Source organism: Ochotona curzoniae, unplaced genomic scaffold, assembly GCF_017591425.1.
Source record: "Ochotona curzoniae isolate NIBS_2020 unplaced genomic scaffold, NIBS_Ocur_1.0 contig_908, whole genome shotgun sequence".
NCBI classification, from domain to species: domain Eukaryota; kingdom Metazoa; phylum Chordata; class Mammalia; order Lagomorpha; family Ochotonidae; genus Ochotona; species Ochotona curzoniae.
The window spans coordinates 36,250,706-36,384,414 of NW_024466607.1; the positions used below are offsets into that span (position 1 = coordinate 36,250,706).

At 50.8% G+C, this 133,709-nt stretch overlaps 4 protein-coding genes across 7 annotated transcripts in view; 2 read left to right on the plus strand and 2 right to left on the minus strand.

The window, feature by feature from the left end:
* The window catches only part of SPIRE1 (spire type actin nucleation factor 1), a 153,055-nt gene extending 142,833 nt beyond the window's left edge, over window positions 1-10,222 (plus strand). Inside the window, exons 14-18 of the mRNA XM_040994839.1 lie at window positions 4,488-4,625; window positions 5,409-5,479; window positions 5,977-6,004; window positions 6,102-6,238; window positions 7,021-10,222. Of these exons, the coding sequence (XP_040850773.1) occupies window positions 4,488-4,625; window positions 5,409-5,479; window positions 5,977-6,004; window positions 6,102-6,238; window positions 7,021-7,279 (633 nt within the window). The 3' untranslated portion in view covers window positions 7,280-10,222. The remainder of the gene's footprint in view (window positions 1-4,487; window positions 4,626-5,408; window positions 5,480-5,976; window positions 6,005-6,101; window positions 6,239-7,020) is intronic.
* A 15,602-nt stretch (window positions 10,223-25,824) lies between these two features.
* PRELID3A (PRELI domain containing 3A) lies at window positions 25,825-37,184 on the minus strand. The gene is made up of 6 exons (XM_040995076.1): window positions 37,139-37,184; window positions 31,564-31,732; window positions 30,947-31,036; window positions 27,692-27,762; window positions 27,471-27,573; window positions 25,825-26,035 (listed from the first exon to the last, which is right to left on the minus strand). The coding sequence occupies exons 1-6, from the start codon at window positions 37,168-37,170 to the stop codon at window positions 25,982-25,984; spliced, it is 519 nt and encodes a 172-aa protein (XP_040851010.1). The 5' UTR covers window positions 37,171-37,184; the 3' UTR covers window positions 25,825-25,981.
* An 11,935-nt stretch (window positions 37,185-49,119) lies between these two features.
* Window positions 49,120-96,746, plus strand: AFG3L2 (AFG3 like matrix AAA peptidase subunit 2). The gene is made up of 17 exons (XM_040994840.1): window positions 49,120-49,251; window positions 51,772-51,871; window positions 53,196-53,273; window positions 55,473-55,585; window positions 55,690-55,842; window positions 60,185-60,259; window positions 63,248-63,372; window positions 66,663-66,936; window positions 73,745-73,882; window positions 78,477-78,630; window positions 81,194-81,301; window positions 81,388-81,513; window positions 86,001-86,111; window positions 87,271-87,386; window positions 89,250-89,450; window positions 91,136-91,330; window positions 95,993-96,746. The coding sequence occupies exons 1-17, from the start codon at window positions 49,135-49,137 to the stop codon at window positions 96,212-96,214; spliced, it is 2,406 nt and encodes an 801-aa protein (XP_040850774.1). The 5' UTR covers window positions 49,120-49,134; the 3' UTR covers window positions 96,215-96,746.
* A 4,483-nt stretch (window positions 96,747-101,229) lies between these two features.
* On the minus strand, window positions 101,230-118,431 carry TUBB6 (tubulin beta 6 class V). 4 transcript variants are annotated; one of them, XM_040994841.1, is made up of 4 exons: window positions 118,324-118,431; window positions 117,888-117,996; window positions 115,968-116,078; window positions 101,230-102,695 (listed from the first exon to the last, which is right to left on the minus strand). In XM_040994841.1, the coding sequence occupies exons 1-4, from the start codon at window positions 118,378-118,380 to the stop codon at window positions 101,635-101,637; spliced, it is 1,338 nt and encodes a 445-aa protein (XP_040850775.1). In that variant the 5' UTR covers window positions 118,381-118,431; the 3' UTR covers window positions 101,230-101,634. The 4 variants fall into 4 exon arrangements, with proteins under 4 accessions (XP_040850775.1, XP_040850778.1, XP_040850776.1 ...); XM_040994844.1 differs by lacking the exon at window positions 117,888-117,996; XM_040994842.1 differs by lacking the exon at window positions 115,968-116,078 and having other exon boundaries at window positions 118,324-118,415.
* Window positions 118,432-133,709: the final 15,278 nt, after the last annotated feature.

Genomic DNA, 133,709 nt, shown 5'->3' on the forward strand with positions numbered 1-133,709 from the left:
TTCAGCGTTATTTTCTGCTTTTTCGTTTTTTTCCTGCCATTTTCTTTTCTCCCTTATTTATTGTTCAGGTTCCTAGGATAACCAGTGTATGGCCCAGGACGCCTTTCCGACCACTTTTTTCTACCATACAAGCAGCTTCTCTGCTCAGCTCTCATCCTTTTGAAGCAGCCATGTTTGGGGTAGCAGGGGCTATGTATTATCTGTGTGAGAGAGCTTTTACCAGCAGGTGGAAATCCGCAAAGGTTGGCCTCTTTCTGCTGGTTCTGGGGACTACTTGACTCTCTGTACTGTTTCAACAGTGATGCTCTAGCTACTGCACTCTGCGAGAAATTAACAGCTTAGACTGGCACTTTGCTTCTGATCATTGATTCCAATCTTGTGTAGGATGCGTAGATCCCACCACAATTTCAGCTGAGAGAGAAATGACTTTGAAAGGACAACAAACTCTAAATGCAGCATCAGATTGAGATGGCCCCTGGGTGTTTGTCTCAGGGCAGTGCTCCCTTCTAGCTCCATGTGTTGGAAGTACTCTGGGTGCCAGTGGTGCTTTTCTCTGGGTCTCCCCCCACTTTCAGAAGAGCAGTCACTGACTCAGCTGGCAGAGTGGCTCCTGCCATGCAGCCAAGCTCTGAGGGCCAGATGCCCAAAAGACAGCCTCCCGGTGCCAAACATCTGACTGTGTCCAGTACCTTGTGGTAGGGTGTTGCTCCTCTGAAGAGGAAAGTTTTCAGTTTCCTTTCTGTTGATGTGGTTATTTTAAATAATTGTGTGCTTTCTTACCGTTTGTTAAGAATTTTACACTGAATGTTGTATTTTAGTACTAGATTACATTAACCTTCAGGGAAGTGAAATTTAAAACCCTGGAACCATGTCAAGGCCCCCTGCCTCAGTGTAGCACCCTTCAGGGTACCCATCAGAATGACCCAGCACCAACTTCTCTGTTCCTCCTCCTTATTACACATCTTGAGGTAGAAAAGAGACCAGATGGCAAATAAAATTATCTTGAAATATGGGGTCAGTCCCTGTCCTCCTTCTCAGTTAGACCAGCACCTTGGGCAGCATGTGGTTACGTGTAGAGGACAGCATTTTACTCTCACCACTCCTTAATGTAACTCGTCAGGACGGCCTCATCCTGCTGTCCTGTACAGCAAGGCCACACACTACGTCAAATTTTAAACCTTAATTAAACTTGAAAATTGCTGTTTTTGCTTCAATGTGCCTCCCTTTGGCTAACTAGAAACCAGAAACCAGTGGCTGTTACGGGTAATAGTCAACTGTCTGCTACTCATCTATGAAGCTTCAGCTGATGAGGAAGACCACATAAACCATGATTCCCCTGCCGCTGTCTGTCGTGACTCATGAGCACGGTTTTACCACATGCTCCGTAGCCTCTGTGCTGTGCAGTCTCAACCTCTTTGAATGGTCAAATGTAACCAGAATATTCAACAAAAACTCAGCGATTTTAGTAACATGTATACAAATCCATTTAAAGACATGTCTGACTCTACCGTATGTTGTAATCCTTATTAAAAACCAAAGATTTAGCTTCCCCTTCACTAAATCTAGGATTCACATTTGAATACAACAAGAAAAATAGGTTTATGCTGGCACGGTCCTCACCCTTTGTCCCCATCTGCCACTCAGATGGGCTGGGGGCTTGGTAGTGGGATCCCCTGTGTTCCATGTCCTATGTATGAGACCCTCCCCCACCATTTGAACCCTGAGTGCTGTGCACCCCTTAGAACAACATCAGCAGCACAGGAGCAGCTCAAGTTCAGTGTGGCGTTGGGGATGTTGAGTTAATATTTTTGTTAGCTGATGGGAGAAAGCCATTCTACAGCAACTATTTGCTGATTTTTTTTTTCATGTTGCATTCAAGTTTTGTTGTCCTTGGGAAAGCTCCAGAATTAAAACATTAGCATTTGACCTGATGAAAATTATTTTACTAACCAGTAGTGTGCTTGAAATTTTTTAAAAAGAAAATAGCACCCCACAAGTGTTTCACAGTTAAAAAAAAGTTTTTAAAGCCTCAAAACACCGTAAGATTTCATATTTTTAAAGTTTCAGTAGCCTCCTTCATACCCTTAATAAATTTTAATGTGGGAAAAAAAATTAGAAAACAAACAAAAACCTGGGAATTCTTACTGCATCCTCTGCAGCTCTGGATTTGTGTGTCATTCAAAGCAGTAAGTTGGTAAAGTGTGCTTGACTAAGCGTCTCGGTGACTTGAGGCTGAAGAGGGAAGCTCAAGCTGTCAGGTTTATTGTGTCTGAAAAAGAGTCACTGCCCTCCTGAGATACCCAGGTATCTTAGTTGCCAAATCAAGGAAACTGGCACTCTTTGATACTTACTAGCAAGCAGAAGAATAGCTCTGGTTACCTGGTTTTCTGTGAGATGACAAAATCAGTAGTGAATATCTGGTTATTTGCTAGATTCAAACACTGCTTTGTAAGAGCGTAGCAGTTTTGTCACATGCTAATTAAGCTATCAGAAAATGTATCCTACTCATGTTCCTCGCTGTTAAATAAAAATGATCTTAGGAAAATTGTTTCTGAAATATGTGAAGAGTGGGGCTGTCGTTCGGATGTGTTTAGCTGCCACGCCTTACTAAGTTTATATTCAGTTGTGTGGAGTTTTTTGTTTGTTTGTTTTTCCTTTCTTAAGAATTTCTTCATTTGAAAGGCAGGGTTGCAGAGAACAACCTTCCGTTCACTGGTTGAATCTCACAAATGGCCATAATAAAGAGGGCTGAACTAGGCTGAAGCTAGAAACCTGGTATTCTAATCTGGTTTCGAGCATTTGGGCCATCTGCTGCTGCTTCCCCAAGCGCCTTGCAGGGGACTGGATCTGAAGTGGAGCAGCCATTACTCAAACTGTCACTCAGGGGATACTGGCGTCGCATGCAGTGGCGTAACTCACTGCACCACAGTGCCAATCCCAGGGTTTGATTTCAATGGCTTTAACCGTCAGAGAGGCAGTTTGTTGTTCCCACGTGACTCCACTCTTGCTTCCTCAGGCTGAAGCAAACCGAGTAGATTACTGAATGTGCCAATTTAATCCTCTCATTTGTGAAAGTTTTTCTTATTGAAAGAAAAAAAAAAGTGTGATGAGTGATTTTTTTTCTCTTAAATGAGTATTTTGGGCATCTTCGAGTATATGATGTAATCTGTTGGAAGAAACCACCCCCTTCCCTCCAAATAGTAGTATACTCCTATCTTACAAATACAGGGTTTTTTCCCTGGGAACATTTTTTTTAGCTAATTTAAAATCCTTTATGTTAGCATGACGAGTTGATTTTGGATTGATTTTCAATAAAGAGCAGTAGTTCTCCCACCTGCAGTTTTTAATAAATGCTAATGTTTGCCAAGACGCAACCTAAATTTTTTTTTTCTGATTGAAAGACAGAACTGAGTGTTAAAACTCCATAAACTGTCCACATTCATAGTCATGTGCTTTCCCATTTGGCTTGTTTGTGTCCCCAGAAGCCTGTGAGCGATGCTATTGTGTGTTTGGGGGGAGTGAATTGTAATGTGTTTGTGCTGAGAACATTCAGTTTCAGTGTCACTGCACCACAATGGCCCCTTGAAGCCTGGCAGAGCCCGAATGCACAAGACTGTTCTGTCTTTCTCTTAGATCCTCCAATCAAGTGTGGCCGGATGGCGAGCGGATGAGCCTGAGGCTCCCACTCAATGGGATCAGTTACATCAACATCTTTCACAGCTGTTTTTAGGGAAGCCATTAACATAACACTGCCAGGATAAATATTATTAAATTCCTCAGTCTCTCCACAGCCTCCCAGGGCTGATTTGCACAATCAGCAGTTGCTGAAAAGTAATAGCAGGAATTCAGAGAACTGGAGGGGCAGACAGCCAGGAGAGAGTCCCACAGGGCTGCAGGCCTCGCTGTTGGCCTTCCAGTTCCACTTACACTGGGAGGATTCTGTGAAGTGCGTGCTGATGTAACTGACCACTAAATAATGCTTGTCGGTATACATTACTAACCACTTTCTTCTGGCTATTCTGGGTACCACGAACTAGTTTTTAACACAGAGCCACTAGCGTTGTAGATCTGCGGTTTATAACAGAATGTAAAACAAAACACTGAATGTTATGTTTTGGAATAATCACAAAAGAAAACCTGTATAAGTTGGTTTAGAACAAGATTTTTTTGAAGATTTCAAGAATAGATACATAGTTCTGCTTAATGGAATAAAGTTACAAGAGGCATAATATTTAAACACGACAAGTGTAGATTTATTGGAAATTGCAAAGGCTGCAGTTTCACATGGTCCCCTGGAAGTTTGTTGCTTTCTGTGGCCTCAACGTAATTACAAATGATGTGGTCCCCAGAGGGAGCCAGTTCTGTCCCAGTGATCATGGGAAACCTCTTCTTTTCTCTGAATCTACTAACCCAGGTGTCTGAGCTGAAGGGAGGTTCTGCAGTTCTGCAGCAAAGAGAAGTGTCTTACGCGGAGTTTTGAATTTCAGGAGGAATTCTGCTACCCAGTGGAATGCCTTGCTCTCACTGTGGAGGAAGTCATGCATATTCGTCAGGTCCTGGTGAAGGCAGAACTGGAGAAATACCAGCAGTATAAAGATGTCTACACCGCCCTGAAAAAAGGAAAGGTAGAGCCATTTCACACTCATTGAACAGCAGGGCAGGATGGCCAGTCCCGGATGTGAGCTCCTAGCCAGATGGCATAGGCCCTCGAGGGAGCTTAGGAGGCAAGATGTTTGGATTCTCAAAGATAGTTATGCTTGTTCTGCCTCACTCACAAGAGGTTGTTTATTTTTCTTTTGGAGATCAACATCTGTGGAAAAAATACCATAAAAAATGATACTCCTTTGTAAAATGGCACATTTGGTCAACTATTAAAATTCATTTAATTTACTTGAGAGACAAGGAGAGAGCCGTATCATGGTTCAGTCCCGAAATGCCTGTAACAGCCAGACTGGGTCAGGCCAGAACCAGGAGCCAAAAACACTGACTCCAGGCCTCCCACGCAGGTGCTTGAGCCCTCACTGCCTCCAGCCTCTGCACTGGTGGAAAACTACAGACAGGAGCAGAGCAAGCCTGGCCCTTCCGTGTGGGACGTGATCATTGGGGCAGTAGACCAAACGCCGGTCCCAGTCATCATACCTTTAAGAGAGCTATAAAGAAAACTCTATTTGAAAAACAGAGGAAGGATTTTTGCGAAACCTTCTTTGGATTACTTCCACAACAGTGAGATGTTTGAGAGATTGGCCTTTTATCTCCTTTTAAAGTAGTTATTATCATTATACACCAAGCAGCCATCAACAGTTACTCCTGAGTTCCTCCCGCTTACCGCTGTGAAGCCTCCTCAGACGTGGGAGACAGATCAACTCTTAGCCATACTGCTTTTCTCCTTTGAACTTTGTGTCTTTTAGCTCTGCTTTTGTTGCCGAACCAGGAGGTTTTCCTTCTTCACTTGGTCTTACACCTGTCAGTTCTGTAAGAGGTAAGGTGCTTGATAACTTATGAAAACATCACTTTTAAAATCATAAAACAAAACAATACCAATCACCTTCACTATGTCATTATTTTTCTACTCAAAAATAATATTAGAAATTAACTATTCTGTTTTATTACTGTGTGCTACCCTTGCAGTTAGGAATACTGATTCGCTTAAAAATCTGGGCCAAACAGTGATTTAGTGCTGGACCTAGAAAAGATGCCAAGACATATTATGTCTTTTACACAACCGGGAGGATTCTAATAATATGTTTAAACAAAAAATGCTATATGTGATCCCAAGATGGACCCCTAAAAATTTTGAAACAGATATAAACTTGATCCTTATTTACATAAGATTTGACAATCCGCAGTTGTGTCATTTCTTATATTTTAATAAGGATTGGGTTTTTGCCATTTATTGTAAAAATATACAGTCCAGCCGTTCTGCTCCTTAAACATGCTTTGTGTCATACCAAGTAATATTTGTGATTCTGTACACAGGCCCGTGTGCTCACAGTGTTGCAAAAAGGTAAGCTGAACTTAGTTAAACTGTAACTTCTGCTCATTTTAATGACTGCATCTTTTAAGAGTACTTAGCACAAGCTTGGTTTTATTTGGCACGATAGATGCGGCTACCCTCCAAGCCATACTCCACGCTTCCTATCTTTTCATTGGGACCCTCTACCTTGCAAAGAGGAGAAAGCTGCGTGAGGCCAGAAAAGCCCTCCACCGGCCACCACCGGCCACTTCGGAGCATCGCCAGGTGAGTGAGTGTGTGCACCTTCCCGGCCCCTTGCACAAAGGATGCTGCGCCTCCGGACGGACCCAGGTGCAGGCATGCAGATCTCTGAGGCAACCAGAAGTGATTTCCCAGGGATCATGCTATACCAGAAGGATGCTTTATTCATATCGTTTGATTTATTTCTGCTTTACACTTAGCTTCTGTGTTCTATAAACATCTATCCACATTTAAAACTGTTGTTTTCAGTGAAGTTCACTGAACTAAGTCTAATCCTTCTTCCTCTTCCCTAGTTCTGCAGGAAAGTTTCTTTAATGCTGTGTGTACACTGCTTGTCAATAGCTTTGACTTCCTTCACTATCATAAAAGCAGAAACACAGCTTTATACTGAGAGCTGCCAATTTAGCATTCACTGATACTGACACAGGCTCCTTGGATCCCCGGGGTTAGAGCTTGCAAGACCTTCCAAAGCCCCAGTAGTTCATCAACTGATTGTAGTTGCCGAAATTGACAGTCCACATTTGTATGATGATGAGGTGAACACTGTGAACTTCAGAAGTTCTAGAAGGAAAACCATTCTCAATATTGTTTTGAAATCAAATAGGTTTTCTGTTGACTAAAAATTATATGTTTTTTAACCTTGTCTCCAGTTTTTTTAAAAAAAAAAGTATTCTTTGGAAAAACATGACATATGAAAACACTCATTCGTTCCTCGATGATTTGGCAGCAGCTGTTCCTATCTTGTAAGTATTACAAGATTAAGTATTAAGTAACGATGCTAGACACACATGGGGTTCTTCTTCTAGGTTCTCCTCAAAATCCAAGTCTGTGGACAGATCAGATGAAGAGCTGCAGTTTCCCAAGGAGCTCATGGAGGACTGGAGCACCATGGAAGTGTGCGTAGACTGCAAAAAGTTCATTTCGGAAATCATCAGCTCAAGCCGGCGCAGCCTGGTGCTGGCCAACAAAAGAGCCCGGTTGAAAAGGAAAACACAGTCCTTCTACATGTCCTCAGCAGGCCCCTCAGAGTACTGCCCTTCCGAGAGGACTATCAATGAAATCTGAGCCTGTGCCTTGCAGCTGCTTTTGTCTCCAGGTTGGCATTCGTGCGCAAGAACACTGACCCAGACCGGCTCTCCTCCCCGCAGTCTCATTGAACAGGTGTGAAGTTGCATTCGATCTGACTTCTACCGCAATCGCATTGTTACACAGACTGCTGTGTCCATGTCGATTGAATCCGTGTGACAGGTCAGCCAGTTGCTCATTTGCACTGAGAGAGGACGAGAGTTTGAAACTTGCTTCTGTGAATGTGTGGATTTGGAAGCCTGACACTTTTTCCTTGGCTCAGTTCTTTATCCTTCTTCAAACGATTTCTTGACTAAGGCAAAAAGCTTCTCACGTGAGAAATCAGTGTGACAGAGGTGTCGATGTTAGCACAGTTTTAAGCAGTAAGTCATATTGGCATTTCCACATGACAGTGTTCCTACCTTATGTACATAGCAGCCCAGAGCCCTGCCGTACGCCGGGCAGCAGGAGGCGGGCCAGGCTCTTCATCGCCTCACAGCACAAAACCAACAACCACTCAGCTGGTTTCTGAATTATTGTTGCTCTGAGATTAAAAAAAAAAAAATGCCTGTGGGACTTCAAGGCTGCGTCCTAGTGCAGGACATCGCAATAAGTTGTGTGCCCATGAGGACGGCCATTTCCTCTGAGCAGCCAGCGTCCGCCTGGCGCTCTGATCAGGTGTCTCATGAGTGGGTGACACTTTGCTTCCCTGTCATAGACGTACAATAACGGATACTAGGAATTTTATAATGGGAGGTCTGGGAGCTAAGTTTTGTAGGAATTTCAGGACAAGGGAAGGCGACAAACCTGTCAAGCTGTTGAGTGTATTTTGGTTAACTGTGAGAAGAGCTGGAACAGCATAGGGTGCCAGGAGGGAAATGAGCTGGCATCAGGCATTTTCAACATTTTTCACAACTTTATAGTGAGCCATCATGACTAAATTCAGTCACAATTTGGTACCTAAAATCTCAAACTGAAATTTATTTTTATAAATGAATTTTGAAAGAAAAAAAAAATCTAGCTCTTTTGCAATTATTCCCCTAAGAATTAACCTGCTGACAGGCAAAGTTTTTGGCTGCTTTTCGCAACTAGCTTTGCTTACAAATGACTCAAATTAATGAGTTGAGTTTTTGATGATGGTAAATTGAAGGGCAGCTTTGTACACCTGAAATTTCTGTTTCTTTGACCCAAACCATGGACTTTATTATTTTGATTATGCTTGGAAATGAGCAACCAACTCAAATTGCCATGAATGTTGGAAAAATCAGACAGTACACATACACAATGATTTCTTGAAAGGCACAGAACACAAATGCAATCAACACTGTGACAGCACCATTTAACAAAAGGCATGGCAGTCACATTTCATACTGCATCAGAATACAGTGACATTTCCTCTTTAAGTTAACGATAATACCTCGGAACTGCTCCAGTAAGTAATTTTTCACGACTTTAAATTTTAAATTTAGTAAATGGCTTTAAATTACTTAATGAAATAAAATTTAACAGTTGGCTAAAATAATGCATGTTAACAGTCCTTCTATATATGCATGTAAACATGGGCCACCCAAGAACCCTTGTCGGTTACATAAACTCAGTTAAGCTTCCGTTATATTCACAACTGTTGTTTAGGAGCTCTAACAATTATACCAGGGAAATGCCATTTAGAAAATTCTCTAGGAGACGCCCTGAACTTGATACTCCAGCCAGCTAGCCACCTCCCTGCTGGCTGCTTGGTTTGACCTTCTCATGGTTCAGGGAGAAGGTGGTGGCTTGCCTGTGTCTGATGATATGCTACCTGGAGTGAAGTATGCTTTTTAAAGCAATGACTAAACCACCCCAGTGAGAATTTTGTTCACCTTCACAAGAAGAGACTCAGTAAATTTGTCTTCTTGAGCTTTATAATGCGGGGCAAGGTGATTCTAGCATTGTGACCCCCCTCTTCACAGGGCATCAAATGTGAATGCCAACAGTGGTAAGGCGCTTTACCAGGTGCATTAAGGAGATCAAGTATGCGGTGTGTCCATCTGAAACAATTTGCAAAAAGTAGCCAAGGAAAGGCCTAGGCACAGTTAAAATTGTAGAGATTTTAGTTCACATTATTTTGGGTGCCAACACAAAGTCTTGCATTTAATTTAACCCTGTCTCACCCATGACACATACCTGTTCCTCCATACTCTTGAGTTCGCTCTTCTCCCCATGAAATGGGAGTTAACGCAGCTAAATTCTGAAGTCCTTAGCCTCGTCTGACTTCAGGCAGCACTTTCTGTTCTCACTTATAACCTGCCTTCGCAGGGTCCCTCTTCTGTCCTGTTCCCTGCTGTTCTGCTCTTACTTCTGCCGGTACCAGCGCCATGAGTTACCGTGTTGGGAAATCTGTGCTTCCCTTCCTATCAGTGTCAGAGTATGTAGGAATGTTTGTAAATACTGTAACATATGTATTAATATTTGAAAGGCGCTCGTTCAGTGGACAGTGGGAGTTAACTCTCCCAAGGCAAGTGAAAATTAATTTATATGTACATTAACAGTCTTACTAGATTTTGAGTCTTAAGCCTTTTAAGTTAAACTGAGAAGGCTATTAATGTAGGAATTTTTAAAATCATCTTATGTTTGAAATGATTATGTGATTAGCATCATGAATGAGTACCATGAAATTTTTAAAGCTTTTATTTTTCTAACTCTACTAATAAATATAGGACCTAATTTTAGATGTTCATACAGAAAACAGAAAGTTTTAAATTCTGTGCTAAAGCAAACTAGTAGAGTATTGTGTACATGCACTGTTGAAGGACCATGAAGAAGTTTGTCCTACCGACTGGCTTCCTGTGTATGTCAAGCTCAGGCGTTGCTGGCATTCAGGGCCACATGACAGTACTAAAGTGTTTTCCATTAAACTCTTTTATTTTAAAAGAAATTTATTTAGGGAAGAATAAAATGGCTTTCATCAGACTGCCCGTGTTGAGTGCCTCATGTCCAGCGGTGCTGCCCTTGGTGACTGGCTGTCAGGAGTCACACAGGTTGGAAAGGCAAGATGCCATCAGCAGCGGCAGAGGGTCATTTGAGAACCGCTGTCCACAAGGACAGCCCTGGGAAAACAAGCCCGGCACTGCTGTGACCCCCGCCCCTCTTTTTTTAATCTTGGCAGGGTAGAAAATTAAAAATGGTTCTCAGAGTACATAGCGTTTTATTATGAAGTCACATAAATGGAGACTTTTATTATGTGTAGGTAAGGCTTTTATTATGTGCAGACAAATCTTTTTAAAACAGCCTTATGGAGGAATACCTGATGCAACCGAAGCCTGTGGGTATTTAACATGTATGATTTCAAGAACTGGGGATAAACGGGGGGGGGGTTCCCTTTAAAATTTTTATTTATGTATTTGAAAGAGCAGAAGAGGCAGAGCATGAGCTTTCAACTGCTGATCTTTCACCACTGCCCAGATGGCCACAGTGACCAGATCTGTGCCAGGCTAAAGCCTGGAGCGAGGTGCTTCTCCCAGCTCTTCCACTTCGGGCATCTTCTACTGCTTTCCCAGGTGTGTTAGCAGAGAGCTTGATTGGAAGTGGAACAGCAGGGACTTGAACCGTCGACCACATAGGATGGCTGCTTTGTAGGTGGCAACTCTACCTACTACACCACAGCACTGACCTTATATATTCCTTTTTTGCATATAAGCTTGTTTTACTTTTGGTGATATTTAAGTGGTTAAGAAGGAGGTTTAGTCATGTGGGCCTCAGGTGAAGGCAGGAAGAGTTGAGGTATGGGGACACCTTACCAGAAGTGACACCAGACATGAATCCTGTGTGTGCCAGCCAGTGCAGTGTCCAGCCCTGTCACCTACCTGAGTCTGCATTCCCCCTGGTTGTTGCAGTCACCCAGTCGGTTCTGTCCTCAGTCCCATCTCTTAACACAAATCAACAGATGCTGTGGCCCAGCCTCTCTCTACCCACCACACGCTCAGCCCTCACATACAGCAGCAGGAACTGCAGCCTAGCCTCAGTAATACCCACCAAACCTACCCTCAACCCTGGTACCTCTGCAAGTCATTATATGCAGCAGACTGGTCCATTCAGTGGGGGCTGCTGCCCAGTTCAACCAAACCTACCCCACTACCTGGCCCAACTAATGCCTGTGGGTGCTACCACCTGTCCAACCAAGTATGCCACCAGCCCTAGTTCTCATGCTCACTGGTGAGAGCTGCAACCCATCAGAGGGGTGCCCACATTTTTCCTGCTAGGCCCAATCCCAGCCTGCTCCCAGACACAGATCTTGTGTATGCCAGTGGTTGCTGTGACTCAGCCTGGCATAGCCCATCTCCCAGCCTAGCCTTTGCCATTGAATGGTGCAGCCTGACCTGCCCTACCCACTCCCAGTCCCAACACTCATGGTGTTTGCTACAACCTAGCCCTGCCCAGCATACCCCCCATCCCTGGCTTTCACTGTAAGGTAGTAGGTGTGATGGCCTGGACCAACATGGTCCACACCCCATCCTGGCTCCTGTGCATACCAGTGTGCTACAGTTTGGCCCAGCCCTGCCCAGTTTGTCCCCTCTACCCACCCAGAGCCAACACACACACATGCTCACAAATAGAGCAGCTTTGCATGGCCTTACTGATGCCCAACCCAGGCTCATGTGCTCACCAGTGAGAGCTGTGGCCCACCAGGCTCCACATTTCCCCACCAGGCTCACTACCAGACACAGATCTCATGCATGCCAGTGGATGCTAGGCCCTTATCCAGCAAAGTCTGTCCCCCTCACCAGTTTTGGCCTTTGTGTGTTGGTGCATATTGCAGACTGGCCCACCCCACATCCAGTTCTTGTGTGGGCCTGTGGGTGCTGCAGCCTGGACTGGTCTGGCCTGGCCTATTCCTAACCCCAGAACCCATTAGTGTTAGAGAATTTCATGGAATTTTGCCTGTCACCACCCAGTTCTTGAGCAAACCAACAGACAATGCAGTCCTACAAGGGTGAGCCCAAATATCCCCTACAGAATCTGTTCCCAGAGCAGGTTCTCCTGCATGCTGTTTGTGTCATGGCCCAGCCTAATGTGACCCATCTGTTCCAATACTCACTGGCAGGTACTGTGGTCTAGCCCTGTCAGGCCCCCGGGCTCAACTTTCATGTGCATCATGAAACATGAACAAAGGTTGGTGGTGATCGGTATTACCTAGCCCAGCTCAGGTCTCCCACATAGTCAGGTGCATTGGTTTGATCAAAAAAGGTACTCCAGTTTCTCTCAAAACCATTTGGTCTCAGCTCCCATACTTACCTACAATTATGGTGGCCTTGTCTGGGTGCAAGTCTCTCAGAAGTCATTCCTCACCTGCAATGTACCCCCTCAGTAGTCTCCCCTCCTTCACATCCTGTACCCCCTTTCCTGAGCAATCCACAGCTCCTGGGCCCATGACTAGATGGGTTCCACAGCCTGGTCTTCCAGCAGGGTGCATGCTGACCTGGAGTCCTGCTGGCCCATCCGGGACTGAAGCACATACAAGGGTCCCAGACCCAATCCTCTGGCACACATACTGGCCTGGGACCTATCTCCTGCCCACCCACCCACCCACCCAACGTTCATCAGTCCTTAAGCATGGTCCACCAGCACAGCCTGCCAGCATGCCAGCCTAAGGTCCTAAGCCACCCATCAGCCCAGTACCAATCACGTGTGCAAGTTCCCAGGCCAGCTCTGCCAGCCCCCAGCATGAGTCCCCAGGCTCCAGATGCTTCCAGCACCACCACAGCCCCCTATATGTTAAACAGAATTTTCTAAGGACATATTCCTGAAAAGTGAATTCAGGGAATTTCTCATATGAACTGAAACAGAGCACAGCACTGACCCTTACACATTGAAGACCTTTTATGATACTTTCTGTGATACTCATTTACACGAGCCATTCCCTCCATTGCCAGGCTCTCGCTGGCAACTCCCCCCACTGAAGTTTGTAGTATGTCTTCAGCTCATCTCATGGCCCAAGAGTCCAGAGATGAAAAGGAGACTGTGAGGGATTCTGGGAACCCTTAGAAGCCTCAGTTCTCTGATGTCTCTGCAGAGTGCATGATGTTGCAAAACAACACCCCAAATCCAGATCTACTTGCCTCATGTGCAGGTCAACTAACATCAGGGTGGTGGAAGAAAGTGTTGCAAAGCGCAGACAAGGAGCTTGGAAGTCATTGTTTAATTCCCTGGATTCCACAAAGACTTAGGGGTGAAGGTCTTTTCACACTGAAATTGGGTCCAGCACCTTGCAAAAGCAGTGTTTACCCATTGTCTGCAATGCTTGCAAAACATGGGAATTAGTTCAAGTCCTGACTGCTCCACTTCCCATCTGGTTGCCCTGCTAATGCACCTGGGAGAGCAGAAGATGATGATCCCATTACTTCTGCCCCTGCATGCACACGGAAGACCCATTGAGCCATCACACCAGGCCCAAAGCAAATGAAAAAAAATTTAACACAGTATGATGGACCAATGGCTAAATCCTCAGTATGCATGCACTGGGATCCTGTATGGGCACTGGGTCCTGTTCCAGCTGCTCCACTTTCCCATCCAGCTCCCTGCTTGTGGCCTGGGAAAGAAGAGGACAGCCCAAAGCCTTGGAACTTTGCACCCATGTAGGAGACCTGAAAGAAGCTCCTGTTTCCTGACTTCAGCTCAGCTCAGCTCAGCTCCAGCAATTACTGCCATTTGGGAAGTGAATCAGCAGATGGAAGATCTTTCTCTCTGTCTCTCCTCTCCATTAATTTGATCTGCCTTCCCGATAAAAATAAATATTTTTTTAAAACTCTGTCTACAATTAAAATACATGCAGATTGCAGTTACCCAGATTACAACTTGTGCCACTGTCTGGCTCTTAGACTGTATATGAAGCTGTCTAGTTACTTAGACATTTTACTTTGCAAACATTCTTCAGCTGTGCTCCTGGTGCCGCCGGCCAAATCAGAGCCCATATTGTGGGAACGAAGTCAAAGGGTCAAGATGGAGCTCTTGAGATGAGGGCTGGGAAGTAGCAACAGCAGCACTAGAAGTTTGACACATCCATGTGCAGCCATGTCCCCTGGGAGCTGCGCCAACAGCAGTAGCAAGTCTGGATCATCCGTGAGGTGAACAAGGGGGTGCTCTTCCTGGGTGTGGCTGGAGGGAGACAGCCTGAACAAGCACTCACTGGACATGTGCTGCTCTGACATGTACTACCTTGCTTGCTGGTCCCCTGCTGACTCGTCGTCACACCTCCGGGCTTCTTTCCAAGGAACACAGCAAGACAACCTCACATCTCAGCTCCTCCCAGATGCACCTGTGTGCCGGAAAGGAGAAATGCAAAGATGCAGGGGGTTGCACTGCACCAACCTGAGCACCGGGTGAATGCTGTGCAAAGCCAATGTAAGAGCAGGGAGGGAGAGCCAGCGTCTGCCTAGGGGATCCGAAATCACGCAGCATCTTCAGTGTAGATTCTACATGGGTAAATGAGGCAGAGTTAACCCCTCAAAGGGAATGTCAGGTCTAAGAAGCCAGCTTGTGGTGCCTGCAGCACCAAAATCCCTTACGGGCACTGGCATGAGTCCCAGCTCTTCCATTTCTGATCCAGTGGAGGATGGCCCAAGGCCTTGCGCCCCTACACTCACATGCAAGACCAGGAAGAGGCTCCTGCCTTCCTGCTTCAGGCCAGCCCAACTCTGGCCATTGCTGTCATTTAGGGAGTAACCTAGGAGATGAAAGACCTCTGTCTCTCCCTAGCTCTGTTAAGTAAAATAAATCTTTCAGAATAAGTAAAAACAAATCAGCTTATCAACTCACCAAGGGTGCCTTTGGCACCCTGTCATGGCAGGAGACAGGTATGCATACTATATATTTGGATTAACTACCCAAGTGCCCGCAGGGATTCCCTGGCAGGTGCATATGTTAGACGGCTCCCCCATGGAGGAACCAGACCCGTCTGTCTTCCAAAACTGTGCTCACTAGCAGAAAGGCTCTTTTTGGAGCCCAGGACTTTTACTTTGAGAAATGAAAACAACCAAAAAAAAAAAAAAAAAGGAAACCTCAAGTCTCAACTGATTAGCCAAGTCCACTCTTTCCAGCAATACTTGTTCACAGTATGAGAAGTGAATCTAATGACTGCTGTGCCACTTGGCACCCCAACAGCTCTTAGCCCTGAAGTTCCTCAACAGGAGTGTGTGTCTTCAATGTTTAAAGTCAGAGTTTTCACACTGGGTAGTCTATAAGGTCAGTGTCAGATTACTGCACTTCCAGTAGTAATAAAGGCAGCAACAGCGAATGTACTGAAACCTGAGCCAAGGGCCAGTGCTGTGGCATAACAGGTTAAGCTGTCCCCTTGCAGTGCCCGCATCCCACGTAGTTTGAGTCCTGGCTGCCCCACTCCATTTCCATCTCCCTGTTAACAGTTTGCCTGGGAAAGCAACAGGAAATGGTCTAAGTGCTTGAGAGCCTAACACTCGCAAGGGAGACCTAGAGGAAGCTCCTGTTTTCTAGCCTGGCCCACCTTCAGCTATTACAGCCGTTTGGGTGTGAACCAGCAGATGGAAGATGTCTTTTTCTGAAAATGCCTTTCAAATGTTTTTTAAAAGAAACCTGAGCCAAACATCAGTCCAAAAGGGAAAGAAATACTTGTGTAATCTGAACTGGCCTTTTATTATGTGAGGAGTGAAATGGCTGACTGCAGTGTTCTGTGAGTGACGAAGCTAAACATGCGTATTGCGTGAAAGCAAGAAAAATGCAAAGGCCACATTTATTTGCAATTCAAGGCAAAATAAAGCAAATTCATTTGTAATAGCTATAAAGAACCCAAGTCTATCTAAATTTTTTATATTTATATTTATGTTTATTGGAAAGTCAGATTTATAGAGAGGAGGAGAGACAGAGAGAAAGATCTTCCATCCATTGGTTCACTCTCCAAACAGCCACGATGGTCATTGCTGTGCTGATCCAAAGCCAGGAGCCAGAAGTTTTTTCCAGGTCTCCCACGAGGGTGCAGGGTCCCAAGGCTTTGGCCCATCCTCGACTGCTTTCCCAGGCCATAAGCAGGGAGCTGGATGGGAAGTGGAGCAGCTGGGATACAAACTGGCACCCATATTGGATCCCAGGGCATGCAAGGCAAGGATTTTAGCCACCTGGCTACTGCACTGGGCCCTACATTTTTTAAAGGAAAGGGAAGCTCCCAGCATGCTAGCCCAGTGGCTAAATCGTCACCCTGCATCTGCTAGGATCCCATATGGGTGCCACTTCAGGTCCCAGCTCCTCCACTTCCTATCCAGCTCCCTGCTTGTGGCCTTGGGAAAGCAGTAGAGGACCGCCCAAAACCTAAGGACCTTGTACCTGCCTGGGTGACCCAGAAGAAACTCGTGGCTCCTGGGCCGGCTCCTGGCTTCAGACCGGCATAGCATCAGCCGTTGCGCTCACTTGGGAAGTGAATCATCGGACGGAAGATCTTCCTCTCTGTTTCTCCTCTCTGTATATCCGCCTTTCCAATAAAAATAAAATAAATTAAAAAAAAAAAAAAAAAAGAAACTCATGGCTCCTGACTTCAGATTAGCTCTGCTTCAGCCGTTGTGGCCACTTGGGGAGTGAACCAGTGGACAAAAGATCTTTCTCTCTGTGTCTCCTTCTCTCTTTATGTCTGCCTTTCCAATGGAAATAAACCAGGAAAATGAGCAGGCTATGCTACACACACACTCCCTGTGCACCAGCCATCTGGCCTTCCCTAGTCCCTGGAGGTCCATTTCCAGCTTCCAACCCTGTTGCTGCCTTGGCAAGGGCACACCCCTGGCACTTCGTACCTACTGTGAGATGGCTGCCTTGTGTCAGATGCAGAGAGAAGCAAGGCGCTGCAGAGGTAACTCCCTGTGACGACCGTTTGCATTCCGTGGCCTGTATCGGGGCACTCACCGCATCCGGAGTGTGAAGACAGCTCTTGCTATGCAGAGGGGTCAGGGGCAGTGAGCACAACTGCAGGGAGAAGCCCGTCTTCCCACTCCCAAGCTTGATCTCTCATTTGGTTTCAGAGCTGAATGTGATCAAGAGCGGCATCCTGTGTGAACATCTGCAGCCAGTGGCAGGGGTCATCCCCCTCTCAGGGCTGACTGGTGGCCGTGGCTCTGCTCAAACAGGCCAAGGGGGAGGCAGACCTTATTGCTTGGGAAGTCCGTCTTTGAAAAAGTTGGACAGCTAAGAACTGTGCCCTCAGGGAGTTTACTCCCACAGTCTACTTGCTGGTGCTGCCCATGTCCCTCCAAACCCCACTGTCCCATCCAGGTGGCTTCCCTGAGTAGCCTCTGAACCCTCATGCCCACTCTTAAGCTTGCCACTCCTTGTTTGTTTCTTCCATGACAGGTGGCACTTGACAGCCTGCTAAGTGTTCCATAAGGATAAGGATTTTTGTCAGATGTCTTCCTTTTTATATGCCCAGTTTCTGGGGCCGGCGGTGGGGGGAACACTTGGCACGTGACAGGTGCTTGACAAGTGTGGCATGGATAAATCAGTGAACGAGCTGTTTCAATATGGAAATGAAGAGCGAAAATAAAACATGGAAACATCAAGACGACTTCCACACAACAGACTCCTGTGCTCTGCAAAAGGACCAATGCAACTTCCCTTTGAGTCGGCCCTTGGAGGGCAGATCCAAAAACCTGCAGCCCTTAAACGCTGAGTGTAAAGAAAGCTTGAGTAGCCATGCCTGCAGCCAGCACAGCCTCGCCCGCCAGCCTCGCCCGCCAGCCTGGGCTTTCCCACCCCAATTTAGTAAAGGCGTTCTGGGTTCCTTCCACCTCCAGGGCACCTGGCTGCAGGGATTTGTACAGCTGGGTCTCCTCCATCAACAAAGGAACGCCCAGATGAGCAGGGGCCATGGAGACTAGGCATCGAAGCTGCCGCATAAGTAAGAAGGGACTATTTATCAGTCTGAGTTCTCGCTCATTAATTTTTTATTGCCTGCCTCTTTCACAGGAGGGTAGTTAACTCTTAATAGCAGTCACAGTTGGAGAAACATCTGATGCCAGTTATGCCAAAATAAATAGTATTTCAGAATCAAGCTAGGTATTTGCATCTAGAGGGTGAGGCAGCAGTTGGGATACCCACATGAAGTATCGGAGTGCCAGGGTTTGACTCGCAGCTCTGCCCTCCATTCTCGCTTCTTGCTATAAACAGATCCTGCAAGGCAGCAGTGGTGGCTCAAATAGTTGAGTCCCACCCACATAGGTGGTCCAGATGGAACTGGTTTCCACTTGGCCCAGGTACCAGCCATGGCACCTATCTGAGGAGTGAACCAGCAGATGGGAGGCACCCGCGCGCCCCGCCTCTTAAAGGTTTGCTATCTTTTTCTATTTCATACTTGTCTGTTAAGACAGTCTGGCCAGTAAGAAAGGAAACATGAAAGCAAGCTGTGATTCTAATCTACGTGGAATATGTTACTAGTCCTGTCTAATTTTGCATGCGTAGACCCCAACGAGCTCATTGCCAGCCCCTACTAACTACTGCGATTCACAATCCCCCGATTGTAGTTCTCATTAGCTACCTAGAGCTGCGTGAATTTGGCTCTCGCAGAGCTTCAAATATCAACTGGTCAAGTATATATGTGATTAGCTTTAAAAAATTAGCCGAAGGCAGCACATGTCCCCAGGAAGTGAACACAAGCTGTGGGACTGTGGGCTGGTGTCAATGCAGGATGACGCCACCGAGATGTATTTCAGGACGGCTGTGGAAAGGGGGGCCCAGGGTTTCTCCGTGTGCCATCTGGTGCCTATACCTACGTCCGTCATCTCTGATGCAGCTCAACTTGTTTAGGGCTTATTTCAAAACGGAATGCAAACCACCCTCTCTAAGCTATCTACTCAAGCGGTTAGACCAAGAACACTCTGCAGTAACTTGAATACCAAGTGGGACAGCATCAAAGGGAGACCGCTTAGAAGGTGACCTACAGGGCCAGTGGTGAAGCGCAATGGGGTAAGCCACCACCTGCAGTGCCAGCCTCCCCATGTGAAGCCAGTTCTAGTCTGGGTGGCTCCACTTCTTATCCAGTTCCCTGTCAGTGCGTCTGGGAAGGCAGTGGAAGGTGCACATATTAAAGACCTGAATGGCATTCCAGGTTCCGGGCTTTGGTCTGGTCCAGCCCCAGCCACTGTAGCCAGGTAGTGAATGAGCCAGCAGACGGACACCCGTTGCCTGCCTCTTTCTCAGTCCCTCTGTTTAACTGACAGTGTAACTCTGCCTTTAAAGTAAATCAATCCTTTTTTTAAAAAAAAAAAATTATTTGTTTTGTTGGGAAGTCAGATTTACAGAGAGGAGAGACAGAAAGATCTTCCGTCCACTGACTCACTCCTCAAGTGGCCACAACTGCCAGAGCTGAGCCAAACTAAACCCAGGAGCCAGAAGCTTCTGGGTCTCCCACACAGGAGCAAGGTCCCAAGACATTGGGCTGTCGTCCACTGCTTTCCTGGGCCACAGCAGGGAGCTGGATGGGAAGTGAAGCAGCCGGGACTCAAATCAGCATCCATATGGGATTCTGGCGCGTGCATGGTGAGGATTTAGCCACTAGACTGTCACTCTGGGCCCTCAAATAAGTCAATCTTTAAAAAGTTTCATCCTAGTTCCTATGACTGCATTACAGATCATTGCACAACTGTGGTTTGAAGTAAGAAATGTGTATTATCTCATGAGCTTCTGTGAGCTGGGAGTGCAAGAGTGGCTGCAGGTCCAGCAGAGCTGGAGGTGCCCTGAAACAGTGCCATCACATGGCTCTGCCAGGCACTCAGGCCTCCCTGGAGGGCTGCAGTATCCTTGTGAAGTGACAGAATGCACGCCCAAGCTGCAGTGTCTCTTGGCCATACAGCTTCTGGAGTCACGTGCCGTCATGTCTGCCACACTCAAATTCCAGGATTGTGAGTCACAGCAATGTCACAGCCAGAGCGTCCCCCAGGGCCATCGGGGAAGTGGTGACCCCTGGCCCCAAGTAAGCTCCAAAGACCACAGGACAGTGAGAGCTGAAACTGGCTGAACATGTTAGGAGGAATGGTGTACTGCCAAACCTAGAAAAGCTGGAGGAGCAGCACTTTTAAGGAACCAGGTTTTGCTGGGACTCCAGAAAAGGAAAGCAGTTGCACGGGCAGGAATGGACCCTGTTGTGTCCAGTGGGTCCACTTAAAAGCAAGGAAGGGGTCTGGAAGGGACCGAAGGTACAGATGGCAGGCTCTGAGGGCCTCATCGCTCTGGGTCCCTTGTGTTTTAGAAGGGTGACATTTACAACCCTGTAACAGCACACAAATGGGTGGGTGTGATGGTTCAATTGGCTAATCCTCTCCCTTCAAGAACCAGGATCCCATATGGGCACTGGTTCATGTCCCAGCAGCTCCACTTCCCATCCAGCTCCCTGCTTGTGGCCTGGGAGAGCAGTCAAGGACAGCCCAAAACTTTGGGACCCTGCACCTGTGTGGGAGACCTGGAAGAAGTATCTGGCTCCTGACTTCAGACTGGCTCAGCTCCAGCAGTTGCTGCCATTTAGGGAGTGAACCGGAGGATGGAAGAACCTTCTCTCTGTAAATCTGCCTTTCCAGTAAGTGTTTTTATATAATTTTATGTTTGATGATGTTTATATACTTGATCAGGGAGGAAGGGTTGAGGATTAGGGGAAAGTGAATGAGACCATTGTTTCCAAGTTTTCTTCTTCCTGGGTCTGGAGGAAGAGAGGAATCATGGGGAAGCCACACCCAGCCTCCTAACCACCTCATTAACCAGGATTGGGTAATGGCCACCCAGCGTCATCCCAGAGTCACCAGTGTGGAGCATGTTCCGAGGGTTCTGCTCAAGTGGTTTCGATGATTCTGAAATGCTGTCATTCTCACCAATTCCAGGCTAAGGAAATTCTTCCCATGTGTGTTGACTGACACAACCCACCTTAGAGTCCCCATTCACCCAGATATTTGCTGTCAACACTTGGCTAGGGTAGTTGACCGATTTGTTCTTTCTTCCTCTGCTGTGGTACTAGACGTCCTCCGCAGACCCCAGTGGACTGCCATATCCTCCATTTGCACCTGGGCATGCGGTCCACTGCTCCATCTGAGCCACCGAGGAGGCCCAGCTCTGACACATGCACTCCACAGTCAGCCCACAGCTCCTCTGAGTCTCCTCATGGTTGGAGTTCTGAGTCCAACGGTTCAGTTGGGGGGATCCCCATCAAACCTCATCTGAAGTGATCCCAGACCTGACCCTGTGTGTGTTGCCAGTACAGGGTCCAGCTCTGTCCATCACCCATGCATCAGCCTATGTACTGGTAGCTGCAACTTTACTTATAAAAATAAATCTTTAAAACACACACACACATACAAACCACCTAGTGCAGGGTGACCCCAGACAGGTGCAGAATGCAGCGGCCAGCCCTGCCCTGAGTCACCGTTTTGGAACAGGTGACTGGCACAGAGCCAGCACAGCTCGCTAGCAGCCAGCTCTGAGCTCTCACCCACCGCTGCATATGCCAGTTTCACAGCAGTTAACTAGTGCGACAAATTCTTTACCAAAAAAAAAAAAAAAAAAAAAAATCCCTGCACTGAAGAAGCTACTTAACCCGGACTGATTTCCACCCCTAAGAGACCGAGCCACAGGAGCTACCAGCAGCCACAAGCGAGGAGCGCACCAGGGGAGGGTCGCGCCTGCCGCCAGCAGCAGCAGCAGTGTGTGCAGTTGGCTCAGCAGTCCGCAGGATTAGCGGCTGCGCTTACTGGCTGCGGAATGTGTAGCTGGGCTGTTAGGGGAGCTGCCCGGGCCTGCCAGGACATCCCTACAGCAACCGCGGGGCAGCACTCCCCAGCTCATTCCGCCCTCTGAGCTGCAGGACCGCAAGTCTGGGGGTGGGATCACAGCTGACATCCGGAAGTTAACTCCGGGGATCAAAGCAGTTCCTCCCCTTCCTGCAGGGAGGCTAGCGACGCCAGGGAAATTCTCCTTTCCGTAGAAGCCGTGGGCGCCAATCAGACATTGCCTTAATACTTGCTGCTCGTGCTGAGTGGGAGGGCTCGCAGTTCTATCCCTTTTCCACCAGGAAAGGCAGGCTAGTCACGCAGAGTTCCTGGACACTTACTCCCCACATCCGGGCAGTCACACTGGCTCCCAAAACCCAGCTTATGAAAGAAAACCAGGGCTGCACAGGTGGGCAGGTAGTTAAAGGTGTCTACTGGAGTAGCTGGCTTTGAGTCCCAGAGCTGCCTCCTGATCCAGCTCCCCCAAGGTACAGCAGTGAGGGCTCGCGGCCCCAGCACCTGCCCTTGCCTGGATGGAGTTCCCAGCCCCTACTCTAGCTCCTACCCCACTGCGCGGGCCTTTGGGGGCAATCCTATAGGTGGGCACTCTGTGTCTGCATCTCAAATAAATTTTTTTTTAAAAACTGAAAAGGCCAGGTGTCTCTTTGAACACCACACCAGCAGTTTCTGGCTGGTATGAAAAATTAACACAATATTGTACTCAGTTTTACACCATTTCCATCACCACAGGTCTGGGGTTGCTGGTGACTGTCCTCCTCCAGAACTTCTAAAATACAACACCATCTCTCCAAAACCACCCTGAGACCCCCGGGGTCCCCTCACCACCGTATCCCTGCTCCCGCATCACGCATGTCCACATTTTGTCTCCAGGACAGCACCAGCTTTGTGACCTCCTCTACCATCCGACAGGCAAGACACACAGAAAGGTTTTCCCTTTTGCTAAGTCCCTTTCCCCAAATGTCTGCAAGGACCAAGCTGGGTCAGGACAAAGCCAGAAGCTGGAGGTCTCCCCACGTAGGTGGCAGGGCCCCAGTGACTGGAACTATCACTGCTGCTTCCCCAGGTCTGCATCAGCAGGAAGCTGGAGCCAGGAACAGGAACCAAGGAGCTAGATATCAAACCCAGGCATCTTAGCCCTTAGCCCAAGTGTCAGCAATGTGACAGCCTCCAGGACACCACCTCTGTGAGGCCAGAGCTACCTAAACACGAGCAGAAGAGGTGGCCAGCCACCAGAGCCATCTAGAAGACGGTGCCCTGCTCAGAAGGTGGCCTGCGGAGACCCCGCCCAGGCCCACGGCTTCCGAGAGACATGGTACATCCAGCAAACCCGGTGAGCATGGTGCCCTCAGTAAGTGCCATGGGGCCAGACCTCCAGAGAGAACCTTTGAGGTGGAATAATTTATTGGGAGAGAGGCAGACATGAAATGCAATACACAGTACAGTCCTACCCAAATTTAATGAAAGAAGAAATAGAAAAATAAAAAATAAAAAGACCCTGGCTACAGTGGCCCATGCGAAGGGCACGGCTGGAAAGCCCTAGAAACAAACGAGTGGACTGGCAGAAGCGAGGACCCTCACACCTCGACCACCTCCTGGACTTCTGAACCCACAAACAGGTATGGCTTTCTACTGCTTTGTTTCTTTCAAATCAATACTGTCCTTAATGCTTTTTTTTAAAACTTTAAGGTAATGGAAGTGGGGGAGACTTTTGCATTTGTCTTGCAACATGCCCTGAAAGCTATAGAGACAGAACATAAGGAAGAGAAACCCCAGTAATTTAAAAGCATCAGCAACTTGCAAGTGCAGGCGCAGATGGAACACGAAGGCTGCCAGGTAATGATGGCAGAGTGGACACTCCCACCCAAGCCCCGCCTGTCCCAAGTGAGGCAGGGGACAGGCTGGTGGGGTTCCTTCCCCACTTGGAGAAAGGGTAGTTGGGTTCCCAGACAGTGGGCTCCCACCCTTCCCCTGCCCCCAGGGCTCACTCCGTGGGCACGTGGGGTTCCTGTCCCGCCTGGAGAATGGGTAGCTAGCGTCCCAGGCAGTGGCTCCTACCCCCTCCACAGGGCTCACTCCATGGGTACATCCATCTCAGCAGAATCTGAATAAGACCCTTCACGTGGGCCCGGCGTGGTGGCACAAGTGGTTAAGGTCCTCGCCTTGCACGCCCGGGATCCCATATGGGCGCCAGTTCTATCCCGACAGCCCCACTTCCCTTCCTGCTCCCTGCCTGTGGCCCGGGAAAGCAGTCCAGGACGGACCAAAGCTTTGGGACCCTGCACCCGCGTGGGAGACCTGGAAGAGGCTCCTGGCTTGGGATCAGCATAGCATCGGCCGTTGCGCTCACTTGGGGAGTGAATCATTGGACGGAAGATCTTCCTCTCTGTCTCTCCTCTCTGTATATCTGCCTTTCCAATAAAAAAATAATAAAAATAAATCTTTAAAAAAAAAAAAGACCCTTCACGTGCAGGATGCACTGGGATCCCAAGGGGGCAGGGAGGAAGGGAGGAAGCACATGGGTGAGGCAGGGGATGAGCCTATGGCACCAGGGCACACAAGCCTGGCCAAGGGGCAGAGCCGTCCTTCAGCAAGATCCCAAGAGCTGGCAGAGCTGACAAAGGTTCAGGAACAATCTGTCCAGATGGTAGGGCAGGGGCCAGGTCACTGCACAGGCTCAGTGGGTCGGCAGTGCCCTCCTCTGGCGGTGGTACCTGTGCTGGCCTTGCCGTGGGATGCCCTGGAGCCTGGGGGGCCGCCTACGCCCTGCAAGGCTCTTGCCCTGCGATGTCACTATGAGGGCCTCAGTGAGGACCCAGGCCACGGGACAGGTGATGCTGGAAGACAGCCCACTCGCTGTGCTGGCCTGCTTTCTTCTCTCTGTGCTTCCTCCGTCGTCCTCTCCCTTTCTTCTTGGATTGTTGGCGTGAAAGATCTGATTGAAAATGGAGGCCAAGTTGAGCCCTGGATTATAGGCAAACAGAACCTGCGGAGCCCACGAACCACTTCAGGGGATGCCACCACACCCTAGAAGCCCCCAAACCCAGCAAGCTCCCTATGTGGTGGGGGGAGGGTCAGGAGAAAGGAGAGATGGGGTAGCAGGCTGCCTTGGGTTCAAGGCTGACCGTGGAGTTCAAGGTAGAGGAGTCTGGCAAAAGCTCAGCCCCAGATCCCATCGGGGTAGACACCAACAGCAGGGATCCTAAAGATGCCCCAAAGCACATGGCATCTTTGCCAACTGGGGGCTAAAGCAAGCATTCGTGAATGCTGGCACAAACAGAGGGAGTGAAGCAGAGATGGTGGGAGGCACAGCCCAGCAGCCCAACAGGGATGCGCCACCTCAAGGCAGAAAGGGGCTGAAGCTGGAAGCTGGGAAGGTGAGGCTGCCACCACCAAGCCCAACCCCTCACAGACCAATAGCCACCAGTGCCCAAGGAACCCCAGGCCTGGAAAGCTCCAGGAAATGCCAGGAGCGGTTTCTGCCACCAAGAGGATATGGCCCACAGTGACCACGTGACTGAGCTCAGGGTTTGCAGCAAGCAGAGAGGTGGGCACGAAATCTTTGCTAAGAGTATGTACATATTTTATCAAAACCCAGCAGCTCCCCTCATCCCCACCACACTCCTGGCCTCCTGATGGAGCTTCTGGCTGTGCACCAGTGAGGAGGACCATCGGACAACCCAAGGCCCAAGAACAGCCGGCGGCAGCTGCCACACCAATGTGCTCTGACACCAGGATCCCCCCCCCCCCGCCGAAAATGAACCCAGGAAACAGAGGATGCGTCCAGGAGCTTCACCTCACCTGACAGACACCAAGGAGCCAGGGCTGCAGGCTGACATGCAGCTCCCGCACATCCGCCCGGCCCACAGCCCACGCCAGCGACAGAGATCTTGTTACCGTCCTGCCCCGTAGTTACCACAGTGTACCGCACGGGCTGGTGCAGCTGCCGTTAGCTCACAGCACTCTGAGAGTTCTCAATTATCCACTCAATAGCAGCCCACCCCTGCAACAACAACAACACATAGAGATGGCGACATGAGGACACTGTGGACCTTGCCCACCAAGGAGGCCACAGAGGCAGGCAGCTCCTCCACTGAGGGGGTGGTCCTTCTCCTGTGTTAGCAAATCAACCTCCCCAAGCCTGGGGCCGCAGGGCCCAAGAGGGATTGGACTAACACCTGCACCTGCTCCAGCCTTCAGGGCAGCTGTTCCCTGCACAGCCAGAGAGCACTTCCAGCAGCTGAGGACGGAGAGCTCTCCCATCAGCTGGGGACGGAGAACACTCCCATCAGCGGGAACGGAGACGTTCAGTGACTGTCAGCTGAGGACGATGTGAATGGGGCACTTCAGTTTCCAGATGGCTCCTGGACCCCAACATGGAGTAGGACCCAGGGATGCCCTGTTAAGCCCCGGATAATGCTATGTACAAGAAAGCAGATTTGACCTCAGAATTTACTCTGATTTCTTCTCGCAAAATGCCTGTGCTGGTTCTGGTCTCACTGAGCACTCAAGTCTGTGCAGCAGACACTGGGGAGAGGCTGCCTTAGGCTGAGTTCCGCCTCCTCCGAGGGCTGCTATGTGTGGCCTCAGTTTCTCAAATCTGAGTTTTTCCAAGGGCTTGGCTAGACTAGTGACCGTCATCACAGTGCTTCACTAGCTAGTGACTTAGCCTGAGGAAGGGGAACCAAGGGAAGGGCAGCCTCGGGCATCACCCACTGTTGGGAAAACAAAGCTCCACTTCTGCCCAAAAAGCAGACGGGTACAGAGAGGGAGGAATAGACAGGGCATGTGAGCCTGTGTGGCACCAGGCCAAGGCCCTGCTCTGGGAAGCAGCAGCACGGGGGCAGCAGTCCTGCCAAACCCTCAGTCTCCAGCCATCAACCCTGCACTCAAGCTGACCGGCTCTGTCTGCTTCCCAATGATGTGGTGGGCACACCCAGTAAGTGCCACAACCAGCCTCCTATGTGACCCTTCCCCTCTCCTCTCATCTCCACAAAGCTCGCCATCAAACCATGCCAGTGAAGGAGAGGCTCAGATGGCACCTGCCTTCCGGGGCTGGGGGAGTTCAGCCAAAGCCCTTGGATGCCTCTGGAATGAAGGTCAAGCCCTAGTTCTCCCACCTGGACAGTACGAATGGCTCTATTATCTATAGCTATGGGGTTCCCTGGTTTGGCTGCTGGCCAGGCTTATGCTCCAGGCTTACCGCACTTTCCCTGAGAAGTTTAGCAGCAGCCACACTTTCCCCTACAGCCTCAGCCTCTCCCCACAGCTGGTGTGAAATGTAACAGGATTAAGAGTTGCTGTGGCTTTACGAGCTCAGCTGCAGGTACACTGCCCCCCATCCCCCAGGCTCAGAAAGAGTGATGTCAGTCAACGGCTGTGGCAGCTGGCTCCTTCCACCTGGATCATACACAGGGCACTGGGATTGGGACACTCACCTTCTTGGCATTGGATGATATCGTACTGGCCATCAAGCTCTCCAGATAGCTGCCAAGGCTAATACCCTTCACAGTGATGGTGGCTTCCTGAGTGAGCACAGTCCTGCAGAACAGGAAGGGGAGGAGCTGACTGGGCCTGAGCAACCCCCTCACCTGGAGTGGCCCCACCCTGCCCTCCCCCTTGCTGACCCCTGTGACAAGCCCAGGAGGTGATAGCTCACATGTCAGGGTTCTCCGGATGGGGCGTATACACCAGCCTCTCATTAACAGACACCAGATTTGTGAGCGTGATCTTGAAAAACAAACAAACAATGCCTTAAGGTCCTAATTCAAATGTGTATTTTCCCTAATTCACCTGTCCCTATTTTCCCATCCCCAAATGGACACTTCTCAGGGTGAGAGAAAAAGGAACACACCACACTTGGCTCCAGGAAACCCACGGCTGGGAGCCTGGTCATCTGCCCTCTTGCCTCTCCCCAGCCCAGTTGTTGCGGCTACACAGTCACTGCCAAGGACAAACAACATCCACAAAGAGGGGTGGAAAGCTTGTTAAGCCCCATCCCAAGCCAGAACCCAGTGTTGGAGCCTCGTCCCCAGGAGAGGATCGGGCAGGATGGGAGAGGCTCTTGTGTCCTCAGGCATAGCTCCCTATAAACAGCCTCAGGTCTCCTGTGCACTTTCTTTTCTGTCCTAGCCAACTTACACGCTGGAGCTCTAGAACAGCACTGCCTGGTGCAAATTTCTGTATGGCAACTGCCTGCTCCTATGCAGCCAGACATGGCAGCCACATGACACAGGCAGACACACACACAGACAGACAGGCAGGCACACAAATGCATACAGGCAAACACACATGCACATGCATACACATGTGGGCAGACATACACACATGCAGGCAGACACACACAAGCACACAGGCAGACACACATACACACATTACAGTTCACACCTGAGATGCGACAAGTGACACTGCAGAACGGGATGTTTTCTTTTCTTTTTTTTTGAAGATTTATCTTATTTATCTGAAACAGTGAGGGAGAGAAGGAGAGCCAGAAGAAGTCTTCCATCAACTATTTACTCCCCCAAATCAGCTGCAATGGCCAAGGCTGAGTCAGACCAAAACCGAGAGCCTAGAACTGCATCCTGACCTACATGGGCGCAGGGGCCCAAGCATACGGGCCTTCCTCCACTGCGTTCCCAGGTACAGCAGCAGGACGGTACACCAGAAAACAGAGCACCCAGGGCTCAAACTGGGGCTCAAAAGAGGATGACCGTGTCACAGGCAGTGGCTTACAGAAGACAGCCTGTGATGCCAGCCCAGGATGTTCTGTTTGACTTAACCCCCTGGAATCTAAATAGCCACATGAGCTGCAACTATCATGCTGGACAGAGAACACACCACTGTTTGGCCCCACTCATCCTCTTCAAAAGCAAAGACCATTAAAAAAAATTCTAGTGGACAGCAAGCTAGCCTTCCAGCGTGCGCTTTCCAGGTGAAGAGAGGAGAGCTTACGTTCAACTGTCAGGAATGGCAAGGGGGGCTGGCTGAGGGGGGCCTGAGATGGTTTCCTTTCTCCTTGAGACTTCATGCAGTGGGACTGCAGGGTTGAGGGTCCCAACTGTGGAGAAGCAGGTGCAGGGCATATGTTCATGGCACACAGCGCAAGTGCTCTGGCTGCGAGTAGGGCCAGGAGTCCCCTAAGCCTCGCCTTCTGGTCAAGGCCTCCGAGGAGCTCCAGCTCCACGGATGGACGATGCTGCTGAAAGGAGGGAACATCCTAGGGGCTGCCTCACCCATCAGCGCTCACACCCCGGGTCCAAGGTCACTCCCACCCTCAGCTGCCAGGGCACCGGGGCGTCCCTCAAGGACTTTACACTCCCCACAGCCAAACCTCACTGCTCTCTTCTCAAATGTGCTTTGTATAAGCCCGCAACAGTCCCACACCACTCAGCCCGGTGCCAAAAACAGGGAGTCACACTGTGGCCCCTTGCTGCTCCCTCACTGCTCTGAGCTAGCTCTCCACACCCCAAGCCACATTCCACTTTCTCTCACCTGCACTACTCACCTCCCCAGCTCAGCTCAACATCCCCGCACCGCTCCCCATGGAGCTGCGGCAGGATCCTCCCTGCGCATGATCCAATTTCTTCATCTTCCTGTATCTGACATGCGGTGGCCATCACTGCGCATACAGGATCAGTGCCTCTGCCCTCCGCCACTTTGTCCCTGCCCCCTCCAGCCTCCTAGGCCTCCCCGCCATGCGTGTACACACACACACACACACACACACGCACACGCACACACACACCCTTCTTCTTTTTGGTATCTGAGAAACTCAAAGGCTTGAGCCTCTGGGTGGTCCAAGCACCCTGAGGCCCAATGGGCCCCCAGCAAGGCTCTCTGGGAAATTCTGGCGCCTTCAAGCACAGCCTCCTTCTTAGCTCCCCCTGAAGTTCCAAGCGGCAGCTTGGGAACGCTTCTCCTCTCTGAGTAGTTTGCTTCTGCTCGCACCTGTGGGACCCCAACAGAAAGGGCACACATTCTTCCAGCAATGACTTTCCCTCCCCTAGACCATGCCTGATTCTGGATGGACTGACCCTGCAGGTAGAACCAACTGCGGGAACCTACGCCAAGGAGCAAGGACAAAAAGCAGGTGGCCAGATGGGGGAAGCTAGCATGTGAGAAGGAAGCCCAATGGCTCGTTTCTGCTAAAAATAGGGCTACTTTAATAGAATAAACTGTTTTCCCAGCATGCTTTTGGACTGGCAGACGGCCAACACACGTCTTTTTCATTGAAAGAAATAAAAGAGAAGTGAAGAGGGGAAGTGGCTTTGAAAATGACTGCCCTGCTCAGGGGAGAGGCACTTGACATGGCAGTTAAACCACTGCTCATGCATCATGTCAGGGCTCGCACTTCTGATTCCAGCTTCGTGCTAACATAAACCCCGGGAGGCTCAAGGCTTTGGGTCCCTGCCACCCAGTGTTCCAACCTACAATGAGTTCCAGGCTCCTGGTTTCAGCCTGGTCCAGCCCTGGCTACTGGGGGCACTTGCAGAGTGAACCAAGATAGGACTGATTCATTTCTCTCCTATTCTCTCTCTCTCTCTCTCTGCCTTTCAAACAAGTAAAAACAAAATTTAAGTAACTGCCGCTGGACATCAAGACCGTGACTTGGGGGAGTCCGTGACACCTGGGGGAACCAGTCACACACTGGGGTTTGGCTTGCCTGCTGGCCGGGGGTGCAGCTGCTTTGCAAACAGTTCATTAGTGCTCATTTCTAAATGCTTATTACCCTCTGGTGGAAACAGGAAGACCTTACTGCTAAACAAAGTCAGCCTTTTCTATTTAAAAAAAAAACAAAAAACAAAAAAACAAGCAACCACTCAGACGTGCAGGTTGGAATTACAATTAAGTGAAGGCGTTACGCACCATCACCAAGCAATACTAAGCGCCTTTGTCATCCGAGGCCATTGCTTACATTGGTGGAACAAAGTTCCATTTTCTTTGCCACTGGATCCACCACAGAATGCTCTTTGATGTACGTCAAAGTCCTACTGGTTCCCAAGATCTACAAAACAAAGCAAAGCTGGCACAGTGACACCTTCCGAGTCCGTCTCCCACGCTCAGCTGGTACCACTCAGTCGGCTGTGACTGCTACACTGCCCGGAAGACAAGAGACCGACCTCAGGGTGCAGTTCCGGGAGCAGTCAGACTTGGGACAAGCAAAAAATAGCAGGGCGAGAGGCTGGGGAGTCCCCTCTCACCCCCTGCCCCCTGGGCCAGGAAAGGGGCTGCAGGCCAGCAGAGGATGCCTTGAAGCAGGGACCCTGTGCCAAAGTACAGGAACAGGGTCCCAGGAAGCCCCCTGCCCAGGGGCCTGCCAGACATGCAAAAACTGGCACCACTGGGACAGGAATGGGGGCAAATGCATCCGCGGGTTCACGTTTCCAGGAGCTGCCTTGCTGGCAGTGGGGTGCAGAGCTACCAGGGGCTGGACGCGGCCCCCACCTCTACTCCTCTGTACAAGCTCCATCCCCCGCGCCCCCTCCCCCGCAGCACCTCCCAGAGCTACCGAACAAGACGCGCAGGGCTCACCGCTCGCACGAGGCTGGGCAGGCCCCACTCAGTACTGAGCAGGCGCAGGCTGTGCAACCGCCCACGGCTGTCCACGCCGCGATCCAGCACGTCCACGCCCACCACACAGGGATTCATCGGATTCGGGTACTTTCTCATGGCGGCCTTGATCACCGTGTCCCACGGGTGGCTGCAAGGAGAATGCAGTGGAGAACAACGGCAAGGTTTGCATCCGCCTTACAGACAGCGGCAGTGGCTATGCAACGCAACCCGCCCGAGACCACCTCTCCTTGGGGACCACCCTCCACCAGCAGCACGCCAGGCACTGCTCACCCTTGTCTGCCAGGAAGGAGGCATTTTCCTCCTGGCACCTGGGTGCTATCAGATCTTCCCGCACCTCCACCCACCCCGCAGGCCACAGGCAGGCAGACCTCAGGGTGAGTCCGGTTCTCCCACCTGCCCGAACACTTGAGCCTGATTCCATTTTGACAGTTTTCTCGACATTTGTTATTATGTATTTGAAAGGCAGGGAGAGTTCCCATCTGCTGGTTCACTCCCCAGATGCCTGCAGCAGGTGGCACTGGGTCAGGCCAGAGCCAGGAATTCAGTACGGGTTTCCCTTCTGGGTGGTAGGGACAAGGACTTGAGCCATCACGCACTGCCTCCCAGGTGCAGGTGCAGCGACATGGGACACGCGCGTCTCATTAACCACCAGGCCAGATATAACTGACGGACCTGTAACTTACCTTCTCAACTTAAATCTCTTGTCCTAGGAGAGAACGCACTGCCCAGCGACAACTGCGCCTCCCGCCTCCTGGTCCTGTGTTTGTTCTGGGAGGGTCCAACCCTCCCTCACATCACTCAGAAATGCTTCTAAGTTCCATTTTCTGAACTGTGGAGTCACACCCCACAGCTACTGTATCCATGGCGCTAACACAAAAAATGGCTCCGCAGAGATGGGGCCATCCTGCAAAAAAGGCCACTTCCCTGAAAGGGGATCGCCCAGGGGCACAGTCGATTCCAGATCAAGAAGGGAAGGATGGGCCCGGCCGCCTAGCCTAGTGGCTAAAGTCCTCACCTTGAACACCCCGGGATCCTATATGGGTGCTGGTTCTAATCCCAGCAGCTCCACTTCCCATCCAGCTCCCTGCTTGTGGCCTGGAAAAGCAGTTGAGGACGGCCCAGAGCTTTGGGACCCTGCACCCGCGTGGGAGACCCGGAAGAGGTTCCTGGTTCCCAGCTTGGGATCGGCATAGCACCGGCCGTTGCGCTCACTTGGGGAGTGAATCATCGGACGGAAGATTTTCCTCTCTGTCTCTCCTCCTCTCTGTATATCTGACTTTGTAATAAAATAAATAAATCTTAAAAAAAAAAAAAAAAAAAAAGAAGGGAAGGAGAGCCAAAATTCAGAGAAGCAGCAAGGGTCCTGCCCAACCACTGGCCTGGGGACTCCTAGGTTATGGTCTTTGGACCATATGCTTGAAGCACCGCCTTCCGAAATTAAGCTGAAAACTGTGTAACTGTTGAGTACTCCCTGCACTAAGCTTGTCTGGATTGTTTTTTAAAAACTTTTTGTTGTTGATTTTATTTTATCTACTTTATCTGAAAGACTGAGCATCAGAAAGAGAGGGAGACAGAAAAGGAGCCTCATTTGCTGGTTCACTCCCCAAATGGCTGCAAATACCCATGGCTGGGCCAGGCTGAAGCCGGGAGCCAGGAACTCCATCCCCGGGCGTGGCAGGGCATTGGCAAGGTGGAGCTAACCTCATCCAGGGGCCCTGGCCATAGGTGAGCCCACAGGCCGTCACCTCCTGCTTTCCCAGGCACGTTAGCAGGGAGTCGGACCGGAAGCAATGCAGCCAGAACTCAAAAACATCACTCTGACGTGGAATAATAAGAGGACGCTTAACCCACTGCAGCACAATGCCAATGCATCTCCTTCATATAAAAAGCTCTTGCATCTTTCCTGACACGTGAAGTACACCGAGTACAAGCTGCTTACGGGTGAACCTCCATCATGACGAGAGCAAGATAACCACGCACTTTCAGAGAGACATCAACACATGAACGGAAGAGAAGGCTACCCTTAGAGCGACAGGGCCTAACCACGCAAAGTCAGCAGCACACACGTGGGTGACACTCATTTGACTGGCAAATCCTGACACGTCTCACGGCAGAGTGTGAGAGAAGATGTGGGTGGCATCCTTGGGGAGACTAAACAGTCACCAGCAGTCAGGAAGACATTTACTTAGAGGGACAAGAACGGACACCCTGCTCCAGCAGTCAGCGAGAGTCCCCGAGTACCTGGGATTCTGTGAAGTCTCTTTTCAGGAGAGGCAGAGAAATAGATGGATTCCTAGCTCACCCAGGGTCTGAACCTGTCCCCCCCAGGCAGACAACAGGCTTCTCTGCCACCCACCTCAGATGTCTGCCCCCCTTGGCTGCTTCAGCACACAGCCTCGGCACATGGCTGGCGGCAGGGCCTTGGCAAGATGGAGCTAACCTCCTCCAAGGGGCTGTGGCCACAGGTGAGCCCAGGGAGACTGCTGGAGGGTGACCCGGGGGACAGGACCCGCTGCACCATATCCTAGTGCAACCACTTTAGCCCATTTCTAGAACTTGTATAAGAAAAAGAATTTCTGTTTTAAGATGGGGAGCAAAAGGGGCCAAGTTGTGGCTTAGTTGGTAACTGCTTCAGGCAACCTCAGCTTTCCATAAGGGTGCTCCACTTCCGATCCAGCTCCCTGCTATTGTCCTGCGAAAGCAGCAAAAAATGGACCAAGGCCTTGGGGTACTGCACCCACGTGGGAGACCCAGAAGAGACTCCTGGCTCCTGGCTTTGAACTGGCTGGCCATTGCAGCTATCTGGCAAGTGAACCCATAAAGATGGAAGACCTTCTCTCTGTCTCCTCTCTCTCTCTCTTTCTTTCTCTCTCTCTAATTCTCACTTTCAATTTCAATGAACAAATCTTTTTCAAAAATGAAAAATAAAAATAAAATAAAAGATGTGGGGGGAAGAGTCATCACGGCTTAGCGTATAATCACCACAACTTGCCACACAGCTGCCAGCTGTTTTGCCAACTGCTCCACTTCTGATTCAACTCCCCGCTGATGTGCCTAAGAAAGCAGCCGAGGATGGCCCAACAGCTTGGGCCCCTGCACCTGTGTGGAACAAGGCTCTGGGCTTCTGGACTCCCAACTTCGGACTGGCCCGGCTCTGGCCACTGCAGCTCTCTGCAGAGTGGCCCAGCAGATAGGAGAGCTATCTCTCTCTTCTCTCCCTCCTTCTTTGTCTGACATTCTGACACTCAAATAAATAACTATTAAGAAAAGAAAAGAGAAGAAAATGAGCAAGTCTGCACCTGGTGACTGCCCTGGACTGCAAACTTGGTGAACACGCGAGCCAGGTATAGGGCGTCACCACTTCTCACCTGGGCCAGAGACTGGCTCAGATTGCACGGGCCAGGCCAGTGGGCTGTCCAGTGCCACAGCCCATTGCTCACTGGGGCTTCAGAGTCGATCCTGCAGTCAGTCTAGGAGACTGTGGCTGTTCTGTCACAGTGGCAAAGAACGGCCCCAGGAAGAAACTATCAAATCACACACCTCTTCCAATGACTTGGTTGTGTGAGGCTAGCGTCTCTTCAGACTTGAACCAAACCACTAACTGCATTATCGTGCTTGGAACACAGAAACTGACATGAGAATTGAATTATCTCCTGGTACTAATAACTCAGGGGAAATAAGCCTTTTTTTTTTAACCTAAAAAGGACTATGCTATAATAGAAGGCTCACAACGGCAGAGTGAGCTAATCTTCCACCTATGGCACCAGCATCCCCTACGGATGCAGGTTCCAAACGTGGCTACTCTGCTTCCCATCCTGCTCCCTGCTTGTGGCCTGGAAAAGCAGCAGAGAGGATGGCCCAAGTCCTTGGGACCCTGAACACATGTGGGTGACCCAGAAGAAACTCCTGGCTCCTGAAGGTGGAGCCATACTGACGGTGGAGAGGAATATCATCAAAGACGCAGTCAGAAGTGTGCCCGCCAAGTTCATCGGCATCTTGGCTGCCCAGTGGGGAAGGCAGACACTGCCATTCCTCCTCTCCTGGCCAGCTGGCACACCTGACCAAGGTGGCCCGCGACCCTGGGTCAGACCTCACCTGCCAGAATGCAAAGAGATCTGGGTGCCCTAGCGAGCTGCCCCAGTCCCTCACTGGGCACCTGTGAGCTGTGAGGGACACGAATGAATGGGGGAAGGAGTGAGGAGTGTACCTCAAAAAAACTACAGAGTGCACGAAGCAGAAACAAACAAACAAAATCACATTTGGCATAACTGTGATCATCGAAAACATCCAGAAAAAGCATCTTCACAGAGACCTAAAGCACATCAGTGGAGACATCACATGGGAGACGCAGGAGTTCCAGGCTCCCAGCTGTAGCCTGCCCCAGCTCTGGCTGTTGTAGCCACGTGGGGAGTGAACCAACTGAGGGAAGATCTGTCTCTCGGTGCCTCTCCTCTTTAACTCTGCCTTTCAAAGAAAAACAAATGAAATCTTGAAAAACAAACAGATCCGAGCCAGTCTAGCGATTTCACAAGACTTTCCCGGCATCCCTTATCCAAGTCCCTGGGGCAAACCCGTGCTGGTGTACACCCTGGAGGGGAGGCGGCAGTGCCCACTCGGGTCCCCGGGGTTCCTGCCACGCACACGGGAGGTCAGGATTGAGCTCTGAGCCCTGGCTTCCCGCTGGCTTCCCGCCGGCCACGCGCAGGCTGGCTGCAGGTGTCTGGGGAACAAAAAGCAGATGAGAATTCGCTTTACCCCTTATCCTCTCAGAGTTTTGAAACCTGCTGATTCAATTTTAAAAAGATTTATTTCTTTTCATTAGAAAGGCAGAACTACAGAGAGGAGGAGAGAAAGATCTGTGCGATGTCTCACTCCCCAAGTAGCCGCAATGGCCAGAGCTGAGCCGATCCGAATCCAGGGAGACACCCGCGGGTGCAGGGTCCCCAGGCTTTGGGCAGTCCTCCATTGCTTCCCCAGGCCACAAGCAGGGAGCTGGAAGGGAAGTGGAACAGCCATGACAGAAACGGCCATATGGGATCCCGGTTGTGCAGGGGCGAGGACTTCAGCCACTAGGCTATCGCGCCCGGCGGTGCTGATTAAATTTTACAATTCAGCACACAGCGTTGGCCTGGGAATCCAAGGCCAAGGCGCCCCAGATGCTTTCCTCCCAGTCAGTCTCCAGGAACGCAGCAGAAAACGTCCCCAAGGCAGCATCGCGCGAGCTCCACGGACACCAAGCAGCGCCCGGACCCGGCCGGAACCCCCCTAGTCCTGCATGCTCCCACAGGGAACGACCCCCCTACTCCTCCCTGAGAGCCCCGGGCAGCCCCGGCCCTGCCGGTCCTGCCTCCCCGGAGCCCCGCACCCCGCAGCCGCGACGCCCCCGCGCGCAGAACGCCATCCCTCTGAAGGCTGCGGAGGGCGCGGCGCGCGGGGGCCGCTCGGGGTCCACCCGGCGGGGGCTCAGCTCATGTCGGTGCGGCGCCCACCGCAGCCCGCAGCCCGCAGCCCGCGGCCCGCAGCCGGGCCTCACCCGAACACGTGCTCCGAGCTCCACATCTTCATCTCGGCGGCGGCAGGGCACGCTAGGGACCGGGCGCGGGCAGCGAGGAGGGCGTGGGCGGCCTCGGCTGGGCGGAGCGCGCGCGGGTCCCTCCCTCCGGCCCCGGCCCGGTGCCGCTGCAGTTAAAAATAGGGCTGCGGGCAGCCGCTCTGCGGAGCCGGTGCCTGGCACCGCTGCAGCCGGGGGGCGGGGATGGGAGGGCCGGGCTGAGCTCCCCAAAGCCTGGCCCAGCGCGCGGCTGGCTGGCTGTCCTTGGGCAGTGTCATGGGAAAGACGCAAGGAACATGCGAAGGCGGAGGAGCCGCTGCACCCGGGTCTAAGAGACAGAACCCGCTCGGGTCATTGATGATCTTAGAAACCAGGACGCCGTGCGCAGAGAAGGAAGAGGAGGAGGGGGCAGGAGGCAGTCTCCCTGGGAAGATGCAGCCGTTTGAGCGCGGGGGTGGGAGGGGTGTCGACTCCGGAAGGAAGGAAGAGAAGGTTTTTGGTTTGTTGTTGTTGTTGTTGTTGTTTTCCTTTTTGCCCCAGGGAAAGATTTTGGGTGGTTGAGACTCATCCCCCACCCACCCACACACGCCTTGACCTTGGCAGTTACCACGCATACATTACGAGTGAGGGAACCGGAGGGGGGCAGGAGTTCTGAGCTGCTCCCAGTTGCCAGGGGCTAAAGGGCAGAGCCCTGACTACTCTGCTGGATGCCCAGCTGGGCTGGTGGGTGTCCGCTGCATATTTGTGCACTGAGCCAGCGGCGTGGGAAGGGCACGCGGTGTGAGGCAGCAGGCCCAGTAGGATCCGGGCTCGGCCACCTACTCACATGGGCTGTTTATCGCCTTGTGCCTTTAGCCTCGCGATCCCCTGGCCTTTTCCCATTTTTGTGAACAAGCGCTTCGGCTAAGGGCCCCCTTCCCACCGTGCTGCTGTGACTCAGAGTGCCCAGCCGGCCAGCCGTGTGCCCACCAGCTCCTGAGACAAGCCCTCACACAAGCATTGTATTTACAGTAAAAAAAAAAAAAATGCAGGGGGACCAAGCCTGTTCCAGATCACGTGACTTGCAGTTGGCTGTGCCAGAAGTCAGAGCCACGAATGTCTGTCTGATTCCTAAGTTCAGAAAGGGCGGCTAAGCCACCCAGCCAGGCAGGTCCAGAGCTGCGGATAGAAACCAGCAAGACCAGTGCTGTAATGTCCCAAATCCGGTTCTGCCTGTTTGATGGCGCATCGTCTTGCCTAGAGGTTGAGAACTCTATGGTGGCTTGCTGCTCTATCATACCACTGGGCCAAAAACACGTTTGCATGGAGAAGCTGTGCCCTTCTGGTTGGATCTGGAGTCAGAGACAGTTCACACAGGCCGGGGAGAAGAGAAGGACACAGCCTGCAGCCCCCCAGCAGTTCCTGCACGTCCTACCTGAAGTCCACCCCTCCCAGTCCTGTCCCACCTAGCATGGTCCAGTGACAACACGGGTGAGGTAGAGGGAACACTTGGGCCCATCTCTGACACCCCGCCACACACACACACACACACACACACCCCACTTGCTGTCCCTAGGGTGGCCTGAAAGCACCTTGCAGAGAGAGAGAGAGAGAGAGAGAAAGAGAGGCTCATGGAGGCCTGGGGGCACGGGCAGGGTGGGGATTTGGAGGCAGCATCCCGGAGGCCAGAACGCACAGGGCAGGTGGAGAAGGAGGCTTGCATGAGCTGGAAGCTGCGCCATGAAGGGCTTCCCCACTCACTGTGGAGGAGGTTACAGCCAGAGAGTTCAAGAGAGAACAGTGGCAGAAGTTTAGTTGTCCTGGGGTGGGGGCGGGTACTCGGCCTGCAGTGCCTGCAGAACCGGAGAAGCAGTGGGTGACGGCTCAAGGGGCTGACTTCCCCAGTTCCTGCTGCTACTCGGGAACCCCGGATTGAGTTCCAGCTTCCAAAACTTCGGCTGTCCGCATTCTCCCAATCCGGGCGTCTGCGGAGAAAACCAGTGGCTGGCCATGCTCTGTGTCTCTCTGCTACTCTCTCAAATGATAAGTAGTGGTTGGGGGCTTGCATTGTGGCACAGCTTCCACTGTTGGCCTCGCACCTGAAAACTGGCTGAACTCACAGCTTCTGTCCTTCGTGTGCAGCTCCCTGCTAACGCGCCTGAGCAAGCATTGGGTGATGGCCCAAGTGACTTGGGAGCTTCCGGCCCCCTGGCTCAGGCTTAGCTCTGACCGCCGTGGCCATTGGCAAGCGCGCTCTTTTTCTGTCTCCCTATTTCTGTAGCTAAGATTTTCTAATCAATAAAAGAAACATTTAAATAAGCTACTTCCGGAAAGCAGGCTTGGCCAACTGTGGGGTTGACATCAAAGCGAGAGAAGCAGATGTCAGGAAGGCTCCTGGGAAGGCCTCTGGGCGCTGGGCACTGCTCCTCCATGGTGCCCGCACATCAGCCAGATGGGCATCTTGTGGTGGGCACCCTGTGTTCTTCACGGGGGTTTTCCCAACATCTGGAGATGCTGAGAGACTTGACAAGTGCTGGGCCCGTGAGCGACTGCCACCTGCTCCTGCTGAGACGGTCGTGAGTGTCCAAGGACAAGCAAGGGCTGAACCTGCCCCTAGGGACTTTGGTCTCGTCGGGTTGCAGGACCTCAGTGGGTATCAGGACCTTCAGAATCATCCCACCCACCCACCCCAGGTGAGGGCAGTGGGCAGTGAAGACTGGAACAGGGGAGGGCAGAGCCAAGGAGGGGAGACAGACCAACAACCCCTGCATGCCTGCCTGCTCCAGGGCGATGAAGGACAAAGACCTGGGACAAACCTGGGTGCCCAGCAGAAGCTGGGCTACGGAGAAGGTCCCTGGGTCTGTTGCTTCAGCTTCTCCCGAAACCTGATGGTGGGTGGCAGCTTTCTGCCCATGTATCAACTTCATTCTGGGTGGATGAGCTGCCCGGAAGCTGAGGCACCTCACCCTGGGTCTGCCAGCTGCTCCCAGCACCCATGCCCCCATGCCCGGTGTGCTGGCACCCCCGAGTCTCCAGCACATTCCCCCTCTGAGATTCACATACACACACCAGCACGGCACGGAGGGAGCTGGAAGCAATCGGCCCCTCCCAGCCAGCAGGGTCTCTGCACCCAGTGCCCATTCACACCGTGAGTATGATTTTGCCCTAGGAGGCATTGGGGGGAGAGAGGGGTCCCCAAGGATTCCTGTCCTGGCTGCCCTCTGTCATGTTACCCTGCCACATGATACTGTACTCATCTACGACTCAGGAACTCTGCTGGCACCTGCCCTGCCAGGCCTGGGTGGCTGTGGGCATCAGCGCAGTGGGTTCAGTGACCGTTTTCAGACATCCATGCCCCTTACAGAGTGCCTGATTCAGGTCCCGGTTCCTCCACTTCCAACCTAGCATCCTACTGAACCCCTTGCTTCAGCCATTGAGGGAGCCAGGCAGCAGGTGGGAGAGCTGCCTCTGCCTGTTATCTTTCAAAGGAAAATGAAAAGTTTTTTTTTAAAAGTCATAAAAAGTTAAAGAAGGGGCCTGGATGGTGGCTCCTGGCTCAGCTCTGATCGTTGCATCCGGGTGGGGAGTGAGCCAGTGGATGCAAGTTCCTTGTCTGTCCTCTCTATAAATCTGCCTTTGAAATTTTTTTTTAAAAAGCCTTTTTTAAAAAGTCAAAGGAAAAAAGGATATATTTTAAAAGATAGCAAGAGGATAACTGAGCCGCCGCACAGGCCTGGGGGGCCGGGGATGCCGTGCGGTGCGGTGCGGGACAGGGCGCTGCGGTGCCCTGTGTAGTGCATGGCGGGGCGGGGCGGTGCAATGTGGTGCTGTCAAGGCCAGCTCCGGGTTATCCTGGATCGCTTTGCCAGTCTCCTTCCTGGGCTTTGTCCTTCCTGACCTTGGGGGCCGCTGGGACGCGTCCTTGAGGGCTCACGTTCTCGCGGGCGCCCCTGGAGGACGCTCTGCCAGCTCCTCCCGCAGGCTCAGCACATTGTTTAGTGATTGCTGTAATTGTTTGTGTATCTGTCTGTCCCTCCCACGTGCCCACGCTGAGAAAAGAGGCAAAGGTAGGGGTTGCTCCCCTTACCTTTGAAATGGGAGTTTCTGGGGCTGAGCCCCAAGAAACACCACCTCATTAATGAGAAACCTGGGCTATCATCACGCATTCCCAAGGTTGAAAAAGCAACATTGCATGGAGTGGGGTGGGGTGGGGTGAGTTGGGTTGGGTGAGGACCAGGTCTGTTTTGCTCTCGGTGTCCCCAAGGTTCTAAACTAGGTCCTGGCAAACAGGAAGAGTTTGCAAAATGCCCGCTGGATGACTCAACGGTGACTCCAGGGAGCCCAGAGCCAGGGAGGGGCCGGCTAAATAGGCAGGCTGTTCCGACGGAAGAAGCTCGATCCTGGTCCCAGGATGGGAAAGCAGCCTGGCAGGCTCCTTGCCTCCTTGCCACTGTCACCTGCCCCTGTGATCATCCCACACTCTGCAAAAGCCGCAGCCGCCGATGCCACAGGCTGGTGGCCGTAGGGGACCTGTTTGCGCGCACACGGCACCTGCCGCTGCCCTCAGAGCGAGGCCACGGGCAGCTGCTGGAAGCTAGCGGTCCCACCCCACCAGCACATTGTCCTGGGCTCCGTTCGCACAGAGCAATGACTGGAATCCCAGGGGTACGCTCAGAACCCCCTGAGCCCGGAACCAGGATGGACGGTGTCCGTGGGAACACTCACGGGCCCACTTCCCTTTCCCGAACCCCACGCAGAATTCCTGCCATCCCAGAGCACCCGCCGGCCAGGCACAGTGAGTCTCCATCCCACCAACACAGAGGCACACTCCTCAATCCCACGTGCATGCTTCTATGTCATTTCCTGTGCTGTAATACAGTCGCTGATCTCTGCGGGGGGGGGGGGGAATTTCCTACAGCGAACACTGCAATCTGAGAATGAGCCAAAAGGCATTCATACTATTTGAATGTAAAAGCAAAAGAGAGGGCTCAGCATGGTAGCCCAGTGGCTAAAGTCCTTGCCTTGCACACGCTGGGATCCCATATGGGTACCAGTTCCTGTCCTGGCTGCTCCCTGCTTGTGGCCTGGGAAAGCAGTGAAGGACAGTCCAGGGCCTTGGGACCCTGCACCTGCGTGGGAGACCTGGTAGAAGCTCCTGTATCCTGGCTTCGGATTGGCTCAGCACCAGCCGTTGCAGCCGTTTGGGGAGTAAACCATCGGACAGAAGGTCTTCCTCTCTGTCTCCCCTCCTCTCTGTTTATCTTACTTTCCAGTGAAAATAAAGAAATATACAAATAAATATAAATAAATAAATATCTATAATCATACATATTAAATATATATATATGATGCGAGAGTTGTGACATAGCAGTTTCAACTGCTGCCTGTGACACCAGAATCCTATATGGACACTGGTCTGTACCAGCTGCCCCATCACCCTTGGGCCCTTTCCACCCAACTGGACAGTTTTAGGCCCGTAGCGTTGGCTGACGCAGCTCCGGCCATTGGAGCCATCTCGGGAAGTGAACCAGCAGATGGAAGATTCACTCTCTCTCTCATCTCTCTGTAATTCTACTTTCAAATAAATGATACATCTTATTTTTAAGAATCCAGTGGAGAATTTTAATTCATTATTTTCTGAAATCATATTCTATTCCATTTTGACGTGATGGAAATTGTCTTTTACAAATTATCCCGAGAGAGGTGGATACATGTCATCGCCTTAAATCGTTATGAAAGCGAACAGTGTCTCCCAGACACTTGTGAAAATGAGATTCTTTTGTGTGCCCCTCGGTGCTCTGGTTCCATCCCTCAGCTGCTGACGGGGCGGTTCTCCACGCCTCCCCAGCTGCTTCCTTCCTGGCCTGCGGTTCCCCTTACCCACAGCGCCTGCGGGTGCAGCCGGAACAGCCTCAAGACTTCTGTGACTCAAAGTCCCGTGCCCTCAACGGCAAGCAGGCAGCCACACATCTGGGCACTTGGCCATTTGTGTCTGCTGTGGTGGCCGATGTTGGATATTTGCTATCGGGAAAAGTGGTGATAAAGAATGTTTTATATGTCCTGCTGCTGTCATTCGTGCCGCTTGTCTCGTTAGCACCCCTCTGCCAACTTTAAGATTCATTTTTCAAGATTCTGGAACACATTGCTCAGAACCATGACCACCACTGGAAAATGCCATCTCAGCTTTACCTCGGAGAGGACACATCTGCATTGTTTTCAAAATAAAGACACATCAGCCACGTGCCCACATAGTAAGGTTGATTTTGTTGCGTCGCCTCTCGGCCCATTGTCTTAGGCATTCAAAGCACTCTCCTGCCACCTAGTGGAAACAGTTATGAAGTACAGCCCTCGGTCAGGATTCTCAAAGTCCTTGCCTCAGTATATTTGCATTAAAAAAAATGTTTATCAGGCAATCATTCTGCTGGAAAATCATCCTTTGAGTGGATACTGGCACACATATAAACATCAATAAGAATGTCAACATCTGAAATAGGAATAAACTGGAAGCAGTCTAAATGTGTGCTAGTGAGAACACCTCACCCTTTGCAGAGCATATGATAAAACTCAATGAAAGAATGAGGCGGTAGTGTCATCAACATAGAGAATATATTGCTAGCAAAAAATTTAAAGCAAATGAATGAAGGCTTCTTCCACACAACAGTAACTTTTATAGGCTTGCAAATACCCATGTAACATACACACACACACACACCCATGTACACACCGTAGCGTAGGTGACCCCTTTAAGGAGTGAGAATGTGAAATTGAGAGACCATAACTTTTCACTTTAGAACTTTACACTTTGCTTCCTGATGAACAATATTTTGTCAAAATTTTTTTTCAATTTTTTTCCTTGATTTTAAAACTAGTGTGTACTTGGAAATATATACAAGGGAAGAGACTTCTTTTTTTAATATTTATTTTTATTTGCGAGGGAGATTTGCAGAGAGAGAAGCAGAGCTAGAGAGATCCTCCACATGCTGCTTTGCTCCCTAAATGGCCGCAACAACCGGAGCTCAGCCAATCCAAAACCAGGAGCTTCTTTCTGGGTCTCCCATGTGGGTGTAGGGGCCCAAGGTCTTAAGCCGCGCCCCCTCTGCTTTCCCAGACCATAAGCAAGGAGCTGGATCAGAAGTACAGCAGCCAGCACTTGAACCAGTGCCTATATGGGATGCCGGCACTGCAGGCCGAAGATTAGCCTGTTGCCCCACTGCACTGGCCCCAGAAATTTGTATTTACAAGCTGTTTGGGATCTCAGTATTTTGTTAGTCTTAAGTGTCTTTACAGTTCATTTGAATGGATGATACAGCCACGCTGTTCTCACAGGATCGCAGGTAGCCACTGTTGTTCATTTCGGAAACACCCCAGCCACTGTTCCCTGAGATCTTGCTGATCACCAAGCACCTTCCTCTGTCTCCGGGTTTGGGCATTTCACACGATAGAATCATGCAGGGGCAGGAGACGGCACACTGGGCTGACGCCCCTTGAAGTGCTGGGATCCAGCTCCGCTCCACTTCCAATCCAGTTTCCTGTCAACACGCACCCCGGGATGTGGTGGGTGTTGACAACTGCTTGAGTCCTGCCCCCCCCCACCCCATGTGGGAGACCCAGAAACAAGCTCCAGGCTCCTGGCTGCAGCCTGGCTCAGCCATGGCTACTGAGCGCATCCTGGGAGAGAACCGGCAGGTGGAGACAGAACTGACCCAGCATTTGCAACTACCAGGTTATGTGTAGGCAGAAGTGGGTGATAGACAGAGCTGGACCTTGTACTGGCAAGCAAACACAAGAGCCAGGTAGATCTGGGATCACTTCAGACAGGTTTCTTTGGGATTTCCCCCAACTGAGCCACTGGACTCTGCTCCAGCTGTGTGGGAATCGCAGGAGCTGTGGTCTGACCATGGAGTGCATGTGTCAGAACTGGGCCTCCTCAGTGGCTTAGGCAGAGCAGTGGACGGCAGGCCCAGATGCACAGGGAGGATATGGCAGTCCACTGGGGTCTGCAGAGGACAGCAGAGGATGGAGAGCAAGACAAATTGGTCAGCTACCCCAACCAAACATTGACAGCAAACATCTGGCCGAATGGAGACTCTAAGGTGGACCACGTTAGCCGATAGACCTTAGGAAGGATTTTCCTCATCCTTGGAGTGGCAAGATTGACAGCATTTCAGAACTATCGAAACCACTTGAGCAGAACCCTTAGAGCATGCTTCCCATGGAGGACCCTGGGGTTACATCGGGCGGCTGTTCCCCATCCCTGGGTACTGAGGCGGTTGGGAGACTGGGTGTGACTTCTCCCCTAATCTCCCTTCCCCCAGATACAGGAAGAAGAAAAAGAAAATTGGCAAATAAAGTTGTCACCCACTTTTCCCCCAATCTTTGACTTTTCCCAATATAATCAACTACGTAAACATTATCAAAAATAAAATTTAAAAAGTAAGAAATGATAGATTTGTTTGTGGCTGGTGTTGTTGCGATGCACCTGTTAGAGCCACTGCTCGTGATGCTGGCATCCCACAGGAGCGGTGGTTCACATTCCAGCTGCTTCACTTTCATTCCAGCTCCCGAGGAAAGCAGCAGAGGATGGTCCAAGTCCTTGGGTGCCTGGCACCCACAGGAAGATCTAGATGGGGTCCCAGGTTCCTGGTTTGGCCTGGGCAGCCCTAGTTATGGCGAATGAACCACAAGGAGCATGGATCTCTCTCTCTCTCTCTCTATCTCTTTCTCCCTCTCTCTGTCTTTTCCTCTCTCTGTAACTGCCTTGATTTATGTCCCAAATGGTTGCAATGGCCAGGACTGGACGAGGTAGAAGTCCATGAGGGGTCCGGCACTTGGGGCCGTTTTCCAGTGTCGTCCTTGGCCTGTTGGCAGGGAGCTGGCTTTGAAGAGGAGCAGCCCGGACTGGAACCAGTGCCTAGATATGGAAGGCCAGCCTTGCCCAGAGCCAAGCCCTTCCTATCTGTTCCTCTACTCTTCATGTCATTTCCACATCACTTTTTTTTTAAAAAAAGATTTATTTTATTTTTATTACAAAGTCAGATATACAACTATCAAAACCACTTGAGCAAGTATCTCAGAGCATGCCCCACATCTGGGACTTGGGGTGGGTGGGAAGCTGGGTGGGGCTTCTCCCCCTATCCCCCTTTACCTCCGATACATGAAGGAAACAATATGGAAATAATAGTGTTACCCACTTCCCTATAGCCCTTGAGCCTTTTTACCCTAATTAACTATGTAAAGATTGTCAAAAATATAATAATAATTTTTTAAAAAGCAAAGTCAGATATACAGAGAGGAGGAAAGACAGAGGAAGATCTTCCATCCGATGATTCACTGCCCAAGTGGCCGTAATGGCTGGAGGTGAGCCAATCCAAAGCCAGGAGCCCGGACCCTCTTCCAGGTCTCCCATGCAGGTGCAGGAGCCCAAGGCTTTGGGCCGTCCTCGACTGCTTTCCCAGGCCACAAGCAGGGAGCTGGAAGGGAAGTGGAACTGCTGGGATTAGAACAGGCGCCCATATGGGATCCCGGCGTGTTCAAGGCGAGGAGTTTAACTGCCACGCTATCGCGCCGGGTCCTCCACATCACTTTTGATTGCTTGATCCTCACTGTAGCTCTGTCCAGGCTCCTACGTCCATCCCTTCCCAAGTTCCTCCTCTTCCATGCCCTGTGTTGTGAGCCGAGCAAATCCATCCCCAGTGAAATGAGTCGGAGGCAGGCCTTAGAAGCTCAGCAGCCCCGTCACTGGCCAGCGGACTGTCCCATTCCACCGCACATGGAAGAAGAAAGCGGCCCCCAGCTACAGCCATCCAACCAACCAAGAGAGCCCAGGTTCGCTGTTCGCTGGCCTGCACTTTCTTTTCTTCTTTCAAGTCCCTGTTCAGGTGCCACTTGTTCGCTGTCCTGCAGCCATGGACTTGGTGCGCACGTGACTGCTGAGTAATTGCCAAAGTTCATTCATTAACAGCATCAGGTTGTCACACAGGCATCCAGGGAGCGGGGCCGGAACCATTCACATTTCAACAGCATAAGACCGTTCCCTAATACACAATCTGTTTGCCTAGCAGGTTCTAACATCTAAACCTGGGGCTCGGGGAACTTCCTGTCTGTCCATTCCACATTAGCTGCTTCCGGAGGAATAGCATCTAGCTCTGGTTCTGCACGGCGGAAGATTCCCAACGTCCTTCTACAGAACCTGATATAAACCATTCAATCAACTGAGACTACATCAGCACGCAATACAGATGATCCAATCAGCTGTAGTGACGTGGAGCACAGACACCCAATCAATTTCAGCATCATGCATTTAAACTATCCAATCAGTAAGAGCCGTACCCCGCCCAGCAGCAAACAGAACCAGCCAAAAAGGTCCTTCCCATTCCATGTACAGAAACCTACTGGGGCAATCAGCTCACTGCATGAGCTGCAAAAGCAAGCAAGCCCTCATCCCCAATGGGATGTTTTTCTCCTGATAAGCACTCTCACTTCCCCTTTTGGGGCTTTCCAAAAGGTTATGGAAGAGGTCGAGTTACACACGTCCCAGAAATGTTTTGGAGATCTAACCTTTCCTTTTATTGCCTGGGTTGTCACACCCAGTGGCCGGGACACCGTTCCCTGCCGTTAGCCGGGTGTTCCCAGGGCCACCTTGTTAGTCCCCAGCTCCCATTACAAACGTCTTCAACATCTTCAAAATCGTACTTCATGTCATCTGCTTTGTTTGGCTTTTTTCCTGCATGTCTCAAGCCCTCTTACTCCATATTATCCAGAAGCAAAAGATTTTTCTCTTGCAAGAATTGCTAAACAGTTTTGTTTGATGAGGATTTTTCATAGCTTTAACTAGGTTTTTTAGATAAATATTGGGGTAATTTCCAATCATCGCTGCTGGCAAATAATGCTGCAATCACACGAACAACACCAATGGGATTGCACCATTCTGCAAAGCCAGTAATTATTTTCAAGAACTTTTGGCCAACAGACAGTGGGTTGTCAAAATCTTGGACATTTGCCATTCTGAGAGGTCAGACACTCCTTTTAATGTCTGTTCTTCTAGTGTTGCCAGTGTGTGTTCATAAAAACGCGGAACTTCCTTTGTCTTAAAATATTTACTTCTTTATGTGAAAATCAGTTATACAGGCTGAGGTAAACACACAAAGAGAGAGAACTTCCACGCACTGGCTCCCTTCCCAGAGCACCACAAATGGTCCACATTGCCCAAAGTTAGGAGCCAGGGTCTTCCTGTTCTCGCACGTGGGCGCGGGGTCTGGGACATCTGGGTCACCCTCCATTGCTTTCCTAGGCACGTGCACCGGGAGTTGCATGGACAGTGAGGAAGCCGACTCCAACGAGCGCCCATGTGGGATGCGGGTGTCACGAGGGTCGGCTGTACCCGGTGGGTCGCAGCGTTTAAACACACTTCAACTCGCTGATGGAACCTTCTCACGTATCCTTCCCAGTCACCTCGTATGCTTAAGGCGGCACGCAACTTGCACCAGGCCCGCCACTGGCTCACGCCCCGCCTCCATCCCACAGGCCCCGCCCTGCCACTGTGGCCCCGCCCCTGCCTCCGTGGCCCCGCCCCCGCTCGCTCAGTAAGCCCCTTGGTCCTGCTTCTGCAGCTGTGGCCTCGCCTCCATCCATTGGCCCCGCCCTGCCACCGTGACCCCGCCCCTGCCTCCGTGGCCCCGCCTCCATCCCACAGGCCCCGCCCCCGCCATGCCAGTAAGTCCCTCGGCCCCGCCCACCTCTCCGCAGCCCGTCCTGCTTTTGGCCCCGCCTCCCGCGCCATCACTCCTCTCTGGCTCCGCCCCCGGCTCCCTCTCCGCGATCCTCTCCCTCGGCCCCGCCCTCAGCCCACCTCCAGCTCCGGACGCGTAGCCGACGTCATCACGCCGGGGCGGGGCGTGCGGGAGGCGCCGCGCGTGCGTGGAGCGTGAGCTCGGTCCCGAGGCCGCCGGGCGCCGGCGGCGGCGGAAGTTGCGCGTGCGCAGTGGGCCGCTCCGGCGGGCATGGCGCACCGCTGCCTGCTGCTGTGGGGCCGGGGCGGCTGCCGGCCCCGCGGCCTCCCGCCGCTGCTCGTGGCCGGCGTCGCCCTGCGGCTCGGCGAGCGGCCCTGCCTTCGGACGGTGAGTGCCGGGTGGCCGGCGTCCGCCTCCGCCCACGGGCGGCCGTCAAGGTCACCGCCCCGGCGGAGCGGCGGGGAGCGCAGGCCGCACGGCGGGGTCGGGGCCGGGGTAGGGCGCCTGGCCGCCCCGCGTGGTGTCCGCGCTCGTGCGGCTGAGCTGCGGGGAAGGGCCTGGGAGGCTGCGGGGAAGGGCCTGGGAGGCGCTGGTCTGCGCTGGGGCACGGTGGGCGAGCCGGGGCTGCAGAGCCCGCGGCGCCGGCAGCGCTGGGCTTACCTGCCTTGGGGACCCGGGGTGCTGCAGGTGGCCTTCAGGGTCCTAGCTCGCGAGTGGGCTTCCCGCTGCGTGTCTTGGGTCTGCCCCATAGGCGAGACGGGTAGCTCCGAATCCTCGTTGTGGGACACGGCACCCCTCCCACACAGGGCAGGAGCCCCGTGCTTCCTGACATTACAGGGCTTTTGCTCTCATCGGGAGGCAGTTTTCTCTGGGTCATAGCTAAGGAGTCCAGCCCAGGGCCCAGGAAGTGATGCTCCGAGTATACACAGAGGCAGGCAAGGGAACGCGGCGTATCGATTACTTGCTGTTGGCTGATAAAGCGGCAGTGTTTCTGCCTGCCCTTGGTGGAGGGCCTGGGGTCCGTCCTGGGACGCAGGCTTGGCCAATCAGCCCCATTCGCTCCAAAGAGGGGATATCACGCTCCGAAGGTATTCTTGCCAGTTGGCTCAAGATTCACCTCCTGTTACCCAAATTCGAGGATGCTCCTGTCCACTCCGCCTGTAACCGATGCACGACTCTTCATACACTTTTAAGGGTTTATAGAGAAGGACAGATCGGCTTTTCATCTGCTGGTCCACTCCCCAAATGGCCACAACCGTCAGGGGTGGGACTGGTGTGAAGCCAGCACCTTCTTCCAAGAGCTTCCCATGTAGGTGGCAGAGACCCGGATCCGAGGGTGGTCGTCCACTGCCCTCCCAGGAGCGTTAGCAGGGAGCTGGGTCAAAAATAGAGCGGACAGGACACAAACAGGTGCCCGTATGGTATGCTGGCACCACAGGTGGAGGCGTCACTGGCTGTGCCCAGCGTTGGGCCCCTTTCTTTTTTTTTTTTAAAGATTTATTTTTTTATTGGAAAGGCAGATACAGAGAAGAGAGACAGAGAGGAAGATCTTCCATCCGATGATTTATTCCCCAAGTGAGCGCAAGGAGCCTCTTCCGGGTCTCCCAGGCGGGTGCAGGGTCCCAAAGCTTTGGGCCGTCCTCGGCTGCCTTCCCGGGCCACAGGCAGGGAGCTGGAAGGGAAGCGGGGCTGCCGGGATTAGAACCGGCGCCCGTATGGGATCCTGGACGTGCAAGGCGAGGACCTTAACCACTGCGCCACCGTGCCGGGCCTGTTGGGTCCCTTTCATGCCCTTTAAGTCGTGGTCAGCGGATGCTCCTCAAAGGTTAATTTACCAGAAAGAGAGAGAGAAAGTGGGTATCTTTGCTGGTTCACTCCCCAGATGGCCCCTGCGACTTGCCTTGTCTGGGCCAGGCCAATTCTAGGAGCCTGAAACTCCAGCTGGTCTTCCATGGGCGTGGAAGAGGCCCAAGCACTTGGCTCACCATTTACTGCCCTTCTTCAAAGGAGGCAGGCATTGCAAGTGGCCCCTGACCCCTCTGTGCCTCAGTGGCAGCCTCTCTGGAATTTTCTGTCTGGTTAGTTGAATCCTGGAACATGGAGGACTGTGTCTGCCTTCCTCACTGTGCAGTCTTATTGATCCCCGAGTTCTCCTCTTTCCCACCCCCTTGCTGGCCTGGCACTGCACCTGGGCACTGTCTTGCTTTGCTCTGTCCCTGGGACTTGGACTCAGCACTGCAAAGGGCAGGTAGGCAGCACCCTGCGAGTTGTCGTTTTTACGTTGGCCCCCCCCCCCCGGGTGAAGGGCCTTCCTTTGCAGCGTCCCCCTGGCCCTAGGAACCGTTCGTCCTTCTATTGATCTATTTGTTCATCTATCATCAAATTGATTAAAATGTGCAGGCCAGAGAGTTTTACCGTGTGTATAAAGGTTGTTAAGCCGTAGCTGTTCCTGTTGCCAAAGACAGCTTTTAAAAATTTTTTTCGGAAAGGTGGTTACTGAAAGAAGGAGAGACAAAGATCTGCTGATTCACTCCCCAAGTGGCCACAACAGCTGGAGCTGAGTGAATCCAAAGCCAGGAGCCTGGAGCCTCTTCCACCTCTCCCAGTGAAACTGTTGGGCATGTGTAGACAATGGGATGCTGGACTGTCTGACATTGTCTGTACCAACAATGTCGGGGTACATTTAAATAAGAGACTGATAGAATTATGATTCCCTATGAAGGATTACACTATTGTAGTAAAATGTGGAAAATCTGTCGGGGGGGTGGGAATTGAGGGGGGGAGTCCCAGCCTGTACGAGATTGTACCACATAATTCAAAATTCAAAATAATGTATTTTTTTAAAAAAAAGCCGTCTTGTTACCCTGATAACGGCTGTCGTGCTTTTATTTTCTGGTTGTGTTGCAGTTTTCCCGGCATGCTACAGCTCATGCAACAGCCAGCAGAAGCTCCCTTTTGACGGATGTCATTGCTGCTTATCGAAGATTCTGTTCTCGACCACCCAAAGGTAAGGACACAATGTGACTGTAATTGGCGGGGTTTGCTAAGCCAATCAGAAGCGTTAGCTTCACTCTTAACTGCTGTTATCTTCCTGAGAGCATTCCTCACCTCCAGCTCCTGTCTGATTACAGCTGGGAGGCCCCTTCCAGCGCCAGCCCCTCTCATAGGTCATGAGCTTGGCATGCAGAGGAAGCTTTTCTTTTGAACACTTGTGGGTTGAAAGTTATACTAGACTTTCACATACTTTTTTTTAAGATGTATTTAGTTTGAAAGTCAAGGGTAGAGAGGGATGCCTTTCTTCTGATTTACTTCGCATATGGCCACAACAGCCAGCGCTGGTCAGACCCAGGCCAGGAGCTGTATCAGGGGCTCCCACGTGGGTGACAGGGGCCCAGATACACCGGCCTTCTCGCACTGCTTTTCCCAGTCGGTGGGGACCTGGATTGGAAGTGGCGCAGCCGGAACAGGAACCAGCAGCCACATGGGATGCTGGCATTGCAGGCAGCTTTACGGCTTTGCCTGTTACAGTAAGATGTTGGGTCCTCAGCATACTTCTGTTTAAGAAAAGTTTGTTTTTATTTTTTAAAGGTGTTAATTTATTTAACGATCCATTTATTTACTTGGAATTAAGCTATTTGAAGAAATCCATAGAGAAAGAGAGGTTTTCTATGCACTGGTTGATTCCCCAGATGCCTGCAGCTGTCCAGCCTGGCGCAGTTCAAAGCCAGGAGCCAGGAGTTGTGTTCAGGTCTGTCGTGGGCACAGACGCCCGTGGACTTGCACCATCCTCCGCTGCCCACCAGGACATCAGCAGTGCTCTGGATCGTAAGTGAGGCAGCCAAGAGTCAAACTGGCATCTATATGGGGTGCTGGCACCACAGTCCGTGGTTCTAGCCCCCTCAGCTTATGGTTTTGATCATGTGTCAGCTGCCTTAAACAAATGAGGACAGGCCTGATGCGATGGCCTAGTGGCTAACTTCTTGCCTTGCAGTGGCCAGGATTCCCGTATGGGTACCAGTTTGTGTCCCAGCTGTTCCACTTCCCATCCAGCTCCCTGCTTGTGGCCTGGGAAAGCAGTGGAGGATGGACCAAAGCCTTGGGACCTGCACCTGTGTGGGAGACCTGGAGGAAGCTCCTGGCTTTAGATTGGCTCAGCTCTGGCTGTTGTGACCACTTGGGGAGTGGATGGAAGATCTTTTTCTCTGTCCCTCCTTCTCTTTGTAAATCTGCCTTTCCAATAAAAATACATAAATAAGTCTTTTTGAAAAAATGAGCACAGTGCACCTTGGTGAATTTCAGTTGGAAAATGTTTATCTTTTCGTTTGTAACAGGATTTGAAAAATACTTTCCCAATGGGAAAAATGGGAAAAAAGCTAGTGAAACGAAAGAAGCTGTGGGAGAGAAAAAAGGTACATTTTGAAAATATTTACATTTATTGATTTCCTCTGATTTACAATGGTGATTTTTTGCACTGAACAGTTTATTATGAATCAGTTGTGAAACTGGGTTATAAGTACTTTGTTGTGTCTTAAATTTCTGCTTCTTTTCTTGTCAAGTTTCAAGTTGAAGTGGATTTGGTAGGTCTTTCTCATCACCGTGGCGTTACAGAAGGGTCAGACCAGGTGTACTTGGAAGCTGCCTGGCCTGTAATTTAACCCCCTGGGGAACGTCTTGGTTTATGTCATTTACTTGATGTCTGTGATATGAAGCAGTGTATTTTTAAGTCGCCCCTGATAATCTAATCTTACCTTCCCGAAACTCTTCGGACGTGGTTTCATAGAGCAGGGGAGGGGACGGGAGGCTCAGTAAGCTCTCAGCGTCCTGTCACCATTTCATGAGCATGGTGACACTTGGCAGGTGTTGGCGTTCAGCTGGCACCCTACTCTTCTGGCGAGTCCTAAGGAAAAACAGAATTCTTCCTTGTTTGTTTGCTCAAGATTCATTTACCTGAAGGACTTGGTGATAGGAAGGGGGGAGACTTAGACATCTTCATCTGCGGCCAGGCTGGGCCAGGCTGAAGCTAAGAGCCAGGAATTCGGTGTGGGCTTCCCTTCATGGTGGCAAGAGCTCCGGCCTTGATCTATCATCTGCTGCTTCCCGGGGGCGTCAGCAGGAAGCTGGGTTAGAACCTGAGTAGCTGAACTCAAAACTCATTCCACTGTGGGATCTGGGCATTAACAAGCAGTGGTTTAACGTGCTGCACCATAACGCCTGTCCTTCTGTTCTTAAATGAGTTTATCATCTAGTTGGGAAGTTAAATATGCGCTCAAAGAGTGTAAAGAAAACAGGCTAGGAGGTTGGAGGAGAGAGAAACAGAAATACCAGCATGGGCCGATTGTGTCCCTGGGTTCTGGGCTGCAGTCTAAGTGACATGGGTGGCTGGTACAGTTTTTCCCAGGGGGGTCTTGGTTTGAGAGGTCTGTTTTGTAAGTGCATGCTGGGGTATCTTTTGAGTCTAAGGTGCTTTGTCGCACGTGTGCTGCTGATGTGTTTCCCAGCCCTGGGCCTTGGTAGGGGACAGGCCTGCGCACTCTGTGCCCCACGATGACTTGGCTTTGCTGAAGACGAGGGTACGGAAGTTGCATGCGTGCAGCACGGTGTGGGAGGGAGCGTGCAGTAACGCCGCAGTGTTATGCTGAGCGTGACTGGCGGCTCTAGCCTCCCATCCTGACAGTGGTAGTCGGAGACTTGAGGGTGGAACCTAAGTCTTCAAGAGCAGAGAGAAGTGGCAAAAGAAAGGACAGTGTTAGTGACACAGGAGTGTGCTGGGCTGTGTGACAGGTGTGACCGGCTGGGGACACAGAGAAATCCAACAAGAAGGGGCAGCAGCAGGCAGCTCGGGGCTGTGAGGGGGGATCTGTCCCAGGCTCATAGAGCGTCTGCCTGCTAGGTCCCTTCACACCACCTGCTGTGTGTGTGTGTGTGTGTGTGTGTGTGTGTGTGTGTCTGTTTCTACATGTCCTGTTTTTGTAAAAAGAACCAGTTACTGTAGATGAAGGCCCACCCTGAACACCTGTTGGCTTGGTTTTCTCCTGTGAAGATCCTGTCCTTAACTAGGGCCGCCATCAGTGAAGGGGCTTGGGACTGTGGCGCTTGCATTTGGGAGTTGCGAGAGCACAGGTCAACACGTAACTGATTTCAGATAATCACAGACTTGTCTTATGTGGTTCTTTTGCTTTTTGCCTTTGAGCAAACCACCCCAGCCTGTGTGCAGAAGAGGCAGTGCTTTGTGGCCGTGGGAAAGGGGAGCCCTTACTCTGTACCTTGGCGCAGGGACTCTTGTTAGCACCGCATGGGGGATCCCACAGTTCACTCAAGCTGGGCCTCGTTCCTCTGAGATGGGTGTAGTTGCCGCTCTCCGCTCAGTCTGTTGGGTCTTTGTGCACAGTTCGGGGGGTGATGTAGGAGAGCGTTTGGAACCCCTTGAGTGTTACTGTGTCGTGTTTGCATCCTGTCCCAGGGCTTTGTGTGTAGGTTGATAATCATGCAATACGCAGTAAGTCCTTTATTAAGCAGTATAAATGAAAGCGTCAATGCAAAATATAAAACCCTCCTTGAGTCTATGAAAATGAAAATAAGTTTTGGTTGTATGTGCTGTTTGTGAACAGAATCAAAATCGGCGTCTACCTCACGCTCCTCTGGAGGAGGAGGAGGAGGGGGCGGTGGTGGAAAGCGCGGCAGCAAGAAGGACGATTCTCACTGGTGGTCCAGGTTCCAGAAGGTTCGATTTCAAACTTGTTTGGTGACCCCTGGACAGGTTGGGAGGGATTCACGGCTTCGTTGAGAAATTTTGTTCTTCACAGCGGCTGCCTTCCGTTTTGCCAGGGTGACGTCCCATGGGACGACAAGGACTTCAGGATGTACTTTCTCTGGACCGCCCTGTTTTGGGGTGGAATCATGTTTTACTTCCTGTTCAAGAGCTCTGGAAGAGAAATCACTTGGAAGGACTTTGTCAATAACTACCTTTCTAAAGGAGTAGTAAGTACTTTGTGGGATTGGTGGTTACTGTAATTCAAAAGTCAAGATTCAGCAAGGTAGCCAGACTTGTCTGCCACACTGGAGTGTTCTAATACTAAAAAGCGCTACATTTGAGAAACCTATTTGTTTTGACCCACTATCCTTAAATTTTTCAGAATCCTTTCATCTCACCTGGTTTTTTCTCTCTCTCTAAAAGGTTTTATTTAGAAGGCAGAGCTTTTCTGTTTGCTACTTTGTTCCACAAATAACCACAACAGCCAGAGCAGGGCCAGGCCAAAATCGGGAGTCGGGAGTTTTGTCTGGGTCTCTCATGTGGGTGGAGGGAACAGGTGGCTGGGTGCATGCGATGGTAGGAAGCTGCATCTGAAGCAGAGCTGACACCCGTATGGGATGCAGCATTGCAGGCAGCAGCTCAGCTTGAAGCAGCACCAGGTTTTAGAAGTGTGACTGCTGGCAGCGGTCCAGGCAGCCTTCCATCCCGTCATCTCCTCGTGTGCCTCAGCTGCCTCTTCAGTGCGGCTGTGTGCCAGTCAGCCTTCCTCAGCTTTGTCATGTCTTCACTATTTTCAGTATCCTGTGCTAGTCAATCGTGTAGTTAGAGCAGACAAGCTCCCCAGGAAGGCCTCAGGAGAGAGTGCGGACTCTGTTTGGTAGGAGTCTTGGTCACCACCTGCTGGCTCTTCGCCCAGGTGAGATTGTCTTTCAGCATGTTTAAGATGCTGGTGATTATCAGAAACGTGTTCTGTTGCGTGTTACCAACAAAAATTCAATGAGCTATCAGTAAACTATGATGCACTAATTTTTAAATTGGATACGAATTTCTGAGATTTTCAATATGAACAGTGTGCATCTTAGAATCGATGAAATGTCTTGATAACAGGAGAACCAGTACTGGTCCTGTTGTGTCACCTTGGAGCGTTGGCTCACCTCTCAGTGCTTGGTTTTTATCAGTGAAATGGGTAGAAGAAAGAAATGGTATTAAAATTTTAAAATATTTTTTTAAATTCTAAGCTACTCCGAGGTTGCATAAGTGAGTGAGGATGGAAGAAATGGTTATCCAGATGTCTTTCCTTTAGCGTCTTTATTTTCAGAGTACAAGTCCTGATTACATATTTTTTTTTAAGATTTATTTTATTTTTATTGGAAAGGCGGATGTACAGAGAGGAGAGACAGAGAGGAAGATCTTCCATCCGATGATTCACTCCCCAGGTGGCCGCAACGACTGGAGCCGAGCCAATCCGAAGCCAGGAACCTCTTCCGGGTCTCCCACGTGGATGCAGGGTCCCAAAGCTTTGGGCCGTCCTCGACTGCTTTCCCGGGCCACAGGCAGGGAGCTGGATGGGAAGCGGGGCCGCCAGGATTAGAACCGGTGCCCATATGGGATCCCGGGCATGCAAGGCGAGGACCTTAACCACTGCGCCACCGCGCCAGGCCCCAAGTCCTGATTATATATTACCACTCAATAATCCTCATGAGGCTGTGTTAGCTGGGGCCAGTTCTTGGTGGGATAGAGAAAGCCACGGCCTGCCTGCAGCACCAGCGTCCCATGTGAATGCTGGAATGAGTCCTGGCTGCTGCTCTGATCCGGCTCCCTGTGAATGCGCTTGGGCCCCTGCATCCATGTGGGATACCTAGAAGAGGCTCCTGGCTCCTGGCTTTGCACTGACTGAGCTCAGGCCCTTGCAGCCATCCAGGGAGTGAAACAACAGATCTCTCTGACTGTAACACTTTCAAACAGATAAATAAATACTGAAAATAATAAAGACCAAGAAAACAGAGTAAAAAGTAAGTGTTCAGTTGAATGGAGCAAAGGACATAACTTAGTTATAAAGAAGAAATGTGAATGGTAGAGAGAAACAGAATAAAACACGACAGACGTCACTTTCATAAACAAGTATAGATTCAAAGCAAGAAACCAGATTTGCTATGACAGTGCTCAATATTACCATATGAAGGTTCTCTTAACAGTACATTTTTCATGTACTTTGCGTGGCACTATGTATAGACAGGCTTAACCCACGTCAGCAGTTCTTAATCCTAATGTTCTCAGAGTAAACACTCCAGAGTTGGGGGACGGGAGAAACCAAGTGGATGTCCATTATGGGAGAAATACTGAAACAGTCTGCTCGGTGTCTTAGTAAGAAGTCAGACAGAAGAATAGAGGTGCTTGGAAGTCATGCTTTGTTGTTGATTTTAAATGTACTGGCTAGTAGGATTTCATCATTGTGGTAAGAGCCGTGTTCTCCAGTGGGTGCTTTTTTATTGCATTGAGAAAGTAGCCTTAGCTTTAGGAATGAGCATGGAGTTTTTTTCAACTGTGTTGACTATCTGTTGAAATTATGCTTTTCCCCCTTATGTGATATGTTAATGTGATAATCATTTATTTTTAAAAGTAATTTGTATTCACTTGTTTTCATTTATTTGAAGAAATAGAAAGTGAAAGACACCTACTCTTTCACTCCCAAAGTGTGTGAGGTTTTCAGGGTTGGGTCACCTCAAACTCAGGAGCCTGTAACTCCATCAGAGCACCTGCCACCTCCCAGGATACCCAAAGCTGGAAGCCAAATCAGAAGCCCCACAGTCAGGACTTGAACTAGGCGTAGGCGTTCAGGTACACGGTTCGACATCCCAAGTGGTAGTTCAGTGTGCCGTGCTACGGCGCTCGTCCTAGGAGTTCCTTACGTGAGATTGGCATGCAGCGATCTCTTTCGTGCTTGCCATCTCTGCCCGTATTTTTTATTGTGGTAAGATACATAACCTAAAATCTACTATCTTAATTGTTTTTAGGTATATAGTTAGATAGTAAATACATTCTTAAAGTGCACCCTATATCGTCATCTACCTCCTCCTCTGCTTGGGAGCTACAGCTTCTGCTCCCTCAGTTCCTAGCGGCAGGCGTTCTGCTTTCTGTTTCTCTGATTTTAAATGCTCTCTGTCCTCAAATAAGTAAAATCAGAGCTGTCTTGTTATGATGTAGCACACCATCCAGAAGGTTCAGCCGTGCCGTAGCCTGTGTCAGGATGTGACTTGACGGCTGACTGGGATCAGTTGTACGTACGTGCCACGTTTTGCTTAGCTCTTCATCTGCAGCAGACACTGAGGTTACTTACTTGTTTAGCTACTGTGAACATGGGGTGCCGCCCTTGGAGTACCTACTCTGAATTTTTGGGGGGCATTTTTCAAAAGTAGAAATGCTGGATCATAATGGTAAATCTAATGTTAATTTTTTTAAGGCGTCACTACACTGTTCTCCATAGTACTATATGCATTTATATTCCTACCAACAAGAATTGGAATTTCTCCATATCCTCATTAATACTTGCATGTATGTTTATGCTTTAAAAAATGAGTTAATTTCAAAGGTGGAGGGATCCCATCTACTGGTTTACTCCCCAGAATGTGCGCACTAGTCAGGGCTGTGCTAAGCCGAAGGCAGGGCTAAGAGAGTCAGTGAAGGTCTGCTGTGTGGATTGCAGGAGCCCAGTTAATTGAGCCATTGCTACTGCCTCGGGGGTTGACATTAGCAGGAATCAGGAGCGGGTCCTTCAGTAAAGGACTTACTGTGATTTACTTACTTGAAAGGCAGAGTGAGCCAGAGAGAGAGAAAGATAGAAAGAGATCTTCTATCCGCTGGGTCACTGCCTCAAACGGCTGCACCGTTGGGAAATGTCAGCATGGGTGGACCTCATAAATGTAATGACCAGAGGAAGAGCAAATGGGTAGAAGAATGTGTACAAAATGAGACCATATGAAGGTTTAAAAACACCAGATGGGGCTGGTGTGGTGGCATAATGAGTAAAGCTCCAACACTGGCATCTCCTGTGGGCGCTGGGTTGGTGTTCCAGCTCCCTGCCATTGGCCTGGCAAGAGCAGTGAAAGATGGCCCGAATCCTTGGGTCCCTGCACCCATCTCAGAGAACAAGATGAAGCTCCTGGTTTTGGCCTGGCCATTGTAGTTCACTCCATTGATGGGAGTGAACCATCAGCTGAGAGGCTTCTTTCTCTATGTCTCCTTTCTAACTCTGATTTTCAAATATAATATATATATATATATAGAAGAGAAAAACAACAACCCACAGATACAGAATAGAGTGTAGCTGTCACTTGGGTTACATAGGTGTGCAGTCCAAGTGACAGGATATGTTCTGAGTCATTTCAGCCCCTGAAAGAGAATGATAGTTCCTGGGGGGGAGCTGCGGGTGGTTAATCAGATTAATTTCTTTATTTTTTGTATGTCTCAGTTGTCATGTTTCTTATGCGATTTTGTTTCCTGTTATGTGATCTTAGAAAAATAGTCTTCCCTGTAAATTTATGTTGATTATCTAACTTTTTAAAATTCTAGGTAGACAGACTGGAAGTCGTCAACAAACGTTTTGTTCGAGTGACCTTTATACCAGGAAAAACGCCGGTTGATGGGGTAACTGATTTTATTAATTGGTGTGAGTGAGTAGTAAATTAGCTTTTCCGATTTAACGTGAGAAGTCAACATCCTTCGCGTTGTGGTGGAGATGTGTGTTGGATGCGCTTGTGTGAGACCCACTAGCCTAAGTGAACATGTGAGCATTGTATATCGGTGATCTGGTGATTGGGTCAGTGGTTTGTTTTTGGTAGATAATCAGGTGTGCCAGCAATGTGCTGTGACCTAGCCCAGTCTGTCCCATATCCCATCTGGCTGTTGTGCACACCCATGGGCGCTGCAGCTTAGATCAGCCCAATCTGCCCCCGGACCCAGCCCACGTGCATGTCTGTGGGTGCTACTGCCTTGCCCAGCCTCTCCACCGCCATCCCTGGCTCTTGTGCTAACTGGTATGAGCTGCAGCCTGGCAGGGGAGTTCCACACGTTGCTCTACCAGGCCCTGATCTTGCTGTTCTGGCTGCTGCTCTGGCCCAGCAAGATGTGGCCATCCTCCAGTCCTGACACTCACTGGCCTGACTCAGTTGGCCTGCACCAATTGTGGCTTTCACTGGTGGCTGTTGTAGCAGGTTTGAGGAGCTAGAACCTGCTCAAGCCATAGCAGTAAGGTGGTAGGTGTGACAGGTGGATTCAGTCTTCACCGTCCGTGAGAATCCCTGGGTGCTAGGACCACCGTCTGTCCTAGAGGATCTTCTCTGGGTTTTGTCCTGAGAATCCAGATTTGTACCATGCCGTGGGTTGATGCATGTGCTGCTGGCCCTTGGTCTGCACCGATGCCCTGTGCATTTGGCATTTTGGCCAGCTGACATCATGTGTTGCATTAGAGAATGTTATCATTGTTGGACTGTGTTTGTATGTGTTTGGGGGCATGTAACCACATGACGTTTTTTTTTTATCCTTGTCAGTGAAGAGTTTACCAAGAGCTGTTGTTACCTGACTGTAAGCGTACTGTATATTTTCTTAGATAACAGGGAACTTCAAACAGTTCATGAGAAACGAAATGAAGTTTGTTTTGATGTTTCTATGTTTTTTTTATATATATAATATACAGTTTTGTTAACTTCAAGACTTTGTATGGATGGATTTCAGTACGATTTTGTGGGAGGGGGAGACCATTTATTTGTTTATTTATCTGAGTTGCATTTCCAGGGCTTAAATGCTTGTAGTAGTTGAAGTTTGACCAGGGTTGGAAACTCCACCCAGGTCTGTCCCGTGTCGGTAGCAGGAGCCCAGTTTCTTGAGCCATCACCACTAGGAAGCTGAGCTAGGAAGCCAGGCTGGGTACGAGACCCAGGTACGTGATTGTGGGTCGTGGACATTCCACCCGCTGTGCTAGCCGTTTGTCCCTCTTGGACTTGCTCAAGTCCTCTTGTATGTGGAGGGCAATACCCAGAGAGCTGTCCTCTGCTTAGTTCCACTGATTGCTGGTAGGGATATCAATGACCTGTTCTCTGATCTTAAACTTAATGTTTTGATATTTTTTTAATGCCACTATTTAAGATTACTGCAGGTAAAAGGGGGAATAAACTTTTTGAGTTATAAAATGGGACTAATTCTTGCACTGTCCTTGGACAGGGTCTTGTAGCTGTTGAAACTGCGTAAATGTAAGTTGTTACTTTAGTGTCTTCTGGTTGTGCCAGTGGTGCCGCGGTGTGGTACAGCGGTCACTGCACTGGCCCTGGTCCCACACTGTCTGATTCAGGTCCTAGCCTTGTTGTGTAATTGTGGGCAAGTGGAGTCCCCGTGGCTTCCTCATCTGTGGGGATTGGGGCTCGATACTCAGCAGGTAGACACTGGTAGAGTATGGAAGATAATCCTTTACCTCCACGGGTTCATTCAACTTCAGATTTTAAAAATGTGAAAAAAAAGGTGATATTTGTAATGCATGTTATGAACTTCTCTGTTACTCCCTAAACAATAGCGTGTATGTGTGATTTATGTAACACTTACTTTGTAGTAACAGTTAAGAGTCATCTCTGAATGGCTTGAAGTATACAGGAGGATGTGGGTCGGTGATGCACAGGTCCTTTACCATTTTTTTTTTTTTTGAAACATTTGTTTGTTTTTATTGCACAGTCAGATTTACAGAGAGGAGGAGAGACAGAGAGGAAGATCTTCTGTCTGCCAATTTATTCCCCAAGTGGCTGCAGTGACTGGAGCTAAACCCATCTGAAGCCAGGAGCCAGAAGTGTCTTCTAGATCTCCCATGTGGGTACAGGGCCCCAAGGCTTTGGGCTGTGCTCGACTGCTTTCCCATGCCACAAGCAGTGAGCTGGAATGGAAGTGGAGCAGTCGGGATACGAACCAGCAGCCTTAGGGGATCCCAGCACATGCAAGGCGAGGATTTTAGCCACTAGGCTACTGGACCAGGCTCTCTTTACCATTTGGTATACGGGACTTGAGAATCTGCAGATTTTGCTATCTCTGTGGGTCTTCGAAGCCATTTCCTATGCCCATGGATACTCAGGGATGACTGTGCCCCAAGCCCTCAGGGATCCTGGGATCCTGAAGGCCTACTGGAGCCCCAAGCCCCAGGGAATGGGATGGGAACTCCTGGCACAGCCTGGCGCTTGGCTTCAGATTGGACAGTGCTGGCATGTCCAGTTGTTCAGATTGGACATTGTCCTCAGCTAGCGCTTGCCTCCCAGAGTGAGTCAAGGCCTATACAGGGCTTAGCATGGTGCCTGGCACCTAGGGAATGCTCAGGGAGTGTCACTTGTCGATGTATCAGATCGATTTTTCGTTTGGGAAGGAGCAGATGGAAAATGGAAGAAAAGCTTTTCCCATGGGTTTTGTTCCATTGTGTTCATCACTTTGAAGACTGAAAAATCTTTTTAAAGGACCACTACATATTCTCAGTGAACTTGAGTCCTACACCATTGTAATCAGCTTCTTGTTTCTAATTTGTAAATCTAAACAGTTGAACCTTTTCGTGCGGTTAACCTTCGGTTGTACTTCATCCTTACTGTGTTTGTCTCTCTGGTTTTGTAGCAGTACGTCTGGTTTAACATTGGCAGTGTAGACACTTTTGAGCGGAATCTGGAAACTCTACAGCAAGAATTGGGCATAGAAGGGGAAAACCGGGTGCCCGTCGTCTACATTGCGGAAAGTGATGGGTAAGATGTTTTCAAAATGCCCACTGAAGGCTTTGCCGTGCTGTCCTGGCTCCGTGTGCTGTATGTTACCAAGTGGCAGGATTGCATATTAAATGAAGCACACCTTTCTTAGTTGAATCAGATTCTGTTTTGTTTTGTTTTTGTTTTCGTTTTTTTTTTCCATGTGTTGAAAGGCACATCAGCAGAGAAAGAGGGAGAAGGATCTTCAGTCTCGTTCTTTGAATGTGTGCTACGGCTGGGTTGTGAGCCAGGCTGAAGCTAGGACCTGGAACTCCGAATGGGGCCCTGACATGGGAGGCAGGAGCCCAAGCACGTGAGGGTGGATAAGCAGGAAGCTGACCCAGAAGTACAAGTGCCAGAACAGTAAGCCAGCCTACTGGCACAGGATGTAGAGGTCCCAAGGGTGAACCTAACCTGCTGGGTCACTAATTTGACCCCCACAGTTGTTTTTGTTTGTTTACAAACCATTTATAGCTTACTCATTTTATACAAAACTCCCTCATTTTTATATCTGTCTTGCCTAAGTAGTGGTTTGGGATATTAACATGAATGGTATCATCCTTCAGCCAAGTCTTGGCATAATGAGCCCCTTTTTGCCAAAGACTGGTCGTTCTTACCTCCTAATTATTTCAGCTTTTTCCAGTATTTTTAGATAATTCTCTCCTCAGGGTTGCTTTTCCTTTAGAGGTTGTCATTAGTAACCCCACTTAGCAACTTAAGTGGCTGCTGCTTTTATTTTTAGTCTTGGAGGTTATTTGGAGAAAACACACACAACTTTAAGTATTACTGCATGGTGGTATTAGATTTAGAAATTTCTGGAGCCTTGATGAAGGCCTATACTTTACCTGCAGTGTATGAATCGCTGGGGCTGCTGTGATGGTTGACCTGGCCTGTGCTATAAGCCATACTTAACTTTCTAAGTTGTTAGTAAAACATGCAGGTTGAATACCTCTTGTCTAATGCTTGAGACCAGAGTGTTTGGTGTTTCGGAATATTTGCATAGACTTTCCTGATTGAGCATCCCTAATTTAAAAATCTGAGATCTGAAACCGTTGGGACAGTATGCTGCAAGAAATTCAGTTTCACAGATTTTTGATTTTTATTATGTTTGAAGAGATTTATTTATTTGAAGGGCAGCGGTACAGAGAGAGGAAGAGAGAAATCGTGTGTCTGTTGGCTCGTTTCCCAAATGGCCACAGCAGTCAGTACTCTGCTGGGCTGCAGCAGGAGTCCAGACCTCCAGACTGGTCTCCTGCGTGGATGACAGGCACAGGAACTTGGGCCATCTTCTCTCTCAGGAGCCAGATCAGAAGTGGAGCTGCTGGGACTCACAGCGGCACTCATTCTTAGGTGGAATGCTAGCGTTACAGCGGGCTGTTCAAACTTCTGCAGCCTTGAATTTGAGATTTTTAAGTTATGATTGCTCACAATTTGTAAAATTTTTTATGGTACCACTTTTTTATTATTTGAAAGTTGAGTTTACAGAGACAAATCTTCTGTTCATTGGTTTACCCCCCAAACAGCTTGTGCTGTGCTAGTCTGAAGTCAGGAACCTGGACCTTCCAGATCTCCCACATGGGTGCAGGGGCCTGAGGACTTGAGCCATCCCTTGATGCCTTCCAGGGCACACTAGCAAGGAGCTGCATCAGAACCCAAACCAGCCCCCGTAGGAGATGATGGTACCACAGAGGGAGGCTGAACCGACCACATCACAGCACCAGCCCTGTACCATTCCATGCTAAATGAAAATCAGAAAGTGTAGCCAGGCTTTATGGTTTTTTGTTTTGTTTGGATTTTTGCATAAACCATGTACCAAGTTTTGATTCAAGTTTCTTAGTTTATGAGCTAGCATTATGGCCTAATGGGTAAAGGTGCCACCTGCAGTACTGGCAAATCATATGGATGCTGATTTTTGTTCCGGCTGCTGAGTTTTCCATACCACTCCGTGCCAGTGGATGGGGCAGTGGAAGATGGCCCAGGTGCCTGGGTCACTGCTGCCCTCACAGGAACCCTGGAAGACGCTCCTGGAGTAGGCCTGGCAGAAGCCTGGACCTTGTAGCCATCTAGGGAGTGAACCAGTGAATGGAAGATCTCTCTCTTTCCCCGTTTCCCTGTTTCCAAATATACCTTTTTTTTTTTTTAAGGTTTATTTTTATTATTGATTTTTATTGGAAAGGCGGATATACAGAAAGGAGAGACAGAGAGGAAGATCTTCCATCCGATGATTCACTCCCAAAGTGAGCGCAACGGGCCGATACTATGCCAATCCGAAGCCAGGAGCCTCTTCCGGGTCTCCCACGCGGGCGCAGGGTCCCAAAGCCTTGGGCCGTCCTCTGCTGCTTTCCCGGGCCACAGGCAGGGAGCAGGAAGGGAAGCGGGGCTGCCGGGATTAGAACCGGCGCCCATATGGGATCCCGGGCGTGCAAGGCGAGGACCTTTAACCACTTGCGCCACCGCGCCGGGCCCCAAATATATCTTTTAAAAAAATAATTTCTTAGTATGAGTTAAACTGAACTGCATTGTACTAAATACAAGCCTGTATCTGTACCTGTACTGTTGTTGAAATAACTTTATTGAGACAGACAAGACAGAGGACACCTCGGCTGCAGGTCGTCCTGAGCTGCTTCCTCACAGCGGGCAGCAGGTTGGAGTCTGCGCATGTAAAGTGGCTCCTACACGAGGCTGCAGCTGTGGTGTGTTTACTTCTGAAACCCACATGCTGTTCAGTTAGCGAGGATTTGATATTGGGAAGACATGTCTTCAGGTTACATTGATACAGCCCCATAAGGAAACTGGAATTTCTGCCCAGACTAACACTGGGGTCACTGAAAAAATGACATTACATTTCTCTCTTTTATTATTTATTAGAGAAGCATTGTCTGCTGATTCATGTCCTAAATGCCCACGATGGCTGGGACTGGCTTAGGCCAAAGCCAGGAAGCAGGAAGTCGATCCTGGTCTGCTCGGTGTGGATGGCAGGAACCCAGTCCTTGAGCCATTGTCTGCTGCCCCCAAGGTTGTGCATTCGCAGGAAGCTGGAATCAGGAATCAGAACCAGGAATCGGGCCCAGATTACCTGATGTGGGAGACGGACATCTGAAATGCAGGCTAAATGTCCTCCTCCCATGTTAAACTTCTGAAGTGAATAATATGAAATGTCATTGAATTTCAGATGTAATAGTAATCATTTACAATAGTATGTAAATGGCAGCTATTGATAGGAATGAAATTGAATTCCTGTGATTCTGTCTCCGGCGTAAGAGCATTCACACGGTGTGCTGTCCCTGCAGCTCCTTCCTGCTGAGCATGCTGCCCACAGCGCTCATCATTGCCTTCTTGCTGTACACCATCAGAAGAGGCCCTGCTGGCATCGGGCGAGGTGGCCGGGGCATGGGTGGCCTCTTCAGTGTTGGAGAAACCACTGCCAAGGTCTTGAAGGATGAGATAGATGTGAAGTTCAAAGATGTCGCTGGCTGTGAGGAGGCCAAGCTGGAGATCATGGAATTTGTGAATTTCTTGAAAAACCCCAAACAGTATCAAGACCTTGGAGCAAAAATTCCAAAGGTAAAATGAACTTTCAAATGATTAACACAAAAGTGTTTTGGAGTATTCAAAGATCTCTGCAATCATTTTAGAAGTTTGGTTATTTGTCCTTTTATCTTTATTGTTTTTTTCATGATGTTTACGTACTTGAGAAGGATGCGTGTGCATGTGGACCACTGGTTAGGGTGGGAAGGGTCAAGGAACAAGTCACAGTGGATGAGGCCATTGTTTCCAGTTTTCTTCTTCCTGTGTGGGAAAGTAGGGAGAGAAGGGGCGGAGCCACTCCCGCATCCTAACTGCATCCGTACTCAGGAATGGGGATGGCCAGCTGGTGTCATCCCAGGGTCCCTGAAGTGGAGCCTTCTCCGAGGCTTCTGCTCAAGTGGTTTGGATAGTTCTGAAATGCTGTTGATTTCATTGCCCCAAGGATGAGGAAATCCTCCCAACGTTCATTGGCTGACATAGTCCATCTTAGAGTCTCCGTTTGCCCAGATACTTGCTCTCAATGCTTGGCTGCTTGTCCAATTTGTCCTACTCTTCATCTTGTGCTGTGGTACTAGATGTCCTCTGCCAGTCCCAGTAGACTGCCTTATCCCTGTATGTATCTGACATGCCATCCACTGTACCATATTAGCAACAGAGTAGGCCCAGTTCTGACACATGTGCTCTATGGTTAGACAATAGCTTCTGTGAGTCTCCCCTTGATTGTAGTTCTGAGTTCAGAAGTTCAGGAGTGGAGGTGCAGTCCCCAAAGAAACCTCGTCTAAAGTGACTGACCCCAGACCTAACTCTTGTGTGTCCTAGTCAGTATAGGGTCTGGTTCAGTCTGTCACCCACATAATCCTACACACACACTGGTGGTTGCAGTTTGCTGGGTCATTTCTGTCTCCAGCCCCGTGACTTACACAAACCAGTGGATGCTGTGGCCCAACCCGACCCTGCCACACAACTCGGCGCTCATGTATACCAGTGAGAACTGCAGACCAGTCAGAACAACCCCCAATAACCCCCACCAGGCCTCACCTAGCCCTGGTTCCTGTGCATGCTGGTTTGTGCAACAGACTGGTTCAGTCTGTCCCATAACCATTCAGCTTTTGTACATAATAGTGAATGCTGCTGCTTAGCTCAGCTTGACAAACCCCACTGTCCAGCCCACACTAGAGCCAGTGGGTGCTACCACCTGTCCAGCCAGGCCTGTCCCCAGCCCTGGTTCTCACGTGCAACAGTGGGAGCTGCAGCCCATCAGAAGGGTTCCTACAGTTTCCCTACTAGACCCGCTCCCAGCCCCAGACCTTGCACATTCCAGGTGTTGGGTAGTCTAGCTTGACAGGACTTGCTCCCAATCCTGGCACTTGCCAGCTGATGCTGTTTTCAAGCCCGAGCAGCCTGTACTTACTTTGGCTCATGCATGTGCCAGTGAATATAGTCTCCTAGCCCAGTCTGACTCTCCCCATAATCCAGCTCACGTGCAGGCCAATGGGTATTGTAGCCCTGCCTAACCTGATCTGTCCTGAGTCCCAGCTCTCATGCTTACCAATGGCTCAGCAAGGAGGCCTTGCTGCCCCTCTACTGGACTCATCCCCACCCTAGGTCTTGTGTGTATTAGTTCATGCTGTTGCCCAGTCTGGCATGACCTGCCTCACCTCAGCATTTGCCAGCCAGTGTTGCAGCCTAGCCTGTTCTGGTCCACTCCCAATTTGAACTCTTGCTGGTGGGTGCTGCAGCCTAGCCCTGCCCAGTCTGCCCCATCCCTGGCTTTCATGCAAACCAGTAGGTGTGATAACCTAGCCCAGTATTGCCTACGCTCCAGCCTGGCTCCTGCACATGCCAGTCCACCCCCTCCCCAGATCCAGCGCACACATTTGCCATCAAGTAAAGCTGCCTTGCCCAGCTGACCAACACCCATGCCTGAATCACGTGCTCACCAGTGGGAGTTTCCCAAGTTCACTCTCAAGGCCCGCTCCCAGACCCAGATCACACATGTGCTGTGGGGTGCTAGGCCCTTGCCTGGTATAGTCTGTCCCCTCTTTCTTGGCCTTTATGTGAGTCGGTGTGTGTGTTGTGCCACCACCCTATTCTTGGTTATGCCTACAGGTGTTGCAGCTTAGACTAGACTGACCTGTTTCCAACCCCAATATCCATAAATGTTTTGGTGCTCCATGGTTATGCCTGACTTGGCCGATCACTGCCCCCAGCTCTTGAGCAAACCAGTGGACATTGCAGTTTTACAGGGGGCTGAGCCCATAGAATCTACCCCCAGACCTGGTTCTCTCATGTGCTGGTTAGTGTCATGGCCCAACCTAACATTACCGTCCCCTGTTCTGACACCACCAGTGTACTGGGATCTAGCCCTGCCAAGTGTGCCCCAAGCCCTTGTTTTTGTGTGTGCCTGTTAGTGGTGGTCAGAGGTGATCAATGCTAACTAGCCCAGCTCAGGTCTCACGTGGGCAGGTGCATTGGTCTGTCCCGGAAAGGTCCTCCAGCTTCCCTCCTCCACAACACCCGGTCTCGGCCCCCTCACTTACCTGCAAGTACAGTGGCGTTGTCGGTAGAAGTCCTTCCTCACCTGCAGCATACTCCTTCGATGGTCGTCCCTCCGCCACATCCCATACTCGCTTCCCTGAGCAGTCCACAGTCCCTGCGCCTGGGAGTGCATGGGGTCACTTCCCTAGTCCGTTGTTCTGGTGGGGTGGCATGCTGGCCAGCAACCCTGCCTCCCCCTCCTCCCATCCAAGCTTCATAGTTCCCAAAGTCCCCCCCTTCTTTCCCCCCACCCCCCCCCACCCCAGGATCAAGCACATGCAGAAATCGCCATGCTTGCTCTGCCTGCCTGGGCAAGAGCCCCCAGGTGCCCGCACGCCCTGGCTGGCGCCATCCCTCAGGCCCCTAGGAGCCTGCCCCCACTGGAGGAAGCCAGGTGCTTGCACTGGCAGAAACTACTTGTCCTTTTATTTGGAAGTACTTCAGTGGCTCAGGAGTGTTTTGGAGTTGGTTTTCTGGATGTCTCAGTGCATGGCTCATGTGTGTTTCTGAAACTATTGTGTTGTTTCCTCTTGAAGGCTTGATTTGTCTTCCTTTTCCCCATCTCTGAAGCTGCAAGCTTTTAAGGCTCCCTCAGCACACTGCACTCGGCTGTTATTCACAGATGGGTGTGTACAGTCTGCCTGTTTTGGCCTGGAGGCTGGCTCATGGCACAGGACAGTGCGCTGTCCTGTCTTCCAGCAGATGGATCTGTAGTCCCTCCGCTAGTGCCAGGGGCCCCGGCCTTCCTGGGCTTTGTGCCCTGGGCTAGGTATAGGCACAGAACAGCGCTTCCTATTTGGTGAATGAATAGTAGCTTCGTATTAAGCAAATAAGGAAGCAGTGTTTGGGATGGGGTATGGTTGCTTGGTTAATATACTGATTGGGATGTCCACATTTCATATCGTAGCACCTGAACTGAACCTTGAGCTTGCTCCAGGTTCCAGCTGCGTGCTCATGCAGACCTGGGAGGCAGCAGAGGATGGCTCAAGTACTTGGGATGCTGCCAGCTTTGTGGAAACCGGGACTGAGCTGAGTCCTTGACTCCCAGTTTGGGCTCAGTTCAGCCCTGGCTGTTGTGGGCATTGGAGAATGAGCCAGTGGGTGGGAACTTTATGTCTCAGGGTCTATATCTCTGCTTTTTATATATATATATATAAACAAGTACCTAAGTTTACTTTTTAAAATCCAGTATTAAAAGTCTACTTTAAATGATTCCTTTGTATAAGAATTTGTTACTTCTTTAATTTTCATTTCCTACCTATGTGGATAAAAGCTCATGTTGTACAGTTTCACAGCTTTCTGTGCTTTAAGCATGGCATGTGGCTTAGTGCGTAAGGCTGCTGCTGTGTCGGTGGCAGCCCACGTGAGCTCCAGCTTGAGGCCTGACTGCTCTTCCGATCCAGCTCCTTGCTAACGCCCCTGGAGAGCAGTGCAGGAAAGCCCCAGGCCCTGGGCCCTGCCTTCCAGCGCAAGATCCAGACCGAGTTCCAGGCTCCTGCCTTTCCTGGCCGAACCCTGGGTGTGAAGCAGCAGGTGGAAAAGCTGACTCTCCCTCTCTGTGTCTTACTCTGCCTTTCAAGTAAATAAATCTGAATATGTGTATGTATATATGTGTGTGTGTGTGTGTATCTGTATTTAGTGTTTACTCATCATACAAGGCTTCTCTATAATTTAAAATAATTTTTATGCTTTTTAGTTTTGAAGATTTATTTATTCGAAAGCATCGAACCCTAGCCAGTAGACCACCAGGGAGCCAGGAAGATTTATTCATTTGACAGAGTTAGAGAGGGAAGCACTCCCTGGATAGCTGCAGTGCCAGGGCCAGGCCAGTCCCCAGGGTGTACAGCAGGGAGCTGGAGCAGAAGTGGCGCGGCCAGGATGTGAATTGGCACTCGGGTTGCCAGTGTTACAGGCAGTGGCTGTACCTGCTTTGCCACAGTACTGACCTCAGCAGGTGTTTGTTTTTTGGTTTTTTGTTTGTTTGTTTTTTAAGATTTATTTTTATTACAAAGTCAGATATGCAGAGAGGAGGAGAGACAGAGAGGAAGATCTTCTGTCCAATGATTCACTCCCGAAGTGGCAACAACGGCCAATACTGTGCCAGTCTGAAGCCAGGAGCCAGGAACTTCCTCCAGGTCTCCCACGCAGGTGCAGGGTCCCAAGGCTTTGGGCCATCCTCGACTGCTTTCCCAGGTCACAAGCAGGTAACTGGATGGAAAGCGGGACTGTCGGGATTAGAACCAGTGCCCCATATGGGATCCCAGTGCATTCAAGGTGAGGACTTTAGCTGCTAGGCAACTGCTTTGGGCCCACCTCAGCAGGTTTATATGGTTTAAGCAAACATTATTTTTTTTTTTCATCATTGGGGGACAAACGTTGCAAATAAATCAATCTTCAAAAAGAAAATAAGATTCATCATTGATGATTAGATTTTTGCTTTATGTATGAAGCTAGGAAATAGTGCCTTGCAGTTCTGTCACAAAATCTAGCCAGCCTCTGCAGAGGGTAGCAGGACAGTGTATGGGTGAAAAAGCAGGACAGTTTGTAGCTGATCCCGTGATGGAGAACAATTAAACTCAGCACTGTCTTGTACGCGATGGAAGTTAGGGACTGATTTTGCTGTTTTGAGTTCAAAGGCCAGATGTAAACTTAGAATGTGGTTCTCATGTCTCCTTGACTTACGTAACCAAGTTCTAGCTTAACTCAACATTAATCTGAGGGATCTTTACAAATTTTATGGAAGGTGATACTGTGAGAAAATTGTGTACAGATTTCAGAAGTTTTTTTGGATCAAAGTAAATTTGTCTCCCTCCCTCCCTTCCTTTTTTAATGTCTATACTTATCTGAGAGGCAGCTTGAGAGGGCTCGCATCTGCCACTTCATCCTCCAGGTGCCCACAACCACCGGGGCTGGGCCAGGCCTCAGCCAGGAGCCAGGAACCCAGTCCAGGCCCCCCGTGCGGGTGACAGGGACTCAGCCACTTGAACCATTATCTCCTGTCTCCCAGGATGGACTTCACCAGGAGCCCCTAGGCACTGTGATAGGAGATACTGGTGTCTGAGCAGTTGGGCCAAACATGAAAGGTAGAATGGTGGAGATCTTTTCATCTACTGATTCGTGCCCCAAGTGACTGCCGCAGCCCAAATTTGGGCCAGGCTGAAACCAGAAGCCCCAAACTCCATCCTGGAGTACCACGTGGCTGGCAGGGCTGGGTCCTCGGGCCATCATCTTCTGTTTCTCAGGTGCATGAACTGGAAGCTAAATCAGAGACAGTAGTCAGGATTTGAACTATCCAGTGTGAATTATAGGCATCCCGAGCAGCAACTTACGTTGCTACACTCCTACACCTGTCTCTAAACTTATTATTTTTTAAATATTGTTATTGTTGTTGTTTATTTGAAGGATTTGTTATAAAGAAGGGGAAGAAACAGGTCTTCCATCTGCTGGTTCATTCCTCCAGTGGCCATACGGCTGGGGCTATTGCAGGCTGAACCCAGGAGCCTGGAACTTTCTGAGGCTCTACCATGTGTGTAAGGCCTCAAGCTCTTGTGCAGGCTTCCTCTGTTTCCCAGGGACCTAGCAGGAAGCTGTATTGGAAATGGCGCTTCCGGGTCTTGAGCTGCTGTCCATGTGGGCTGCTGACCTCTCAGGCAGAGCTTAACCCCACATAGCACAGTACTGGCCCCTGAGTAGTACCTCTGCTGAAGTAAAGGCCTGAAAAGCAACACTAAAACTTGTAAATGAGAAATACATAAGATTTGACATTCTTACTGATTTTTTTTTTTAAATAAAATTGTTTCTAATTCTTATTTTTTTAAAAGATTTATTTATTTTTATTACAAAGTCGGATATGCAGAGAGGAGAAACAGAAAGATCCTTTGTCTACTGTTTCACTTCCCAAATGGTCACAATGGCCAGAGCTGAGCCAATCCGAAGCCAGGAGCCAAGGGCCTTCTCTAGTCCCCCACGTGGGTACAGGTCCCAAGACTTTGGCCATCCTCAGCTACTTTCTCAAACCGTAAGCAGGGAGCTGGAAGGGAAGTGGAGCACTCGGGGTATGAACAGTCACCCATGTGGGGGATCCCTGGCGCTTATTAGGGGGAGGATCAGTCGATTGAATCATTGTACCAGACCCTCTTTTCTTATTCTTATTACTAACATAAAAATATTCTACCAGAGCTTAAATGTTGAAATTTGTAAATATATATCAATAAGATTTAGAGACAGACCTTGACATTGTATGGATCTATAGTTTATTTTGCTGAAATTTGAATTAATTGTGATTTCTCTTTTTTCATGTCTGAAGGGTGCCATTCTCACTGGTCCTCCGGGTACTGGGAAGACACTGCTAGCTAAGGCCACAGCTGGAGAAGCCAACGTCCCCTTCATCACTGTTAGTGGATCTGAGTTTTTGGAGATGTTTGTCGGTGTGGGTCCAGCTAGGGTAAGCCCTGTGTTCTCCATTATTGTTGTTACTGTTATTATTATTATTGTGTCTTTGTTATTGGAGAGCAGACAGCGGAAGAGAGGGAGGTAGATAGAGTGGTGCCAGGGCATTACCCACGTGTCCTCAGTGACTGGTACTGAGCTCCGTGCTGGTTTCCCGCGTGGTGACAAGAACCTGTTTACTTGTTATCACTGCTGCCTCCCGGGGGCTGCATGAGCAGGAAGCTGGAGTCAGAGGCAAGTGTTGAACACAGGCGCTCTGATATAGTTGTCCCTAACTGCTTGAACCCAGGCCAGATGCCACCCCAAGTACTGTTCTGTTTGCTACAGCAGTGCAGGTTCCTCAGTGTAGACAGCAGTACTCCAGGGTGGGGACTGGGCAGGATGGGCCTGGTCTTGAACCCCCCTCATGACCTCTCATCACTTACTGTTTTGCTGCAACCATGATTACCAGTAGCTTAATACAGCCTTAATACAGCCTTCTGTTTCCAGAAGTGACTTTAGTCTTTTTCGTCTTAGAGTAGTTTTATTCATATATAATGTACCACAAACCTCACCATCTTTAAGTATCAGCTCAGTAAGCTTCTAGTATATTCCTAGATTATAGCAGCCACCACCTCCATCTGTTATGCAACATTTTGATCACCTGAAGAAGAAATGCTAGACCCTTTTTTTTTTAGTTAGCACAGTGTTTTAAAGTTAAATGGTAAAATCCTCGCCTTGCATGCCCCAAGATCCCAAATGGGCACTGGTTCTAATCCCAGCAGCTCCACTTCCCATCCAGCTCCCTGCTTGTGGCCTGGGAAAGCAGTCGAGGATGGCCCAAAGCTGTGGGACCCAGAAGAAGCTCCAGGCTGCTGGCTTCGGATTGGCTCTGCTCCAGCCGTTGTGGCCACTTGGGGAGTGAATTGGCAGATGGAGGATCTTCCTTTCTGTCTCTCCTCCTCTGTATACCTGGCTTTCTAATAAAAATAAATAAAAGCTTAAAAAATAGTTAAATGGTAACTACATTTTACTTTTTGAGGAGTCAAAATTTTCCACAGTTTGTTGACCAGTGTATATTCCCAACAGTGAGGCCTTTAGTTTTCTGCTTTTTTTTTTTTACATTCTTTACATAGTTAATTAGGGTAAAAAGGTTCAAGGGCTACAGGAAAGTGGGTAACACTATTATTTCCATATTGTTTCCTTCATGTGTCTGAGGTAAAGGGGGATAGAGAAGCCCCACCCAGTCTCCCACCCACCCCAAGTCCAGATGTGGGGCATGCTCTGAGATACTTGCTCAAGTGGTTTTGATAGTTCACCGTTTATGAATTGCTACCAATCTCACCACTCCAGGCACGATGAGGCTGTTGAAGAATCCGCTGATTGACACAGTCCCTCATGGAGTCTCCATTTGCCCAGTATTTTGCTGCTGACAAATAGCTGAGGTGGTTGATTGACTTGTTCTGTCTTTTCATGGTTAGGGTTCTGAGTCCAGCATTTCGATTGGGATGATCCCCAAACAGTTTTCTGCTTTTTTGTATTTTTATCACTACCTCCTTTTGTCTGACTTTTATTACTGGCACTCATCCAAGTGATTTGATTTGTATTTGCTTAATGACTGATGACGTTGAGCATCTGTCATCTCATACTGGCCGTCTTCCATGTCCCACTCACGGAAATGTCTGTTTAGACCTTTTGCTGTTTTGGGTTTTTTTTGTTTGTTTTTAAAATTTATTTATTGTTACTGCAGAGACATATATAAAGAGGAGGGGAGACAGAGAGGAACATCTTCCATCTGCTTATTCACTCTCCAAGTGGCTGCTACGGTCAGTGCTATGCCGATCCAAAGCCAGGAGCCCTGAACCTCTTCCACGTCTCCCACACGGGTGCAGGGTCCCAAGGCGTTTGACCGTCCTCAACTGCTTTCCCAGGCCACAAGCAGGGAGCTGGATGGGAAGTGGAACTGCCGGGGTTAGAACTGGCACCCATATGGCATCCTGGTGCATTCAAGGAGAGGACTTTGGCCACTAGGCTACCGAGCTGGGACCCCTTTGCTCTTTTTAATTGGGTGGTGCCTCTTTTCTTCTTCTTCTTCTTCTTCTTTTTTTTTTTAAATTCATTGGCTTATTTATTTGAGAGCTACAGAACATATGCTCCCATCTTCCTGTTCACTCCCCAAAAGCCCGCAGTAACCGGATCTGAACAGGACGGTAACCAGAGGCTGGAACTCAGCTGGAGTCTCCCACATGGGTGGCACAGATCCAATCACTCGGGCCATCAGCCGCTGCATCTTTTTTTTTTTTTAAAGATTTATTTATTTTTATTGGAAAGTCAGATATACAGAGAGGAAGAGAGACAAACATCTTCCATCCGATGATTCACTCCCCAAGTGAGCGCAACAGCCAGTGTTGTGCCGATCCAAAGGCAGGAGCCAGGAACCTCCTCCAGGTCTCCCATGCAGGTGCAGGGTCCCAAGGCTTTGGGCCGTCCTCGACTGCTTTCCCAGGCCACAGGCAGGGAGCTGGATAGGAAGTGGAGCTGCCGGGATTAGAACTGGCGCCCATATGAGATCCTGGCGCATATAAGGTGAGGGTTTTAGCTGCTAAGCCACGCCGCCAGGCCTCAGCCACTGCATCTTAAAGTCTGTGCTAGGAGGAAGCTGGATTTGGGGGCCAGAGCCAGGAATTGACTCCAGGCATTCCCACAGGGATCACAGGCATTTTAACCCTTAGTTCAAACCTGCCCTAGATTGTTTCTCTGCTTACTGTTGAGTTAAAGGAGTAGCTCTTGATTAGATACATGATTGACAGATATCTTCTTCATCCTTCATATTATCTTTTCACTGAATTATTATTTATTTAAGGGTTTAAATATTTTGCTTGAAGGCCAGAGTTACAGAGGGAGGGAGAGAGAGAGCTTTATCCACTGGTTCACTCCCCAGTGGGCTGCAGCAGCCAGAGCTGAGCCAGTGCAAAGCTGGGGGCTGCTTGCAGGTGTCCCGTGTGGGTGCAGAGGCCCAAGGCCTTGGGCCGTCCTCTCCTGCCTTCTGAGGCCATCAGCAGGGAGCTGGTGGGAGCTGGACCAGCTTGGACTCAGCAGTTGTGTGGGCTGCCAGGGCCTCAGTACAAGATTGATTTTGCTATTCCACCATGCCAGAATTTTTTTTTTTTTTTTTTACTTTCTTGATTGTAGAGCACAAAAATTACTAATTTTCATGAAGCCTTACTTGTTTTGTTGTTGTTGCTTTTGTTTTTGGTGTCATATTTAAGAACCATTGCCAAATCTAATGCCTGAATAATTTATTCCTTCTACAAATTCTTTCTTTCCTCCCTTCCTTCCTTCCTTTCTTTTTCTTTCTCTCCCCCTTCCTTCCTATTTTTAAGTTTCATTTCTTATAGTTACCTCACTATGCATAACTATAATTCATTTTGAGCTAATTTCTGTGTGTGATGCAAGGTAAGGACCTAATTTCATTCTTTTGTTAGTAGGTGCCCGCTTTCGTAGCACCAGCACCCTTTGTTGAAAACACTGTCCTTTCCAAGTTACTAGTCTTGATACCCTTGACCATAATTATGGGCTTATTTCTAGGCTCTCAGTTCTGCCTTTTTGACCTACATGTCCTTGGGTGTTTTTTTTTTTTTTTTAATTATTTGAGAGAAAACAAATGAGATAGATAATGGGGGTTGGCCTGTGGATAGAGTATGTTGTCTTCCACTGACTTCCTAGATGATCACCAGAGCCATGTTAAACTGGGAGCCAGGAACTCATCTCGGACTCCCTGTGGGTTGAAGGAACCTAATTAGTTGAGTCAGGAATCTTGCAGGATGCTAAGTTCCAGTTTAGGGACGGGGAAGGGATGAGCTTGAGCTTGAGGGACCTGGTGGCGGTGGGTCGAGGTCAGAGGAGTGCCTGAGTTGTATCAGGAGACGTGTTAAAAGAATGAAAATCCAGAAGTCCAGGCAGGAGAGCAGGTGGCTTGATAAGTGAAATACATTGGGCCTTGGGCACGGACCTCTTTCTGCAGCTTGACAAAGGGGTGGGTGAGAGATGGGCACAGGAGTGGCTGCACCTTCTGTCCACCTCAGCTCGTAGCCTGCCAGGATGAGCTCAACAGGCCCAGACCTTGTGAGAATAAAGATGGCCAGCTGCTGCTCTGGCAGCCAGAAGAGGGACTTGCAAAGGCCTTAGTTTATGTGTAAGGTTTGCCTAGACCTGTGAATAATCTACATATTACTGACTTCCTAGTCATGTGAAGTGACACTGGGAGGCCTGAACTTGGCAGCTGAGTCTGAAGTTTACAGCTCTACTGTGTTGTCTTTATGTTAGCCTGATTTGTTGATGGAAAAACAACTGTTAGTATTCTACAGATACATGATTGATGAGATTATAGGAGTGATGTTTGTTTCCCTTGAGTCGGTTAAGCAAATTATCAAATTATTCTTATTCACGTTTTGTTTCTCCTTTGCTACTTGTAGCCCTTTAAGTATGGCCTCTACAGTAAGTTATAAAAACCTTGTCTTGATAGGTAGGGAAACTTGAGGCTTGTGTTGCTTGAGGAGCTAAGTGGCGCTCACTTGTCAGGCCTCGGTCTTGTCTGTCTTACTGTCTAGGTCCGAGACTTATTTGCCCTGGCTCGGAAGAACGCTCCCTGCATTCTCTTTATCGACGAAATCGACGCCGTGGGCCGGAAGCGAGGAAGAGGCAACTTTGGTGGGCAGAGTGAACAGGAAAACACACTCAACCAGCTGCTGGTGGAGATGGATGGTGAGTAGCCTCGCCTCTGTTTTGTTTCTCTTAAAGATTCAGAGAAGAGGAAAGAGGAAGGGGGTGACCTATTCCGTCCACCACTTTCTTCCCCCATTGATGGGCCAGGCGGGAGCTAGGAACCAGGAACTCCATATCGGCTCCCCACGTGGGTGCGGGGGCCCAAGTACCTGGGACATCTTCCGCTGCCCCCCCCAAGCATGTTAACAGGCAGCGGGATGAGAAGCAGAGCCGACGGGACTCGGTGTGCACTCTGGTAATGGGTTGCCAGTGTCACAGTGAGCAGCTTGACCCGCTGCACCAAAAGGCCAGCCTCTCTCTGTGTTTTGTTTATTTATTCATTTATTTTAACATTTACTTCTTTTTGTTGGAAAGTCAGATATACAGAGGAAAGACAGAGAGGAAGATCTTCTGTCCGTTGATTCACTCTCCAAATGGCCATAATGGCTAAAGCTGAGCTCAATCCGAAGCCAGGAGCCTGGAGCACCCTCTGAGTCTCCCATGCAGGTGCAGGGTCCCAAGGCTTTGGGCCGTCCTCGACTGCTTTCCCAGGACACAAGCAGGGAGCTGGATGGGAAGTGGAGCTGCTAGGATCCTGGCACGTTCAAGCCAAGATCTTTAGCTGCTAGGCCACCGCGCTGGGCCCAGTGCCTGCGTTAACTGATGGGGATCTGGGAACTTAATCTGGGTGCGCCATGTTGAGTAGCAGGGACCTAGCAATGCCATCTCCCAGGGTCTGCACAGCAGGAGGCAGGAGCCAGAGTTGGGGCTCAAACCCTGGTACTTGGGTGTGGGACACAGGCGTCACAACCCGTCTCTTAACCACAGGTCTGATAGCCTAATCCAAAGCCTCCTGTATTTTAAATTGTATGTTCTCATTGCCTTGTGTATCTGTAAAATGAGAATCCTTATGCTGGTACTGAGTACAGCTGCCCCTCCCCCCAGAGAAACAGTCTCTAAAGCAGCCCCTGTTAGCTACATTTTATACTAATACACAGAATAGCAAACTGTACTTGCCTGTCAGTCTGGTATAACTCAATATCATGTTAAGATTTGTTACAGGGCCTGATGCAGTAGCCTAGTGACTAAAGTCTCGCCTTGCCTGTGCCAGGATCCCATAGGAGCACCAGTTCTTGTCCTGGCAGCTCCACTTCCCATCCATCTCCCTGCTTGTGTCCTGGAAAAGTAGTAGAGGATGGCCCAAAGCCTTGTGACCCTGTAGCAGCGTGGGAAGCCCCTAAGAAGCTCCTGGTTCCCTCCTGGGCTGTGGTTCAACTTAGCTCCAGCCATTGTGACCACTTGGGGAGTGTACCAGCGACAGAAGATCTTTTTCTATCTCTATATAGATCAGCGTTTCCTTTTTTTTTTTTTTTTAAATACACATTTGGTGATGTTTACATAGGTGATGAGGGTGGGAAGGATCGAGGGTTAGGAGAAAGTGGGTGTGATCATTGTTTCCAAACTTTGTGTTTCCTCCTCCTGTTTCTTGGGGAAAGGAGGAGATGAAGGGGGTGAGTCTGCCCAGCCTCCCAGCCACCCCAGTACCTGGGCATGGGGAACGGCTCCTGATGCCAACCCAGGGTCCTGAAGTGGCACGCACCGCAGGGGTCCTGCCCCGGAGTATCGGTAGTTCTGAAGTGCTTTTGGCCTCGTCAGTGCAAGGATGAGGAAATCCTTCCAGTGTCCATTGGTTGGCATAGTCAGCTCTGCCTTTCCAATATAAATCAATCAATCTTAAAAAAAAAAACCACTAAAAAAGATATTTGTTACAAGCATCGAATAAAAGAAAAATTGGTGAAATGACTTACAGAGAAATGACACTCTACCAAATTCATCTGTGATCTTGAAGCATAAAAGAAACTCAAGTGTAACCAAGTGGGAATTTGGCAATTTCAGATACTCTTGACAGAGAGAGTAGTTGTCTTTCCGTGCAGTGAGTCTGTCTGTGGTTTAGGAAAGCCAGTTCGCAGAGAAGGGAAGCACAGGGCCATGTGGCTTAGATGACAGAGGTAGACAGCTTGTCACGAGCAGGCGGTGGTCTTGTCTGTTCTGTGGCCGTCAGCCCACATTCAGGGTGCTAGGTTCTGACGGGAACTCCGCGGGCTCTTGCAGTGCCTGCGGTTGACAGGCTGCAGTGCTGAGCATTGCCAGTCTGCAGCAGAGAAATCTTTCATCTACTGGCTCACTCCCCTAACGGCAGCAACGACTCATCCAAGTGTCCCGCATGGGCAGACTGAACCATCTTCACAGGCTTTCCCACCTGCACTAACGCGGAGTTAAAGTGGAAATAGAGCAGCGAGGACTTGAGCTGGTGCTCCCTGGGGCTGCCAGTGGCACAGGCAGGAGCCGAACTTGCTGCTCCACAGCACCGGCTCCCTGTTAGGTGATTCCTGAGGGCGAGATGAATGACAAAACCAACTCAAGTTTGTGACTTTGAAAACTAATAACTAGAAAAATGTAGCTAATTCAGCTATACTTGTGTCATGCTAATAGAGTCTATATAGGTGTACTGTTGCTTTCTGCTGCATGTCATTTTATGAGGACGTTTTTGTTATCTTTTCAGGATTTAATACAACGACAAACGTTGTCATTTTGGCGGGTACCAACCGACCGGATATCCTGGACCCAGCACTGTTGAGGCCAGGGCGCTTCGACAGGCAGATCTTCATTGGTGAGATGGTGTTCCCTAGGTTCAGTCCAGCTCTGATGGTGTAGGTGTGACTGACAACTTTTTTTCCTTAAAAATAATTTCTGAAGGACCACCAGACATAAAGGGACGCGCCTCTATCTTCAAAGTTCATCTGCGGCCACTAAAACTGGACAGTAGCTTGGAGAAGGAGAAACTGGCCAGAAAACTCGCATCCTTAACTCCAGGATTTTCAGGTGAGTGGAAATAACCTACCTACCTACCTGTTAGGTACCAGGCTCAATCCGTATTTTTGTGTTTTAAAGCTGATTTGAAAGGCAGAGATACAGAGAGAGTTCTTCTGTCCTCTGGCACAGGAACTTCTTCTGGGTCTCCCACATGGGTGCAGGGACCCAAGGGCTTGGGCCATAGTCCACTGCTTTTCCAGAGGCATTAGCAGGGAACCGGGTCATAAGTGGACTCGAAGAAGCTGGCACTGCAGGCAGCAGGACCTGCTATGGCACATTGCTGGCACCTGAGTCTCTGTTTTTGTTGTGGGCAGTCTCCGAGGTGCACAGTGGCGAGCCACAGTAGTGACCCGTCCGCACCTGGCTCCCTCAGGCCAGTCACTGAGCTGTGCAGCCTTGTCTGTGCCAGGCCCCAGTTTGCCTCTTGCCCCTCCACAATGTGTTCCCCATCCCTGATACTTTGTTTTTTCCATCTTTTGTAATATGAAGTTTGAATTTTTTTATGTGTTTGAAAGGCAGAGCTATCGAGTGAAAAGGAGAGATGGAGGCTGCAACAGCTGGGGCTGTGCCAGATATCTTCTTCCCGATAGCCCACTGGGCCATTCTCTGCTGCTTTTCCCAGGCATGTGAACAGGGAGCTGGATGGGACATGGGACGGCAGGGCTCGCGGGCCCCTGCCCTGGCTGTATCTGCTATGCCACAGCACCTTGCCCCATTCATCGGGATTATAGTTACTTCCAAGCAGGGTGTTGGGTTTTTTGGTTTGTTTTTGTTTTTTTGACAGTTTGATTATAGTAAAGTTAATATACCATAAAGTCTACATGTACAAGGCATATAATGCAATGCATTTTAGTGTATTTATACAGTTGTGCGACAGGCACCATGATTTAATTTTTAAAAGATTGATTTATTTTTATTAGAAAGGTGAACTAACAGAGAGAAGGAGAGATGGGAGAAAGATCTTCCATCTGCTGGTTTATGCCCCAAGTAACTACAATGACCAGAGCTGAACCAATCCAAAGCTAGGAACCAGGAGCTTCTTCCCGGTCTCCCAGACAGGTGTAGGGTCTGAACGCTTTGGGGCGTCCTCGACTGCTTTCCCAGGCCACAAGCAGGGAGCTGGAAGGGAAACAGCAGCTGGAACACAAATGGGCTCCCATATGGGGTAATGGTGCATGCAATGCGAGGACTTTGGCCACTTGGCCACCACACTGCGGCCACTATGACTAAATTTTAAATCATTTTATCATCCCAGAAGAATGCGTTAGTAGCCGGTCTCTTCACCTTTAGCGCTAGAGCTCATTCTTCTTTCATTCAGATATTTTATATAAAGGTCCAGTTACATAGTTGTCAGAAAAATACATACATCAAAGTTGGTTCACTTAAAATTGTGCTTTCGTCCATAATGCTGGCTTCAGTATTATACCAGTTGCAGAATTTCACTGCTTTTCATGGTCAAATAGCACATCGTTGTGTTGGCATTCCACTTTTTGTGTGTTTAAGATAATCTGCCTGTACCTTGGCTTAGTAGACCAGTCACAACATTAAACCCTGCATGGGTCTAGTTTGAATCCTAGCTGCTCCACTTTGGATCCAGCTTCCTGCAAGTGGTCTGGGAAAGCAGCAGAGGATGGCCTAAATGCTTGGGCCCCTACACCCATGTAGGAGACCAGAAAGAACCTCCTGGCTTCAGATCAGCCCAGCTTCAGTTATTGTAGTCATTTGTGGAGTGAAACAGTGGATGAAAGATCTGTCTCTCCATGTCATTCTGAAACTCTGGCATTCAAATGAAAATAAATATTTTTAAAAAAAGGCTCAAATGCCACTTCACCCTCTTGTCTGCCAGTGGGTGCTAAAAACTGCCCTAACATGGCCTGCCCTCAGACCTGCCGCACGTGTGCCAGTGGGTACTGTAAGCCGGACTGCTTCCAGCCTTGGTTCTTGAACTCACCAGCAGGGACTGTGTCCTGACTGAAGTTCCCCAAGCTCCTCTGTTCGGCCACCTTCCAGTTGCAGATCTCATGCACACCGGTGGATTCTTGACCCAGCCTGACTTGGCCCACTCACTGATATGTGCAATGATCTTGCCCCACCGGCCAACAGCGATTCCGGCTTTTACTACTGGGTGCTACAGCCCAGCCATGCCTGGTCCACTCCCAGACCTGGCTGTCACGTGGCTCAGTCGGTGCTGTGACCCAACCCCACCTGTCCTACATGCACTCTGGCTCTTGTGAGCACACTGGGTGCTAGAGCCTCGCCCAGTCTGGCACACCCCAGACCCAGTCCACACACATGCCAAGGGGTGCTTCAGTCATGACCAGTCCAGTTGTCCATCCCATTCCAGCTCTCATGCTCACCAGAGAGAACTACAACCCAGCTGGGCATCCCCTTTGCTCCCCAACCAGGTCCACTCCCAGCTACGGATCTTGCATGTTCCAGTGGTTGCTATGACCCAGCCTGGCATCGCCTGTCCTCCATCTTGACCTTTGCTATCAGAAGCTGTAGCCTAATCCCAGCTCTTGCTCCTACCCACCCTGCCTCCATTCCTGCCTTTCAGGCAAACCAGGAGGTGTGATGACCTAGCTTGGCCATGGGCTGTACTCCATTCTGGCTCCTCAGCATGCCATTGTGCTGTGGTTTGGCTCAGTCTGTCCCCACCCTCTGGGCCAACCCATATACCTGCCATCAAGTGGAACATCCTTGCCTAGCCTGACCTACACATAGCCCTGACTCATGTGCTGAACAGCTATATCCCACCAGGGATTTCCCCAAGTTCCACCGCCAGGCCCACTCCCAGAATTATCAGATCTCATGCAGGTGCTCGGTCCAGCCTGCTCCAACCCCAGGACCCATGGGTGTCATGAGTTCCATGGTCGTGCCTAGTTTGGCATGTCACTGCCCCCAGCTCTTGAGCAAACCAACAGATACTGAAGCCCTGCAAAGGTGAGCCCACATATCCCCCACAGACTCTGCCTCCAGACCTGGTTCTCTCATGTGCTGGTTAGTGTCATAGCCAAGCCTAACATTACTTGTCCCCTGTCCTGGTCTTCACTGGCAGGTACTGTCATCTAGCCCTGCCAGGTAGGCTCCCTAGCCCCAGCTTTAGTGTGTACCTATGGGTGGTGGTCAGCAGTGGTGGATACTAACCAGCCCAGCTCAGTTTTCCCATATGGGTAGGTGTGTAGGTCTGCCCAGAAAGGTCCTCCAGTTTCTCTCCTCAAAACTCTTTGGTCTTGGCCCCCTTGCTTACCTGCAGGTACACTGGCACCTGGTTGGTGAGAATCACCCAGGAGTCACTCCTTACCTGTAACATGCTTCCTTAGTTGTCCTTCTGCTTTCCTGAGCAATCCACAGCCCCTGTTGCCATGAATGCATGGGTTTCCCAGTCTTCCGGTGAGGTGCTGGCCTGGAGCCCTGCGTACCCACCTGGGACCCATGCATGTACACAGGTCCCCACATCCAGTCCACTGGCGTGCCATGCCAGCATGCCACCCTAAGACCCAACCCACCCAACCCAGGACCCAGGCACATGCACAAGTCCCCAGGATCATGCCAGTGTGGTAGCCCTACCTGCCTACCTGAGACCCAAGCACGTACACGGGTCCCCTGGGACAGTCCTACTCTGCCATCCACGGCGGAAGCCCTTGGACCATCCTCTGGATGGAAATGGAACAGCCAGGACTCAGACCGAGGCCCATGTAGTACGGCAGCATCACGAGCAGTTGCTTTGCCCACTGTGCCAACAAGCAGCCCTCTGTTTGTTTACCCATCGGTGGAATACTTGGTGGTCCACGTTTCCTGCCTGTACATGTTTGTGTAAGTATATACATACACAGTAGGCTTCAGAAAGATCATGAACAATGAAATTTAAAAGGTAAGTGTTTTTCTAACTTGTTGAAGAACCCATGTTTATGTTTTTGTTTTTCTTGGTGTGATTGCTTCATCATGCAGTACCTGTGTGACTTTGGAGGGACGACTGCAGCCTTTGCCAAAGGGAATACATCATTTGACATTCCCTCTGTCAGTGCAGGAGGGTTCCAGTCTTGTTAGATCTTACTAATACCTGCGATGATGATAGCTGGCTGTCTTGTTTATAGCCATCTTAGTGGATAGGAGGTTGTGTCTCATGGTTTTTGTTCGTTTGTTTTTATTTATTTATTTTTCATTGGAAAGGCAGATGTACAGGGAGAAGGCAGCCATATAGGATCCTGGCACAAGCAAGGTGCGCATTTAGCCACTAGGGTCCATCCAAAGGGTTTTAAAAGAAAAATTTCTTTTAGGGCCCGTCACAATGGCTTAGTGGCAAATCTCCCTGAACATGCCAGGATCCCATATGGGCGCCCACTTTCCCATCCAGCTCCCTGCCTGTGACCTGGGAAAGCACCCGAGGACGGCCCAGTGGGAGACCTGGCGGAGGCTCCTGGCCCCTGGCTTCGGATTGGCTCAGCAGCCGAATGTATGTTGGTGGAAAGCCATGGTGTATGCTTATTTTCTAGGAGCGGATGTTGCCAATGTCTGTAACGAAGCCGCCTTGATTGCTGCAAGACACCTTTCAGATTCCATTAATGAGAAACACTTTGAACAAGCGATTGAACGAGTGATTGGTGGTAAGGCAACTGGTGGGATTCAAGTCAAACGGCTGATCAGGTGAACTTGAGGGAGACCAGGGGCTTCTCTGTTTTGATGAGAGCTGCCTGCCTGCCCTGAGCTGCCCGGGGCCTGCTGTCTGTTCCCTGGGTATGCTGGCCCCCTCCCCCTGCTCCAAGGTTGAACTTGCTTGTTATCACGGTGCCGCACTGGAACGCAGCTCAGCTCCAGGCACGGCTGCTGGCATTCTGAGAACATGACAGGCGTCTGATCGGCTGGGGAGTTCATCCTTTGTCTTTTCAGATAGGCAGGAGGTAGTTATCTGTGGCAAACAGGACTTGTTAACTAAGTTCCCATCCTTGCAGCTCGTTGGGGCTGTGTCACTGGGGCTTTGTGAATCTTCCAGTTTCTTTATTATGTAAGTAGTTGATGAATTTCACTGACCACAACAAAACTGATTTTGTCACGTTTAGATGATTCGTATTGCCTGGGCAGGTTCCGTTTTTACAGCAGACACGGACCATGTGAGGTTGAGGTGCAGAGAAGGGTGCTTGGACTGCGGTCCTGTGCTCTGTAGCTGAGCTGTGGGCCCCAGCGTCTCTGGGGTGATTGTCTCCGGTCCATTCTGCCACTCTGGCTGTTGTTTGAGCACTTCAGGCTGTGTGCTGAGTGGCCTGGGAGCCCCGATATCCACCTCACCTCAAGAGTGGAATTTGCCTTGCCCTGCCCTCCCTCTGCCTGGCATCAGGAGCTGCCCGCAGGGCCCCTCGTGGCCGAGCCTACTCTAAGTACCTCGACAGCACCAAGGACTTGGTCTCCTGGGAATGTGTTTTAGATTTATTTCAGTGCTGAATTCTGTTTTGCAGTCACGTTTATTTCCCACAGCCGGCCATGAGAGAATTAGGACCGAAGTGGGCCTGTGGGTGGGGCTCGTGAGGGTCTTGTTGCTGTGGTTGGGTGTGACAGACAGCTGATTCTCTCACGATTTAGTGGTTAGGAAGGATTTAGGTGAAGAGGTGTGCGTGGGGAGGGTGCAGAGCTTCTGGACCCTGTCTGGGTACACCCCTGGGGGGACCACCCACAGGTGTCCAAACCACTCCCCCAGGCAAGAATAGCATCGTATAACTCTCACTGTCAGTGTCACTAAACTGGTTTGGGTTTGTGTTGCTATTTTATTAGGCTTAGAGAAAAAAACCCAGGTCCTGCAGCCTGAGGAAAAGAAGACTGTGGCATACCATGAGGCTGGCCACGCAGTCGCTGGCTGGTACCTGGAACACGCCGACCCACTCCTCAAGGTGAAACCATGTGTGTGGGTGGTCGCAGGCTGCTGGCTGCCTGAGCCCGTCAGTACTCCCATTGGGATAAATGTTTCCGATGTATAACTTAGGGAATTTAGCAAACTGATGACAGTGGAGTGAAATGATTACACAGACCCTGTCACACAGATGGGTCATAAATGTGCATAGAGCACCTTTGGAAGGGCAAGCTGGGCACTGACCGTGGGTAGAATTTCCTACGACCTTCACACTCCTCTGTGAAAGTGTGGACTGAACAATCTTGAAGTGGGAGGAAGGGATTTAAATACTGGAAATTTTACAGGAAAATCCAGGCCAAGAGGGGGCTGAGGCCAAATAACTAATGCCCCAATTCTTGGCTGTGCAGAGGGGTTCCCCAAGAGACCCTGGACTAAAGGATAGGGGTGCACCAAATGGGATTCTTTTTAAATTTTGTTTATGTATTTGAAAGTTAGGGAGGGAAAGACAGAAATCTTGCATCCTCTGGTTCACTCCCCAAATGGCCAGGCCGAGTCCAGGAGCATCCTCCGGGTCTCCGACGTGGGCAACAGGGGCCCTGCACTTGGGCAGTCTCCCACTGCCTTTCCCAGGCCTTTAGCAAGTAGCAGGATCGGAAGTGGAACAGCCAGGACAATAGCCAACATCCCACTTCAGGCAGCGGCCACACCCCCTGTGTCACACCGTCAGCTCCCCACCAAGTGGGAGTTTTTGAGTCTTTTGCTTTTTTCAGTTGAAAATCAGTACAAGTTGGTGTACATAATGCAGGTCCCTGGCTGCCCAGCAGTGTCGGGGACAGCCTGAAATGGACCACAGAGAAAACAGCATCAGCGTGGCCATAAATATCCTGAAGGATCTGCAAAAACACCTGTAGAACTAATAGGTGAAATTATTGATAAGGTTGCAGAACTCAAGATGAGCTGGCTGTCCTTCTTCCCTCCTTTACTGCTTACTTACTAAACCGCGGGCTACATCCTTGAAGGCAGCAGCTTAGCCCACTGCACCTCAACGCTGTCCCAAGATCAGTTGTATTTCTATATGCTAGCAAGGAACAACTGGAAAATGATATTGTAGCAATTCAGTTTTATGTTCAATAGCATCCAGAAACATGACATACAGAAGGATGAAATTTTTAAAAATGCTTATAGGACCTATGCATTGAATTAAAGATTAAATTGTATTCTGTTTTCATGGAATGTTGTGCCATTCCACCCCAAATTCATCTGTAGCTTTCAGTGCAGACTCCTGGAATTAGAGCAGACTCTCTTGGCAGAAATTCACACATTGAATTTAAAATTAAAGTGTTCACTGCCTGCTTTAGTCCCCGTGAGGAACACGGTGGCTGCTGGGTCAGTGGGATGGAGTGTGGAAGGGGACCACGCAGAGTTGCTTACTTGATTCTCAACACAGCTAGCAAGGTAATTCAAAAGGAAGGAGTGTTTCTGTCGACATATTTCTGGCAACTTAGTATTCGCTTGAAACAAAAGTGACTGTTGACCTTACATCTTAATCAAAAGAAGTAATTTGAAGTGATTCATAAAAGCTAATACTTTAAAACCTCTGAAAAAAAGCAAAAGAAAATGTTTGTGACCTTAAATGTGCGAAAATTTTGGTCCTCAACTGCTTTCCCAGACCACAGACAGGGAGCTGGATGGGAAGCGGGGCTGCTGGGATTAGAACCGGCGCCCATATGGGGTCCCAGCATGTGCACGGGGAGGACTTTAGCCACAATGCTACAGCCCTGTGCCCAAGATAGAGATTATCTGGAGCTCTGAGGTTAGCCTAGAATCCTGGGGGCTGGGGTGGTGGGCCGACCTGCAGACCCTTTGAAGGAACCTTGAGCAGGGTGTGTTTTCCGCTTGCCAGGTGTCCATCATCCCCCGTGGCAAAGGGTTGGGGTATGCTCAGTATTTACCCAAAGAGCAGTACCTGTATACCAAGGAGCAGCTGCTGGATAGGATGTGCATGACCCTGGGCGGACGTGTGTCCGAGGAAATCTTCTTCGGGAGAATTACCACGGGTGCGCAGGACGACCTGAGGAAAGTGACGCAGAGCGCCTACGCCCAGGTGAGTACCGACAGGCGCCCCGGGCTGAGGCGCTGTGCCGGGCGGCAAGGGCCAGACCTGAAGTCTGTGTTTGAACAGAAACTTTCTTAGTGCATTGTTTCGGGTTAGGGCCTGATTTCCTGAGCGTATAAAACGCGTATATAGAGGCTGAGGTTTGTCACAAATAATACCTGTCCCTGCCCCAAGTCCCCTCCACCTCTCTGTCCTACCGCAACGACGTCATTCTGTTTTAAGTTTACCACAAGAGCGTACAAACCCAAACAGCAGAATCTTTGAACTTGATATACATGTCTTTGTCAACTTCTGTTATTCATCTGCTAGCTGCTCTTTGCTTGTCTTCTGTGTCTGGCATTTTCTCAATCCTTTTTTTTTTTCCCCCTCTAAGTTTTATTTGTGTATCTGAGAGCAGGAGTGTGCTCCCGTCCGTGGCCCATCTCTCAGATGGCCCGATTAGCCAGGACCGGGGACCAGACATTCGGTCCCAGTGTCACCTGGATCAGCATTGACAGGAAGCTGGAGTGGAAGTCAGGGCCAGGATTTGGTCTGGGCGCCTTGAGGTGGGATGCGGGCGTGTTAATTGAGTGCCCGCCTCGTGAAGCTGTTTCAATGCTTCGTTCAAAGTACTCTTTTTAATTTGACTTGGGTTTTTTACTATATAGTTCTTCCAGGGCATTGTTTATTTCTCTTTAATTTTCATTATAAACATTTTTCTTTTATATAATATTCTAGCACCTCACATGCGTTTAAGGTTTTATTTTATTTGAAAGGTAGAGTGACTGATCTCCCATCTACTGGTTCTCTCCCAAAATGGCTGCAAAGACTAGAGGTGGATGGGGCAGGAGCCAGGAGCTTCTTCTGGGTCTCCCACATGGGTGCAGGGGCCCCAAGGGCTTGGGCCATCCTCTGCTGCTTTCCCAGGCCATTAGCAGAGAGTTGAATCGAAAGTGGAGCAGCCGGGACACATGCCACTGCCCATATGAGATGCCAGTGCCACAGGTGGAATCTTAGCCTACTGTGCCACAGCACTGGCCCCTGTAGGCATCTTTTTACAGTGCTCTTTTCTGTGGAGATGTGATTTTTTTTTCCTCTGTATAACTTCTGATGGATTTCTCACTGCCCAGTTTTACATGAAATTTGCTTCTGATACCTTAAAAAAGGAGGAGATGAGGACAGCTTTCCTGGTTTCCTGGCTTCAGTTCTGCTGTTTCTGAAGTGGTAGGGATGGCCTTCCTGCTGTGCGAGCTCCCCCTGCTCTCTTCTCACCGTCCCTGCTTTGACTTGGCCGCCTGTTTTCTTTTCCCATCGGCTTGGGTTTTGCTTACAGACGCGCCCTCCTGATGTGCTGCTGGTCACTTCCAGGGCTCTTGGTGTCCTCACTGGGTCAGCTTCATTCACACTGTCCCCTGGCCCACAGTCAGAGTACACAGGACGCACAGATGCCCCTTGGCGTGTCTGTGCTTCAGGTGGCGTGCTCTCCTGGTGAGGTGCTATGGGTGATGTCAGCCAGCTGGCACAGGCCCTGCCCCTGCTGGGAGTCCCTGCCCGCCTGTCCCGTTGGATCTCTGCTGCAGGTTGGGAATTGTGCAGCGTTCGGCCTCACAGGATGCCCTGTGCCCAGAGCTCAGCCACGTTCTCCGTGCACACTTGGCCAGGGCGAGAGTGACCGTGTGAGCCTTCCTTTCCAGATCGTGCAGTTTGGCATGAATGAGAAGGTGGGCCAGATCTCCTTCGACCTCCCGCGCCAGGGCGACATGGTGCTGGAGAAGCCGTACAGCGAAGCCACTGCCAGACTGATAGACGACGAAGTGCGAATACTTATCAATGAGGCTTACAAGAGAACAGTAGCGCTTCTCACGGAAAAGAAAGCTGATGTGGAGAAGGTAGGTGCCGCCGTATGGGTAACTTCCGTGAGGTTTAAAGAGATGACAGGGATAGATCGCCTGGTTTGTTTGCTGTCCCGACCCCAGAGCCTCGTGACCTGGAGCCGTGCTGCCCTGGCTCTTGGTCTGTGTAAATCCTAGGGAGCTAGCAACAGAACCTCTCAACTGGACAGGAGGCGATTGCCAGTGCTCCTAAACAAGCAGCACTGTCGCTTGCTTGGAACTGGCACTGTTCCCCCCTCTGGAATAGGTAGGATTCAGCTAATAGATAAGGAGACTACAGGCAGGTCCCCTGCGGAGAGGGCAGGGCTTATGTGGGCTGAGAAAATGGCAAATTCTCAGACAAGTTGTAGGATGAGCCAGTGGTTCAGAGAGCCTGGCTGCAAGCCTGTCTGCCTGCCTGGTTCTAGGTGAGGCCGGAGGGACTGGAGAGAAAGCAGCCGTGTTCCTGAAACACTTGGGAGTGTGAAGTAGGGCCCCAAGAAAGGAAAGATCCGCATGGGCTTCCTGCAAGGCTCCAAGGAGGCTTCCGTGAGCCAGGGCTCAGCCGCGCCTTGTGCACAGGTTGCCAAGTGACAATGAAGGAAGAGGCGGAAGAGCCAGGTGGGTGGAGGTGTGGAGGAAGGCAGACCCTGATGTACCTGATAGAGAATTGACAAACAGCTTTACAAATGGAAGTCCGCTTTTTTTATAATAGTCCTTAAGGGCGTCCTTGAAATTAAAGTTGATCAACTTTTAGAGATTTATTTATTTCATTTAATGGCAGAATTACAGGGAGAGAGAGCTCTTCCTTCCAGGTCTTCGTCCCACATGGGTCCTGGGGCCCGAGAACATGGAGCATCATCCACTGCTTTCTCAGGCACATTAGCAGGAATTCTGAGTGGAGCAACTGAGACTTAAACCAACATCTGTATGGAATGGCAGCGTCACAGACCACAGCTTAACCTACTTCACCACAATAGCTGCCCCTAAAGTTTACCATTTAACAAGTGTGACTGGGCCCAGCGCGATGACCTAATGGCTCAATCCTCGCCTTGCATCTGCTGGGATCCCATATGGGCATCGGTTTGTGTCCGGAAGAAAATGTGGCCACACAGTGCTCAGTTGGGATGGAAAGAAGAGTTCAGAGGCCATGGCAGGCCTGTATACCACTGTTCAGATGAGGCTGCTTCTGACAGCAGAAGTAAAAGGGAAAGCAGATCTGAGAAGCCGGGACTTACTGACAAATAGAGAATGGACGAGAAGAGTGAGTGACGGCAGAGCATCTGACAGCAGCCCCTGGCGGGGGCCGGTCAAGAGCAAAGCTGTGCGAGGAGGTCCATGTGCTGGGATGTGCTAAATAAAGCCCAGTGCACCAGAGAGCATGAGGTGGAACCCCAGGCAGTAGGCTCCCTGCAGGCGCCAGGCTGAGGGCACAGTAGGTCTGCAGTGACTCAGAAAAATGCTGGAACAGGCCCAGTTTAACCCAGTTACTCCACCCTTCCATGGTCACAGTGCACGTGCTAACACTATGCAGCAAAGAAATGTGGAGGGGACACGTGGAGTCCATCCAAAGGGAGGGGCTGGTCTCCAGCTGGAGCCCTTTCCACTCTGCAGTTTACCGTGGGCAGTAAGGGGAACCAGCTGGTGCTTATCAGTGACTCGCTGGGAAAGGCAGCCGGGGCTAGCACTGTCGTGCAGCGAGTGAAGCCTCCACCTGCAATGCCATTTGGGTGCTGGTTCAAGTCCCCGCTGCTCTACTTGCCATCCAGCTCCCTGGGAAAAGCAGCAGAAGGTGGCCCGGACACTCGGGTCCCTCCCACCAGGTGAGAGACCTGGAAGACGGTCCTGGCTTTCCGGCCTTGGCCCTGCCCTGTTGGCCCTGCCCCGGCTGTTGCACCATCTGGAGAGTGAAGCAGCTGATGGAGGAACTCTGTCTCCCTCGCTCTGCGTTTTGAATAAATCAACCTTTTTTAAAAAGGCAGTGTGACAACTTCGTAAAGTAGCTAACATTACTCTCCCAGTGCACATGGAGAAGCTGTCGTACAGTGAGCTGATGGAGCTGTAAGTTAGGGTCAGGCAGTCAGAACTCTGATGCAGGTTGCCGCCTGCAGCGCCCACCCTGTTTATCCGCGGCTGCCGCCTGGGCGTGGCCTGTGTGGATTGACGTGTTCTGTGAGCACAAGGTACACACTGGTGTTTGAAGATTCAGACGAAAAGGCAATTGTGAAATGCCAGCTTTTTATAACGTCACATATTGAAATGAAAAGGCTTTTCCCATATTAGGCTAAGTATTACCGAAGTTCGAGTTAGAACTGTAACGAGAATGTGAGCACTCAGATTCGTGAATTAATGAAGACCATCTGAAAAGGAATCCTAAAGCTTCTCCTTGTGCATGTACAAGTAGCATTTAGAAATCAGGGCATTTTAGTACTCAGATTTCTTTTTTTTTTTTTTTTTTAAGATTTATTTATTTTTATTGGAAAGGCAGATTTTACAAGAGAGGAGGAGAGAACAGGGAGAAAGATCTGTGTGATAGTTCACTCCCCAAGTAGTCACAACAGCCAGAGCTGAGCTGATCCGAAGCCAGGAGCCAGGAGCTCTTCCAGGTCTCCCACATGGGTGCAGGGTTCCAAGGCTTTGGGCCGTCCTTGACTGCTTTCCCAGGCCGCAAGCAGGGAGCTGGAAGGGAAGAGGGGCTTCCAGGATCAGAACCAGCTCCCATATGGGATCCCAGCACTTATAAAGTGAGGACCTTAGCTGCTTGACTACCACACTGGGCCCAGTACTCGGTTCTTAAAGAATTCTCTCGGGGAAAAAAAAAAAAAGAATTTTCTCAGATAGAGACAAATATGTATGAATAAAATGGTGTGACATTTGGAATTTTCATAAAAATCAGGGATTTGACAAAAAAAATGGCTTTACATTGTTGATAGTGGTTATGTGGGACTTATATGTTCTTCCTATCATTATAGTTATTTGAAATATTCTGCAGTAGTTTTAAAAAAAGATTTATCTAAGGTTCCAGCACAGTAAACTAGTGGCTGAAGTCCTAGTCTTGCATGAACTGGGGTCCCATAAAGGCACCAGTTCTAATCCCGGCTGCCCCACTTCCCATCCAGCTCCCTGCTTGTGGCCTGGGAAAGCAGTTGAGGACGGCCCAAAGCCTTGTGACCCTGCACCCATGTGGGAGACCTGAAGGAAGCTCCTGGCTCCTGGCTTCAGATCAGCTCAGCTCCAGACGTTGTGGCCACTTAGGGAGTGAATGAGCAAATGAAAGATCTTTATCTGTGTCTCTGCTTCTCTCTATAATTCTGACTTTCAATAAAAATAAATATTTTTTTAAAATAGATTTATTTATTTAAAAGGCAGAGTTACAAAGAGGAAGGACAGTTAACTCCTCAAATAGTGCAGTAGCCACAGCTGGGCCACATCGCAGCCAGGAGCCTAGAGTTCTGTCCAGCTCTTGCATGTGGGTGAGCCACCCGCTGCTGCTTCTGAGGAGCATCAGGAAGAAGCTGATCCCAAGTGGAGTAGCCAGGACTCGATGCCGGTGGTTGCAGGTGGCTGCTTAACGTGCTGGGCAACACAGCAGCCCTTGTTTGGAGAGGAGTGGGAACAGAAGAAAATTATCCCATCACTTTCTCTTTTTACAACATAGCGTTTATTATTAACTACAGATAGGTTAGATTTCTAGATAGGGAGTTACTTCAATAACTAAGTATATTTTGTGAGATACATCTAATGGTTGAAGCAGTTCACTTCCAGGTAGTGAGGTGATCTCACAGACTCGGATCCCTGTTTTTTGCATTAGCCCTTCGGGGCTTCACTTGGGTCCCGCCCTCGTGCTTATCTTGCTCGTTTTTCTTTCTGTTTGCCCCACCACTCTGTTTCCATCCTTGCCCCCAGCCTGCTTCCTCCATAAAAACCTCTTTATTACTTTCTCACACACTCCCTGAGAATGTGCATAGAAACACTGTACAAGAGAAGCTGGACCAAGATGATTTAACGGTTTATTTGAGCAAGGAATGCATCATGGAGCCCAGCAGGCTGCCCAGCAGTGTGGCCAGGGACCGCAGCAGCCGCCCTCATTGGCTCCTGCTGGGCACTGACCTTATGTGGACGGGACCCAGTGGGAGGGCCAGGGCACGCGGGGTGTGTGTGTGTGTGTGTGAGAGAGAGAGAAAGAGAGAGAGACTCACTCCAGGGGAGGACAGAAGGAGCACCTCTAAGTTCCCTCTTGCTTTGTGAGGGTTGCAGGTAAGATTAGCCCTGGGCTGTGGCCTCCTGATTTTGCTTGAACATCATAGAAAAAAAGGAAATTATTCCCACTTTTAAAAAAGCAAACAGCATACTATACATATTGTATGTCTTGCTTCTACTGCAGTGTGTATCTCTGAGGTTTAGGCAGAAGACAGCTTCCTTATTAGTCCTCCTGGCATGCAGTCACCAAGCCGGGTGCTGTGTGCCCACTGGCTGCTGATGGGGACATTTTGCTATTGCAATATTCCCCCCACCCCAACTATTACAGTTGTTTTTCCATTTTCCTGTGAAATAATGTGACCTTATGTGTGAGACGTATTTTTCATGCTTTTCTTCTTTGCTGGGGTGGAATTAAGTCAAAGCATAAACTTGAACAGACTGCAGAGGAACTGCAGCTAATGGACATGGTTCCCTTTTCAGGTCGCTCTGCTGCTGTTAGAAAAAGAAGTATTAGATAAGAATGATATGGTTGAGCTCCTGGGCCCCAGACCATTTGCAGAGAAATCTACTTACGAGGAGTTTGTAGAAGGCACTGGCAGCTTGGACGAGGACACCTCCCTTCCAGAGGGCCTCAAGGACTGGAACAAGGAGCGCGAGAAGGAGAAAGAGGAGCCCCCGGCCGGGGAGAAGGTCGCCAACTGAGTGCAAGGCCGGACGCCCGTGAGTGTCTTCAGCACTGCCAGTGCGCCCCCGGCTGCTCTGGTGTAGGGGCGCAGGGACCTGCTAAGCTGGTGGTACCAGCCGCTGAGCCCCTGCTGCAGGTGGCAGGCAGGGGGAGCCAGCACTCTGGAGGCTCCAGAGGAATTCAGCTCCCATAGCCCAGGAGCTCAGAGGAGGCTGGCACGGGGAGCCAGCCCGCCACCCTCGGCAGTCCCCAAGGCACTGTGCGTGAGACGCAGCACAGCGCAGCTGGCTCGCTGTCAGTCCACCCGTGGGAGAGAAGCAGTTCACCACCCACTCTTCATTCCTGTTCTCTGGTTTCCTCTGCAGATGGACTGTGAAATTAAATCAGAGTCCTGATAAGAACATTTTGATTTGACTTGTATTTTAAAGATTGAATCACTTGTTGCTGTTTTAATGGATTGGTTTTCTACAGAGAGCTGTAAAATATTTAAAAATCTGATTGTATTGTAAATACAGCTTCTTTACAGCAAAAATAAAATGTGACACTGCACCTTTGTGTGTGTGTGTGTGTGTGTGTGTGTGTGTGTGAACAGAGTTGCTGTGTGTTGGTGTTCTGGGTAAAAAATGAGCCGTTTTTGAACGGTCCCGCTGGCTGCACTGGCGCCTTCCGTGCCACCTGTCTCGCCTGCCTGCTGGGCTCGTGACAGCCGCTTCAGTGAGGTCTCCCCCGGACCTGTCGTGTCCTGGTACTGCTCACACCAGCAGGCCTGGAAGTCAGCCTGTGAGTGGGCCTGGCTGACCATCCCCGACATTTCAAAGAAGAGACTTTGGGCCCCAGCGTGACCTTGCAGGAGTGGTCTCAGTGGCCACTCTCCATGAGGACAGAGGATCTAGCCAGTTTGCAGGAAAGCCAGCATGGCCCTGCTGCCACCTGGAGCAGAGTTCTTACCCGAGATGGCACGGGGAAGGCATTAACTGACTTCAGATGCCAGTATCTGGACTTGGAGGCACCATATAATGGACATGTCCCACTATATAAATAGATGAATGGATAGATAGATTGATTGATTTTACAGTTGACTTATTTGAAAGGCAGATGGGGTCAGTCAGCACTGTGACACAGTGGGCCAAGATACTGCATGTAATGCTAGCATCCCATATGGGTGCTGGTTCAAGTCCCAGCTGCTCCACTTCCCATCTGGCTCCCTGCTAACAGCCTGAGAAAACAGCAATTACCCGAGCAACTGTAACCACATCGGAGACCCAAAAGAAACTCCTAGCTTCTGCCTGGCCATTGCCATCATTTGGGGAATAAACCAGCAGATAGAAAATGTAATTCTGAAGGAGGGACAGACACAGAGATCTTCCATCTGTTGGTTTCACTCCCCAAATAACCACAGTGGCCAGAATTAGACTGGTCCAAAGCCAAGAGCTTTCTCTAGGTCTCCCACATGGGTGCAGGAACCCAAGAACTTGGACCATCCTTAGCTGTCTTCCCAGGCCAGAAGCAGGGAGCAGGGTTGGGAGTGGAGCAGCCAGGACTTAAACTGGTCCCAGTTTTTTCTTCTTTTTTTTTTTTAAAGATTTATTTTTTTTATTGGAAAGGCGGATATACAGAGAGGAGAGCCAGAGAGGAAGATCTTCCGTCCGATGATTCATTCCCCAAGTGAGCGCAACAGCTGGAGCTGAGCCAATCCGAAGCCAGGAGCCTCTTCCGGGTCTCCCACGTGGGTGCAGGGTCCCAAAGCCTTGGGTCGTCCTCGACTGCTTTCCCGGGCCACAGGCAGGGAGCTGGATGGGAAGCGGGGCTGCCGGGATAGAACCGGTGCCCATATGGGATCCCGGGCGTGCAAGGTGAGGACCTTTAACCACTTGCGCCACTGCGCCGGTCCCTTTTCTTCTTTTAAAGGCAGAGTGATAGAATGAGGGAGGCGGGTCAGACGGATCTCCCATCCGCTGCCTTACTACAGGTGGCTGCAGCAGCTGGGGCTGTGCCCAGGCCAGCAACTTGTCTCTCACCTAGAAAAGCACTTGGCACATCATCATGCTGCCCTCCCAGGAGCAGTAACAAGGAGCCGAGTTGGAAGTTAAACACCTGGGACTTGAACCCGCACCCTTATAGGGTCGTGGCATTGGAGCTACTGGCTCAACCTACTGTGCCATAACACTGACCTAATGTTCACATTTCCAGTTGAGGACAGCCCAAAGCCTTGGGACCCTGCACCCGTGTGAGAGACTTAGAACAAGTTCCTGGCTCCTGGCTTCGGATCAGCTCAGCTCCGGCCGTTGCGGCCACTTGGGGAGTGAATCAATAGATGGAAGGTCTTCCTCTCTCCTCTCTGTAAATCTGTCCTTCCAATAAAAATAAATAAATCTCAAACAAAACAAAAAAAAAAAAAGAAAAGAAAAAAGCTCTTGCTCCAGTGGTAGGCCACTGGCAAGCTTACCGTGTGCCTAGGCAAGTGAGCACTGCTGGGAGCAAAGCAGCCTGGCAGGCATCTGGACCTGGGTAACGCTGAATTTGTGTAAACTACCGATATGCCAAGAGGGTTGCTTGTTCCACTCTCCCTCCCCATCCCCCTCTTTTTTAGACAAGGGACTTCGGGCTGGGACGCACCCCAGCTTGGGAAGGTACAGACTGCCCAGGGAAGGAATCTGGGGGTGTATTGGAGTAGGAGCAGTTGAGGGCATGTTTGACAGGAGAGGAATGATTTCTGGGGTCTTCCACAAGCCAGCCCACTGAGAAGGTCTCATTTAGAAGGAGGAACCCAGAGCACATGTCTGTGTCAGGCCAATGCACCTGCCCACGTAGGCTAAATTGTGTCACCTGCCACCCAGTGGCACTCACAAAAGCGGGAGCTAGAGAGGGCATGCCTGGCTACGCTATGCCACAGTACCTGTCTGAGTGTCAGAGCAAGGGATGTGCCACGTCAGGCCAGCCCCAGCACCCACAAGAGTAGGAATTGGATTTGAACACAGATTCTATAGGGGAATTGTGGACTTTCCTCTGTGGGCCTGCAGTACCTGCTGGTTTATGCAGACAGCTGGGGGTGGTGATGGGCCATGCTAGGCTGGACCACAGAACTCATCTGACAGGAATGCATCTGACACTCATGGGGGCTAGGATTGGGAAAAGGCCACGTTGGGCCAGGTATTAGCACCCACTGGCACGCATGAGAGCCAGGGCAGCACATGAGCCACGCCTGGCTGGGCTAGGCTCCAACACACCAGAGAGAGCTGAGACCACAGGTGCTCCATACCAGGCTTGGTAGAACTCTTGGGACTCTACTGCTGAACTGCAGCTCCCACTGAGAGGTGTGAGAGCCAGGGCTGTGAGCAGACCAAGCTAGGCGAGGCTGCAGCACCCATTGGCATGGGTGTTGTCTAGATCTGGGAACGGACGAAACTGGGCTGGGTTCCAGCACCCACCGGGGCTTGCAAAAGCAAAATGAGTGTGGGACAGGCCAGGATCGGCATGGGCCATATAAGAGCTAGGTCTGGGGTGGGGTAGCCTGGGCTAGACTGTAATACCCATTGGTGAGAGCCAGAATAGGTGCAGGCCAGTTGGGCTAGACCACCGGACCCTCCAGTGAGTGCCAAGACTGGGCATCAGCCATGTCAGTCTGGGCAGCAGTACGTGATGGCACATGCGGGGTCTGGGGCTGGGAGCGGGTCTGGTAGGAGAACTTTGGTGACTCCCTTGTTGGATGCTGATTCCACTGAAAAGCGTGAGTTGGGACTGGCATTGAGCCAGGCTGGGCTAGGCTGCTATACCCACTGGCATACAAGAGCCTGAACAGGTATAGGCCAGCCAAGCTAGACCACAATACCAGCTAGCAAGTGCTGGGACTGGGTGTGAGTCCTGTTAGGCTGGACCACAGTACCCACCCCCACCCGGCAAGCACAAGATCTGGAGCTGGGAATATGCCTGGCAGGGGAAAGGTATGCACTCCCTTGCTGAGCTAAACCACAGCACCCATGGGTGTTCATGAGAGCTGGTTGGGATGTGGGCTGGGCCAGGCTAGGCATCAACAGATGCTGACACATACAAAAACCAGGGTTGGGGTTGGTGGGTGTTTATGGGGATCACCCTGACTAGGCCGCAGCACCCACTGATATAGTTACGGACCAGGCCTGTGGCAGGTTGGCTGGGCTGGGCGACAGCATCCATTGGGTCATGTGAGACATGGGGCTGAGGCACAACTGACCAAGCTGTATCCACCAGCATGTGAACCGATGATACAAGTGACAGTCTGCACTGACCTTGCACTGGCCCGAACATGAATCAAGTCTGAGGTCACTCCAGGCAAGATTTCTTGAGGGACTCCCCAAATCGAATACTGGACTCAGACCCTGGCCACAGCAAGAATCACAGGAAGTGTAAATCACAGGAGTAGGCCTCCTCAGTTGCTGATGCCTGCGCACTGAATATGTCTAGATGCACATGAGGGACATGCGAGTCAGCTCATTTGGGCCAACAGGGGGTGTTAGCTGTCAAAGGATGGAAAGCAGGACAGGTTGGACCATTCTGCTGCCCAAGCTTTTGCAGCATGTTCCTGGGTCTGTGCATACACTAAGGTGCACTTTGCCAACCAGTAGACCTTGGAAAGATTTTCTCAATCCTGGAGCAATGAAACCAACAGTGTCTTCGGGCCATCAAAATCACACTCTAACATCCTTGGAGCACTCTTCAGTACACTGAGGTCTCTAAGGAGTCATCAAATGACCATCCCCCTCCCAAGGTGCTTTGAAAGCAACAAGTGTCCTTCTCCCCCTCCTCCCCTGTGGATACAGGAGAAAAAAAAAAAATTGAAACATGTCCCCACCCAACCTTGCTCCATACCTGGCCCTCCCCACTCTGATTAGGCCCATGGGGGCATGCATCCCTGTTAGCTATGTAAACAATGCTACAAGTAAAATTAAATGAAAAGGGAAGCTCTTCCTTCTAGCCCTTCAGTGAACGGGGCTGGGAGCTCCCCTGAGGGCCCAGTGCTGGGGAGCTTGTCGGTCAAGAAGGCACATGGCTTCAAAGGACCCAGGCACAAGTTGAGCATTTTATTATGAATGGATCGTTTCAGAGTTTCACAGCACATGGTCAAATAAGGCAACACTTGAGCTTTCATCACAAAGGATGGACAACAAAATCCCATTGCTCACTGCCCTTTGCTCAGTCACCTTCTCAGAGGTGACTGAACGCTCACCGGAACATGACGCTTCCCTCTAGCCCCCTGTGACCTCATGGTTCATGTCCCTCAAGACCGGCACGCAACCCTGGCTAGGGTGGGCAGCCAGTTACTTGCCATGGTCCTGTATTTTTTTTCCTACTCCTGATGGCTGGGAATACAGCTCTCTTGGTACTGCTGGGAGGGGCCCACACAACTCCCCCAAGACCAGTGCACCCCTCTGTGCAGCGTGCACTGCTGGGCCCTGGAGCCACTCTATTCGTTGATCTCTTCATCGTCCTCAAAGGCCTCCTCACCATCGTTGGCTGTGGCGTCCTGGTACTGCTGGTACTCAGACACCAGGTCGTTCATGTTGCTCTCGGCCTCTGTGAACTCCATCTCATCCATGCCCTCGCCCGTGAACCAGTGCAGGAAGGCCTTGCGCCGGAACATGGCAGAGAACTGCTCCGAGATGCGCTTGAAGAGCTCCTGGATGGCCGTGCTGTTGCCGATGAAGGTGGAGGCCATCTTGAGACCACGTGGTGGGATGTCACACACGGCCACCTTGACGTTGTTGGGGATCCACTCCACGAAGTAGCTGCTGTTCTTGTTCTGGATGGCCAGCATCTGCTCGTCCACCTCCTTCATGGACATGCGCCCACGGAAAACGGTGGCCACGGTCAGGTAGCGGCCATGGCGTGGGTCACAGGCAGCCATCATGTTCCTAGCATCGAACATCTGTTGTGTGAGCTCGGGCACGGTTAGGGCACGGTACTGCTGGCTGCCCCGGCTGGTCAGGGGCGCAAAGCCCGGCATGAAGAAGTGCAGGCGCGGGAAGGGCACCATGTTCACGGCCAGCTTGCGCAAATCAGCATTGAGCTGGCCCGGGAAGCGCAGCGACGTGGTCACCCCACTCATGGTGGCTGACACCAGGTGGTTGAGGTCACCATAGGTGGGGGTGGTGAGCTTGAGCGTGCGGAAGCAGATGTCATACAGGGCCTCGTTGTCGATGCAGTAGGTCTCGTCCGTGTTCTCCACCAGCTGGTGCACGGACAGCGTGGCGTTGTAGGGCTCCACCACCGTGTCGGACACCTTGGGCGACGGCATGACGCTGAAGGTGTTCATGATGCGGTCGGGGTACTCCTCGCGGATCTTGCTGATGAGCAGGGTGCCCATGCCCGAGCCCGTGCCCCCGCCCAGCGAGTGCGTCAGCTGGAAGCCCTGCAGGCAGTCACAGTGCTCACACTCCTTGCGAACCACATCCAGCACCGAGTCCACCAGCTCCGCTCCCTCCGTGTAGTGGCCCTTGGCCCAGTTGTTACCGGCACCTGTCTGCCCTGCAGGGAGAAGGAGAGTGACCATGATCTATGCAGGCGGGACTGGCCAGGTCGCTGGGAGAAGCGGTATTTACAGCAATCACAGGACGCCCTGCAACCCAAAGGGGCTGGGGTCGGTAGGCCAGCGATCACGGACAGGCCTCGAGGGCTCAACAGCTCATTTCTAAGCTCCAACAAAGTAGTTATAGTCTGGTTTTTTTTTTTTTTAAGATTTATTTTATTTTCATTGTTAAGTCAGATATATAGAGAGGAGGAGAGACAGAGAGGAGATTCTCCATCCGATGATTCACTCCCCAAATGACTGCAACGGCCAGAGCTGAGCTGATCTGAAGCCAGCAGCCAGGAACTTCCTTCAGGTCTCCCATGCAGGTACAGGGTCCCAAGGCTTTGGGCTGTCCTTTCCCAGGACACAAGCAGGGAGCTGGATGGGAATCGGGGCAGCTGGGACTAGAACCAGCGCCCATACAGAATCCCGATGTGTTCAAAGCAAGGACTTTAGCCGCTAGGCCACCGTGCCAAGCCCTATAGTCTGGTTTTTAAAAAGGATCTATTTTCTCTCTGTTATTTGAGAGGCAGTGACACACAGAGAAAGAGACAAAGGAACAGACAGAGAGAGCAGTGGCTCCCTCCCCTAAATACGCGAATCAGTCAGGCAGAAAAGCAGGAGCCAGGAACACAGCGCTCCCAACTGGGTGGGAGGAGCCCAAGCACCTGAGCTGTCATCAGTTGCCTCCTAGGCCGAAACTGAACGGGAGGCAGAGCCGGGCCTCCACCCCGGGCATTTCAAAAGGAAACTGGGACCTCAACCCAAGGACCTGTCCCTGGGGGCAACAGCCCAAACACTTGAGCTGTCACCGCAGCCTGAGAAGGTCTTTGTTAACAGGAAGCCAGAATCGGGGGCTGGGCAAGCATCTTGTATGCCCAACGCCCCCTCCACCCTGTTTTATTATTCATGTTTTACATATCTCCTCCACAAACTTTTAGGGGGGCAGATCTATCTTATTCAAGCGACAGAAACTTCCATGGCCTCATACAGACCTCTCCATACTTCTGCAGGGATCAGCGACCCAGCCTTTGCAGCAGTTCTAACTCTGACCAAGCGTGGGCAGGTGCATCCCTCAGGCCGTGTCCACGCATGGCGGGAAGAAGGCAGATACTGGGCTCCCTGAAGTCACCGCAGCCACTAGAGGCTGCAGAAGGCCACCTCCGGATCTTACGGATCCGGGGACACACAGACCTGATGCTCGTACTCTGGATTCTGTGGTGGCACGGCGGGTGGCACAACCTTGTGCAGAGGCCCCACTCTTGGAGGAGTGAAACTCTTATCTGTGTATCCGAATAACCAGTCACCTGGGCCCCCTGAAATGTCCTAAAGTCCCCCAAGATGAGTAGAGAATCCACAGCCACTAGTATAAAAGTGGGCAAAGGATGCAGTCAGCACCCAGGATGGGAAAATCAAACAATTGAAGCATTCTCAGGAGGGAAACAAAAATTAAATGTCACAGAGATTCCACCTTCCGCTTTGAAACGGATACACATCCAAGCGCTCGCTACCCTGGTGCCCATGGGAAAAGCCCCATCGCAACCTACTGTGCCAAGGATATGTTGGCATCTGTGGAAAGCCAGCAGCGGTTCCTCTCGGTCAGTCCCTTTCAGAGCCCACAGCTACACCTGCCCAGGTGTTTCCAGATAGACCCTCCATGTGCAGGACACACAGATACACTGAAGTGCTTTAAAAAAACAGCTACCTCACAGTCTGGTTGAAGCCATGATGGCGCCGACAAGCTAGAATGGTGTCAGCCACCAACAAATAGCGGCTAGTTCTAAAACGGGGGTGGGAGATTCTCCGTAAGAAGCAGCGGACACTGCTGGCTGTTACTGCGCATGCGTCATAGACAAGCACCTGCTTCCTCAAAAGTTCACGGGGAAATGGAGTTAACAATCTTTTGCAATACAAAGACATCTGAAATCCATATTCCATTGTATTCATTTTCCTTTGCATTTCTTTCGGAAACCCCTTCCTATGCATGGATCATAACTTTATGTGTTGGTTTATTCATTTATTTTGGCCTCAAGTGGTCTTTCACCTAACAATGAAGATTCCCACATCCCACAGCGAAGTGCAGTGTTTTGGAGAGTCCAGCTTTCCTGCCCCTGTGTAACCCCGGGAGGCAGTGGTGGGGCTCCCGGCGCCCACATGCAGACCTGAATCGCGCTCCCAGTCCCTAGCCGTCCCATCATTCAAGTGAGCTAGTGATTGGGAGTTATCTCTGTTGCAGTTCTGGTCTACAAGAAATCTTAAAAGAAGATTTTTAAAAGATTTTTGGGTTTTGTGCCGGCGGCGTGGCTTAGCGGCTGGCTAAAGTCCTCGCGTTGAACGCGCCAGGATCCCATATGGGCGCCGATTCTAATCCCGGCAGCTCCACTTCCCATCTAGCTCCCTGTTTGTGGCCTAGGAAAGCAGTCGGGGACGGCCCAAAGCCTTGGGACCCTGCACCCGCGTGGGAGACCTGGAGGAAGTTCCTGGCTCCTGGCTTTGGATCGGCATAGCATCGGCCATTGCGCTCACTTGGGGAGTGAATCATCGGAGGGAAGATCTTCCTCTCTGTCTCTCCTCCTCTCTGTATATCTGACTTTCCAATAAATAAATAAAATCTTAAGAAAAAAAAAAGATATTTGGGTTTTTTTGGGCAGATAGAGAGGAGGTTCCTGGCTCCTGCCTTTGGATAGGTCCAGCTGTTGAGTCCACTTGGGGAGTGAACTGGCAGATGGAAGCTCTTTCTCTGTTTCTTCTCTCTGTAAATCTGCTTTTCCAATAAAATATATGTAAATCTTTTTTTTTTTTTTTTTTAAAAAAGACTTATTTACTTTGAAAGTCAGAGCTAGAGGGAGGGAGCAAGAGAGAACGTCTCCCACCCAAGTACTAACCAGGCCCGAACCTGCTTAGCTTGCGAAATCAGACAAGATCAGGCAGGTTCAGGGTGGTATGGCTGTAGAGGGGAAGAGAGGACTTCTATCTGCTAGTTCAAATGTTTGCAGTGACCGGGGCTAGACCAGGCCAAAGCCAGAAGCCAGAAGCTCTAACCAGGTCTGCTACCCACATATGGGTGGCAGGGGCCCAAAGCCTTGACCATTCGTGTGGAGCAGCCGGAATACAAAGCGACACCTATCTGGGAAGACATATATACATGCATACAGAGGCCTTGCCCACTATGCCACAAGGCCAGCCACAAATTTTTTTTAAAAGTTTTTTTTTTTTTTTTTCTGCCAGAAGGAACTGATCTAATTCCATTTCTACGCACGCGCCTAAGTCCCTGTGTCAGGACACATGGGGGCCTGCAGGGCTGGCTTTAGGGATGGGCCTGCAGGGAGCAAGAGGATCTACTGTCCACTCCGGCAACGCTCTTCGCTCACATTTAGCCAAACGAAAGTGCGCTGCCATCTCTCACAGCCCCTCAAGTGCAGTCCTCGGACAAGGGGCTCGCAAGGCGAACACTTTCAGCACTGCGTACGACTTAGCCGGTTCTAAGCCTCAAACTTGTTTCAGACTAATCCAAGGAAAGCCGAGGTGCCAAAGGACACTTTTAAGGACATTCAAGTGTTATCTATAAACAGGGAACTACGAATTAACGACAAACAAAATGCCTGTCACGGATAGCACACAAGATGTGCTGTCGAACTTTCCCGAAGCATACAAAACGCTGTGAGTAGCACAATCTCATTTCCTAAAAGCCAAATCGACTTTGTGAGTGTGGACAGCGAAAAGGCTGAGCAGTTCCAGCCACTTACAGTACAACACTGAGCTGTGTCCCTGGGAAAAATGACCTCCAGGGCCACCAGTGGGCAGGCTGGAAGACTCTACTGACACTCTGCACTTGGAACTGAAAAAAAAAAAATGCATTGTGCAAACAATTTGTTTTACCTTTGGAAGGCGAAATGAAGCACATTTACAGGACCTAAAACTGACCAGAGCAGGCCACACAGAACCATTCAGCCCCACCCTACAAGGGGACGCGCAGTGGTCACTGCCGCACCCCATCCAGCAGGCAGCTGCCTGGCCAGACCCACACCAGGCACTGGACAGAAAAAAAAAACAAAAAACTGGCGTTAGCTACATCCTTGAAGTTAGCCTTGCGCATGCGCGAGCAAAACTCCTGGAAGAACTGTCACACCTTCACATGGGAAACACCAGGCAACTGTCACAGGAGGCGGGGAACCCTCACTGTACCACTGCCTGCAAGCAGCAGGTGGCTGGAGGCAGACCCGACACGCTAATAAATCAAGCTTGGGGAGTGTATCCGGGCTTGCTCCAGCTCACCCCAGCCACATGTCTGCCTCAATCTCCACAGCCCCGTTAGCCCTCACTTTGTGTAGTCAGGTTTTCTCTGCTCTTGACAAAAGGAGGAAGCTTGGTGACTTCTGAAAATATTTTGCTGCCGTCTCATAGCAACGGACATTCCCGGTTAAATATTTGGGGGGTCATAAGTTGAACATCTTCTGCAGTGATGTTTGTGGCATTCATGCCGACTCTGGGTTATAAAACACAAGCGGTAGATCTCCAGGGGCTGGTAGTCATGCTGCCGCAGCCGCCACCCAGCTCAGAGCCTACCCCCTCTGCTCTCCCCGAAGCTAGGCTCAAAAGCTCAGGCTGGCTGACGGAGTCTGAAGGCTGCATCTGACCTTGCTTTCTCTTCTAGCTCCGAAGCTGGAAGGAAAAGTTACAAATAGAACAAAGAAGTTTAAAGCTAAGTTTGCCATCCTGGTGCCTAAGTTACACCCCTACACACACACACACACACACACACACACACACACACACACACACACACACGGGACACAAGCTGCTGTAGCTCCAGGCACACTGCAGGGAGCACAACAGGAAGTGGAGCAGCCAGACTCGAACCAGTGCCCAAACAGGATCCCAGCATTGCAGACAGTGGTTTTGCTTACTATGCCACAGCACTGGCCCCAGTAATTCACTTTTTTAAAAAATTTTATTGATTTTTATTGGAAAATCAGATCTATAGAAAGACACAGAGACAGAAAGATCTTCCATCTGCCAGTCCACCCTCCAAGTGGTCGCAAAGGCCAGAGCTGAGCGAGTCTGAAGGCAGGAGCCAGGAGCTTTCTCCAGCTCTCCCACATGGGTACAGGGTCCCAAGGCTTTGGGCCGTCCTCCACTGCTTTCCCAGGCCACAGGCAGGGAGCTGGATGGGAAGTGGAGCAGCCAACTCCTTCTTAGGCCTGGCCTAGCCCTGGCTATTGTGGCCACTTGGGGAATGAGCCAGTGAACGGAAGGTCTCTCTGTCACTTTGCTTTTCAAATAGATAAATATTTTAAAAGATATTTCAAGTCATTGTCTGATGTCATAGCTCAGTGGCTAAATCCTCCTCTTGCATGCATTGGGATCCCATACAGGTACCAGTTTGTGTCCCAGCTGCTCCACTTCCCATCCAGCTCCCTGCTTGTGGCCTGAGAAAGCAGCGGAGGATGGACCAAAGCCTTGGGACCTGCACCTGTGTGAGAGACCTAGAAGAAACTCCTGGCTTTAGATCAGCTCAGCTCTGGTCACTGAGGCCACTTGGGAAGTGAACCAGCAGATGGAAGATCTTTCTTTCTGTCTCTCTTTTCCCTGTAAATCTGCCTTCCCAATAAAAATAAATTTTAAATTACATATATATATTTTCAAGTAAGCATGACCTTTTAAAACTTTTAAATAAGGAACAGCGCAGTGATGTAAGATGTTAGTCCTCCCCTTGTTGACACTAGCATTCCATATGTGCTTCAGCTCGTGTCCATTGCTCCAGTTCTGATCCAGCCCCCTGCTTATGGCTTGGGGAAGCAGTGGAGGATGGATGGTTCAAGACCTTTGGCTCCTGCACTCACGTGGGAGACCAGAAAAACGCTTCTGGCTCCCAGCTTTGGACCAGCTCAGCTCTGGCTATTGCAGCCATTTGGAAGTGAACTAATCAATGGAAGCGCGCGCTCTCTCTCTGTAACTCTGACTTGCCAAATTAGAAAAAAAAAAAAATCAATTAAAAAAATTTAAATAGCTGAGTCAATAGTAGAAATTTATGTCTGACAGCAAAACAAAGATGCAAGAAATAAATGTGGAAATAGTCTAAATGCCAAATGCCGTTTCTAACATTTTTGAAGGCATCTGGGAAAAATTACAAAATTGAGCGCTCACCCCATGGGCGTGCCTTCATGTCATCTGAGCCTTCTCCATCCTGCTCACTGGCAGCCAGAAACATTACAACAGACTTTTCTTTCCTTTTTCTTTTTAAGATCTATTCTATTCTATTCTATTCTATTCTATTCTATTCTATTCTATTTTAGTTGAAAGTCAGATTTAGAGAAAGGAGAGACAAAGATCTTCCTTCTGTCTGCTGGTTCACTCCCCAAGTGGCTGCGCTGGCCTTCTGTCACTCTGGCAGCTTTCATGCCTTAAGATGAGTGGTGGGTATTGAAGCAGCTCCATGTGTTACTCTTTCTGCCGCCCGTCTGTCACTGGGAAGATGTCTTAGCGTGTCCTTCCTGGAAGAGCTGGGTACGATCACCACAGACCATTGTGGGAGTGAGAAGCTGGTTCCTCAGAGCCAACATCTGCTACAGGTTTCTTTGGTTTAATTTATTGGGCCTGAAAATTGAGAGTTTTAAAAAAAGTTTTTCAGGCCTGGCAAGGTAGCCTAGTGGCTAAAGTCCTCGCTTTGCAAACCTGGGATCCCATTTGGGTGCTGGTTCATATCCTGGCGGCTCCACTTCCCATCCAGCTCCCTGCTTTTGCTCTGGGAAAGTAGTAAAGGATGGCCGAAAGCCACGGGCCCCTGCACCCGTGTGGGAGACCTGGAAGAATCTCCAGGCTCCTGCCTTCAGATTGGCTCAGCTCTGATCATTGAGGCCACTTGTGAAGTGAACCAGCGATGGAAATCTTTCTCTCTGTAAATCTGCTTTTCCAATTAAAAAAAATTTTTTTCTTGGGGGTTGGCTATGTTAATTTCAGAAGCGACTGTTAACCTCCTGGACTGTGTCTTATTACACGGTGTTTGCTGGGAAGGCAAGACAAAAGATGCTAACACTCACAGCTCAGGGAAGTCAGCCTAACGCCCCAGCTGCAGGCACCTGCCTAGGTTGCCTTGTACCTAAGTCAGTATTAACACTGTGGGGTGAAAGGCAGCCAATACGGGGCTGGCATTCTGGGCCTGGTTAATGCCCAATTTATGTTAATTATACCAGTGTGCCAGCATAGTGGTTTATTTTTATTTATTTATTTAGATAAATGTGGAGGGCGGGGAACTCCGGGTTAGGACACACCACCCTAGCCCCCAACTTGGGGAGCTGCATGTTACCTGGGGAAGGAGCCTGGGGATATATTGTAGTGGGAACAGCTGAGGGCATGTTTGACAGGGCAGGAATGGTTTAGGTTCTTCCACAGACCAGGCCACTGAGCAAGGGAGATGAGAGGCAGTGGTTCAGAGGAGGAGAAATTGGAGGGCATATTTGAGTCAGGCCAAGGCACCCACCCACATTGAAGACTTGGGCTAGGCTAAAGCAGGTATCACCTGCTGTCCACTGGCATTGGCAAAAGCTGGGGCTGGGGAGCATGCGTGATGGTGCTAAGCCACGGTAACCACCCATGAGCGTCAGAGCAGGGCAGGGGGTGGGCCACGCCAGGCCGGGCCCCAGCACCCACAAGAACAAGAAAGAACCAGATCTGGGGGCAGACTCTGTAGGGGAATTGTGGACTTGCCTCTGTGGGCCTGCAGTACCTGCTGGTTTATGCAGACAGCTGGAGGTGGTGATGGGCCAAGCTAGGCTGGACCACAGAACTCATCTGATAGGAATGCACCTGACACGTCTGGAAGCTGGGGCTGGGAGGAGGCCAGGTGGGACCAGCCTGCAGCACTCACTGGTACATGCAAACTCCAGGACTGAGGGCAGACCATGCCATGCAGGAGCACTGCACCTGCCAGCAAGTGCAGGATGCAGGCTTGGAAGGGGAATTGGGGAACTCCCCTACTGGGCCCAAGTCCCCACCTGGGAGCACCGGGGTTGGGCCTAGAAGAGGGCCAAGCCAGGCCAGGCAGGGCTGCAGCACTTGTCAGCATTTGTGTGGGCCAGGTCTAGTAACAGGCCGACCTGAGAGGCTGCAGCACTGGCTGGTACACATGAGAGCCAGGATAGAGTGTGGGCCATGCCAGGCTGGGACGAAGCACCTGGCAGCATGCACAAGACCTGGGGCAGGGAACGGGGCTGGTAGCGGGAACTCCGGGGACTCCCCTGATGGGCTGCAGCTCCCATTGTTGAGTGCAAGAACAGGGGCCGTGAGCAGGCCAAGCAAGGCAAGGTTGCAGCACCTGTCAGCATACATGTGGGCTGGGTGTGGGTGCAGGACAAACCGGGCTATACTCTAGCACCTGCTGGTGCTCATGAGCCAGGATGAATGTAGGACAGGCCAGGCTAGATCATGGCACCCACCAGGTCACATGAGAGTCAGGTCTGCAGGTAGGTTAGGTTATAGCACCCACTGGTGTTAACTGGAATGAGATTGGGTCAGGCTAGGCCACTTGCCAGTGAGGGCCAGGACTGGGGGTCTGCCGTATCAGGCTGGGCAGCAGCATCCAACAGCACATGGAAGATCATTGCTAGGCTAGGGCTGGGGGCAGACTAGACCAAGCTTGGTTGTAACACTCATGGCATATGTGTGGGCTTGGACTGGGTCAGTCCACAGCACACCCTGACCCGAGTGAGGGCCAGGATGGAATACATGCCATGCCCAGTTGGACTGCAACACTACCAGTTCACACGAGGGCTGATACTGGGAGTGGGCTAAGCTGGGCCAGGCTGCTGTACCCATTGGTGAGAGCTGGACTGGGGGAAGGCTGCCTGAGCCACACTGTAGCACCTGCTGCTACATGCCAAGACTAGGGGTTGGCTATCTCAGACTGGTCCACAACACCCGCTGGCACGCCTAAGAACGCAGGGCTGGGAGCAGTCCTACTAGGGGAACCTAGAGGACCTCTCTACTGGGCCACTGCTTTCTCAAGTGAGCGTGAGAGCTGAGACTGGGAGCAGGTCAGGCTGGGCTAGACTACTGTACCTCTGGCACACAAGACAGCCAGAATGTGTGCAGACCAGCTGGGCCAGGCTGCAGTATCAGCTGGCAAGTTCCAGGACTGGGTATGAGTCATGTAAGGTTTGACTGCAGTAACCCCTGGCAGGTGCAAGATTCAGCACTGGGAGCGTGCCTGGCAGAACAATGTGTACTTCCCTGCTCAGCTGTGCCTTTCTGCTGGTGAATATAAGAACTAGTGCTGAGTGCCAGCCAGCCTGGACAAAGCAGCGACACCTGCTGGCATACATGTGGGCTGGGTCTGGGGGTGGATGAGCGGGCTGAGCTAAGTCACAGCACCCCTGGGTGTGCACAACAGCCAGCTGGGTTGTAGGTTGGGCTGAGCTAGGCCACAACAGAGACTGACATGCGCAAAAACCAGGGTTGGGGTGGGTCTGGTGGGAGTTATTGCGGTTTGCCCCGACTAGACTATGGCACATGATGGTATGTGTAAGGACCAGGTCTCTGACGGGCTGGCTGGCTGGCTGGGCTGCAGCACCCATTAGTTCCCATGAGGTATAGCGGTAGAGATGGAACTGACCACACAGCTGTATCCACCAGTACATGCGCTGGCCAGTGCACCTGACCCTGTACTGGCTGGCGCACACAAAAGTCTGAGTTCATCCCAGACAAGGTTTCTTGGGTGACTCTCCAACTAGAATGCTGGCCACAGGGTGTGTTATTCAATCTTGGAGTGCATGTATCAAGGCTGGGCCAGGTCTCAGTCGCTGACGCCTGTGCAGTAAACAACATGTCTACATGCATGGCCCATGGAGGCCAGCAGGGGACGCTAGCTGCCATGTCAGAGGATGGGAAGCACAACAGGTTGAACCATTCTGCAGCCCAAACTTTGCAGCACCTTCCTGGGTCTGCGGATGCACTAAGGTGGACTTTGCCAGCCAGTAGACCTTCCAAAGATTTTTCTCAACCCTAGAGCAACAAAATCAATGTCTCAGGGCTACTGGAATTACTCAAGGTTCTGGTGTGGTAGCCTAGTGGCTAAAGTCCTTGCCTTGCACACCCGGGATCCCATATGGGCACCAGTTCATGTCCCAGCTGCTCCGCTTCCCTTCTAGCTCCCTGCCTGTGGCCTGGGAAAGCAGCAGAGGATGTCCCACTGCCTTGGGACCCTGCACCTGCACATGGGAGATCCAGAAGAACCTCCTGGTTCCTGGCTTCAGATCAGCTCAGCTCTGGCCATTGCAGCTACTTGGGTAGTGAACCAGCAGATGGAAGATCTTTCTATCTCTTCTTCACTCTGTAAATCTGACTTTTCAATAACAATAAATAAACAAATTTTTTTAAAAAAAGAAATCACTCAAGTTAACGCCCTTGAACACTCTTGCCCACGTTGAGGTCTCTAAGGTGTCATCAAATGACCATCGCCCACCGTGGCCACTGTGGGGTCACTGTGGGGTCACTGTGGGGTCACTGTGGTACCGATGCAGTTTGACAGCAAGAGGTGGCTTCTTCCCCCTTACCCCCTGGGGACACAGGAGAAATAAAACTTGAAACATGTGTCCCACTGACCTGACCGGATCCTTCCCACCCTAATCAGAGGCCCACACAGGTGTGTATCCCTCTCAAATATGTAAACAATACTAAAAGAAATTTTTAAAAAGTTCAGCATTACAAACCAAGAGCAGAGACTGCAGGGCTGGCAATGACAGAGAGAAAAGAGTGCCTGGGGCCACTTGTTTCCTCTAGACTTCAATTCTTTAATAATGAAAGTATATCATTGTTTTGGGGGGTGGGGAACAAAGGAAAGTTAAGATTCAAAGTAAAACACAAATCAGCACACTGCACTCCACTCCCGTGGTGGGACGATGTCACCTGCTGTGCTTCCTTTTTTTGGACCAGCCGGAAACCCAGTCCTAAGTGAATGAACGTGCACTGGGTGGCTGTGTTGGAAGCCGCCATGCTTTAGGTGGGTCATTTACCTGGAATTTCACATATACCTTAATAGATAAGAACCCACACAGGTACTTAGGTATGATGTAATGTGAAACCCATCTCAAGCAGGGTACACGCAAAGTGGAAGGTGGTGCTGGACCTCTCGGGTGGCACGTGTGCCCACTGGGCAACCTTTGTGCATAAGGCCCACAGTGCCTGCTCCCCACAGCCAAGTGCCTGAGTTCAAGGCCCAGCTCTGCTTCTGACTCCAGCTTCTGGCTGTTGCAGTCACTTGGGGAGTAAACCAATGGGCAGAAGATCTTTCTCTCTCTTTCTCCTTTTCTCTGTAAAATTGACTTTCAATAAAAATAAATAAATATTAAAAAAAAAAAATTCTCAGCTTCTGGCTTTAGCCTGGCCCCTGGTTCTAAACCTTTTGGGGGGAATTTCGGTGAATGAACCAGTGGATACTCTCTCTGTCTCTCAAATTAAAAAACAAAATAACAAAACACTAGCTGGGAGCCAGCATGATAGCTCAACAGACCAACCCTTCGGCACCAGCATCTCAAATGGGCACTAGTTTGTGTCCCTGCTACCCCACTTCCCATCCAGCTCCCTGCTTACGACCTGCAAAACCAGCAAAGCGTGGTTCAAGTCCTTGTAGCCCTGTACCCACCTGGGAGACCCAGAAGAAGCTCCTAGCTCCAGATTGGTTCAGCTCGGGCCCTTGTGGAAATCTGGAGAGTGAACCAGCATTTTGAAAATCTCTATTTGTCTTTCCTTCTCTCTGTAAATCTTTCAAATGAAAATGAATAAATCTTTTTTTTTAAAATATTTCTTTTTATTGGAAAGGCAGATTTACAGCAAGAAGGAGAAACAAAGATTGTCTACCCTCTGGCTCACTCCCCCAGTGGCTGTTAACAGCCAGAGTTGAGCCCATCCAAGCCAGAAGACAGGAGCTTCTTCCAGGTCTCCCATGCAGGTGCAGAGTCCCAGGGCTTTGGGCCATCCTCCACTGCTTTTCCAGGTCACAAGCAGGGAGCTGAATGGGAAGTGGAGAGCTAGGATGGGAAGTAGCATCCATATGGGATGCCGATACTGGCAGGAGGAGGATTAACCAATAAATCCATCACAGCAGGACCCCCCCCCCTTCAAGTGAATATTTCTTAAAATAAATAAAGTAGCTAAAACTAAGAGATGTTGGGTTTTTCTAAGTATGTAAAACTGCAAAGAAAAAACATAAGTGGAATTTTTTAAGTGGAGAAGTACATTCGTTTTGTCTAGTAAAGCTTAGTGAGTCGAGACAGACACAAGGCATGCTCTGTGACCCCGCAGGTGCTTGGGATCCTTCACGTCACACAAAGGAAAGCTCAAATGGCCAGACGGGGCACCTGAATCAGCCCAGGCCACACAGCTGAAGGCAGCTCAGCAGTCCAGGAAGGCGGCCCAGAGGGCAGCCGCAGGTCACTGCAGGATGAGCCGCCAGAGGCAGGGCCCTCCTGGTTCTCTCCAAACACCCAGTCACACTGAGACGCCAGGAAGGTGGACACAATGCCCTCTGCTTGGTCCCAGACCACACTAGGGCAGGGGCAGGCAATGAGGACCCCAGATGACCTGCAGCAGGGCAGGCCAGGCGCCCCCACTCTATTGGAAACCAGGCTGCTGTTCCCCTGTTTCCACAGCGCAATATCCTAGAAATTCTTGATTCAGGGATTCGAAGCCATTACACTGTCTGACTCTCAGTGTCGCTTGGTTACAATGTATTTGATGTACACACACAGAGAGCTGCAGGGCAGACATCTGGCCTGGCAGTGTAGATCTCATTTGGGATGCCCATACTGGAGTTCCTGAGTTCAAGTCCCGACGCCTCTCCTGACCTCAGCTTCCTTCTAATGCACACCCTGGGAGCCATCAAGGATGGCTCGGGTAGCTGCATGGCTGACACCCACATAGCAGACCTGCACTGAGTTCCCGGTCACAGCCCAAGCCCAGCTGCAGCCACTATGTGGAGAGTGAACCAGTAGGTGGGGAGCTTTCTTGGTCTCTATATCTCTCTGCCCCTCGAATAAACCAATGTTTTGAAATTTCAAATTCTGGCTTAGAAGCCATGTTCTGGGAATGGTGGCAGGGAATGGAGGGAGAACTGATTGTTTCCACTCTAAACTTTTCTATGCCATGGAATGTTTTTTAGCTTCTCACATTAAAAAAAATAATAATAATAAATGATTTACAAAAAGAAAGAAGGGAGGAGAGAAGACAGGACCTACCAAAGATGAAGTTATCAGGCCGGAAAAGCTGTCCAAAAAGCCCGGATCTCACACTGTCCATGGTGCCCGGTTCCAGGTCCACCAGGGCAGCCCTGGGCACATATTTCTGAGCTGGAGGAGGAAAAAAAAAAGTGCATGTTATTCTCTGGTTTCCAAGGTGACTGACTCCCAAGCGAGTCCCACCTGGAAGGGAGTGGCCAGCGCCTTGGCAGAGGCCACCGTGAGTTTCCACTATTCCGAGAAGGTTAACACCAGGGTGGGAAGGTGGCCAGCAGGAATCAGGCAGGGGACTCCTGGGAGAGGCAGGATGAGGCACCAGCCCTCCTGGCTGCCTGCCTCCTGGATCTGCCACTTCCCTCTGACACCTGTTTGCCATTGGCAAGTTTTCCCATCCCATGGAAATACACTGGGTGGCGCAGCAAAACCAATCCCAGCTCCAGGCTGAGCCATCTCCCAACAGGCGTTCCTTGGTTCTGGCTACCCCTCCACTCCCTTCACCCCTTCCCTGACTCTCATTTAGGGGTCAGTGCTTCCCCGAGAGCACTTCCACTTGGAAGCACTGGCCCCAGGGAGAGAGAGGTTAACAAAGCTCCAAACAGGAACTTCCCTGGCTGCAAGCACACACACCCAGGTGGAAGAGCCAGCTGGGGCCGACAGGGTTAACAGGAAGTGCGGCACACACTGGAATTTTCCCACTGCTGCCTAGAAATCCCACCTTCCCCTGCCTGGTGTCACAGCTGCTCCAAGTGAACAGGACCCGGTGACTCACACACAGCAAGTGACCCCTAGCGGACTGGTGACCGGGTGTGGGGGCAGGGGTCCCTCCAGGACCCAGTGTATGAACACCACGACAGCAGCACAGGGCACCTGCTCACTGCTCTCCCACATCTGGGTTTCCTGTTGTTTGGGGAAGAATACCACGCTGATAATAAAAGCTGCGCTGGAACTGCCTACAGCACAGCTTGTGTTCAAGGGTAACAGAAAAACAATCGTGTCAAATGGGAGTAAGGGGTGAGCGTGCCGGGGTAGCCTGGTTTGGGTCCCACCTCTGGCTCCTGATGCAGCCAGTGACTGACAGTGTACACCCCGGGAGGCCACAGTGGGGGCTCCAGATATTTTGCTGTGGGAGATGGAGATTCTGCTCTGGGCTCCCAGCCCCCACTGGGTGAGAGCTCGGGTCTCTCCTCCTCTTTCGATAACTGAAACAACCAAAGTTTATCCAGATGCAAGAAAATGCTGAAACCCAAGCCCACCGGGGACCTTCAAACAGTTCACAGCGCGCTTGGAACTCTATGGCCAGACTGCACTACCTGATCATTGCAAGCAAACTAACTCACCCTTTATTCCATTTCTCACCAACTTGCTGAAGGGCGTACCCAGCATAGGAGCGGAATTATTTCCAAACTTGGTCAAACCACGGCCTGCAATTGTTCTTAAACTTCATCAGCCACCCAGACCCGCCGCGGTCTCAGCCTCTGAAGTCGTAGGAGAAAGGATTTTCTCCTCCCACCCCCTCCAAGAAAACAAAAGGTTTCGCCAAGAACTCCCCGTTAGGAGTTCCTTTTCAACTGAACTTTTGTCCAGCATGCTTGAGAACCACTCCCCGTTGCGACTTCGTTCCTTCTTAAGGGACACCAAGAAAGGGGGCGCTGTTCAGGGCGCCCCAACTGAGTTGGGTGTCTTACTGGCTGCGCGGTTCAGAGGCCCAACCCCGCAGTTTGAATAAAACCGACCACGGCTTTCCCGCCCCCTCCTCCCCCCCGGGGGAGGGCAGCGAGGGAGTGGCCCGCGTCCTGCTGGTCCCCGGGAGCGCGCGCCCGGCAGCCGCCCAGCCTCGCATCCCCGCGGCCCCTGGAGCCCAAGGGTTGGTGGCCGGCACGGGGTCGTCGGGTGCGGGGAGGGCAGGGCCGTGCTACTCACAGGATGACTCATTGTAGTAGACGTTGATCCGCTCCAGCTGCAGCGCCGAGTCCCCCACGTAGCCTCCGGCCGGGTCGATGCCGTGCTCATCACTGATCACTTCCCAAAACTGGAGAGGAGCAAATGCATCAGGACCCGGAGCCCAGGAAGACCCTGGCGCGCTCACCGCCAGGGGCGGGGACGCGGGGCCCGAATTCCAGGCGCGCCAGAGCCGCAGCCGGCCGCTCCCAGCCGGGACGGAAAGTTTTGCTTGGGGGAACAGGGGTCCCCGGCCCCGCGCCTCGGCTCGGGCGCTGGCTCGTTCGCTCCTCGCCTGGCACCCGCGAGGGGCGTCGGAGACCCTCGGATACAGCGCGAATGCGCGCCCCGGCGGGGCGGTCGGTCCCGTTAAATCACCCTCCCGCACCCCGCAGCCCCTCGCCCCCTCAGTGCCCACCTTGGTACCAATCTGGTTCCCGCACTGGCCCGCCTGGATGTGCACGATCTCCCTCATGGCCGGCGCGACTCTGTGCTCTGGGCGCTGGCTCTGGGGACAGCGGCAGCTGCAACTGCGTCCCTCGCCGCTCCCGGGGCCTCGACCCTGCGCGCCCGCCCCGCTTCGCCGCCTCCCCCAGCCGCCTCCGACCAATGGCTGCGGGCCGCGCCCTCCCGGCCGCCCCCGGCCGCCCCTCCCAGCGCCCGGCGTCCGCAGCCCGCGCCCCCGCAGGCATCCCTCTGCCGGGACCCAGACCCTACGGCGACTCAAGCCCGAGGGTGGCCGAGGGGGACAAGCCGAGAGATACCCTGGCCCGGGACGCAGGGCCGGGCAGGAACGAGTCACTTAGGACAGAAGTGGGACGGGACCGTGGAGACTTTGGGGGAGGAGGGAAAAGAAAGGACATGCGGCTGCTCCCCGCGCACTCTTGCTGCCCTCTCGTTGTGTCCCGGTTGGGGATCGTGGCTGTTGCTGCCGAAGGCCACCGGCGCCCAGGGGTGGATCGTTTTGGAGACGCGACCACAGGAGCCTTTCGGGAGCCCCCACCCCCGACACGCGTCCTTAAGTCCTCGCCCTCCTGCGTCCCTGTCTCCGGGGATGCAGGGACTCTTCCCTCCTGGCGACTCGGCTGGCCGTGTCTCCTTGCCCTCCTCTGAGGTGAAGGCGCCCTGCCCCGCCGCCTCCGCAGCCTCCCCGGGAGGGAGTCGGCGCTGGAAGCACCCGGGGGGCCTTGGGATGGAGGGCGCGCCGGACTGGGCTGCGCCCTCAGCCTCCCGAGCTTTTCTTAGCTTTGGCCGTCGGAGGGAGGGGTGCGCCCGCGGATGTTCTTTGTTCGGACGAGCGTAGCGCCTGGAGAGGAAGCTTGACTTTTTTTTTTTCCCCTCCCAGGCTCCAAGACAGAAGCCTCCCCAAGATGCGGGGATTCCCGGGGCAGGGGACACGGGGAAGTCTTTTGAATCAACGCCATCCGCGAGGCTCACTGTGCGGGTAGTGTGGCCTCAAGGGACCAGCCGTTGGACGTGTGAATCCGGGAGACTCGCAGCCCGATCCTGCTTCCGTTTGCAGGGTGCACTCAGTGATGGCTCACTGTCTTCCCGTAATAGGAAAGGGCAATTCCTGGTGACCACTCAGAGCTTGGGGGGACTCTGAGTCGTTTGCTGGTCGTGGTGAGGGGTGTCTGAAGGTGCAGCCAGCTAAAGCTTTGATTCAAGTGTTCCTCAGGGCACAGGGTCTCTCTGAACCCCTTGGCCACGTGTGACGAGGAAGCAGCTGTGCTCTGTATTTGCACCAGCGGCTGCTTCTCCTATGTAGAAACATTGGGGGGACATCCTCGTGTAGTGGGGGTTGGATGGGAAGGAGGCGATGACCTATCAGAGCGTTTTGCTCTCCTGGAGTTTTGCAGATGTGCCCAACATTAGGGATATTAGCCCTGGCGCTGCCCCTCCACCTGCCACCTTGCACCAGGACACACCGCTGGGAAGCGGGTCAGGAGGCCACTTGGCGCTGCCCTTGCCTCCTCCCCCTTCCGGCTCTGAGCCTGTGATCACGACTCTCGCCTCCAAGAACTCTGGTCCTTTATGCGGGACATAATTATGGTCTCCGCGTAAATGCCGCCTTTCCCTGGGCTGCTCAGCGCCCAGCAGGCAGGCAGCCAGAAGATGCCTTGTGTGGTCTCTCAGCTTGGGTCGCTCACTCCCTAGGGAGTGGCAGCTGGAATGGGGGCGGTCTCTGGTCTCAACATGTCCCGCACCTGTTTTCCCCTCCTCTACCTTCAAGACTATTTCACGGTGAAGAGTCAGGGTTTCCTAAGCATGCCCTGGGCCCTCAAGCCCTCAGTCCACGCTCTTGTACCTTCCCAACACATACATACACAAACCTCAGGCCCCCTGGGGGAGGAAAGATACCTTTGGGCCCACAGTCCTGAATGCTGCGGTGCCATCTAGAAGCAGTTGTGGGTACTCTGGGGCAGAGGCCTTGTAGGGAGGGGACAAGTTTCCAGACAGGGCATGCCTGCCTGGGTCTAAGGCGGCTGTGGAAATGCGAAGCCAGGCCCTCCCAGTGCTGCCCCTTCTCCAGTCTTGCTGGCTTTTCTCCGTGCCTTGGTCTACCCCTCGCTCCTCTGACTGTCCCCCTTTCGCTCATGCCAATTCATTCACCTACTCTGGGGAAGGGTCCTGAGCCCTCCACCCAGATTTTAATACCTTCCCAAGCTTGGCCAAATTCCCAGAGGACAAGGCATCATCAGGCACTTGAGCTAAACTGATGGTAGCTGGTGGCAGGCATGGAGAGAATCTTTGAGATGAGAGGATGGCAGGCCCCCTGTCTCCTTGACTCTCCACAACAAGCCTTATTCCATCTGTTCCTCCAGGCAGGGAGAGGCAGGAAGTGGAGACAGACAGGTGCCACAGGATTCATCCTCTCTGGACCGCTGTTAGGACTCCCAGGACAGTTAACAAAGCTGTAACTCCCTGCCACCTGACCAGGGCAAGCGGGCTTAGGGCCACAGCCACAGGCTCCGGGCCACAGAGCTGGGGTCAGCTCTATGCTAAGCTGGAGTTAAGCTCTTTTGCTCTCTGGTGCCTCCCGCAACACATTGTCAAAATTTACTCTCTGGAACTTGCACTGAAAAGAGGAACCAAGAGCCTGCTAATCCAGCGAGGGGCACCTGGGGCCCATGTCAATGGTGCAGGCATTTAATCACGGCCACATGGCCCAGGCTACGCCCAGCACTGTTTAGATGGACAGGTTTTCTTGGGTTCTCATTCTTTTGAGAAAACCATATCTCGTATGTAGTATAATATATAGATATCTACGGATTTATTTTTTACATAGATTTATGTTTATTTTTATTTATTTAACCAGCTGTGCATACAGGCCAAATGGATATCAGTTTCTGGAAACCGTGTGCTAGGGCGAAGCAGTGGAAAATATTTGAGAATTCTTTTGCACCCACACTTGTCTTTGAATTCCATTTTCCATGAACTTTGTGAAACAGAGAGCCCTGGGCGATGTAACGGAGGGATGACATGACTTGCTCTAGGGAGCAACGCCTTGGCCTGCCAGCCGTGGTCCCTCACAGGGTGCTGATGGGCCCCTGGAGGCTGTGATGGCACGTGAGGGCTCAAGACTGGCACCCAACCTGTAACTGAACTTCAAGCTTCTCCGTGAGGACACGGAATCCGCCATCAGAGGGCCTGGCTGCGGTGAGTACCACGGGAGGGGAGCCCATGGGAGCTCTCTCCGCCTCACTAATCAATTCATTATTTTAAAAGCGAAGTGATACTTCCAAGAGGCTTTATCTTCTCCCTGGGAAAGAACAGAGCCCTTCCTGACAATGGATCTAGACTTTTCTGTGGTTGCCTGGAGCTCTGCTGGGATACACAGCATTGAAGAGCCGGCCCCTCCCTGCATCGCAGCTGCTTATCTGGTCACACCACCTAACTCCAAGTTATCTCGATGGACAGCTGGTGCTGCCCATCTGGCCACGGCCAGTGTCCGCAGCGCCGGCACGGGGTTTACTGGACCGAGGCCCAGGGTGACTGAGCTGCCCCCTGTGAGGCCTGCCATGGGGAGGAGAACCAACACCATCCCCGGGCCATCCGCCCTCTGGGCTTCAGGCTGCCGAGGGTGGCTGGGTTCCAGTTGCCGCTTCAAGCTTCAGTTCTGGGGCTTTTCATTTGCGAGAGCGACAGTGACTGCGAGACATTCACCTTGTCTGTGATGGGCCAGGCCCCCGGGCAGCCCTCTTCCACCAGGCACTGAAGGGCCCTGGGTCTTAAAATCTCTGGTCCTGGGTCCGGCGCGGTGGCACAGTGGTTAAGGTCCTCGCCTTGCACGCCCGGGATCCCATATGGGTTCTATCCTGGCAGCCCTGCTTCCCTTCCAGCTCCCTGCCTGTGACCCGGGAAAGCAGTCCAGGACGACCCAAAGCTTTGGGACCCTGCACCTGCGTGGGAGACCCGGAAGAGGCTCCTGGCTTCGGATCGGCATAGCATCGGCCGTTGCGCTCACTTGGGGAGTGAATCATCGGTCGGAAGATCTTCCTCTCTGTCTCTCCTCTCTGTATATCCGCCTTTCCATCTTTAAAAAAAATCTCTGGTCCTCAGCCCTGGGCTTGCTTGTAACTCCTTGTCTAGCAGCCACTCAGCTGGGGCCGGCATTTGGCACAAGAGTTGGGACTTTGCTTGGGACGAGCAGCGGAAGACAGCCAAGTGCTGGGGCATCCATGTGGAAGACTGGGGCAGAGATCCTGGCTCCTGGCTTCAGCCTAATCCAGCCCAGTCTGTTGCTGCTGTTTAAGAAATGAACCAGCAGGTGAACGTCTCTCTTTCTCTCCTTCTATCTCTGTAATTCAATAAATACATAAAACTCTCAAATAAATAAATATATTTTTAAAGAAAGATTTATGTCTTTTTATTGAAAGTCAGAGTTACAGAGAGAAGCAGAGACAGAGGGGAAGATCTTCCATCTTCTTGTTTGCTCCCCAAGTGAGCGCAACAGCTGGAGCTGAAGTGACCTGAAGCCAGGAGCCAGGAGCTTCTCCCAGATCTGCCATGCAGGTGCAGGGTCTCAAGGCTTTGGGTTGTCCTCTCTTGCCTTCCCAAGCCACAGGCAGGGAGCTGGATGGAAAGCGGGGGGAGGAGGAGCCGGGATTAGAACCGGCACCCATATGGGATCCTGGAGTGTGCAAAGTGAAGACTTCAGCTGCTAAGCTACTACGCTGGGCCCAAATAAAAAAAAGAGTCTTCCACTTGGGGAGTGAGTCCTCTCCTCTCTGTGTCTCTGACTTTCCAATAAAAATAAACAAATCTTTAAAAACAACAACAACAACAACAAAAGCTTCCATCTGCTGGTTTACTCCCCAAATGGCCGCAAGAGTCATAGCTGAACTGATCCAAAGCCAGGTTCTTCTTCTGGGTCTACTACGTGGGACTTGTGCCATCGTCCCCTGCTGCTTTCTCACGCCGTAAGTAGAGAGCTGGATCAGAAGTGGAGTATCCAGGACACAACAGGGTGGCAGATTATCCTGCTGAGCCTGGGGACCAGCCCTGTAATAAGCACTTTAAAATGCCCATGATTGCTAGCATGCTGACGACCTGGTGGAAAAGCTGGATGGTACATGTGATCCTATAGGGGAACTGTGACTGTAGCTGACCCAGATGTTATTAAAAAAAAAAAGGAAAAGGTTGATCATAAAATTCTGAGATGTCTTACATTGAATTGCAAGGATCCTAGAGGATGGAGGGGAGAGATGAGAGAAGGTAGTTGACTAATATTTGTGTGCAAAAATCAGCAAAACACTATTTCCCTTCCCAAATTACATGCTGAGACTTTGACTTAACCCAAGGGTCCATCAGCAGGACCCTGGAGCCAGATTACCTTAAACTTCCTGGATTGTTGTCCCCAACCAATCCAGAAGCAGCGACTCTTCACCTACGTGCCACCTTCCTGAAACTTCCCCTGCTTCGGGCTAGCTGCCCGTGACTTCCTTACAGTCCGTTATAAAAATGCTGCTGGCCCTCCCACCTGCTAGCTAGACTTCCGGTTGCTCGGAGGCCTCCTTTGGGGTCATGGAGAATGTCCCAGAACCTGGGCTTTTTCCCAGCCAGCATCTGTACTAGCTCACTGACCCGCTTCCTTCAGAGACGCAGCGTCTCTGGCACTTTGGGTTAGCAAGATACGAAAAGACTTGCAGGAGGACGTCATGATGGGGTGTGGGGGAAGGGCAGGGGCTTCCCCATTTAGAGAAGGTCTTGGCAATGCCTTGGATCTGCACTCATGATTATGGTCATTAGCGTATGAGAAGTTGCAAAGTCAGGCGCCAAGGACAGAAATCCACTGGAGCATGTATTTAGCACGTTGCAATGAAGTTTCTAGCAGGCCTATATACAGCAACTTACCTCAGGTGCCCAAGTGCCCCCTACTCTGCCTGAGGCATCTGTACCAGCAGGGCTGGGCCTGAGAGCTGGGCAGGACCAGCCTTACCCAGATGCTCAAGAACTGGATTCCAGCGCGGTGCTCCAGCTGACACACTTGTAAAATGTCACTGGATGGGGTCTGGTGCAGTAGCCCAGTGGCTAGAGTCCTCGCCTTGCACGTGCTGGAATCCCATATGGGTGCCAGTTCTAATCCCAGCAGCCCTGCTGCCCATCCATCTCCCTGTTTGTGACCTGGCAAAGCAGTAGAGGACGACCCAAAGCTTTGGGACCCTGCATCTGCGTGGGAAACCCAGATGAGGCTCCAGGCTCCAGGTTTCGGATTGGCGCAGCTCTGGCCATTGTGGCCGCTTGGGGTGTGAATGGGCAGACAGAAGATCTTCCTCTCTGTCTCTCCTCCTCTCTGTATATCTGACTTTCCAATAAAAATAAATAAATATATATTTTTTTAAATCCACTGACCTGCATGTGAGCTGGTTCAGGGTACTGTACCCACTGGTGCAGACATAAGCCAGAATACGTGCAGGCTGGTTGGGTTTTGCTGCAGCGTTGGCTAGCAGGTGCTAGAACTGAGGGCAAGTCCTGTCAGGCCAGGTCACAGAACCACCTGGAAAGTACAACGTCTGAGGCTGGGAGTAGAGAAATTGTGGGCACCCCACTGATGGGCTGCAGCTCCCACTGGTGAGCATTTCAATCAGGGCGGGGGTGGGCCTGGCTGGACAGGCAGTGGCACGTGCCAGCCTAAGTGTGGGCTGGATAATGGGTAGGTTGGCCTGAGCTAGGCAGCAGCCCCCATTGATATGTACGAGAGTCGAATGGGATATGGGACAGACTGGATCAGTCTACTGCACGCACACACCAGCAAGTGCAGGAACTGGGGCTGGGGACAGGCCTGGCGGGAGTTATTGGGGGTTACTCCGAGTAGGCTGCGGTTCCTGCTGGTGAACTTGAGGACATAAGTGTGTAGTGTGCCCAGATGGGCTTGGCTGTAGCATCCATTGGTTTGCGTATGAGATGGAGCTGGGGATAGAACTTTCTGGATGACTGTAATCACTAGCGTATGTGTAGGCTTATGTGGGTGATGGACTGAGCCACACCTTGCATTGACTGGCACACACAGGAGTCAAGCATGAGGTTTCTTTGGGGACTCCTCCAAACTGGACCACTATATTCAGCATTCCAACTGCTGGGAAAACTACAGGATCTGTGGCCTGACTGTGGCGGAGCTGTGTTGGAACTGAGTCTCCCTAGTTGCTGAAGCCTGTGCAGTGGGCAGCATGCCCACCTGCACTTGGGGGGACATGAGAGCTCTTTGAGGCCTGCAGAGGACATCTAGTACCATGGAGAGCAGAACAAACTGCATAGCTCTCCCACCAAAGCTTTGACATCACGTTTCCGGGCCAGTGGAGATTCTAAGATGGACTGTGTCAGCCAGGGGACCTTGGAAGGAGTTCCTCTACTTTGCAGCAATGAAATCAACAGCGTCTCGGAACCATTGAAATCACTTGAGAAGGTACCCTCAGCACATGCTCCACATCAGGGACCCTGGGATGACATTGGGTGGCCATCCCCCATCCGCAGGTACTGATGCGGTTGGGCTGCCGGGAGCAGAGCGTGGCTTTGATTTTAACCAGGAATTCAAACCACATTGTCCACATGGATGGCAAGGATGCAAATACTTGTCACCTGCTGTCTCCCCAGCGTGTGCACTAACAGGAAGCTGGATGCCAAGCAAGGGCAAGCTCAACCCCAGGCACTCGGATACAGGTTTTGGGCATCGTACGTGGCGGCTGTCCTGGCTGTGCCACACCCCTGCCCTCCTGTACCCCAAGGGGGTGAGTGACCACAGACAGGGCCAGACTCTCTAGGGAGACCCAGGCTGAAAAGTGACAGTTAGAAGGGCACCTTCCCCCCTTACCATACCCCGAGACACCTGGACAGGGGCCAGGGTCAGCAGATGGGCACACCTACCCACATCAGCGCACCAGCTGACTAGTGTGGGCTTGGCAACAGAAATAGAAATCCTCTTCGATACTGCCTAGACGAGTGAGCAGGTACCCTGACAGATCTGAGATGCCTGGGGAGGAGCGATCTCCATCTTTACGGGTGGCTAACCCCTTACGGCGCTGGAGGAAGGGTCTGTGTCCTGCACAGGGAAACAACCTCAAGGCCACCCTCCTCGCTTCACTTGCATCCCGGAAATTCTAGCTTTCGACAAAATCTGTTTCCTCATTAGACAGTGAGTAAGCACAGGCGATCTCTAAATTCTTTCTCGCTCACATCCTGTGACTAATCAACAGCTGCCCTAATTTAGGTCAGACAAAAGCCGCTGGGCAGAATTGCCTGCTACACTGTCACAAACCTATTGTCCTATTTTGTCTACTTTTTATGTGTTTCCAATTAACATATGTTACACTTATGTTTCACTCCCTCATTTAAAGGTTTTTTACATGAAGGAATATATACGTTATACATATATATATATATGTTAGATTCTTTCTTGTTTTTAAACATGTACTTACCTACTTTTAATTGACAAAATTACATATCAATGTATCATGTGCATTAATGATTAGAAATATGTGTACATTGGGAAATAGTCCAATCAGACCAAGTGATACTTCATTTTTGGTCCTGAGAACACTTACTATCTATTCTTATTAACTTTTTTAAAACATGTATTTGTTTTTATTGGAAAGTCAGTTATACAGGGAGGAGGAGAGACAGAGAAAGGTCTTCCATCTGTTGATTCACTCCGCAAGTGGCTACAATGGCCGGAGCTGAGCTGCTCCGAAGCCAGGAGCCAGGAGTTCCTTCCAGGTCTCCCATGCAGGTGCAAGGTCCTAAGGCTTTGGGTCATCCTTGACTGCTTTGCCAGGCCACAAGCGGGGAGTTGGATGGGTAGCAGACCAGCCGGGATATGAACTGGTGCCCATATGAGATCCTGGCACATCTAAGGTGAGGATTTAGACACGAGGCCATCACACTGGGTCCCTTAGCAACTTTCAAAGATATGATACATTATTATTAACTGTACTTAATTATATAGTACATAATACATATTATATGTAATTATATATCATACAGTAGGCCCCTGGGACTCCCATCTCCTAGCTAAGTGAAATTTTCCATCCTTTGACCAACACTTCCAGACCTCCCCACTTCTTGCGTTTCTCAGGGAGTGGTGAGAGCCCAGGACATCCCCTGTGACCCCAAGGGCAGAGCATGGCGTTTATAGCAAACGAGGTCTGCCATCCTCATTTGTTGTAAAGACGTGTGAAACAGGTGTCTAGCAGTTAGGCACAACAACAGCATAGCTCACAGCGACTGCAACCCAGCCAATCTTCGGCACTTCTTAGTCCAAAGAAGGACTCAGAGCCCGGGCGAGTAGGTGATCCCCCGCCAAGACCCCATTCCTGCCTCTGCAGTTACCAGCGTGTGGAATTAGAGTGCAACCCACACATCCCTGCTTTCCCTCAGGCCCCTTGCCATGCACTCTACCCTCCCACCTGCTCCCTCCTTCACCCTGGGGCCCTAACTTTGAGCACCTGGCACTCACAGACAGAGGGCTGTAGCGGGAGCTGTGGCTCCCACCCAGGACTTAGAGAGAGAGAATGAGAGAGAGAACCTACGCCCAACCACTGGGTTACTCCCCAAATGCCCACACTTGATGAGCCTGGCTGAGGCCAGGAGCCAGAGACCCAATCCAGGGATCCTCCATGGATGGTAAGGATCCAAGTGTTTGAGCTGTAATCTGCTGCCTCCCATGATATGCATTAGGAGGGAGCCGGACTGGAAGAGGCAGGATTCAAACCTAGGCCCTGTGATAGGGGATACTGGTATCCCAAGAAGCAACTTAACCCACTGCGCCATAGCAACTGATGCACAAACACGCTTCAAAAGCACTTCAGTTTGTAAGCAGGACTTCACGCTAATATGGCACTTGCTAAAAGCCATGAGGGTGTAGTGGAACTTCATTGCTTAATTATGTTTGGGCATCTGGATTGTGTCTAATTTACCTTATGACCACTGGTGCTGCCATGCTTCAGTCAACACCTTTTCCACAAAAATTTCTTTTTCAAGATTCATTTTACCTCTTTGAAAGGCAGAGTGACAGAGAGTAAGGGAGAGAGACAGAGATGTCTGATGTCCACTGGGTCACTCCCCAAGTGGCTGTAATGGTCAGAACGGAGCCAAGGCAAAACCAGAAACCTGGAACTCCATTCAGATCTCCCTCATGGGCAGCAGGGGCCCAAGAGCTTGGTCTAGCTTCCATTGTCTCCCAAATGCATCATCAGAGAATTCAGCGAGCACTTTTGTACAGAAAAAAAAAATACATGTACACATATAAATTTAAATTTAGACCTAAGACTAGATCCCTAACACTGGAGTTACTGGACAAGTGGTATAGTTGCAAAAGTTGAGAAAAAGTTGTCAGACTTTTGTTTCAGAGAGGAGTAGCAGGATTGGTGCAGAGCAACTGGGGTGGGGAGTTGCCCAGAGACCCTCCCACCTGTCAGAATGCCGTATCAGGTATCTCTTAGACGGAAAGGGACAGACACAGCCTTGGTCTACTGGGAGTCATTGGGCTATCGACAGTGAAGAATGGGCAGGTAGCTGGGCTGTGACTAGAAAGGCATTGGATGGGGCCAGTTCTGTGATGCAGCAGGTTAGATTAGCATCTACAGTGCCAACATGCCACATGAGTGTTGCCATGTACCAGCTGCTCTACTTCGGATCCAGTCCCATGCTGATGTGCCAGCAGATGTAGGGTCTCAACTCACTAGCAAGGAGGTGGTCTCTTGTCTGTGTGAGACACACAGGTGCAGAACCCAACCACCTGGAATTGAAAATCAAGCGAATCTTCAGAGAGGCGGACAGAGAGAACTTGGTCTTCCATCCACTGGTTCACGATTCAAATGACTGCAAATAGCCGGTGGCAGGCCAGGCAAAGCCAGCAACCAAGAATCCCATTCTGGTCTCCCACATGGATGCAGGGTCCTGAGCACCTGGGCCTTTCTCTGCTGATTTCCTGGGTGCGTTAGCAGAAAGTTGGATCAGAAGCGGAGCAACCAGGACACAAATCTGTGCCCGTATGGGATGCCACAGTGACTTCGCCCACTACACATAAGGCTCAAACATTTACTTTTTCCTTCCCTAATTCCATAAACTTTTTGAAGTGCCATCACCTTACTTAGCTGAAATAGCAAAGAGTAAGACAAGCATTCCATATGTTGGTTAGGAAAAGAGGGCAGGGGGAAGAGAAGTGGGGACCGCAGACCAGAGCCAAGCAGGTGGAGTTGTGCCCACTCAGCTGGGTCCATCCCCACCAGGGACTGGGAATACAAAGTCTTCCTGGGCTCAAGCACAAAGGTCATGGCGGCACGGCCAGGTGCTGCCTGGCTCTAGCACAGGGTGCTATTTTGAATGTTTCCCAGTGATTCATGGATTGATTCACTCGCTTCTTCCACAAATACTGAGTGCTTCCCATGCTGCGGACACGATCTGAGGCATTACCGTAGCCTCTGGGAAGCTTTAGCAACAACTGAAACAGATTTCAAAGTGATGCTCCAGGGCCAAAGAGGGCTTCTCATCATGCTTGCTGCCAAGTGTCATGGGGGATTTGTCACCTGAGTACTAAGGAAAGGGGGTGGGAGGGAACATAGGAGCATGAACAAAGGCAGTGGAAGACGGTCTGGAAGAGATGTTCTCAGGACCCATGAGGCTACTTCAAATGTGTGTGGGAGAACAGTGGTAAAAATAAGTTTTTCTGGGACCAGCACAATGATTCAGTGGCTAAATCCTCATCTCCCAGTGCCAGCATCCTATATGAGCACCAGTTCGTGTCCCAGCTGCTCCTCTTTCCAGCCAGCTCCCTACTTGTGGCCTGAGAAAGCAGTCAAGGACAGCCCAAAGCCTTGGGACCCTGTAACCCCGCGGGAGACCCGGAAGAAACTCCTGGTTCCTAGCTTTGGATCAGTTTGGCTCTGGCTGTTGTGACCATTACAGAGTGAACCAGGGGGGTGGAAGATCTCTCTCTCTCTCTCTCTCTCTCTCTCTCTCTCTCTCCTTGTCTCTGTAAATCTGTCTTTCCAATAAAAATAAATAAATCTTGAAACACACACATACACAAGTTTAGGGGCTGGCTTTGTGGCACAGTGGGTTAAGCCACTGTCTACAGTGCCAGCATTCATATATCACATGCCAGGGCTGGTTTGAGTTTGAAGCAGATCCATGCTAACACCCCTAGGAAGGAGGCAGACGATCCAAGCGCTTGGGTCCTTGCCTGCTCACGAGAGACCAGGGGGCAGCTCCAGGCTCCTGACTTTGGCTTGGCCCTGGATGTTACAGTTATTTGGAGAACAAACGAGAGTATGGAAGATTCCCCTGCCCCCAGCAGCTTCATATTTCCAATAGAGGAGTTAAATTTTTTTTTTTTTTCCAAAAAGCCGCTTGTTTTGGTGATCATTTGTTGCAGGCACGTGTAGCTTTTTCATCATGGGCATGTTCCATGACTCTCTAACAGCCTTTTGTATTTGGAGAGACACAGCATCCTGCTTGGAGAAGCAAGAAGCGGCCATCCATCCGGACAGGTGCCCAGGAGGAAGAGGGCTCCCTCTGCCAGGACGCAGCCTCTGTACCAGGCAACAAAACTGTGCAACTTCAGACCTGGGGAACAGGGAAGGGGTGACACAGCCCTGCCTTGCTGTCAGAGGGAGACCTTGTGCAAAGCAGCTGAGCTGGACTCCACCCGCCCGGGGAAATGGGATTCCTTGGCGCATGCCAGCCCAGCAATGACCTTCCCTCCTCCCCCACCCCCGAGGCCGAGCCAGGTCTCCGGCACTGACACCGTGCCTGTAGGCAGGCGGGCAGGCGGGCAGGCGGACAGGCCTGTGCGCCTGCGCTGACACGCCACTCATCCAGATAAGCCAGTACTTGCCCACTGATTAGGTGCCATCACCTTTACTCTGCGCAATTATTCACAGAAAGGATTTCGTTTGGTTTGACCTGACTCAACTTTTGACTTTTCGTTTACACACAGAACTTTGCTTCCCTGGGATTCATGACTATTTTTTTTTTTTTTAAGATTTATTTATTTTTATTGGACAGGCAGATTTACAGAGAGAAAGAGAGACAGAGAGAAAGATCTTCCATTGGCTGATTCACTCCCCAAGTAGCTGCAACGGCTGGAGCTGAGCTGATCTGATCTGAAGCCAGGAGCCAGGAGTTTCTTCCAAGTGGGTGCAGAGTTCCCAGGTCACAAGCAGGAAGCTGGAAGGAAAGTGGAGCTGCCAGGATACTCACTGGCACCGTATAGAATCCTGGCAAATGCAAGGTGAGGGCTCTAGCCATTAGGCTACTGTGCCAGGCCTTAAGATTCCTTTTGTTCATTTAAAAGGAAGAGTTTGCAAAGAGAGATCCTCTATCCAGTGGTTCACTCCCCAGATGGCCAGAAGGGTGCTGGGGTCCAAGCACTTGGGCCATCCTCCACTGCTTTCCCAGGTAGCGGGAAGCTGGATGGGAAGTGGAGCAGCAGAGACTCGAACCAGTGCATATGTGGGATGCAGGCACGACAGGTGGAGGACCAACCGCTACACCACAGCACCAGCTCCTTCCCAGGGATCGAGGCCTGCCTGGTCCTCCAGCCTGAGTCTTCACCAGGGTGTCTCTTCCTGCCGCCCCCGTCGCTCCCCGCTCCTGCCCCACCCCCGGCTTTATCACTGCTGCCTCTGTCCCTCGACCTGGACTTCAACTTGAACCTTCATCTTGTACTCCAGGCTCTGCGATCATCTATTCCGGGCACCTCCACTGGTTTCCTCTGTAAGAGCCCTCAAACCATTTCCCTTCCTTCCTCGTTCCTTTGGCCCTGGGTAGGCTGTTCCTGCCCATTGGATCTGCTTCTCTTTTTTTTCCAGCCCTTCCCATCACTGCCTCTAAGCAACTTCTCTCAGCCAAGGGGTTTGAAGCCATGTTCACAAATAAAAGTATAAGTGGGAATGTCAGCTTCTGAATAAGTAAATCCCCCCTCTGCCTTTCAAATAAGTAAATCCCCCACCAAAAAAATATATATAGATAAAAAGAAAGTCAACCACTAAATCAAATTCAATTGTACCACCCTCCAGTTCCCGCCCCAGGCTAGAATGGATACGCTCTCTTCTGGACCCAGGTCCCAGGACATGGGCTCACCTCACAGCTAGGTCAGAATTCAAGTCTCCGACTTCCCAGGTGTCTGCACCAACCTGGCTCTCCTGCATTTCCAAGGCTGCCCCTGCAGGTGCCTCCCGTGGTGCACCCATTCAGGAGGTTGAGCTCCTGCACCAGAACATAAACTGCTCAGGTTACAAACTTGGCTTCCCGTGTGCCGTCCACTACACTCCGTGGATGACTCGCTGTGGGCATGCCCTGAGTAAGTGGGATTGAAGGAAAGAGAAGACGGAACATTCGCAGCCCAAAAAGACTTTCCTTTTCTGAAAGGACTCTGGAGATGCGAGCCAGTGTTGTAATTCAGCAAGTAAAGTCAGCCGGGGCATCCTGTACGGGTGCTGGTTCGTGTCCCAGCTGCTCCACTTCCTATTCAGCTCTCTGCTTGTGGCCCAAGGCAGCAGAGGATTGGCCCAAGTGCTTGGACCCTTGCACCTACAGGCAAGACCCGGATGAAGTTCCCGGCTGCTGGCTTTGGTCTGGCTCAGCCATCTGGGATGTAAACCAAAGGATGGAAGATGTTGTTCTGCCTTGCATACACAAATCTCTATAAAAAGATTTAAAAAATGAAAAGGTAGTCAACAGTTGGTAACAGATGACTAGTTAGTGGATTTTCTGAATGCCAGGGCTACCCAAACCTACTGGTCTGAGCAGGGTTCTGTGGCCCTCGGCTGAGTCCCGAGTGTCCCGGGAGAGCAGGGAGTCCATGGCTTGTGGTGATTGCCAGGGGTGGGAGAGCGGGAGCGGGCAGGCTCCTGACCCAACAGGCATGCTGAAAACCACCTGTGACAGTTAATGTGAAAATGCCTTGGCAGCCACACCCGCTCAGCAAACGTGTGGTCAAGTTCTGATTTCATTTTACTGGTTGAGTGGTGGCTATTTGCAGGGTCTAGCCCTCTCCAGGTTGCGGTCACCCCCTCCGCAGCTGTCTCAGCTGAGCTTAGGAATTCGGCCACAGCCAGCCACCCCCTGGCTCTCAGATGGCTCTGTGATTCAGCCGGCCCCACCCACCCTGCCAAGCCACATCCCCGCATTCTTAACCCGTCCCAACCCAATCCTCTGCTTGGGACCAACTCCCAAGGGCATGTCACAGGCGCTGCACGCTAACTCAGGCGCTGGCCCTGTCATTTGAGGATCAGCCTGTTTGGGAAGCAGGCACCATTCACATCTTTACAGAGTGGGAAACTAAGTTAAAGAGGCCATGCAAAC

What these genes read in the sequence shown, in the direction of transcription:
- AFG3L2 (XM_040994840.1), top strand. Translation starts at nt 49,135, where the DNA reads ATGGCGCACCGCTGCCTGCTGCTGTGGGGCCGGGGCGGCTGCCGGCCC. An exon ending in GATTGAACGAGTGATTGGTG is followed by an intron (nt 86,112 to 87,270) that starts GTAAGGCAACTG and finishes CTATTTTATTAG; the next exon opens with GCTTAGAGAAAAAAACCCAG. An exon ending in CGCAGAGCGCCTACGCCCAG is followed by an intron (nt 89,451 to 91,135) that starts GTGAGTACCGAC and finishes CTTCCTTTCCAG; the next exon opens with ATCGTGCAGTTTGGCATGAA.
- PRELID3A (XM_040995076.1), bottom strand. Translation starts at nt 37,170, where the DNA reads ATGAAGATGTGGAGCTCGGAGCACGTGTTCGG. An exon ending in AGCTCGGAGCACGTGTTCGG is followed by an intron (nt 31,733 to 37,138) that starts GTGAGGCCCGGC and finishes TTCTCCTTGCAG; the next exon opens with CCACCCGTGGGACACGGTGA. An exon ending in TATCATCCAATGCCAAGAAG is followed by an intron (nt 26,036 to 27,470) that starts GTGAGTGTCCCA and finishes TTGTTGTTGCAG; the next exon opens with GGGTGGGCTGCTATTGAGTG.
- TUBB6 (XM_040994841.1), bottom strand. Translation starts at nt 118,380, where the DNA reads ATGAGGGAGATCGTGCACATCCAGGCGGGCCAGTGCGGGAACCAGATT. An exon ending in GGAACCAGATTGGTACCAAG is followed by an intron (nt 117,997 to 118,323) that starts GTGGGCACTGAG and finishes GCTCCTCTCCAG; the next exon opens with TTTTGGGAAGTGATCAGTGA. An exon ending in GCCTGATAACTTCATCTTTG is followed by an intron (nt 102,696 to 115,967) that starts GTAGGTCCTGTC and finishes TTCTCCCTGCAG; the next exon opens with GGCAGACAGGTGCCGGTAAC.